The sequence below is a fragment of the Larus michahellis genome, chromosome 16 (genome assembly GCF_964199755.1).
Source record: "Larus michahellis chromosome 16, bLarMic1.1, whole genome shotgun sequence".
NCBI classification, from domain to species: Eukaryota; Metazoa; Chordata; class Aves; order Charadriiformes; family Laridae; genus Larus; species Larus michahellis.
Window position 1 is genome coordinate 1348628 of NC_133911.1, and position 120667 is coordinate 1469294.

A 120667-nucleotide genomic window follows, 5' to 3' on the forward strand; every position below is an offset into this window, starting at 1 on the left:
CGAATGAGGAGTATTTTCCTGGTGCTCCTTCCATATCACCGCCACCACGCAAAGTCCAGCCCTGCCTCATCCTTGCTGAGCTCAGAGTTGCTCCAGCATCACCTCTTGCACGTCAGCAGCCTCCTGGCGAGCCAGAAACAAGCCACGGTGGAGCTGGGGGGACAACAAAAACATAGGGCAGAGGGGAAAAGTTGCAAGCTAGAAAACTCTTTTTCCCCCTACGAGCAAAAATCAGGAGCACTTCACTCATCACTCGCATCCCGCAGCTCCTCGGGCTTAGCTGTGCCTGCCCTCCTCAGGACGCAGATCCTCCTGTAATCATGGCATCGGCTAAATCTCCATCCCTCCAAACGTCTGATCCCCTCAACCTTCCCAACTTTAATTGCCTTAAAATCTGTTGGCCTTCCCCAAACTTCCTCCTTCAGGACACTGGACCAAAGCGGGTTTTGGGGGGAGTTTGGGAAGGCAGAGCTTTCGCAGGGCAGCCACCGTGCCCACGGTCTCGGCACAGGTCAGAGCCCACGGCAGCCGCCCAGGTGTGCTAGGAAGGAGACCAGCACCGAACATCTCCCTCTTTGCCTGCGACAGACGGACCCACGCTGAGTCCTGCTGAAAATCCCAGCTTGGCCAAGTGCTCCCCACCGCTGGGCCACGGTGGCCAGCAGCCTCTTTGGCCTCCCGTGTGCCTCGCCACCACCGCGTCCTCAGTTTGGGTGTCACCCCAGTCCAGATGGGCTACGGGAACACGTCACCCCCGGGGCGGGTGAGGTGGTCATGCAGAGAAGCTACTTGGGGCACAACTTTCTTGCTCCTACACGAAAGCATCTCCTGGTATTCACCAGTGGATGCAGCTCTTACTGTCACCTCCAGGCCTCCTCCAGGGCCACCTTCACCATCCTTCAGACATCGTTTTGGGGGAAAACAGCCAAAACACAAGGGTCTTCGGGGGCCCCTCGCTAATGCAGACTGACCTTCTGGCCTCAGTGCTCCACCGGGGAGCCGACACATTGCATCCCCTTCCCCCCAGCACCACGCAAAACCAGAACTCAGGAGCCACCAGACGGGCCAAAGCTCTGACATTGGAAACACCTCACAGTTCAGGGGGGATCCCGCAGCCCTCCGAAAACTGCTGCTGCCTCCCCTTGCCACGAGCCTCAGAAGGCTGCTGGGAGGTGCCTGGGTTAACAGGGCTGCTCCACAGAGATCCACCCGCTCAGCCCGGGGTCACAGCTGATCTGTGTCGAAATGTGCCTCTGAGTCATCCCAGGGTTTCCTCCCAGTTGCTGAAAATGGCCTCAAAGTTTGCACAGATGGTGCTTAATCCCGGTTTGGACAATGGGCGCTTGGGCTTTTACAGGACAATTACTAAATGAAAGCAGGGGGGAGGGAGGGGAGGCGCGAGGGGTGGGAGAGGGCACAGGCAGGGCCGCAGGATGGAGGCCAGCGGTGCGGCGAGCGGGGCAGTGCTCAGCATCCAGCGGGGATGCAGGCGCTGGACGGGCGGCCTGGTTTTAGCCCGCGGAGGCTCAGAGCAACAGTCAGTGCTAAATCTCAGAGGGATGAGGAGTGGGGGACCATGTCCCCTCGGTAAGGACCAGTGGACCATGTCCACCCCGGGGACCTTAGCCTGCCTGGGGCTGTCTGTCCTTGACCCGGCCTAGAGCCCTCTCCCTGCACATCGTCCTGGGGGTGCCATGGGTCAACAGCATGGTCATGGCTGCATGACAGACGGTGGTAGGGTTGGCGGCCTCTTCCCAAGGCCAGGACAGCATCTGGCAGCCCCTCCTCCTGCCCTAGATCCCACCCAGCTCTGGGAAGGGACATCTCCCCATCCCACCACGGAGGGACAGCTGACGCCACAGGGAACAGGGGAGAGTTTGACCAACTCGGAGGGGAACAATGCTGAATGATGCTGCAAAGGGAAAGGCTCAGCACCCCATCACCTGCACCCAGGGCTTCGGCGCTGGCACGGCTGGAGGTCCCAGAAACGCTCTGTACAACACGCAGGGTGGTGCTTTCAAGGCCTCTCCTCACCTGCCTGCCCTCGGCTGGACTCTTATCGAGGTGAGGGAACTGGACCTTTGCACCAGCACCCCCAGCCCCAAAGCTACGGCCGGACCAGGTACAGCGAAGGGACAGGGATGGAGGGGGTCAGCCCATGCTTCAGCCAGGGGGAAGCCCTTCTGTGGGGCAAAATCCTCCTTTCCAGCCACCCGTCCCACCAACCAGGCTGGAGACAGGGCAGGGAGAGCCAGCAGGGCTCAGTATGGGGATTCGGGGCAGGGAAAGACTCTTCCCTACCAGTGTCCCCTTCTCCAGCCCAGGAGTGACGACGTGGGGCAGGGAAGAGGGTTGCTCATTCTCCGCTAAAAGCAGAGCGTCGCATCTCAGTCCCAGGGCTCCCAAGCAACTGGGTCGCAGCCGAAAATCCTCCGCTCCCCGCAGGTTAAATGGGCCTGATACAGCCGGGAGAGGGGAGACAGCGAGGTCTCCAGAGCCTTGGGAGTAGCACGGGGCCGGTTTTTCCTCCCCGGCTGTGCTCGCCGTCCCCGTCACGCGTTCGCGTCCGTTTGACAGAGCCCCGCACTTCAGAAGCAATTAGCAGCCGAGTTGAACTAATTCCCCGCGTGGCGGGTCCAACACAAACAGGGCGCGCTGGCCCGCGCCCCACACCTCCGCGCGCATTCACCTCCGTTTCGGAGGGCCAGGGCGTCCCTGCCAAGAGCAACACAAATAACCCGCCGCTTCTCCAGGTTAAGAGGCGGCCCTGGAGGGCTGGAGCTTGGTGGCCGGGGCCGTGCGCGCTGCCGCCGGCTCCGCAGCCGGCAGAAAAGCGGCCTCTGTTAACAGCTCGGGTCAGGACGGAGGCAGGCAACAAGGATTCGTGTATGTGGAGCTTGTCCCGGGGGGAACGGGGACGGGGCGGGGGGAGAGGTGCGAGGTCTGGGGGTGGGCGGCGAGGGAGTCCCGAGCCGGGGGTTTTTCGGGGAGAAGGTACTTGCAAACAGCACCTGCGGGGTGTTTGTCAGCCCCGCCGAGGCTCCAGCAGCTGAAATAACAACTTGGGGAAGGGGCGGCGGGGGGGGGAAATGCTGCCGGGCCCCCTCGCCCCAGCGCTGGTCCCTGCTGCTCAGCTCGGGCACCACTGGGATGCAGGTCACCGCAGGGATCGCTCAGTCCCTTCTGGAGCCAGGGATGTTCCCGGGCTTAGCGACAGCCCCCTGGCAGCGTTTTGGGACTCACCTAAGGACTCCTGCTCCCGTTCGAACTCCACGATGCTGCAGCGCAAGCAGGGTTGCCAAGGCTTTTCTGAGGGGTGCTGTGATTTTGGGCACAACGGGTTTGCGGAGTTAAAAATCAGGCCCCATCTCTCCAAGGAGAGAATGCAGGACACGTTTCGTGACAACGAAGGGACCCCGGCTGCTCTCCAGGAGACAAACCCACTGTCGGCGGAAGACAGGAGGGGACATGGCAGCAAATCCTGCCCCTGGGCGCGCCAGCTTTGCTCGGAGCCCTTTGGCACAGGGCACCAGGCTGCCGTTGCCAGGCCAGGATGCCACCCACGCAGCCCCGAGCAGGTCAGGGCTGCCCGCCTTGTGCAAGCACGCCGAGACAGCCCCGGGGCAGCAGCCGAGCAGCCGTGGGAGCCAGCACGCAGGGAAACGTGTCGGGAGTGGTGCGGGAGAGCAGCCGGCGGGGTTATGGCAGCGCTGAGCACCGTGTCTCGCCTGGGATCAGCATGTACCGGCGATGCCAGGTGGCATCAGAGGCTGTGACCCCGGTGTGGCAGCTCCTCCTCAACATTCACCGCTCCTGTAGTTGGGGCTGTATTTACCCCACCCATCATCCCTGCCAGGACACGGCCGGGGTCATGCTGGGGGACACCTGCGAGAGGAGACGAGAGCTGCCTCACCAAGCTTCAGCCCCACATCCATCCCACACCCCACAGGACAAGCCCTGCCTCCGCAGGGTCCCTTCCAGTACACTCGGACAGGCAGGGGCTTGGTTGCCCACCCTGCCCGTACTCCCCAGCCAGCCCCGTGACCCAGCGCATCCCCCTGCGGGAGTCAGGCTGGGACGGGGGGACCCCCATCTCCGAGAGCCACAGGGCGCAAACCAGCCTTTGCCCCGCGGGTGCCGGGTTCTCTGCTGCGAGCAGACATTTGTCCAGCCCCTGGTCCGTCCAGCCCCCCGCGCAACGCGTGGCCGGAGATCCACCCCGGTGGAGCCATGCCTGGCTCTGGACACGTTCCCACACGCGCTGCAAAATCACAGCCGCTGCCCCAAGCGGGCGATGGAGAGGTCCCGGGGTCAAGCTATTAAGCCTCCTATCTGTTTAAACCCTTAAGCTGTCCTGTGATCCCGGCCAGGCATCCCGGGGCCGGAGCCCACGGCAGGGCGGGAGAGGGACGTTCAGCGAGCGATGCCTCGTGCAAGCGCCCCAAGGAAGCCAAGGGCCTGGGGGCTGCCAGGAGTCGGGGGGGGAGCGGCAGGAGGCGGAGGGCCTGGGGGGCTGCCAGCGGGCCGGGGAGGCCCCGCGGCACAAAGCAGCCCCTTTTCCACCTCTGCCCAGCCCTTGGGCTCCTTTCCACCAGGCCTGCGTGTGCCTAGCAGCTTCCAGTCCCTGAATGGATCCGCAAAGCCCGAGGAGAGGAAAACGCGAGGGGGCCGGGGCGGAGGCTGGCGGATGGATGGGGTGGAGGGACGCGCGTTTTGGCAGGGCGGGAGAGCAGCCGGCGGTACCTGCCAGGGCCAGGCTGTTCTTGGGCGCTTACCCCAAGGCAGTAGGGCTTGGCCCGCTGCTCCGCGTCTCCGCAGCGTATCCCACTGCTCCGGTGTACCCAGCGGCTGGGCTGCTGCCACGTCCCCGGGGTTTCATCCCCAGAGCAGGCAGGGAGGAGGAAAGAAGCCACGAAACGTGAAGCATGCCCTGAGACAGGCTATACGGACACCACGTCAGTGCTGTCTCAGTTCGGGAATGTCGTGGAGGCAGGAAAACTCCTAGGACATCTACCCACCAGATCTCCACTCTACCTACGCAAGGTCTGCAGGGACAAGAGCCAGGGCCACGGGGGAACCAACCTCCAAAAGCCAGGAATGAAGAGGCTGCCCCGCAAACTCCAGCCCAGCGGCGCCGCCGCGCAGACTGCCGCCACAGCCGCACGGAGGACACACGACATGTATTGCCACCCCCTGACGTCCCTTGAAACCAGGGACCCGCTGCAACCACTGCCAAGGCTCAGGAGAGCTTGGCTAAACCAATGCTTCCATTTTGTCTTGGCTCCCCAGCTGCCAGCAGCTCCCCAAACCAGGAGACCTTCCCGTCCAGCCCTTCCGAGATGCCGATGCGCAGCCATCCAGCCGACGCGCAGCCAGGTCTCAGCCTCTGGTCTTGGCTGCGGCGTGGGTCTCTGGTCCTTCAAGCTCCGACAGCACCCGGGATGACCAAAATGATCCTTTTTGTCACTGCAGAGCCATCACAACAGATGTCAGTGCTCCTTCTGCCCATGTCTGTGCCTTCCAACCACCCTCCGGGAGGGAAGCGGGCAAGGAGCCAGAGCTGGCAAGCAAAGCTAGCAGGTTCAGGGGCTTTTTGGACGGGACAGTGTCAAAAGACTGACAGACCCAGCTGCATATCAGAGCCCTGGTTCTCTGAGCTGCTCCCAGAAACGAAAATATAGTGACGCAGACCTTCCTAAAGCAGGGGCCCGGTCCCCAGAGGCTCCCATGGGTCAAGAGAACCAGCAGAAGCTCCTCCAGCGTGGTTTGTTTCCGTGTTCCCCCTTTACTCATCCTCATTCTCCAAGACTCCAGGTCCCAGTGTTGGTCTTTGGATACAGACACCACCCATGGAAAGCTGCGGGATTGCTCGGGTACCCAGGAAGGAGCCTTGGTCCCCCCTAGCTTTCCTGGGGTGCTCTGGGGGTAAGGCACTCGGAGAGAAGAGGGTCTGGCGAGGAACACGCAGCAGACGGAGCCTCCCCTACAACTCCAGCCCCGACAGGACCCACAGGGTGCACTCTGCTCCCTCCGGCCTGACATTCTGCTAACTCCACCCAAGGCAGTAATAAAACGCATCTGGCGCAGACGGGGAATAACACGGCTGCAGCTCTTGGGCTTCGTTATCTGCACGCGATTAGATCTCACCCCTCGAAGGCAGGGGGCAGGCGAGGAAGGGAAACCTGGCTTCGCTCACGCCGCCTGCGCGGAGCAAGCCCGGAGCAAGTCTTGGGCTGCAATTCCTGCCGGGCAAGGCAAGGCGGGAGCCAGGCTCACCTGCGCCTCCAACGGGCCTGGGTACCGCAGGATTTCAGCCGCTCGGAGCACCGCCGTGGCGGCAACACGCCTCCACGCTTCCACGGTGGGGAAGGACGCACAAGCCCTTCCCCAGACGGAGAGCTGGGAACGGGTGCCGAGCATCACCTCCGGCCACCGCCATGGCATCGCTGGGGGGCTCAAAAGCGATTTCAGAGACCGCCGTCGCCTTGGAGCTCCCCGGGGCAGAGATGGAGGGTGCTCCATCCCCCCTCCCATCCCACCACCGTCTTTGAGGTGGTGCCCGAGGCTCCGCGCCTTAGCAAGGGTGGCCAAAGCCCAAGCTAAGCCGCCAGCAGCCCAGCCACACGGCGGGGACGTCCATCGCCACGTCCCCTGCTCCCTCTAGGCAGGCCAGGAGCAGCAGGTGGGGCGAGCAGCATGCTCATTTCGCAGTGCGCCGTGCTAATTTTTAAACACCACGACAGTCAATTGAACCTTTTGCCGAGCTGGAGCCTACCACGTCAACTCAGTTATCTTTAGCAACCAAAACCTGCAATCTCCCCAGAGAATGAAATCAGGTCTGTTAGACCAGGACTATTGTTTTCCAACCCAAATTGCCCGTCGGGTGGCAGGAGGAGAGAGGAGGCAGAGATCTGAGATTGCTCATTGTCTGGGTGGGTTTGTTAAAAACAGTTTTGACAGATTAACCCACGCCGGAGCCAGGCCAGAGCCGAGCCAGAATGAAAGCAGAAGGGAGCAGAGCAAGGGGCAGACACTTAAAATGCGGGAAGCGGAGGCAGGAATCAGACTCCGGTTGCTTCTCCCTGACCAGGCAAATCCTGCACCACACACCGGGGCCGGGACCCCGCCGCAGGGATCCGAGGAAGGAGCAGAGCAAAAAGCAGATGCCCACAGCACCACACTAAAGGTTCTCCTGCATTCACAGCCAAGTTCAGCGCCGAAGGGCAATGCAGGCACGCCGGGCAGGTCCCGCTGTGGGCACATCGCAGGGCCCAGCCCCTTCCCCGTTCCTCCCAGGGTTAGGAGTGCAGCTGAACGCCCACCTCGGGCTGACCAGACAGCCCCAGGGCGAATCATCCCACGGTGTCTCCAGACAGGGCTGGGGAACGGGACGGGCTTGATCGGGGCACGGGGTCAAAGCTCACATTTCCAAAAGCCCCCTCGAGCAACACAGTCCCGTCTTCAAAAGCGATCCTGCTTTCTAGGCACCGCGGCCGAGCTCTGGCCAGACGCCACGGCCAGATTTTCAAAGGTGTTTCAGCCCCTCACGACACAGGTGAAAGTCTGGAGGGATTTTCAGAGGCAGCTCTTTGGGCACCTCCGTACCTGCATGCATCGAGCGCCTGAATTCCTCGGGCATCTCGAAAAAGCCTCCTGCTCTGCTGCGAGGGCAGCCATGTCCCCAGTTCCCTGGGCAACATTTGGAGCTGGTAGAAGCTCTTCCATGAGACACGGGACGCGTCAGCCCGGCAGATTCCAGTTTCCTCGCTCTCAAGACACAGAAGATGCTCCCACTGTTTCGCCGAACCCTCAAAAGCAAAGCCCCAGCCCGCAAACCTGAGGAGCATTTTCCCGTTATGACAGAACATGAAAAGCTCCAGAAGCCAAAGCTGGGGAGAGGCATCAGTCTGGTGGCAGTGTCCTCCCTGGGACAGGTTCGTCCCGTCCACCTTTGCAATGTCGTTCACCAAAGAGGCCAAACCACCCCAGGTCCACCAGGGCTGAGACACCAGGGGACAGAAGGGACATCTGCAAAGAGGGATGGGGCGTCTGGGCAGCGTTGCGGCTGGTAGAGGCTCCTACAAGCCCAGATCAGGGTACGCGCGAGGGGCTCAGCGCTTTGTGCGCTGAGAGGAGAGTCCCGTCCCCGCGCAGAAACTCCCCCACGGGGACACAGCTCCGGATGAGCTCGCTCCGAAGCCAGGGAGACGGCAGGGCAACCCAGGCTGCTGAGCACAGCCCGGCAGTGGAAACAAACTCCCCCACGAAACCCCCTCGGCCTCTCTCCTCTTCCTCCTGATCCTCTCTAAACCAGGGCCGGGTTCATCCGGAGGAAGCCAAAACCAACAGAGCCTGGGCTGCTCTCCGCAGTCCGGCAGCCGTCGGGGCCCAGCTGGACGCTGCGAATTCGGCCGCGCTCTGTTGATGGCGGAGCCCCGGCGCAGCTGTAAACAGCTCAGCAGTTTGTACACTCTCCAGTATTGATGTTATACAAAGGAGCTGGAAATGTAAATGATTGCACTAGACCTACAGCCGGTGGCTGCTGGTGCAGACGGCCCCCGGCGAAAAGAGAAAAAAAATAAAAAAATAATAATAATAATAATATCTCCATCCCACTCCTTGGCACTGCAAACAGGGCCTGACTCCGGCCAGGAGCGGAGCAGCAAAGCTTTTACGTGTTTGCCATCTAGTGGGCTTGGGAAAGCCTGCAGGGAGCTGCTGCCCCGCAGCGCAAAGCCCTGCCAGGTCCCAGGACAGGGACAAAATCTGGGTGATTTGGGCAAAAAAGGGCCGGCTGGTGAGCGTCCGTCCCGCCCGCTGCTGCTCTGCAATGGAGTCAAGGCAGGAGGGTGGACCGGGACCTTGCAAAGCATCCTGCTGATGAGTCCCCAGCTCCGGACGCAACATCCATCAGGGACAACACCCATCGGGGACAAGACAACACCCATCGGGGCACGGGTCTGTTCCTACACGGTAGGAGCCAGAATATCCACCCCAGGACGGCTAAGGTGGCCAATTCTCAGGAAAGCGAGGATGCCGCCTGCGTTACATCTGCTTCGCCCGTTCGCAGAAGCGGCTAACCAGTATTTTTAGGAATAATATTTTCGTTTTTTAAAATCAGCGGTTTCAAGGGAAAGGGGCTTAACATTTCCACCGTGCTCCCAGCCAACTTGGCTGCCAGCTCAATTGAAAATCTTTTGGGCTGCACGGACCCACGTAGCCCTGCTGCCCCATAGCCCACTGGAGCGTCTTTAGGATCATAAAGAAAAGGGGACATAAAACAGAAAGAAAGAAAAACACATGATCCTATGTAATGGCACTAACAAGTAAACTGTTTTAATTTTCACCCGAATAATAAATCCTAAGGAGGAAAAACAAAGTTTGTTCAGCTGTAGTTAAGGTTGAGCAAACATAACGCTAATCACTTTTGCTTCGCCTCTTGGAAAAGGCTCTACGAGAGTGTCGCGTTTTGTAAAAACCCACACAACAGGCCCAGCTCTCGGCCCCCGGGAAAGCTCTGAAGAGCTGGTGCCGCTTCCCCCCCACCAAAAGCGGGGTTTCCAAGCCTCGCCGTACGGCAGAGACAGCAGCCGCCTCTCCCCACGCTGCCCGGGAGCTGCAGCGAGCCCAGCCCAGCTTCGGCAGCACGTTTCCACCCTCCCGACGGCTTCAACGATGTGTGACACCCCCCCAAGGAACCAAGTACCCAACTGCTGGCATCCCCGGGCACACCGAGATGCCCTCGAGGAGGCTTGAGCCCACGGGATCTGCTGCCCGGCCCATCTCCTGACGTGACCTGCCAGCATCTCTCCAGGCTGCTCCATAAACAGGTTCCCCCTCAGGGGATGCGGGGACCGACGGAGAGGCAGCTTCAAAGGACAGAAGGCAAAATGGGGGGCGTGGGGGAGAAGAGAGAAGGAAGGTGCGGAGGGAGGGAGAGATGCAAAGGGAGCAATTGCAGAGGATATGAGACAGGTGGAAGGGGTTAGAGGCACAACCGAGAAGAGGAACAGGGTCAGAGGATACTGGGAAGACACGCGGGGGAGCAAGGCATGGGAGACTGCCAGCGGGAGAAGGAAAGGCAGAGGCAAATCAGCAGAAGCTTTCCAGCTTTCCCTCCTCTCCTTCAGCCCCCAGCGCAGGGCTCACTTGGGATTAACTGGAGCAGTGACACCCGCTTTGGAAACACCGGGCTGCTCCTAAACTGCTCCTTTCAGGTCCCCGAAGGTTTGCCAACCAAGGAGCAGGCGATAAGCACCCAACAGAGAAGAAGGGGGGACCTCGTCCACCCCTGCAGCCCTGTAACGAACCCAGATACAACACCCCCGGGGTCTATCCCCGCAGGATCCACTCGCGCCAGAGGCCAGGCCTGTACCACCTCCCTCGGCTCCGCTGCCCCGAGTCCCCTCCAGCTTCACCCACAGCTCCGGCGACAGCGCCGCAGCCGCCCTGCACGCGACAGGAACACCAGCAAGCGGGAAAACGGAGAACCTCCATCCCAGACGCTGGATTTGATCTCAGGGAAGGCCACCAGGAACACAGCAGAAGGGGACAGCGCGGTGGTGGATGGGGACACCCCGGCGAGGTCAGCCGCTCGGGCCGTAACGACCCACGCGCCGAGCAGCAGTGAGAAATTCCAGATTATTTCTTGCAGCCGACTCCGTCCCCGCGCGCTCCCCCACTGCACGTAGGTGACAAATCACCGTCTTTGTTATTCGAGCACATACCAAATCAGGGTGATCAGTATTTGTCAAGTAAGGGAAGAAAAATATATTGCGCAAAACATTTCAAGGTTTATTTTAACAGGGCTTTAAAGATCAGTCAGTGCCAGGTTCATAAGCACCTCTTGGGACGGCTGGCCCTGGTTTGTCATAAGAGACTTATTTTTCTTCGTTTTTTTTTTTTTTCCCCCTTTTTCTTTTTATGAATTCAAAGGAAATAAAAAAAAAAAAACACCCCACACCCTGCTGCCTCCAGGGGCAGCAATAAGGATGCCCATCTGTCAGAGGACAAACGCGTGAGCCCGACAAGGGGGCAAAGGCTGGATCCCTGCCCGCGCAGGGAAGGCAACGCTTCCCAGTCCCCAGGCAACAACGGGGCTGGCCTTGCCTCACCCTGCGCCGGCGGGGCAGAGCTCCCAAGAGACGCCAGTTTGCCCCATAGATGCTCTCTGTGCCCAGCAAAAGCCACGCGGCTGCTGGGAAATCTCACCCCCCATCTCCCACCAGCGTCAGGAACGCTCACAGCTTTCACCGAGCTTGGGTACCACCGGCAGAGCCAGCGCAGCAGCCCGGCTTTACCCGCCCGACATAAACGTGCAGCTGGCCATCCTCAGAAGAGGCTGGTGGGCTCATTTCTTTGCCCTCAGGTCAAAAATCACCACGGGTGTCCCCCAGCCCTTGTAAAGACCTCGTCTGCAGCAAATGATCCCTGCCTGGTTTACCCTGGAGCCCCGCTCCTGACACGGAAAACGAGCGGAGAAAGGCAGCGTCACAGAAAAGGCTTTTTCTTGTGCTTCAGAGCCAGACCTTTGGGTGCCGGAAAGCTGCGGTTGCTGCTACGTGCTCTGGTGAGTTAGACTGCAGGGAGGCAACGCAACACAGGACAAGCTTCAGAGCTACCCACAGCCAAATCCCACCAGCGAGCAAAGCCTGCAACGCCCCGTGGGTTATGCCCACGGTATCGCCGATTCACTGCGACGTCCCATGGGTTATGCCCACGGTATCGCTGATTTACTGCGACGTCCCATGGGTTATGCCCACGGTATCGCTGATTTACTCTACGGGAGCCACCGAGTGTCCGGCCCACATGGCAGAGCGATGCAGGTGCACTGGAGAGCTGGGCAGAGGCCGTCCTCCACCAGGATCGGACCCAAGGCCAGGACAAATTCCTACCAGGATCAATACTCGTTAGCTCACCCCTCGCGGGCACAGCGGCCTCCAGCTCCCAAGCAGGGCTGAACGCCTCCAGGGATCTGCCACAGCCACCTCCTGGGCGCTGCCAAGTATCCCCTGCTGCCGGTGGCAACCTCAACAGCCCCCTGCGCACTGCCACCGCTTGGGAAGACGATGGGGTGGGCCAGCCAACGCCTCTTAAAACCAAACTTTGGATAAAAAACACAGAGCAGTAACCACGCAGGTGTATGGCAGCCCCCCCTCCCGTCTGCCAGCCCTTCCGCCTCCTCCCGCTTCTGCTTTTCAGAAAGCGGAGCGGCTTTTCCTCTGCAGCCGCGCTGCTTGGACCCCGCCGGATCTTCCCCTCCCGCGCAGAAGCGCACCGGAGAGCCGGCCCTCGCGTCTCGGCCCTCCCATCTCCTCCCAGGAAACCAGCAACAGCCTCTTGGCTGCCGGGACGATGCATCAGCAGTTTCTAAAAACGGTGCCCAAGTCAGACGCAGGAGGAAAAAAGAAGCCAGAGCGTATTTACAGGGCAAGGCTCCCACACGCTGCCGGCTCCCGCGTACGTTCAAGCATCCCCTCTACGCCCAGCACCTCCGCTGCACGCGCAGAGCCCACGCAGGGCAGGCTGATGGAAGGATGAAACGCTCCTCGAGGAGCAAAGCAGTCACTTACCTCGCTTGGAAGACATCGCTTCTCAACTCATGCACGAAGGCGCTCATTGCGAGCTTCGCTTCCAACCACCATTTGGTGCTCCTTGTTTTGCCGGCGTTAGCCCTGCTCTGGGCCCCCGCTTGCATCTAGAAGGAATTGCTTCTCGCCCTACACCAACCCTTGGATGTAAGGAAGGTAACAGCCCAGAATTGGGAGAGGCAAGTGAAAGACAGCTAGGAAAACAGCTCGGAAACCATCAAGAAGCAGCAGACCAGCCTGCCGAGAGCTCCGGGAAGCACGCGGCACCGTGCTGGCACCTCAGCTTCCCCTTGGATGCCAAATTGTGAGAGATGGGAGGGAGGAGATTTGCGAAACGAATGACCCAAACCAGAACCAGCCACGGAGCAGGGGCGCAGGACTTTTTGAAGGCTCCCACTTGATGGGAAGGGGAAGAGAAACTCCTTCAAACCAGCAGAGCACCATGAAGGAAGAGGGGCAAGATACCTACCTGCTCCACTGCTGCCGCAGCTCTTGGCAAGGGAACCTCCTCGCCTATCCGATGGTCCCAAATCATTCAGGAGAGGCGAAGAGCTGAGTTTCCCCTGGGTAAGCTCCCTCTGCATAACCACGTCACTGGGAGCACAGGGAGGTCGCATCCACGCGAGGGAGAGCACCCTAGGCCCTACAGCCCATGCTAAATTCGAGGAAGACACAAGCAGCGCTCTGCTTACTATCCATCCGCCTTTCCAGGGCTGCGTGTCGGATAACACAACCCTTCCCTCTGTGCGAGCAGGAAGAATCCTCTCCCCTGCCCACGCAATCGCAGGCACGCTTTGGTGAGCATCAGCACTCCCAAAGTAAGAGACGATGATGTCCTCTCTCATGTTGAGCGCTGGCAGGTCATCGGCGTGCCGGACTCGTGCAGAAACCACGTTTACTCAGGGAAGAGAGGAGCTGGACTTCTCAGCAGCAGCGTTTGCCGAGACGTCAGCAGGGTACCTGCAGGTGGCCTGAGTTTTCATACAGCTCGCTGCCGCCAGGGAAATACGAGCCCATCAAACACCAGGCAGACGTATCTGGGGTCAGCCCGGCAGGAACGAGCCACACAAACCTGCACCGACTCCCAGCGGTGGCCCCAGTGACTGCACAGAGGGGACCAGAACGGCCCTTGTGCTGTGGGGTTTAGGCTTTTTGCTCGCACACAACCGCATCTTTCACACAGACACTTCTCTGGCCTGAGAAGCGCCGTTAAGTAGAGGCGCGGGAGGAACAAGCACATCCCGCATGTGCTACGCACCCCTCAGCAGGGTCCTGAATTCTTCAAAACCAAGGCAAAGCGGGAAATTTGAAGCTAACAGAAGGAGGTATTTTCACACATGCATAAAGCCTAAAAGTCAGGACCTTGAGACATAAAACGAACTAGATATTTACTGTTCATACAGTTTATCCCAGCACAAATACCGATGGCAAGGGATTAAAGGTGATTGTAAACCTGTGCTTCAGAGCTCGAGCCCATCTTTCATCAGAGAGCCCGTGAAGAAGCTGCTGTAATGCCTTTAGCTGGCGTTCTCCTGCTTCAGACCCCCGAAACCTCAGCCTGAAGCATCCAGTCACCTCCCATGCGATACCAAGCTGCGTGACCCTCACAGCCGATTCATTTAGTGCCTCATCAGGCTTTATTAGCAGCAGACACGACCCAGGCACCGCCACAGGCCATCCAGGAGGCCCGGAGAGCTGCTGGAGTCCAGCCCCCGTGTCCCACCCTGCCGGCTCCCGCCCCGAGCGTTGCCCAGCTCCGGAAGCTCCCGGGGTGTGGTGGGGAGAGCACTCAGTCCAATTTGCTGCGGAGGCTCTTACGAGCAGCTGACGTCAATAACGCAGATGGATTTTTCATCTCAGTCCTTCTGTGTGAAACCACCAGAGGGCAGCTTGAAACGTAACCATTTATGGGCTTGGCCACGTTAAATATTCCATTTCCGAGCACCGAGACCTGCTTGCCCAGCTACTGCCCCACAGTAACTCAGGAGACACCCCACCACAAACTCTCTGCTCTTCTAGATGGGCTTCAGGTGTGACGAGATGAGCGTTAATGGCTCAGAGAATCCCTCTTCCTGTGGCAAAGCAGTCCCAGGGGTGCCAGCACACATCACAGAGGGTCTGTGCTGACTCAGGCCTCAGTAGTGACGCTGACTTTGACAATTCAGGCCCAAGAGATCCTTGGGGTAAGGAAAATACTTTGCTAGCTTCCAGGGACCACTAGATCAGGGGGTGATCGAGTACACCACCTTTGGTACTCGCTCTCAACCTCCAACAAAGTGAGAGGCAGACAGAGGGCAGCAGCATCCGGCTCTGTCTAAAAAAAAAAAAAAAAAAAAATATAAAATCTATACCCAAGAGAGTCCTCAAAAGCAGAGAGGAGCCCTGCTGCGCATCGGGAGTTTCATTCCCCTGCCCCTCATCCAGGCCTCTCTGCCTGGGCTAAAGCCGATGTCTTTTTTTATCCAGGCTTTTCATCCTGGTCTAAGCCCGCGATAAATGATATTTTTTCACCTCACTATAGAGGAGTTGGGTGGTTGGCACCAGCTTACGAGGGAAGAAGAGGGAGGAGGTCCAGGACTTGCCTGTGCGTTTCTGACGGGGCAGCAGCATCTCCAGCCGAGATAACCTCGCGCTCAGCTCAAGCCCGTGCCCGGCTACTGGTCTCTTGCACAATCCTGCACAAGTCCTTTAGGGCAGGAGTTCACAGGAGAGTCCCAGCCAACCAACAGCTCCCTGCTCCTGGTTTCTTTTTTCCGAGGCTGGGTTTCAGGAACTGATTCAGCTCGTGAAAGGAACAGATCACCACTGGGACTAAGGTAACAAAACCAGCAGAAATACACTGCCAGGAGCGGGGGCCTAGAATTAATTTATTCTTAGCGATTACTTTAGGATTCTTCTTTACAGTTTTTGAAGCAGTACTTTCCACTTTCACGTGTGATCTTCTCCATTTGTCTTACTGCTCACTAGCAGGAAGGTCTCCAGGCAGCCAAACGGTGACTCGCAGTCCTTGGACAGGAGACCAGGGCTTGAGGAGAGCAACGGCGAGGAACGTTTCTCAGAGGAAGCAGAGGATGGGCAGGCAGGGGAAGCCGAGCAGCAGCACCTCCCCAGCACAGGACCCCAGAAGCACCCCACATAAAAATGGCTGCACAGGGAGAGCGGTTGGTGTAAGTTAAGGCAACAGGAAGGCCGGGTCGGGGGCAGTGCTGACACAACAGCTCTCGCAAATCCCCCTCCAAGTCTGTTTTTAAAAGGAGGCAGCTGCTACCAGCTGCAAAATAAGACCTAGATGGTGGCCAAGTAACAGAGGACACTGCTGCCTCTTGGGGAAAGGCCAAAATCATCAGTCCGTTTTTAGCTGTGTCTACTGCAGCAAACGGCAGAGACGGCAGGAGCAGATCTGCCAAGCGAAACCATACCCAACAGCAACACAGCCCGCTTGCCAGGGGCCCTGCAAGCTCACTCCAGCCGGGTCCCAGAGACCCCAGCTGCTCGCAGGACAATATCCCATTTAAGTTTTACCTAATACAAATCCAGCTAGCACGCTCCAAAACCACTCTGGGCTGCGGAACGGAGCACGTCGAGTACAGGTAACGTGGAGAGTTGCCCATCAGTCTGACCTAACAAGAAAGTAGCTGCACCTCGGCAAATCGCCCTTCTGGGAGCCCCCTAAGAAAGGAAGAGCGGACAGACATAACCCAAGCAGAGGCAGCAAAGAATGGAGAGGACCATCCCGGGTCGGATGAGACAGCGCGCTGCTCCAAAAGCCTTTCGGGCAAGGGGCAGCGTCTGCCCGGTGGCGTACCACAGTTTGGGCAATACCGCGGAACAAACGGCGAAGGAGCCTGGGTGACTCAGTGGTGCTGGTGAAGATGCAGTTGCTCGAAAAAGCTCTTCTCTCAGAGGCCTTATCAGATGTGCTCATCTTTCCTTACAAGATACCCTACCCTTGTTTTAATAAGGGCCACACCTACACAAGCATGATGCGCAGCGCTGACGGCAAGAACTAGCCCATTACTGGGAAGGAGAGGGGTAAAGAATACGGCTGAGCAAACGCACTCCCTCCTGGGCAAGCTGCAGAGCTCAGCCTGTCTCGCTCAGCTCCCAAGCGCTTAGGAAAAGACGACCGTGTTGTTCAGCAGCACCATTTCTCCCGACACAGGGAAGCAGACAAGGGAGAGCAAGGAAAAGCTCACGTCCTCCAAGGTGCTCCTGATGGCACAGCACAGAGAAGCTCGAGGAGAAAAAAAACAGCCACCAGGTTAACATAACCTCAGCACCAGTCTGAGTTACAGCGGCCACGCGGAGACCATGCCTGCACCAGGAGCTACACGAACAGCAGCGTTACTCAGGTCAGTTTATACACAGGGGGAAGTTTCCACCTCTTAAATAAACCAGTAAAGGAGGGACCGAGCACAAGGGTGTGGGAAAGCAACTGCTGCCCTGGAGCGCTCTTCCCACCAGTTATCAACCCTGGAGTCCAACCTCTGGTTTTGCATTTCTGATGCAAGTATGGCCCTTCCAAGGAAGGCAGCGCTTTTCTCCACATTAAGTACTTGCCTATTTAGCTGATACTCCTTCATTTCCATATTTCAACTCTGTTGACAACAAGCACAGTGGGAAAACAAACTGATTCATGCTATTTGTCACCACGGCATGCAGGCGTTTACCCAATACAGCCGAACTGGTCAGACTGTGTGCATGCTCCCACCTCCTCCCTAACCCTCTACACCAGATCTGCTCTCCTACCTCCTCCCTTACAGTCATTTTGGCATCGGCTTGACCACGAAAAACAGGCAGCAGAGTCCACTAGTTCAGCAGGAAAGTATCCTGCAAGATGTTACACTTCCGTGCAATTAGTGAATGTAATCGTCTCCTTGTGTAGCTTAACGGAGCTAATGCGAAGGATGGCGTGGGAACACGCAGCTGAGGCAGGGAAAGGGGACGGTCACTGCTTCGGAGACATCAAGAAGGTGATAAAGACACAGAGGCACTTGTTTGGAGTAGCCAAGAGAAGCAAGAGCTCCGCTCACTACCTACCTTTAAGCAAAACCGACTTAGTACTAGGAACCAGAGGTTCACATGAGACCCAACTGAAAACCAGACGTCACTAACCTAGCGCTTGTGCAGGAGAAGTTTGACAGAAGAGTTACACGAATAACCAAAAGATCTCATTGAGAGTCCTGTGCGTCCCAGCTACTAAAACAGGGAACTGCTCTTCGGTTTCCATGCAGCCTTCGGTCCTTGGAGCAATTTTACTAGGATTCTCAGATGCCTTCCCACCAGAGATTGCTGGCCCTTTACAAGAGACATTACGGGCACACGTAGCAGTTGGTCGAGCAGCCAGCCCAGACCTCACGCACTGTTTGCGATAGTGAGCTGCTACACCTCAAGAATCCTCACAGGTGAGAAGGAAGACAACACCGAGCTGCCGGGGCACCTTCAGACAGGCGAGTAAAAAATTGTAAAAACGGTAACATGAAGCAATCCCAGCTCAGTGTTCTGGAGACATTCCAAACCCGCCTGGACGCGTTCCTGCGTAACCTGCTCTGGGTGACCCTGCTCTGGCAAGGGGTTGGACGGGGTGATCTCCAGAGGGCCCTTCCAACCCTATGACTCTATGATTCATGCGGCATACTACCTTGCCACACTAGTGCCAAGGGAAGTGCCAAGTATTCCCACCTGCCTCCAAGACCTTCGCTTTCAAACCTGCTAGCTGAAAGCCGCAGTCCCAGAAGGTGAAGAAAGAGCTGGGGTTGCCTGCTTTTGCCCCTTTCTGCCATGCCTTAGCACAGGGAGGGAAGAGAGTCACCAAGGCGCTCTTACGAGAAGCTCGTATAACCTGGCAACGCAGAGCACATCTCACACAGGCAGCTCGAGAGAGACGCCGCTGCTGAGCTCCAGAGGAAAAAAGGCAAGGCCTGAAAAAGCCCCTGAGCTCAGCTGTTTGAGCTTGTTCAACCAACTCCAGCATCTCGTCCCCTCTCTGGACTGGGACAGCTATGTCCTAGCAGAGTCATGCAGCGATCAGATGGACTTCCGCAAAGCAACACAGAGAGGAAGGAAGCGGCGCTGCTCTCTGAAAAGGATGTTTTTCCATCATCCAGCTCCTGCGGGATCCCCTCCGGAGCCAAATTTAACTTCATGGCATCAATTTAACAGAACAGACTTTATTGCCTAGCCAAATGGACCTGCATAAAAGGACTGGCACAGGTCACTGCCAGAAAATGTACGCAGAGGGACCAGATAGCTATAGGTAACCCCCATGTAAGGATGCATCCAGGACAGAAAAAGCTCGACTGGGTAACCCTGCTACGTGAAGCACAAGCTCTGAGGGCTTCTCCCTCCACTTCCGAGGCCGTTTCCTGCCTAATTTCACACACGCGATCCCTTGGTCACCAGTCTTGCTGCTAGCTTTGGACACAGGAATTGGCTTTAGCTATTAGGAGGTGCAGAAGCCCGTGTCAGTCCGCCGTACGCACACAGAGTGGCCATCAATGCCCAGCTGGCACCCAGCACCATGAGTACCAGCAGTACTTGCAACCGGGAGCCTCAGACCTACAGCCCAGCCTCCCCACAGAAGACGGCAATGAAAAACTGAACCGCAAAGTTGAGCGGCAGCACTGATCGCTACGAAAACATGCACATTCTCCACCAGGCTTTTGGATTACAGTACCCCCAAGTCAGCTTCTGAAAATAAAAGTGACCTTTAATGAGGCTCTTGAAGTGTGCTTTAATAATTAATACAAATTATGCATCCACAGTGTAAGACTTCACCGCTTCTTTGGAGAATTAACAAAAAGGTGTAGTACATCCTGTGCGTTTTGGGGAGGGAGACAGGTACGATGTCATTTGTCCCCTCCGAGTTTTTGCTATCTGCCCACGAACAGGGAACAACAGGAGACTTCCCCAAAGACAGAAGAGGTGCAAGAGTCCAATAAGCCCCAAAAGCCAACTGTTAACGTTCGGGAACATGCACAACCAGCAGTATTGCCTTCGTTAAGGACCACCGCGCCCTCTCTTCAGAGCTGGGTATGAGAGCAAAGACTCTGCATCAAAGATGGGAGCAGCCTTGACAGAGCCGAGGCCAGCAGCAGAGATGAGGGAAGACACGAACTGACGGGATTAAGCGTTAAGGAAAGACCCGAACTAACTTGCAAGGAGGAGAGCGGGCTTGCAAGGGATAAAAGCTGTGTTTTACAAGTTCTTCACGCTCAAGAGAAAGGCAAGAGAAATAACTACCCTCAGGCAGGCTTGTGAAGATACTTTATGTTTAATACATCTGAAAAGAATGCATATACAAAGAACTTAGACATGAAAAAGCATCCGTTCAACACTAATGAGTCTACAAGAAATTGGAATTTTGGAAGATGGAGAAGATTCCCTAAGTCTTAAAAAAAAAAAAAATCCACTTTGAATTTGCAAGCCAAAATATATTTTTGGTAAAAACCCTCCAACGCTGCAGTCAGTCCATGTAAAGACCCTGCACACAATCCTCAGCATGCTGGAGCCCATCTTACGGTTCAAGATTACTTACGGCAAAATGCAGAAAAAGGGGATTCCCTCGACTGGTCCCTACATGGTGCCAAACTAAACGCTAGAACCCCCTCCCTGCAGTTCCCTCCTACTGACACAGGTCTGTCTTTCCGCCCCTCCCTGACGGATGCCAAGCCAGCCAGGAAGAGATGCACCACCAGGGCCAGCTCCAAAACTCGTCTTAACATAGGCCAGGTCCTTTCAGAGCGTCCAAACAGCAGCGTGCGCGCTGGTCATCCTAAGTGTTTCTCTATTAATTAAGGATTGGCAGAAGATGGATTTGTTAAAAGCCAACTGAATCAGCTGGGCATGCTTTAAAAGGTGCAGTTATCTCTTCATCACGTGACAAAAGCTTATCATGTCAAATATTAAGGACGAGACCGGCAAGCTAGTTTCAAGTCTGATGGTGCATCCAGAGGGGATTCTCCTATTCCTAAGGCTTCATAACTTAGAGGATGGGGTAGAAAATTATGACCTGCACAGTGGAAAGCCAGGGGAAGAGATACAAGGCAACTTCAGAGGAGATGCAGATACATTTTCTACACTCCTCCTTAGAGGAGCACCAGCTTGGGACATTTTACTTTCCTGTATTTGTCTTTAGAACTAAAGTCTGCTCACACCCAGGCTGCTGGCTGGCTGCAGAACAGCCCCAGAAGTTCTCGAAACCAGAACCAAGTCTCGCCAGACTGGCGTAAGGGACAAGGCTTCAGTAAAACAGCCTAGAATTAGTCTGTTACAGAAAAAGTCATCACAAGCATGCCTGGATTTTAAACAACAAAAAAAAAATTAGAAATAGTAAACAAAATAAAAAACTAGTACTGATCAGTGTTTTCTGATAATACATAATTACTCAAAATTAACTAGTTTAACTGAATTGAGGGGGCACTGGGGAATAAACACTAACATTCTCATCTCACACAGGGATCGTGTGGGGGAGATGGGAGTGCAGGGCATTTGTCATTATTGCGAAAACAAATTTTAAAATTTGTATCTTTAGTTTGATTTAAACATTGCTTTTTAGTATGACATCAAACACCAGCTTTGCAGAAGGGGCTCTGGAGGGACGTTCATAGCAGCACACACCTGCGAGTCTTCTTCGGCTCCGGAGGCTCCAGGGCAGCCAATATCGCTTCGTCAAATACATTCTTTAGGCCTTTCTGAAAAGGGGCAAAGAGAGAAAGGGGCAGTCTCATTTTTGAGTTTTCACACAAACAAAACCACAGAAAGCCACGTGGCAGACAAACCCCTCTAACGACGAACGGAGGTTTGTTTGTCTCTACGACTCCCAGAGTCTCCTTTTGCTCAGGTCCAAGCTGCGGTGCCACGGTTCGCAGTTCCTTAGCACAGCATCGGATTTTCTGAACAGGAACGCGAATCCTTTGAGACTAGACCAGTATACTTCACAAGAAGCAACACGCACGTACCAAAGTCGTTTCCTTAAGGCAATTTTTACGATTAGTTGGCTACTCACACGGTTCACATGCTAATGACAAAGCAGAAAGTGCCGCATTCAAATGGAAGAGCTCGATCTGGAGCGCGCAGTGCAGACACCCGTGTGGCAGGAGGAGGGGAGACAAGGCAAGCATGCAACGATACACGGGTCCGGTACACGCTCTGGTCAGGCTGCCGGCCCCGACCACCCGAGGGTTAGAAGCAGCCAGGTAGAGCCCAGAAGCTGTGCAGGGGAGCAGAGAAGTCAAGATGGGAGGAGTACGAAGCGGGGACTGTACGTTGCGTTAAGTGTTAAACTGAAGCCAGGAGGTGCAAATCGGAATAAAGCTTCATCAGTCATTTATACAAACAACCGCAATTTTTAATTCCAAAATTTAAAGACAAGCTACAATTGATGTTTTCTCCTTAAAACAATGAAAATCAGAAGCATGAGAGTAAGAAGCAGCTTTACATCTTACAGTAACAGGCTTTAAGGATCTATTATTGAAATGAAGAGGTCTACCACGTTAGTGAAAGCAAGAATTTTAACAGTTCATAAAGCAGTAGCAAGTACATTGATATTTCCTTCCCCCCAAGGACCGACAAATACTCCACTACAGCACAGACAGCCAAAGCAACGGCAACAGAAAAACATCTCACTGCACAAAGGAGAACCAGAAAACCCTTCACATTACAGCGTAACTTGCAGATCACCGTTTCATGTACTTTTGTCATGCAAATACAGTTAACAAGAGTCACAAGGAGAAATTGAAAAAAAAAAACACACCACGGTATTGTTTCTTCCAGTTGGATTCAGGAAGATCAAACATCACGTCTCATTCTTTTGATCTTTCTTTAAATAATGATGTAGCCAAATCCTTTCCCCCAACGGCCTGAATTATAAAGCTACCCACATCTGGCAACCCAAGCAGCAGAGAGTTAAGCGAGTCCAGTTCATGTTCCACGGTCACAACGTTTTACTAAAGACCTTAAGTATCGTTTTCAGTCCAAGAGCTAATACAGAGGTTGCTCTGAGATGGTAAGCAGACGCAACAGCTTTCAATCAAGGTGGTTTTATTCGGTTTTGTTTGTTTTGTTTTGTTTTTTAACCAGGTTTCTACAGTAGTGGGACAGAGGAAGCAGCAGCAAGAGGGGAAGGAGAAAGTTTAGAATATACAGCACTTCCTTTTGGGCTGAGTTTCCGGAGGCTCGAGGGCAGCTAGGATAGCCTCATCAAACACATTCTTCAGACCTCTCTACAAGACAGAGGGGAGGAGAAAAAACAGCAGCCAGGTTAGAGGATTAGAGAAAAACAAGCAGATACAAAGAGCATTCAGGATAGACCGGGCTGAATTCACAGAGGCAGTAAACAGATTTACTTTGCAAAAAAAACAAAGTAGATCCCAGGAGGAAATCTCTTTCAGATGACCCGGAAGTCAATGCCACAGACAGACAGAACGTGGGACAGACCAAGTTAGACAAAATGAACGCCCAGAAGGGCGGCGGCACACACACAGCGGCAAGTGGCAGGAACGTGGGGGTGGGAGCGGCCACACAAAAGATGGTGGTTTCTGAATATACACTTAGGGAGTTTACAGGGGAATAAACACAGCAGAGAGCAGCTTGCCCCACCACAGGGATGCCAAAGGGCAGGTAAACCTTTTTTAGTCACCCACTGTGGATTGGCAAGCACGTCGGGTGCACGGACTCGCTGCTCCCAGCTAGCCCGGCGGCAGCCAGTGCAGAGCAAAGGCTTCAAACCACTCCTCCGCTTCGTGAATTCAGCCCCTGAATAACTGAACATCTCCAGACGGCGGGGAAAACAGCTCTGGGATGGAAGCAGGACCTCCCTGATAAGCCACCGTCATCTTCAGACATCAGCTATCGGTCTTTTAAGAAGCGATGCGATACCTTACCAGTGCTGCTATTTGCACATCGAGAGCCAGCACGGAAACGGTGATTTCAGTTATTCAGTTCAGTTCCCAAAGCAAGTATAACCACTCACGTCACGGGAGGACAGAAACAGCGTTAGGATTGGAATAACTGCGATCCAACACCGGAGGAGCAGTCAGGGAGCTGCAAGGAGCCTGCGGGGGTGAGAGCGGGCAGGAAGCATGCGCTGCGCTGGCTGCGGGCACGGCAGGACACTGAGGGTGTCACCGCTCCCGCGCCAGGCGGCCGAGCTCCGCAGGGCCACCAGCGCTGAAACCTGGCTCGGTTTGTGCTAACTGGACTCGCCTAAATCTACTGTCGTGAGCATGACCTTCAGAAATTCAGAACTGCTTTATCCCAGCCACAGACAGAGGAAGAAAAAAAGCTTAAATTACTTCCTGTAAACAATTAGTAGTCCTTGCAAAATTAAGGTTTTTATTTTTAAATCATTCAAATGTAACTCGTTTCGCCCTCACAGGTTAGACTGGATATATCCCCTTTAGAAGGTCTTTAATCTTTGTTTTACCGAAGCACACACGTGAGAGAACGCAAAGGCAATTCCATCTGGAAGCATTTAAGTCCATCATGTTACATGCAAGATTATACTCGAAAGCACAGAAGTCAAGGAAATTACCATGTAAAAATCATTCTGTACATTTATTATTATTTTTTTTTTTTTTGTAATGAGTTGCAACCCAGGCTGACAAAAGAGCTACAGGCTTCAGATAAATAATGCCTATGCGAAGTCTGAGCACTAATTAGGTTTTCTTTCTCTGCAAGAACAAGACTGTAGTGTAAACTCAATTACGTACTGTTAGATAGATTAAGAACCCGGGCAGGGCAAGAGTCAAAAAAACACGCTTCCTTAATTCTCCTGCTCCGGGACTCCTCTTTTGTTTTCCCATTGCACAGGAGAAATTAATTTAAGAGAACAGAATTTGAGATTCTTTTTGAAGGACTTAGCAAAAAAGAAAATTGGGATAAGGGAAGAGGGGGAAAAAAAAAATGGACAGGGACAAAATTGTTGTGAAAATGGCACTGGGGTTAAGAGCCTGGATGGTACAAGAGTAACCACAGGAAGGGAACGGTGTTCGATGCCACCTCCACGCTCCGGTTAAAGTAACGTGGCTCCTCTGCTGCACTGGGGAGCGGGTTGAGCTCGGGCTCCCTTTACCCCCTCCATTCACGGACACTTTAAGACACTTCATAAATCAGTGTCAAAACTGTCAACCCAATATCAGAGGGAAAGGAACAGAATCCCAAGTTCCCCCCTGGGTCGGGTACTAGCACTGAGCTTCAGAAAAGCCGCTCAGACATTTAACTCCTAAATGTAGAAGAAACAACAACCATTTTAGTTGTAATCTGTTTGTCCGTCACCTTTTCCCAACAGAAAAGTGCCACCTACTTTTTACAGTGCTATTAGGTACTATTTCGAAGAGAAAAGTTGAAGACAGACATCGAAAGTGCCTTCATCACACAAACAGATTCCACAACCTGAAGAACGGGGGGATGGAACCGACTCCTCAGTCCTGCAGAGCCATCCCAACTCGGGGAGAAGGAGATATTCTGGCTTTGCAGAAAAGATTCAGAAACTCAGCCTCTTACGGCTCACCCGAGTACTTTCAGAACATCGATTCTTCCACACAGACAAGAAAATTCTTCCTCCCAAGACAAAAAAAAAAAAAAAAAAAAAAAAAGAGAGACATACTCTGGCTCCATGATTTTATGATTACTTGCTACTGTGGTGCCAAAGTCATTTGTAAATTACTTGGGAAGGGGAAAAAAACCCCAGGCTGGACTGCTGAAGTGAACTGCGCAGACCGAAGCCAAGGTAAAGAGAGCCTGAACCACCCCAGCTGCGTCTAGCTTCAGTTGAAACCAGCTAGTACAACACCGCCTTGCGGGCAGGAAAACCACCCTCCTGGCCAGGAAAGGCAGCCGACCTCCGCGTTTAGCAGCCAGATCACTGCTGGGAGCTTCACACAACCCTTCAGAGAGATCTACACTTCTGCTTGGCAGCTGTTACTGGCTGAGGAAGAGGTGTTTTGTGGGTCTGACAATAAATGAAGAATAGAGCAGATGCAAACCGACTAGTCTTCCAGGCGAGGAGGCTTCTGAACCTTCCGCCCACATTTACTCTTGATTCCTGACACCATCAACGGGTGCAACAAGCACTAATGCTCTGCAAGAAATTCAGGCTGAGCCTCCAAGTGCATAAAGCTGTTCTCTGCAACAGATACAGTTTAGTCTATCTGGAAATAAAAAGAATGGATAAACACTAGAATTTTTTAATCATATCAACTCTTACCCTGGTAATTCTAAGTGCTTCCATGCAATTTGAGCAGACTAAGCAAGGCGAGTTTAAAGCTACAGAGGAAAGGGTCTCGGTGAGCAATACAGGACAAAAAGTCCCGGTATGTGTTTATCCAGCTAGCAGGTTCTACAGCCCAGGTAGCAGCAGAATTCAAGATGGGCCAGACACCATCGTAAGTGGTATTTCAGGACTGAATGGATCTAAGAATTAGCTCAAGCACAAATAACCCTGAGCTTGCACGTGGGCAGTAAGGAAGCACAGCCAAGAGCACCTTTTGATCAGGGATTCCCAGGCTGAACTGCCGTGTGCCTCGCCACCACACCACTGGCGCCCGGCACAATTTCAAAAGCTTCTTCCTTCTCAGCAAACACTCAGGCAAAGCTTTGTTACAAAAAAAAAAAAAAATAAAATAGTCTCAGGATCCCAAATGGAAGAGTCAACATGCAATCTGGGCAAAAGGTGCAAGTAAGCAGAACGTCAGGCTTCGTGAAGTTTAGCAATAAAGTTTTGTGCTCAAGACAGAGATGAATGCGCAACAAAACTGAAGAGAGCGAGGGACTTGATACTGTGCGCCCCTCGTTCCATGCACATCAGACATGGACAAATTCTTTAGAGTAGCATTAAGGAAATTGCTGAAGAGTTGTAGTCAATTCTGCAAGAGCAGGCATGCAAAATTACGTTCCCAGGGCATACAAAGTCAAGGCAACAAGCCAGCTAGCCAGCCGATGGCTCCCATCCACCCCACCCTAGCATTCCTAATTTAAAGGGAAAGGATAATCAGGTTTGCTGGCCTCAAATCAGCTATTTGAGTTGGCTTTTAACTCCTGTTCGCAAGTTAAGTCGCACAACATCACCACGTTTATGTCTTAACAACTCCACTGTTATTTTCTGTTTCAACAGAACTTCCATCTCAAGGCGGACACAGGAAACGTAGCTCACCACCGACGGCACAGGAAGAGAAAGCAGCTCTCCAAGTATGAAGGCTCCTAGTCTTACAAGTACCAGAACTGATTTTTTCCAAGCAATTTTTTTTTCTTTGCCTGCTCTCTTCAGTAGTGAGCTGCATGCTGCGTCCTAACCCGTTTACTGCCCATAACACACCTTTCAGTCTTCAGTAGCTGTTTTCCTCCAGCACAAAAGCAAACACAGCGAGCGCATCCTCCTCCATCACCCCTCTACACTACGCCTAATCTTCACAGGCTGATTTTCTTTGTACCACTGCCAACTCCTTGCGCTTTAGAACAACAGGACAAAGCCGCTGGGGCAACAGCAGAAACAGAACTTAAACCCTTTCACATCCATACGGAGCTGGTTTTCCCCATAACTGGAAAAAAGTCTGGAATATAAGCAAGCAAAAATGGTCAAAGACCAACTCTCACCTGCGTAAGCGCAGAGCATTCCACGTATTTGACAGCCTTCAGGTCCCGGGCCAGTTTTTCAGCCGTCTCTGGAGTTATGGGCTTCTGCTTGTTCTTGGCAAGTTTCTCAATTGTTGAGGGATCATCTCTTAGATCAATCTGGGTCCCAACAAGCAGGAAAGGAGTCTTTGGACAGTGGTGAGTAATTTCAGGTACCCACTGAAGACAGAGAAGACACAGTATTTGTTACTAACCAGCCAAGATAATTCCTGACCTATTTCCAAAAATCACTGCAGCAGCCCCCTTTTCAAGCAGAGTTTGACCAACCTTTTCTTTCACATTTTCAAATGAAGAAGGAGACACCACTGAAAAACAGACCAGAAATACATCTGTCTGTGGATAGCTGAGGGGTCGTAATCTATCATAGTCTTCCTGACCTAGAAGAGGAGCAAATTAACACAGTATTAGAACCAGATAATGAAACACCGCCCTTCACAGGGAGTTCGAATGCATGCTCCAGCACAACAGCATGATTGTGATTAATCCTAACTCCTCAGCAAATACACGTGCCCTGAACCCAAACATTTGAAGACTCTGGTTTTCAAATACAGAACTCACTCAGTTGCTGTGTAACAACGAGCTGCTTGAAGTCACAGGAGAGCTGGGAATTCTGCTGGGAGTACACTCTTAATACAGGTTTAGATCAAACGCCCTCAGACTGTGTAACACTTTCTGCAATTACAACAAAAAGTTGCAGACCACAGATCTGGTTATAGAGGAGATCTTCTGCACCTAGTCCATTCATTACAAGTATTATGCCATCAAATTTCTTTACTCTGCAAAAACACTGCAGTTTGGAGAGAAAAAAAACCAGAACGGTTTTGTTCACTAGACCGTTCTGACCTGTGCTTGCAAACACTTAGTGAAGCGTCCTCCAAGCAGCGAGAGGAGAAGGCTGCCGGTACAGGTCAATGTGTTGAGGCCTTCCAGCAACATTCCCCTAAAAACGCACCAAAGCCCCGGCACGGGCCGTGCTTCAGAGGAAGCCAGGCTCTTCCCTTTGGGTCCGCAGGAGAGCGGGCAGTCCCTGCAGGCCACCATCAGCACTGACCCCCCAGCCCCACACTCTGCCTCAGCTCATTCTTGAGCCTCCTCCTGCTCCATTCAGTTGCGCTCGGTTTTTAGAAAGCAAACCTGGCACTAGAGGAGCTGCTGTACTTGCTGGCAACCAGAGCGGGAACACTTGTTCCAAATGCCTCGGATTTCAACTGATGCTCTCTCGCCATTCATACAGGACACAGACCTTTGAGATCTTGAAGGCGATGACTCAACACCTGGGAGATCTTAGTAGAAGAACATCTGTTTGAAGACGGAGGTCTAAACAGCTTGTTACAGCCATCATGCTTGGCTGGACACAGAGGAGCTAAGCACTGACCACAATACCTTGTGACTGTAACAGACCTACTCTAAAAAGCTTTATCTTCATAGTACAAGTTCAAAACAAAGACTTTTTTTTAATTTTACTGTAATATGGGTTTTATCCATCGTTAAGTTCTGCAGCATGTGCTGGCTCCTTAAATCGTAATGCGCTCAACGCAAAAACGCACCGCTCAACGCAAAAACGCACCGCTCAACGCAAAAACGCACCGCTCAACGCAAAAACGCACCGCTCAACGCAAAAACGCACCGCTCAACGCAAAAACGCACCGCTCAACGCAAAAACGCACCGCTCAACGCAAAAACGCACCGCTCAACGCAAAAACGCACCGCTCAACGCAAAAACGCAGGTGACCTTTAAAGAAGAAAAGCCTCCCATTTCAGCAGCCCAGCTCTGAAAGGAAAGTCTTTATATCCACGAGTGCGTAAAGTCACCTCCGTGCACTAAAGCCGCTTGGTAAGTTTTCAGAATTCCCGGCTGGATTAGCGCACTCCTGTTGACAGACAGTACGTGGATGCGCGGATCTAGAGGTGCAACAGTTCACGGAGGCCTGAACCCAAAGGAAACCGGGCAGAGAAGGACCTCACACAGTTTCTGCCCGCGCGGGGCCCAGGAGGCTACAGCTGATACCCAGCTAAGCACCGGTCCCACAGCAGCCTACACAACCCTTGGGAAGGGGCCTCTTTGCCCAGCTCCTTACCCATGAACTAGGGAGTCTGCAATAACTAACACCCAAATCACACTGAGGTGAAGAATGGGAAGAGCTAATTGAAGCTACAGGGTTTAATTGGAAGTGTAAGATCATTTCATTAATCAAGTAAGCCGCTAATGACGCATCTGTAAGAATACATCTGGAAACAGTCAGATTAAGTTCCAGCAAGACAATTTTAGGCAACAGCTCACCACCTAAGCTCTCTGGAAGGACTCTCCTGAAGGAGAGTTCACCACACCTGGTGCTGCCGCACCACTTTGGCACTAGCACAAGTTGGGGACTGGGTAACGAGCAGTTGAACCAGCTTCTACCCTTTCTTGCTAAATATTCGCATATGCAAAGCCATGTGTGTAGCTGTTTAATCACTGTACATTTCTCCAGCCAGAACCTGAGATAACACTCTAATAACCATAAACAAAAGAAGCCCGCAGATATATTTTTTTATTTAAAAAAAAAAAACACAGGTGTGGAGTTTCATAAACTCTCTCAAACATCCTGATTTCAGCCACGTTAAGAACAAGGCACATGCCACACGCACATCTCAGATGTTCTAATGTTAGTCATTCTGTCTTGAGGTTTGGTCAAAAAATAGGCTATTTACTAAATAAAAACCACACACAATCCACATATTTTATTCAACACAATTTTCTCCTTTAATTTTGCTTAAAAACACAGAACCCCCTTATCTTTCAGGTATCCCCTAGACTAGAGGTGAAAGTGTGAAACTTGTCATCTGGTGTCACAAAATAAAAAAGCTCTAAAGGAAGTGTAAAGTTTTCTTGGTTTGGTTTGGTTTTGGGGTGGGTTTGTTTTTAAATAAACTCCATTTAGTGACCCAAAGGTCAGGAAAGAAGAAAGAAGGGTCAAGAAAGCTTTTTCTCTTTCTTAAAAGAGAAAAAAAAAAAAAAGAACCAACTGCATGTCTTCATGTTCAATATCACCCCAACTAAATCTCGGGCGGTTACAATGACACGAGCACTTGATTTCTCACCTGCGGTATCAAAGAGGCCTAGGGTGTAAGGCTCTCCTCCAATCATCACCGTTACAGCATAGTTATCAAAAACCTGGTAAAGAAAAAAAAAAAAGAAAAAAAAGAGAAGCACATTTAAGAGGATGTGAATAAGCCATCTTTAAATCATGTCCGACTCACCTTGCCAGACCACCCCTGATGATTTGTACCAGAGTCATCCGCACAGGATAAGAGAAGCCATTAGGCTTACAATGCTATTACCGTTAAGGCTGTTAACGGGACAATTCAATTTGGAACAGGGATGCAAGAGCTGTTTCCATGAGGTCTCTCAAGCACAGGCACACCGGGTACACCGCTGCACAGAAGAGGGTAAAAGCCACTGAGCAAAACACCTGCAACAGCTCTTGCCTGTAACTGCAGAGGTTTCCCCCATCGCCACAGAAATGTCAACCTTCACACTTGGCCTGACACAGTAAACACGGTCCCACAAAGAGAGAACTGATAAACTTTGGCCCTGCCCTTCGAGGCACAGAACTACGGGGCTTCTTCTCCCAGGACCAAGTTCGCTGAAGTTCATCTTTCTGATCACCTACGGAATTCAATCCAGAGTCCATCCCTTCAACAGGAACTTTTCCTCCACCTTTGGAGGAAGCAATAGAGTTTGTCGAAATCACTCTGCCAAATTCACTCACAATCTCAATGGAAAACCCAGCCCCAGAAGACCCAAGTTATATTGCCTCTGAACAGCACCTGGCACAACAGTCCTGGCCTCAAGGGCAGACCTGCCACATGGCGCAGCCAACACTACCAAAAACGCTTCCCCCACTAACTTGTTTACAACACAGCTGAGCCCGAGGACCTACCCAAAGCCTCCTCCTTCAACACCCACACACTCAGCATTAAGGAATATACTGTCTGAGGTCAGTATCCTTAATTTCAATAACCACTTTATCTTCAGAACCGCAACAGGCAGTATTTCAGAAAGTGCCTTTGGCAAAGAATCCCTTCCACTGAAAAAAGCCCAACAACCTGTCCCTGCACCCTGTGCTGCAGGGTTACTCGGAGACGGTCGAGGTCTCGCCTAGGAATAGGGAAGCTCTGCTTCAACACAAAACTGAAGTCTGAGCAGCTCCCACAGCTGAAGTAAACCACAGCATTAAGGAGGCCAGCAGTCATCTCAAAAGCTTTCCATGGAGGTGAGGAGGGAGGGACGTGGAGAAATAAGCAGTCACATGCATCTGTTAACAGGGCTTTAGTAAGAGCTTAGGTCCTTGAGAAAATCCCACTAAAAACTGAGATAAGGTTGGGTAGGTTTAGGCTGGACATTAGGAAAAAAATTCTTCCCAGAAAGAGTGGTCAGACACTGGAATAGGCTGCCCAGGGAGGTGGTGGAGTCACCATCCCTGAATGTGTTTACGAGTCGTTTAGATGTGGTGTTGGGGGATGTGGTGTAGGGGAGAACTTTGTAGAGTGGAGTTGATGGTTGAACTCGATGATCCCAAGGGTCTTTTCCAACCTAAATGACTCTACGGTAAGACCAGCACAACAGCACCTCAAAGCTGAACTCCCAGGAGTTCAGCTCCTTCTCCTTTCCGCCCAACTGCCCTGGTTAAAGCAATACCTGACACCACACTAACTTTTTCCACTTTTCATAACTCAACAGTGACTGAGAAAGCAGCTATGGTCACAGTGTGCTGCACAGCCCCAGAAATATCAGCTAGAAGAAGTCACCCCTCGTGCTATTTTGCATTAGCATTCAAGATTTTGAAGTACTGCAAGAGATTTCAACACATCTCCATTACCTGCAGCCCAGTCCTTTACACACTGCACTCGGTTTGCCTTACCGACCACCTCAGAAAGCGGCCAGCCACAAACGAGAGCTTCAGGCTGGAGAAGGACGGAAAGCATTTCACAGAGCATGTTCCAATATGCCACAGCTTCAAGACTCCAAAGGACCGGTCAGGATGAAAACTCATCTGGTTGCTAGGTACAGAACGAGACACTGCAAAGCTCTACGCTGAAGGTCAGAGCATTTGCTCCTTCAGATGTCAGAAGATGGTTGGCAGCTTAATCCCCCAAAGACACCCCCTCCTTTTTGCCCAATGAACAGCAAGTCAATAATACTCCTTGTGGCTGCCCTTTAAGGGGATTAGCAACCATTTTCCCTCACTGTTTTTTTTTTTTTTTGTGGGCTTAAGCTCTGTATCTGCAAAATGGGGTCTTTACTTTTTTATTTTTTTTAACAGCCACTATCGAAAAAGTCATGGGTTCAGCTCTAAGGAGCCTTCAGGCAAACCTGGCAACTACTGTCTCATAGCATAATCCACAGACGATGACATCCTCAGTTGTGCCAAACAGGCTAAAACCAGAGCAACAGTTAGCCCAACCAGAAGTTTCAATTCCTGCCAGTGCCGCACAGCCCATCACCGCGGCCGGATAAGCTCCTGATCTGCCGCTCCAGATGCTGCCAGCGCCTCCTCCACGGACAGGCCCCTTGCCGCCTTTTTTGAGAATGGCAATGACATCAAAAACACACAGGTGACAAACCAGGTGCAATACCAGGATGATCCTCTCATTATGGACCAGCAGGGAAGAAGTAGCTTTTGAAACTGAGTTTTACCCTTCTCAAGTTTGAGAGCAGTGTTAAGCGTCCCGGTGCGATGCTCCGCGGTAGCTGCTGCAGCTGGATTCCTGGTGTTTGTCACTACGCTGGCCTGGAGCTAACACCAGGATCTACCCGGTTCTCATAAATCAGAAAGTCATCTCCAGGTTGTTTTTTTTCCTGCTTAAACATTTTTATTAAGCAGTTTGAGCCCTACCCACCTTACCTTAGGGTCCTTAGTCAGACACAAACACTCTGGGAACATTAAAGCTTGTCGACTCTCAAGACAGGCTGCTTTCATTTTGGGAACGGTGCCCTCTATTATATTTTTTTGCCCATTTATTACTCGAAGCATTAGCCGAAATATCAGGGGTTACTTACCAGTTTGCAGAGTATGAAATATGCCTCCAGGCCATCCACAGAACTAGGAATAGGCCTGTGATATCCCCAGAACAGCGAGTTCCTCCAGCCATGAGGTTCAGAGGTAAATATTATTCCAGAAACACGGGACAGTTTTAAAAGGCACTATAAATAAGCCTCAGCACACCTTAAGCACACTTCACTGGCAAGTAACTTGTTTCATTGAGTAGTTTTTCCCCACATTGCTTGTTAGCAGGGATTTATAGACAGTACTACCATCTGCAGGACAGCAGACAAACCTGCAAGCTTTCCAAATAAACATTTTCAGATTATAACCTCTTTCAACATAATTAAGGGTCATTTCACTAGGGATAAGTATAGAAGCGCTCGCTGCCTGAACTCCCTGACCTCTCTCATTTCCTCTTGACCATAGAGAATAGCTTAAATAGGGCAAGCAGGCTCGCACAGATCCACCACGGGATGTGGTTGTCCTACAAGCATCCCGGCAGGATACTTAACACCACTCTCAAAAACTCGAGAGTGGCAAACGCCGTTTCAAACGCTGCTTCTTCCCTCCCAGTCCATAATGAGAGGATGTCCGCGAGATGAACTTAGGTCTCCACGTCTCCAGCACAACCCTCAGGTTCCTAACAGCGGTCACTGCATCCACCCTGAATGCTCTCAGGTTTGGGAATTCCCTTCATCTTTAGTTACAGATCTATAACTAAACACAAACATTTTTGTTCTGTGGGAGTCTGTCCTATTCTTAACAAACCCCAAATTTGGTAAGCTGAAGATCTTTGGATAGCGTACAAAACCAACACCTCAAAAAGAGGCAATGAAGTTCACTGCAACTTCTTTTTCACAAAGAGCGGACGTTTTTGTAAAAAAGTAGCTGTTCTGAAAGAGGCAGGAGCTACCCTGCATCTCAGAGGAGCCGGCTCTTCTTATAACTCGCTTCATCATAACAGAAAAGATCATTGACCCTTCCACCACAGGCATTCAGCCTCTTGGCAATGCATTTCCAGATTCAAATTTGCTTGGGGTATCTGGCTAAACTCTTCCATTTCTACATGCGTAGATGGCCTTTTCAGGTCCACAACAGAGAAAAGTGATCAAAAGAGCATCCAGGTGTTAAAGGCTCTTGCAGCAACCTCCCTAAAAAACCAAACCACCTCAGTGTCAGCAAACTCATCTTCATACGCAACATTAACAAGAAAAAAAAAACACTTTTCTATTAAAAAGATAACGCGCATGTGGCTTGTAGGCAAACTGCTCCCCACTTGATCTTTAGATAAGCCAAGGGATTCAGTATCTCAGAAAACTGAGCCTGTAAGACTCCAACAGGTTACTTAGAAGTAATCAAGGACTACACACAAAGGTGGCAAGTGTTTGGAAGTACAAATGAATGAGACTGGGCAGTCTAGATTCAAAGACGGCTTCAGCTAAGCACGCGAGAAATAACTAGCCACACTCCATAGTTCACCGCACAACCTCGGGGTGCTTCAGAGCTGCAAAGCAGAAAGGAGCATCAGAAAGCGTTCGGTGTAGTCACTGACTGCTCTAGCAACATAAAATACTGCTTTCCCTAAAAATGAAGACGTGGCAAGAACTGAGAGCACAAGCTGGAAAGCGGGTCTTCCTGCTCCTTGCTCTCCACTTCGCAATCCTAACAACTGCAAATAATCTTGTTCACAGAATTCTGCCGGTGGCCATCAGCAACCAGAAGCTTAGATTCTGCAAAGCAGTCAAGCAGCAGGAACTGCCCCGAGACAGGAAAGGCACCCCAGCGCCACCAGGTAACGTGAGAGACGGGTAGCAGTAGTGTCCCGAACACACCGATCATTCCTTTTCTGGGCTGTACTAGTTAGTCTCCAACAGGAAAGCAGGCTGGAAGAACAAGTATTAAGGCGTGCACTCCACAAAGGTTAGTTAGGAAGGAAACTCATGCTGCCCTACCCCACCATGCCCAAAGGACAACTGGAGCCCTTCTCGCACTTACCGTTGGTACATATTCCGATGGGAATTTATTTGTTGTGTAAGAAATTAGGAGACAGGTTTTACCAACAGCACCATCACCCACAACTACACACTTGATCGTCTGCATAGCTGAAGTCTACTAGGATATCAACTCCAACGAGAACCTAGAAGAAAAAAAAAAAAAGATACATATTTTTAGATGTTTCTCATTCTCACTAGATAGCAGTCCATGTCACTGATGAGCTTCGACTGGAGCCCAAACCACTAACAGCACATATGGGATCTGGAAATAGACATTCCTACATCAGGCGGTGGATCCATTCTCTCCATCACACCCCCAAGATAGGAAGCTGCTTATTTTCATAAATGCAAATACCTCCTCCCTACAGCCAGACCCCTCCTCCCACCACATACAACTGCCAACACCACCTACGACATGGTCACTTTTCTATATTGCGAGGACGGACTAGGCAAACTTAGCATGATTTTTTTTCCTAGTAACCTAGAAGTGAGAAATAAAAAAAAGGTCTTAAGGCCTTCCCGGGCTGTTTTTAATGCAAGGACACATCCAGCCTTAGAAAGCCAAAAGCGTAAGCTTGGGTCTTGCTGACTGCTAAGTAACATACGTGCCTCCCAAGAGATCCTCTCCCTCTGGAGAGACTTCACTAAAGGCAGCTCAGCAGGAAACACAGCAGCACGAGCTTTGAAACTAGTTTACGGGATACGAGTTAGCCAGTACAGACAGAAGCAAACATGATTAATTCCTTCTCCCCGCCATTTCTTTTTGTTCTGTTGTGGGGTTTTTTTGGTTTTGGTTTTTTTTTTTTTTTTTTAAAGCCCAAGTACAGTTCTACAGTCTTTTGGTTAAAGTCACTACTTAACGTGCACCTTTATCCCCACATTGAAGGCTGACAGCAGGGAGCAGCTCAGCGGGGCATCGGGTTCCCAAGGAATCGTATTACTCTCCGGGCATTACAAAACCACGATGCACCCAGCTACTTCAACGCCGTCCCAGCACAGACTTTAGCACACAAACTAAATCAATATTTGCCATCAATACCTCTTCCAAACATTATTTAGCTACCTCCAGTGCCAGACACAGATGCCCTTCATTAATATATTACTTTAATTAGAAAAGTACCAGGCTTCTGGCCATTCATTCACATACAGGTGTGAAATCCTGACCCCAGCAAGCCCAGCAGCAAAGCTCCCACTGACTTCCAGCATTTCCATGTTATTGGAAGTACTTTTATTTATAGCGACAAAGACTCGCAAACCGAGTTACCCCCTGCCGGGGGGGCGGGCAGGGAGCAGAGCACAAGGAGAGACATCCACGGCAGCAAATTTACCCTCAGAACGGTGGCAATGCTTTAGCCAAGCAAGGATGTTGCCAGGGCTCTCAGTTCTGGGTAACTGCATTAAAAAAAAAAAAGAATTTGAATTGATCCCTACTGAACCATGCATTTGAGCGCCTCCTGGGGATTTCACTTCTCAGAGCCATCTGGAAGAAATACGACGCAGTTCCAGGTTTTTGAGTGTTCTGGTCACGGCTAACAACACGATTTGATACTGCACATCCCACTGTTACGCTTGCAAGGAAAGCTACTTGCTAGGAACTCAAAACAAGCCTTACACCACTGTCTCTTCTTCGGATGCTGCAGGAACGCTCAACTATTTAGACGGAGCCAGTTAACTTCATAACAAACACCCTCAAAAGGTCCGAAAACCGGTACTTGTCGGGGAATACTAATCACCACCATTCCCGCAAGCCACAGAGAGACCCACAGCAGGCAATTTTAGGAAATGGCAGCAAAGCCTCAGAGCAGGACATCAGCCGGCATCTGGTGCATCAGGCACTCACAACACTGCTACCTGTACATCTGCGTTCAACATACGCAGGATGTTGGAGATCTGGGCAGAGAGAAACCTTATGAAGTTCAACAAGGGCAAGTGTAGGGTGCTGCACCTGGGGAGGAACAACCCCATGCACCAGGACAGGTTGGGTGCTGACCTGCTGGAGAGCAGCTCTGTGGAAAGAGACCTGGGAGTCCTGGGGGACAACAGGATGACCATGAGTCAGCAATGTGCCCTTGTGGCCAAGAAGGCCAATGGCATCCTGGGGGTCATCAAGAAGAGCGTGGCCAGCAGGTGGAGGGAGGTCATCCTCCCCCTCTACTCTGCCCTGGGGAGGCCACAGCTGGAGTACTGTGTCCAGTTCTGGGCTCCCCAGTTCAAGAGGGACAGGGAACTGCTGGAAAGGGTGCAGCAGAGGGCTACAAAGATGATTAGGGGACTGGAACACCTCTCTTATGAGGAAAGGCTGAGGGATTTGGGTCTCTTCAGTCTGGAAAAAAGACGGCTGAGGGGTGACCTTATCAACACTTATAAATACTGAAAGGGGGGGTGTCAGGAGGATGGGGCCAGGCTCTTCTCAGTGGTGCCCGGGGACAGGACAAGAGGCAATGGGCACAAACTTGAGCATAGGAAGTTCCACCTAAACATGAGGAGGAACTTCTTTACTCTGAGGGTGGCAGAGCACTGGAACAGGCTGCCCAGAGAGGTGGTGGAGTCTCCGTCTCTGGAGGCATTCAAAACCCACCTGGACATGTTCCTGTGTAACCTGCTCTAGGTGACCCTGCTCTGGCAGGGGGGTTGGACTAGATGATCTCCAGAGGTCCCTTCCAACCCTATGATTCTATGATTCGCATAGGCATCAGGCGTTATCACCAGGCCTCTACTTGGTGCCATGTTTCAACATCAAAATAGTAAAAATCTGTTGATTTGTGCAGCACGCTTCAGTTTCAGACAGGATGATCAGCAGCATCCACAGCGAAGCCGTACCAACAGGCCCTTCATTAATACCATAAAAAGTTCTGAAATTTGGCCCTGAAGCAAATGCACGTTTACTCAGAAGGACGAAGCAATCGTTTGCATTTCAAAAGACATTTTCTGTGTTCAGGTCAGCTCATCCGTTTGTTGAGATATTGTGTCGACTGCTAAAGGTGCTCACGTAGTTCTGCCCTGCCATGCTGGTGGCACTGATCAAAGAAAAAAAAGCCGCATTTTAGAATAAAAAAAAAAAAAAAAGAGTCACCAGAAAGAAAGCAGTCAATGGAACTGAGCAGCTCAGTCCCAAATTAAGAAAGCCTTCATGTTTAAAACAAAGGTGGAAAGGGATGAGTCCCTTGTTAAGTAGATTCTAAGAGGAAAACACATCAAAACAGGTATCAGACCTAGCTCACCAACTCAAGCACACCCCAACTAAAACCAGCCTAACTTTCCAGCACGCCTCGCCAGCGTGCCAGCCTCCTCCACGCCATAAGGCACCATCACCGGCCTTTTGGTTTGGGATTTCCCCAAACACAGCCACACAGCTGTGTGCCTGCACAGCACAGGTAGCAGCCTTCACGAATTCCTTTCAGAGTTCATCGATTTCGTACAAAACATTGGGCTTCCCAGCTTTTCCAATGGCGGGCGGAATTCAGGAGATCTCTGCTCCGGCTGCCCTTGCTCACCCCACGCGGTATCACAAGAGGAGGAGCACACCCACCTCCAGCTCCACAGCACTGGGGCCACCTCTTTGAGAAACCCAGTCTCCCTTCCACCCTGCCCTCCCCCTGCCGCACACCTCCTCCTCCTCCATTCTCTGTTCCTCCTCTCCCTTCCTGCTCTACCTCCTCTTCTACCCTCTTGCCCCAATTATTCGTATTTCCTTGTTTACTCATAATTTGCAGGTTACATATCTGCTTCAAGACAGCCTTTCCAGAACCCAGAAAGCACAGGAGAGGAAAAATCCAGGCTCTGAAGTGCTTCCTATGCTTTTTTGCAGCATACCAATCCATGATCAACTACAAACCTTAAAATTCTGTATATTCACTCGTACAAGAAAAGCTCGCATATGCCTTTAAAAAAAAAAAAAGGAGACGTGTTTAGTGTTACTCTTCAAAACTCATTACTCCAGCAAGCATCAAGCAAGCAACAAAAGGAAAGCCCAGTACGAGAAAGCCCATCGGTGCAGTACGCGAGTCACTGCAAACCTCCGCTTCTTCCCTGTCCTCAGACCCAGCCAAGCCCCGCACAAGCTCTGGGACGGGCTCAGAGACAGAGCACAGGCTGGCCACACACGCCTCGCACGCAGGCAGCGTTACTGCCACAACACTCACTTCTGAGTCTCACAGTGCACAGCGGAGAACACCAGCAGTTCAAGTTAAGAGTATTTCCCATAAAAGCACTGCTTACTCTCAGCCTGCACCTCAAATTCACTTGAATTCCCAGGGCTGGTATGGTCCGCATCACCGATCCAAACGCGTACCACCCTACGCTGGATGGGGGCGGGAGGGAAAGGCTCTGAACTCACCCCACACACCGCCTTTTCCCACCGGCTGACCCGAGCCTTCAAGCTTTCGGGCAAGCGGAACAAAACAGAGTGCAAATAACCCGACGCCTCACTCCGAAGCATAAAGCAGAACCTGAACGGCACAACAGGTGACCTGGAAAAGCCTGAGCAGGGCTGGGTGTTGGTTAGGAAAAAAAAAAAAAAAACAAAACCAAAAGGAAGACATTAACAAAATATACCATGGAAAACACTGAACTGCCCCCCCCAGACATTGTCTATGTACCAAGTGACTACCATTTCTCTCACACAGTTGTTTAACTGCCACCCCCCAGCCCATGAGACGCTTCGGGATTACATCTTCACAGGACCAAACTGCATTCCAGCACATTTTTAGGTAAAAGGATCCCCTCACCATTTTTTTTCCCCTTAATGGATATGTAACTTTATCTTTAAATACTGACATAAGAAAGCCTAAGTTTTAAACAGATTTAGAGTCTTAAGCATAGGTCTCAAAAGTCTTACCAGTGGAAAAGTGTTGGTGAATAAATTATTTTACTTGGATTATCGGGCTTTCTAGATTAGCAGGATGAGCTACCTTCTGTTTTCCATTTCTAAGAAGTCCAGAGAACACAGCGGAAAACAAGCTCATTTTTAGGGAGCTCCCATGCACCATCCTGCGACCTACTCTTCCGTAGGGAAAGCTTTAAAGACAGATACCTCATTGACTCGTGGTTTCAAAGTGATCTAGTCCAATAGGAGATACAGCTAGGGAATAACTCATCCCTACCGCACAGCGCCAAAGGAGGGAGAAGCAAAGAAGTTACAAGGGGTTTGGGGCTGCTCCCCAAAAAAAGTAGCCTAATAAAAGGAAGCCTACACACACACCACCCAGCAGGACTAGGAAACACTCCGAGTAGTTTTAAATATCTGAGGGAATTAAAACAGACTGGAAAGCGCTGAAGTCATCCCAGTTTGAGTGCAGTGAGTGAGTTTTGAGGCATGTAATCGTGAGCCACCCGGCCAAGCCCAGACAGGGGAGCTGATAAAGACTAGGAATGTAATGCAAGTCACTTCTGTTCAACAAGATCTAAAGACATCTTAAAAAAAAAAAACAACAACACTGAATTGATTTAATTTCTCAAACCTCTCTGTATTGTAACAAAAAACTCCAGTGCTTCAGCAAAGTACATGTTAAACTGATCATATTTCTAATATTTGTTGGATTTTAACCTGTTCAGCATGCGATCACACCCGCAGGCTTTCACAGAGCTCAACGTTATCCTGGCAACTGTGGATTACAAAGCCTCGTAAACTTTGTCAAATTCATCAGACAACCCTATTCCAGACTCAACAGGTCCATTTTACAGAATTTTCCTTTAAAGCCCAGTTACATTTTTATGACAGACAGCTGATCTGCATTGAGGATTAATCCCAAAAAAGTGGTAACAGAGATGCAAGTGCTGCAATGAAAAGTTTAATTAAAGTCTCCAGCGGGACGCTGTGTAGATAGGTTAATCCTCCCTAGTGCAAAGGCAAGTTTGGAATTAGGCACTTTCTTCGTACAGGCCTGTGCATGCTCCAAAAGACCCTGAGAGATCACAAAAGGCCGAAGAAATCCACGGTGCCTATGGCAAGTTCCCCCTTACATAGCACAAGTTGCAAGAAACGCTGTCCCAAACGCACCCTGACACTGCGGCCCCTCTTGTACAAGCCTACTTTTCCCAGTTTAATGGCAAGCACATGAAACGTGGTGTTACTATGGGAGCCCCTTAGTTTTAATGCACAGTAGTTGCAATATATTCTAGCAGCAACGGGAACTACGGACTGTGAAGAATTAAGTGAAATTTTGTGGCTCTTTGTACACAATCAGCGTTCTCTCCTAAACCAAGAGGTAAGAATGTGCATGATCTTGCCTTCAGTCTCCACAAGCAATTCGATGCAGAAACCACAAGCCTCCAAGCTTGCTAAGATTCCTTTTATTTTTAAGCTGCTGAAGTCTGTTTTCAGGTCAGAACGCGTACGTTCTCCTCGCCAAAGGAAACCGAGCTGTCAAATCTGTCCACACATCCTGCACCGGTTTCCTGCCGAGCCTCAGCAGCACCGCGGCTTCCTCTTTCAGGCAGGACTGAAACTGCTGCCATTTCATCACAGGTACCGGCTGGAGGCAGCTCCCCGCGAGCAGCCGCCGCCTGATGACCAAGAACCATTTCATGATGCTCTTTAGCGCACACACCATTAACTCACCAGTCGCAGCTTAACCAGCTCCTCGCAGCTCCCAGATCCTGTTTGGAAGCCTGCTACATGTTACAAGAAAACAGAGCTATTTCTGAAGACTAAGACCATTAATTATTTTTTTTTCCCCTCCCGAACAATGCAATTGTACAGTAAAAAGGTTATTCATCTAACTCCTGTGAGCTCAAAGCACTCGGGAGTCCACAATGAAAGGAAGACACTTAGGCATGCTGATGTCTGTTAACCACTTTTACCCTTCCACACTACTTCCATTTTTTACCTTATAAAAAACCCCACGTTTCTAAATAAAGTATTTGTTTGTATTTGATAATTTGTTCCTAGACTAATCACAGTCATTTCAAGGCACCCTCGCCCTACCGTTTCAAGGTACTTGCCCTCTGCCACGTCCTCCAGCCCTACTATAAACTAACACTTTTGCTTTTCAAATTGGCAAGTCTCCCGAACCAGGGGCACCAGAGAGAGACAATCAGCTACTACAACCCAAGCCACCCTGTTTCCCCACCAGATGCCTACCAGTATTATATGGGGAAAGCACTAATTGAACACTTGCGGTACAGACCTGGCACGGCGAACCCTTCATCGCAAAGATCACTGCGCGCAACGCACTGGTTCTCTGTGAAGATCACAAACCACTAACAAAGAGACCGCACGGGTTCAGCTGTCAACAGCAGAGCTAAAAGACCTTGGACCTCTTGCTACACTGGTGTTGTCGCAGACCTGTGATGCAAACCACCAACAGCAGCTGCTCTCTGATTAAGAGCTGAACCCCGGGAAGACTCCCTGGCACAGAGGGCAAAACTGGTTTCAAGAGCGGCGTTACCGCGGCCAGTGTTCTCCTCTGCAGGTGTACAGCAGCCATTTACGGATGTTACCTAAATCCCCCAGCCCAAAACCCCCCTTTCAGCCTGCTAGGAATCTTCCTCGGGGAGATCTCACCCCAGAACTACACACATGTGCCACTTCTATACTAGTAACGCAGTAAAAGAAATTCGAAAGTACGTATCACGCTCTAAACCGCCTGGTGCCCAAGCTCACCTGCCTGCCCTGCCCGCAGCTCAGACTGCTGCGGGCACACAAGCGAGAAACAGAAATGCACGTGCTCCCGAAGCTTCCAAACTGAGCTTAAGGCCCAGGTATTTAACTTCTTAAACAGAGCTTAAAAAAAAAAAAAAAGCTGTCAAGCTATAAACCAGCACAGGCGTTGCACTGCCTCAGAAGAAGGGAAATCATGAAGTCCAAGGCAAAGCTTGCAAAAAGCAGAAGAAACCACTGAAGAAACAGTCTTGTATCGTAATCAGTTCAGGGTCTTGAAAAAGATATCCTTCTTTTTAAGCACTGGTTGTTTGGGGGTTTGGGGTTTGTGCTGGGTTTTTTTTTTTGTTTGGTTGTTTTTTTTTAACTTCTGCTAGCAAGTCAGGCAACCCTTTAAATCCCATCTCAGAATTTGCACTCCACAAGGGAGAACTATCTCCAAAAAACAGCGTTCCTTTTTGGTTTATATGGAAGGCGTCTAATTAGCAGACATACGGCCAAAAAAAAAAAAACAACCCTCAGTTATGCTACAAGTTGGTGTCAAGAGGAACACAAGAATTCCGGGTACAGATCCAGATCTGCGGCAGGTCTCAATGTGAAGCTGAAGAGACCCACAGCAGCAGAGCACACTCCAGCTCGTACGCCTGCCCGCACCCACAGTCTCACCCTGGCACTGGACACAAGAATGGGCAACATTTAGGCCCACAAAAGCCAGATACAGGATCACCATCACCGACGGAGCTGGACCAGCACCATGACAGACCTAGCTGAGCTCTCAGGCTGATGTTGTTCTTGAAACCCACCGAATTTGCTACCGTTATGGGAACGCCTGTTTGAGGTTAAGTATGCGTCTGGGGTCTTGGAGCATCCCAAGGTCTGCCCCGCAGCACAGCTTGCGTATCCCAATGCCTCTGTGGTTTTGAAGCACCCGTTTCTAGCCAAGTTACTAGGAATTACCAAGGAAGAACCAAGAGATCTCTTCTCAAAACGCAGTTTTCTGAGATCAACTGGTATTTTCTACACTTAACATAACTTTCTTTTTCTGATGATGTAAGTAAGGATTGACAGCCACTTTGTACATCTTCGTAAAGTCTCCTCACAACAAACTGGTGAAGCAGAGACATGCACAAGATAGGAAGTGAAGGCACTGGGTGGGGGAATTTTAAAAGCCTGAACCTAAACTACCAACGTGCTTCAAGTTCTGTAACTTCAAAAAAAAGAAGGGGAAAGCCATGTCATCCCATTTTAGTCTGAAGTTCGAAACAAGAAAGCTGCCCATGCAGCCTGCCCAGACAGAGAGTGACCCAGTGGGCTCTCTGCTGCCACGGCAGCTCCAGCGTGGTGCAGCCGTGCCTACATGTGCCCACCCGCCGTAGCACTGGCACTGACCATCTCGGCAATGGCACGGCTCAAAACTGCCACCTTAACTTTACCGAATTCGACAGGAAAGAGCAAAAGCGTCGTTTTCTCTGTTATCACTCTGGTTAAGATTACACTGTCAAAACCAGCCCTCAGCACCAGGAAAACCTGCCTCAGATCAAACACTGGGAAGTACGTGGGCTTACATTAAGTCCTTTTTGGTCAAAGGCATTTTAATCTTACATTATTACTCTTCACTTTCATATTCTACAGGAAGCTGGTTTACCCTACCGTGTAACAAAATCCTGTTCAGTATTTTAATACCACATTAAAAAAAAATATCTTTATTAGCTTAGTTTCATACTGTTAATATGTAAAAATACGAGCTGTACCTATACTCCTGTTCTTGCACACTAACAAATCATGGTGCGCACTAGCCTCGCTGTTTCTCTCCCCATACCAACGGTCAGCTACGTTCTAAAACAGGCACTGGCAGAACTTCCTCTATTTTGAGGCACATTTTTGCATAATGGGAAGCACCCTGCATGCGCATCAGTTGCGGCAGATCTCTCCTCATTCCTGTTACGCGCAGGGAAGGGGACAGTTGCGGGTGCTCCGTGCACACAGCCTTGAGGATGCAGCGTGTTCGGGGGACATAGCTCAGGCCGAGCAGCAACATACCGTCTGAGGACTAAAGAGATAAAGCTTTGTTAAAAAAAAAAAAAAAAAAACATTGCAAGAGCAACTTTCAACTTTTCCAAGCCACTGAGCCACCTTGCCATTTCTTTTAAAACTAAGGAAGTAGCTGGGAAGTTCAGAAAATAACTGAAGCGGGAGAGGTGGCCCCACACTCACCTAAGCGGAGGAAGCGACCAGAGCAGCTGGAGCCCCCCTCCCTCGCGCGGCAGAGGACAGGCCACCCGCAACACCTGGGCCGAGGCAGCAGGACCCAGTGCCTGTTGGGCAACTGGCAGTTTCTCAGCAGTAGGTAAATGCAGAAGATGCTCAAGAAAAAGTAACAGCCCCCACCGCAGGACATGGAAGAGGAGGATCCTTCTGAGCGGAACCAAGCCTTTAGCTCGGCAACACAAGCACTAAAAACAAAAATAAGTCACTAAACTCAAGTTAACTGTTCAAACGCATCGAGGTGAACCACAACCAGAGCATGGCCACCGTCACATCCAAGCCCAGGACGCAGCCTTCCCACAACAAGCCCTTTGGCATTCAGCTGTTTGCCAGCCACCGCTGGCCCAAGGCAAACAGCTACACCAGTTGATGGAGGGGCAGATGCCCTCTTTCCTTACACCCAAAGCTGCAGGAACATTTTTGTCATTCCCCCCCGCTCCTCCCCCAAACAGAACACTCATCATTGGCCAAAAACACAGCACAGCATCTTTCAACTTGAGAAGAGCTGAGCAATTCAAAACAGCTTGTTACAAACCAAGACAATTCTGGCAGCCGTAGCTATGGCTGTGAGTCTGGCACCGCCAGTGACAGCAATCCTGTCCCGCTGTAGTCTGCCTCCGGGCCTCGACTAGTCCCCACTCCTCTGCTCAGCCTAAGGTTTGCTCCGACACTGTATTCGCTTGGTAAAAACCTTCACCCTGACGTAGTTTGGTCTACGCTTCGAAAATACACACTGATACCACACCATGGGACCACAGGCACGGAAGTCTGAGCGCAGATGAGGGCGGTATCTGCACAGCACCGCCAGGCAGAAAGGCTCAGAGGAAGCCCCTCCATTGCTGTATTCAAAAAGGTTTTGTTTCGGTTTTTCAAGAGACAAGAGAACAGCGCATGGAACAACTCTCCTGCTGGGAATTATGCCGTAACATTCAAAAGTAATGGGGTGAATTAGCAGCGCAAGAGCTTAAAATAGAACTACGGTTTTTAAAAGCTTTTGCAAAACTAACCCTTTGTTTTGTCTTTGTAAAATGTCCCTTGTTTAGAAGAAAAGTCGATACATCAAGAAAAGGGCAACTCCTTCACCGATGAGAAAATAGGCCAAACGGTATTTTGAAGTTTTAAAACTCTTTAAAACAGAAGTCACTAACTGAAACTCAAAGGGAAGACTGCAAAGATCAATTTCATGCCAGCAGCATTGAAACTCTGCTTCTCATATTCATTATTTTCAGTTTACTGCACACCCAGGACTGGATAAACAAACCCAGTTCTTCCACCCAACAACAATCCACCCCCAGAAGCTGGGAATATCTCGCCTTAATGCCATTTTTGTCGTTTATCTCAGGCATTTACCTGCAGACCATCATAAAGACGCAGCAGGGGCTGCAAGAGGCAGCTAACCACTGCATATGGAAGGCCATACGGAGAATTTTGTGCCCGAGGAGACACTCTGGTGAAAGGGTTTTACCTGCCACTTCCAGGGGTAATCCTTTCCGATGGATACCCTTATGGTATGCATGTGTATGCAGTACGGTGTAAGCTATATTAAACAGGGCTTGAAGGAAGCCACGTAACTAAGTGATGATAGGCTCCAGAAACGTAAAGATGCTTCAAATTTCTTTAAAGCTTCAGCATAAAAACTTAGCTAGTCACTACGTTGTTTTATTTGTCACATATTAACTACTAAAATTAGTGGGCTTTTTCAGCCGCATTTAGCATAATGGGGTGACAGGAGCCAAGGCAGAACTCTGCAACACACTAAGTGTAAGTGGTTAAAGGGACTTTCTTGTGCTACTCAGAGTACCAGAAACCGATTTCACTTCCATTCAATTTGACAGCACCTTCACCTTCTATGAAAAAAAAGGTGGTGTTCTTTCCTCGGGAACTGGAGCCTCAAGAGTGAGGATAATGACATCCCCCTACAATTCCCCCTTACAGACTATTACTCTAGAACTCAGATCACTGAAATTCATACGATCGAGGCTAATGACAGCATGAAAGCTCATCTGACCACAAAAAGGCAGGCAGAGGAAGGAGAGGGCTAAAACGCACAAGCCCATAGATGATTTTTAAAAGCTGTGAGCACTCACATTAGCGTAAAGCAGATTACATACACCTCAGCTGCAATGATGCACATTCATATATTCTACAAGTTCTCGAGTTGGAAGCCAGCTGTATCAATATGCTGTATTGACTGTGAAGCTCACAGGGCAACAGATAGCTGTTGAAAAGATTTTAATTAAGATGTCCAGCTGTCTGTGCTCATACGACTTGGAAATTTATTTCAGTACCAAAGCAGCATTTTAACCAGAAGGAACTTTTACATCAGGATTAGCAGTCAAATTCAGGCTGCTCTTCACATCAGCCCTTCACAGGCTTTGCAGGAAAGCAAGGAAAGCACAGCTGCACACTCATCAGGGAAATCCCTTGGAGTTTCAGATGTTTCTGTTTACTATTGTTCTTTTAGTAGAAGCTCTACGGATTCCATTTTAGATACTCCAGACACTCCAGGACTTCCAGAACATTTCTATTTAACAATGAAAACCCAATAAGCTTCACAAAACAGGCATCAGTTCCAGGCAAACAAATAACCCCAAGCAGGACATGTAATGAGCTGCGAGCACCAGTTGCAGGTCATGAATAACCAAGTTCAAAGTATGCAAATCTAATGATTAAAATTTCTGCCTAGAACACGTTACCAAACTGCAAACATGTTTTATCTTGCATCACAGTAGTTTTTATTCCTTGCCAAGATTTAAAAATGCTTTTCCTCATTGTTACCGAGGCATACGAGTGAACAGTTTAAACACAGAATCATTTCCACAGTTAGCAATATACTGATGCCAGCCTTACGTGTGCCCTAAGACCTGTTTCAGAAATACATCTGCCTATACCGCCTTCCCCATAATCCTACACTAACAAGAAGGAACAGTTCCCAAAGCAGAACAACGGATTCTCCACGTATAGCTAGCTGAATACAAAGGCTTTCTATCTAAAGTTGGTTTTGCATAAGACCCTTTTGCTAACTGAAAGGGAAAGCTTGAAGAGCTTTACTGAGTTACTGCAATTAGCAGTATGAGGAGCTTGATCCAGGTTTTAAATACCCCAAAAAAAAAAAAAGGATGTTTGGGGCACTTTGAATAAAGACAGCTAGCACCTCCCTTCCTAGAAGAAACACAGATGAACACGAGACAAAGACAATCACAGATGGCCAGACCGAACTACTCCTGCCTGCTCAGTTGTCATCTAACATGGCCTCCTCGCAAAGGCCCTGTCAGAGGAGGGCAGCGAAGCCGCTCTGGCTCCACCGGTTGCAGTACCCACACAGACAGGGCAGCAGGAATTCTGACCATTTTGCAATTCTTCATTAAGCACAGGTTTCACAACGCCAGTTGTTATGCTTGCAGCTACCCGGCCATACGAGCGTCTCCTGTTGTTGCCATCAGCTGCAAGCTCTACCCGCTTATAGGAAAAAACACTAATGAAGTCCAGACCACTAAAACAAACCTTTAAAACACAGCTAGGCGACATGCTGCTGCAGTATACGCACCCTGATGAAGTTTAAAAGGAGAAACATATGTCAACACCAAGCCTCGAGGTAGCCCTGGCTCCTACCCCAGCCAAAACCAGCGCCGTCGTTGGCACTGGTAAGGACGGCCTTCGAGGGAGCAGAGACCTGCACCTCGGCAGGCGAAAGCCAAGCCGCACCCCCCAACCCCTTCTCGTGTGGGAGATGGCTTCTTGCAGCGCATACAGCTCCGGCCAAGCCTTCCACAGCGCCCGCGGCGGCGCAGAGCGGCCACGGTGCCCCGGCCGGGCAGCGACAGCGAGCCCAGCCCGCAGCCCCCCACACACCCCTCACCCCGCCGCGGGTGACCGCCCGCCGCCCCCCAGCGCGGCCAGGCCGCTCCGCGGGGCGGGGAGCCAGGTCAGGCCCAGCCAGCCCCGGCGGGGAGCGAGGCCCGGGCCCCCGCCGCGGCCGACGCCCCCAGCCCGGCAGCGGAGCGCTTCCTGCCGCCGCTCCGAGGGTCCGGCCCCCGCCCGCCGCGCCAGGAAGCGGGGGAGGGGAGGAGGCGGTGGCCCGGCACCGCCGCCCCCGGCAGACGCGGCCCCGCGAAGGCCGAGCCCCCCCTCCCCCAACAACCGGCAGCGGGGAGGGGGCTCCGCGCCAGCCCGCACCCCCCACCCCCCCGCCCCGCAGCGCCGGGAAGGGCCCCGCCGCGCCCCACCGGCGGCCGCCCGGGGAGGCCCCGCACACGCACCGCGGGCCCCGGGAGAGCGGCTGCGGCGCGGCAAGGCCGGTGGGGGGGGGGGGCGGCGGCGTGCGGGGAGAAGGGCGCGGGTGGTCGCGGCGGCGGTTCCGTGCCCGCCCCGGCGCGGCCGCTCACCTCAGAGTCTCCGCCGGGCGTTGGCAGCGGCTGCGGGGTCTCCTCGGCTCGGGCACAGGGGCACGCCGCCGCTGACGTCACCGCGCAGCGGACGCCGGGCGGGGCGGGGCCGAGGGGCGGGGCGGGGCCGGCAGGGGGCGCGCGCCACCGCCTGCAGGGCGGGGCCCGGCACCGGGAGCGGGGGGTGGAACACCGAGGGAGGGGGCGAAGCCCCGGGAGCCCCGAGCGGCCGGGGAGAGCCCCGGGGCCGTGCCCGCCGCAGCCCCCGTGACAAGCGGGCACCGCACCCGGCGGCGGGACCCCGCACCGGCACCGCCCTGCCTGCACCGGGGGAGGCGGGCCCCCGCACCGGCACACCCTTGCCTGGAGCGGGGGCGGCGGAACTCCCACCCCGCACTTACACCCCGGGGGGTGCGGGACCCCCTACCCTTTACCGACACCGCCCTACCTGCACCGGGGGCGGCGGGAACCCGCACCGGCACCGCCCTGCCTGCGCCCCGGGGGCTGCGGGACCCCCACCCCGCACCGCCCTGCCTGCGCCGGGGGCGGTGAGACCCCCCCACCCCGGGGGATGCGGGACCCTGCACCGCCCTGCCTGCACCCCGGGGGCTGCAGGGGCACGGGGGGGGGCACAACGTCTCCCCCCGCAGGGTGCGCATACATCCCTGCGTCGCTGTTTCCAAATTCCCTCCGTTTTTTCCTTTTTTATTTCTTTCTTTTTTCCTCCCTGCCCGCAGCTGAAATATAAGGGGCCAAAGAGCCGTGGCTGCTCTTGTTGGGAGATTCCTGGCTGGGAGACCCCCCCGCGGGGGGGGGCTACACCCAAACCCCCCAAATAAAATCAAAACTGCCCTTCGGGAAAAAGAGCAGAGGCAGAAAATCTCCTGGGCGCTGCCAGTTTGAAAAGCAGGAGCCAAAATCTGGCCTGGAAGAGAAAACTTGTTTAGAGTTAATTTGATTTTTAAAAGGCAGGGAGACCCGCCGGCCCCCGGGCCAGCAGCCCCAGCAGTGGGCAAACATCGGCCCTGGGAGCACCCGGAGCGGGTCAGACGTTGAGAGCATCTTTCTGCCGGCCCTTTGGAACAAGCCCCGGGTTATCTGCACGTCCAAAGAGGGAGCAAGAACCACTCTGCCCAACCCCGCTGGCCTCAGAACCACAGCTCTGTCTTCTCCTGCAAATATTGGGGGGGGATTTTGGAGCGAGCTGTTGCCATCAGACCAGATTCACTGCCGCCCTGAGCGCTCACAAAAGGGAGAGGAGTATTTTCAAAAACAGGATGCCCATGAGCCAGCAATGGGCCCTTGTGGCTAAGAAGGCCAATGGCATCCTGGGGGGCATCAAGAAGAGCGTGGCCAGCAGGTGGAGGGAGGTCATCCTCCCCCTCTGCTCTGCCCTGGGGAGGCCACAGCTGGAGCGCTGGGTCCAGTTCTGGGCTTCCCGGTTCCAGAAGGACGGGGAACTGCTGGAGAGGGGACAGCAAAGGGCCACCAAGGTGCTGAGGGGACTGGAACCCCTCTCTGATGGAGAAAGGCTGAGGGATTTGGGTCTCTTCAGTCTGGAAAAAAGACGGCTGAGGGGGGACCTTATCAACGCTGATAAATACTGAAAGGGGGGGTGTCAGGAGGATGGGGCCAGGCTCTTCTCAGTGGTGCCCAGCGACAGGACAAGGGGTAACGGGCACAAACGTGACCATGGGAAGTTCCACCTCAGCACGAGGAGGAACTTCTTTGCTGTGAGGGTGGCAGAGCCCTGGCACAGGCTGCCCAGAGAGGTGGGGGAGTCTCCGTCTCTGGAGACATTCCAACCCCGCCTGGAGGCGTTCCTGTGCCACCTGCTCTGGGTGACCCTGCTCTGGCAGGGGGTGGGACGGGGTGATCTCCAGAGGTCCCTTCCCACCCTGCCAGTCTGCGATTCTGTGAATGGAAACGAAGTCTTGCAGGAGACGGCTCATTTTTATTCAGGAAACGCGTTACCTACCGCACCTGGAGCAGTATGTAATTCTGCCTCCTTCCCTCCGTGGTAGTTCCTCTAAGCAAAGCAGAGGAAACCTAAAGGAAAGGCTTGGAAAAGATGTAGGAGCGAGACATGGTCCATACCTCATCTGCGGACAACCTCTGCCCTCCAGCACCGCGTCCTGCTGGCTCTTCCCAGCTGATTTTTGGATGATGGCTCAGTAGAGGCTGAGCTGAGCGGATGAGATCATGACCCTCAAGGGACTCGGGGAATCCTCCACCAAGCCCCATCTCCTCCGTTCTCCAGAAACTCATCCCGGCTGCAAGCGCAGCAGGAGGTTCCAGCTCGTCTTCCTCCCACCGGCTCCATCCTTGCCCGTTTCCCACGGGATGAGTTGCTCGGCTCCGCAGCAGCACCTTCCAGTATTTCTGACGTCACCTCAGCTCTTTGAGTTTAATTAGATCCAAAACCAGCTGAGACGGCAACGCTGGGCAAGCTGGTCTGGGGGAACGGTACCCCCTTCCCAGCATCACCTCCCCGCACATCCCTGCTTCCTGCAGCACAGAGAGCAGCGAGCGTGAGCCCGCCATCTCCATGTCTTGCCTCTTGGTACCTTCTGTGGATTTTCATACAAAGTTAGGGCCGTAGTGGTTTTGCTTTTTTGTGGCGAATCCAAGAAAAAGACAGGCCAGCCCCCAGAGGAACCGCAGGACACTGGGGAGTTACAGGGTACAGAGGGTCAGGGTGGAGACGTAGGAAAGCTCGTCTGAAACCCCACCAAAGGCCAGCGCATGAAATCACAAGCTTCAAAGCCCTACGGACGTCACCCCGATCCCCTCCGCGTGTCGTTGTACTGATTTTAATGATGGGAAACAGAGATAAAACTGGGGCAGGAATCCCCTCTTCCCAGAGGAGGATAAATCAACGCATGTGAAGATTGCTGATGTCTCTGTAATTAGCACCATGGCAAAGCCCATGCAGTAATTAACTTTCTCCCTTCGAAGTTAAGATTTAATAACAGGCAGTAAAATAAGACCTGGGGCGATGAAACAAGCAGGGGAAAAAAACCATCAAATTAGACACTTGTGACTCGATAAGGAATTAATTATACCCTGGTCTAATAATAATAATAATAATACATTGCTTTTAATCTGCCCTTGTGCTCCAAGTGAGGGAGCTGGGAAAAGGTGCTTGGAATGTCCCACGTTGACTCCAAGGATGGGGCTTCTGCCAACCAGAGGCTCAACCATGCCGGGACGGGGCTGAGCTGGGAGAAGAAAATCCAGGACAAAACGACCCTGGGCTGCTGGGGAGCTGCCTCAAACCTCCCACCCCTCTGCGATCCTAGCAGGGAACGGCTCTTCCCACGGGGAATCGGTGCCGCCAGCAGCCCTGAGCACCTCTCAAGGCAACTCCCAGGGTTGTGCTGGGTGTGTGGGGACCAGAAGACTGGGGACAGGAGGCTGGAGGAGACGCCGTGCCCTGCCAAAGGGGGAATAAACTGCAGCGATGGCCAGCCCCAGTGGTGGCGCTGGTCCCCAGGGGTCTCTTGGGGGTGCAAAGAGGTTGTCCCTCCCCTTGGCAGAGTCACTGCAGCACCTCACCTGAAGCAGCAGGTTCAGACATCGAGATGGAGATGCATAAGTCACGGGTGACGTGGGAGAACACAGTGCTGCAGCATCCTCCTTTACAGGACACTGGTGGGGCATCCAAACCCCTCCCAGCTTCAGGGGGGGACCGGGAGGAGCAGGACACTCTGGGCACTCGGTGTAAGGTGAACAAATCAATGCTAGAAAGGGAACAAGGAAGTTTAGAGGAGGTAAAGAGATTATTTTGGGAGCGTATGCATGAACCGATGCAAGCCTGATGCATAGACTTAGCCCCGAATTGAGTTGGGCATCACCCAGCGGAGCTGAAGGCAGCGGTGTCTTCCTCAGCAGTGGTTAAGGAGAGATGGGGCAACGCCTGGGAAGGTCACTTGGTGCCGAGGACACCACTCTTGCACCACCACCACCTCAGAAGTGAGGAGAACCCAACTGCAATGTGGGTGGAGCTGGTGCTTCTCGGCAGAGCGCAACCGCAAGTGCACCTGGGGTTGGGGCTCCACCAAGAAGCACCAGCTCCAGCCTTGGGGGGCCCAGACCCCAGGGTCAGAATGCCCCTTCCACAAATGGTCCCCAACCTTCACACGCCGCCAGCGAAGGAGGAAGAGGAGGCTGAGGCCAGCGTGGACGTGCAACGCCGTGAGCAGCACATAAAGTCACTACCTCATCATCCTGGGGGGGTGAACAAGTCATGGGAGGATCCAACCAGATCTAACGTTACATGCCGGGATCCAACCTGGACATCTCCTTCTCCAGCAGTACATTCCCACCTCAGCTCCTGGCAGAGCAGGCGAGCTCCTGGAGGAGCCCTGGGTGGCTGGGCAGAGGGAGGACAACTCCTCAGCAGTTCTGATCTTTGCCTCTCCCCAGCTCTTGGTGGAAAAAGAGAGGCTGGAGATGTCCTACCAGTCCCACACGCCACCCAGTCTCCCTGGTAAAGCCAAAGGGATCCTTGCCATGCAGACAGGACACAGGGCCTGTCTCGGAGGTGCATTTGAGACCAAGATTGATTTATTTTCTCCACTGCCCCGGCACAGAGGCATTCAGCATCCCTGCATGTTCCTGCCTCACCCCAGCAGCTCAACCCACTTGAAGCCACGGGGAACACACGAGGACTGTGAAACACCCAACCTTTTGAAGAGCACCTGAAGCCTGCATGGCACTGCTGAGGATGCTCCTCTCAGAGAAGAGAGCTCCGGGTCACCCCGTGTGACAGATTCATGGGTTCAGACCAGTGGGGACAGAGACTCCGGTCACAAGAGACCCTTCTGCGCGGGGTTTCCACCACTCCTCCCAGGCCACGGAGCTTCCTAAACACGGGCATTTTAACGAGCAGCAAAATCCAGCCCAGAAATCATCACCAGCCGCAGGTAGTCACAATGAGGTACACCAGAGCCGGACAGGTAGGACATGTTTTATAGCATTATCACATCTGCCCCAAGCATTTTTGCTTTTTGCCCCAAGCTCTCTTGGAATTGATTCCACCTGGTATTATCTGCCCCTCGCTACAGCTTGGCATAAGTCAAAGAAATAAATTACTCAATTACTAGAAAATCCAGTAAGACTGAATGGAGAATTAGTCTCATTAAAGCACAGAGCAAGTACTGGCGGCATCAGCATTTTTAGGTTTTGGTCTCTTTCCTTGCCCTGCCTTTGGCATCACGCAGGCACTGTGTGTCCTCATGCAGGACTCTGCGCAGGGGGTCCCGTCCGGTCACTCGTGTCACTTGGTCAGGCCCTGGAAGTTGGGCTCGGTACACGGTGGCAGCGCTGCCTGCCGGCTCAGCAGCTTATCCAGGATGTTTATTTCAGCATCTCGTCTCTCAATGTCCTCAAACGGAGTCCAGGACATGTCGTGCTGGAGCTTATAGGCACCAAGAAATTCGTGGGGACAGGTCCCCCATTCCTGGAGGAGAAAGGAGAGAATCCTATCACCGCTCTGTTTCCCTCGGAGCTGGGCTGTGCTGTCCCCCAGCCCAACCTCTGTCCATCCTGGATGACCGACCACCTTTGAAGGAGTCCCAGCTACGTGACCATCCCATTTTCTAACCTAAAAATAGGCTCAACTACCCCAAGTCTAAGACCAGGTCAAGCTACGGTGGTGCTGACACAGGGAGGTTTGGGGATTTAAGCTCTCCCAGACCTGCACAGAGCTCCTCTACCTGCTGGATGTTCTGCTCTGAAGCCCTCACCCTGCACGTAAGAAAATGGGTGGCCTGGAAGGAGGAGCCTCCAAGGCCACCCCTACCAAGCTGCAGACAATCTCACTCCCCGGACTGAAGCCCCTGAGAAGACCGTACTGCCAGACAGCCACACCGCACAGGGAAGGCCCAGGGCATGTTTGCAGTTCCAGAGAAAGAACTGCAGGGACCAAAAGGCAGAATTCAGGTCCATGCGCCGAAGGTCTTCTTGTCCACCACCTACCAAGGTCCAAGAGAACTTCATAATTTGTCTCTTACACCAGCAGGGTAACCCCGACCAAGGACAAACGCCAATTGAGCAAGGGCCTACAAATGTCCCCATCAAGGTGGTACTTTTCTCTGAGGTCTAGAAGTGCCCAAGCACCAGAAACTTGGATTTTTTTTCCCTCCCTGCTTCTTCAGGGGCCGTCACCACCCACCTTAGGAGAGAGGATAGAGAAGTATCGCTGTCCGCTCTCCCGCCTGTACATGTAGTAAATGTTTCCTGGCTTCTTCACAAGGTTGCAGGCCACGTGGTGCAGATCAGCATCTCTGTTAGCTTCATCCAAGACCTGAAAATCAAATTTAAAATATCCACGCTTGAAATAAAATGACAGCACGGTCTTGCCTCTCAGCCAGAGGCCAAGACACTTGGACACATCGCTCGCGAGGCCTCATCCCCCTCAGGCTTCACGTGGCAGACCTTTACTTGCCCAGGAAGGAGATGTTTTCCAAGGAGATAAAGTTTTTTCCAAGTTTCCCCTGTTAGATGGACCTCAGAGCTCCTGCACCCCTCCACGGAGCTGGAGATACCTCCAAGAATCTAGGACCTCTTCACCACAGCCCCAGGTTCCCCTCTGTGCCTGACCCCACCACACGCTGGACTCGTTCCTTGTCTCCATACACAGATGTTGAACCCTGGGGGCTTCCCTGCTGCGGTCCCTCGGGGAAGGGACAGCAGACAAAGGGGAATTCATCACCCTGGCTCCACCAGCTGACTGCTCCACAGCTCCGGCTCCACCAGTTAACGATTATGTGACGTAGTGGTCTTGATGGCAGCGGGCCAGTCGCAGTGACTGGCAGATCCTTTCCCACTCCGGCTCCGAGATTTCACCCCCAAGGGTGAAGCCTGAATTGAAGAGGACAGCTGAGTCCCACTGGGCTTGCTGCTGGGGCCACCTGCTCTAGCAAATGAACTGGGACAAACTGGAAAGCCAAGCCCGTCGTTAGGTAACAGCTCATCTTCTCCCAGGGGCTCAGATCCACGTCATCACTCCACTGCACCGAGCCCTCCCGGGAGCACAATGCACACGCTACGACGACAGGAGTTGTCTGTCCCAAAACCAGAGTCATCTCTCTGTCCTCCCTGACACCCGAGCTGGTTTTGACTGGCCGCCCTCGCTCCTCTGCCTTAACAGAAGTCCTCCCTGGTGTGCAGAGGACTGAAAGCACTGAAAGCATCCCCCCACTCCCGTCCCCAGCTGATACCAGACAATAAACCCTCGTTATCTTCCCACTGAATCTTCTCTACTTGGCGCCTGGCCATGATTCACATCCAGGCCACAGCTCTTCCCCATCGTCTGGCAGTTAAGACAGACCCCGATCTCCCTCCCCTCGCAAGCGCAAGGCAACCAGCCTCCTGCCCAGCCCGCGGACGTGGCCTCACCTTCCGAGCCTGCTCCTGCAAGTACCGGATCTGCTCAGCGATGACGGTCAGTTTATTGCAGGCATTCGCTCGGATGAAGTCGTCCGCCTGCGAGGAAGAACGGGGTTTGGTCAGGACAGGGACGAGCCGCAGCCCTTTGGGCCTTGCCATGTTGGTCGTGGCCTCGCTCGAGGCTTCAGCGGGGCTGTGGGTGGTTCAGGAGCTGCCCCGTGTGCGGCTGGAGGGCAACCATGCCACCCCCAGCAGTGGGATGACAGCTGTGGAGCAGGGACCTGGCACCGGCGGCTGCCTGGCCATGCTGGGTGGCAGTGGAAGGGAGCAGTAGGATATACTGGGAGGCACTGGGGGGGACTGAGAGGTAGGGGGATGCACTGGGAGGAGGCAGTAGGACTTACAGGGAGACACTTACGTGGACTGAGAAGCTCTGGGGGACATACTGGGCTAGGACTTAGCACTGGAAGGTAGTAGGAGGCACCGGGGGGGATAGCTGAATATTGGGGGAGGCAGTGGGGTGGGCTGAGAGGGACTGGGAGGGGCAGTGGGACATATCGGGAGGAACTGGGGTCATCTGAGAGGGACTGGGATGGACTGCGATTCACTGAAGGGGCAAACAGGACGTATCGGGAGGTGCTGGGATGGACTGGGAAAGGGGGTGGCAGGACACACCTGGACACACGGGGGTGGACTAAAGGCGGTGGGACATACTGGGAGGTAGTAGGGCATACTGGGATGAATTGGGAGTTTGGTGGGATGTTCTGGGAGTCACTGGGGGGCAGCAAGGCACAGCGGGTGGCACCGAGGTGCAATGGGAGGTACTGGAGGCACAGTGTGGCCCACTGGGGAACACGGAAAGGTACTGGAAAGCCCTGGGAAGCACACGGAGATACTGGAGAATACTTTGGCATACTGGGAGGGGGCAGTGGGGTATGGTGGGAGGCAGCGCGGTCCACGGAGCACACTGGGAAACCGCCGGGGACACCGGAAAGCAGCGGGACGTGCCAGGAGGCACCGGGGCGGCCGCCGGCTGAGGAGGCCCTGGAGGCGGCCGGGAGGCAGCGGGAACTGGGTACCCGCACGGCCCCGGGCCTGGCTCCGCTCGGCCTGGCCTCCGCGGTCCCGCCGCCGGGGCCCGGCCCTCACCTGCTGCACCTGCCGGGCCAGGGCCACCAGGTCCCCGGGGTCCCCGACGCGGGCGGCGCGGCCTACACTGCCCTCCACCAGGGCCAGGTCCGCGCCGCCGCCGCCGCCGCCGGGCTCCGCGCCACCCGCCGCCGCCATCACCGCCCCGCCGCGCCCCGCCCCTTCCGCCCACGGGGCGGAGCTTCCGCCGAAGGAGGAGCGCGGCGGCGGGCGCTGATTGGCCGGCGGGGCGGGGCGAGGCGGAAGGGGCGGGGCGAGGCGGAAGGGGGCGGGGCGTGATGAGCCCCGGTGCCCGGTTGGGGGCGGGGCCTCGGCGGGGCGCGCGCGGCCCCGGGGCTCGGCCATGGCGCTGCCCGCGCTGCTGCCGCTGCTGCTGCTGGCGGCCACGGCACCGGGACCGGGAATGGGAACGGGAATGGCACCGGAACCGGGGCCGGAACCGGGGCCGGTACCGGCCGACCCCCCGCTGCCGGCCCAGCCCCCGGACGCTCTGTTCGCCGCCGGCGCCGAGGCGTACTCGCGGGGCGACTGGCCCGCCGTGGTGCTGCAGATGGAGCGGGCGCTACGGGCCCGGGCGGCCGTGCGTTCCCGGTTGGTGCGGTGCCGCCTGCGCTGCGCCAACGCCACGGCGGGACCAGCGGAAGGCACCGAGCCCCAGACCGAACCGGTGCTCCGCGACCTGCTCTTTTTCCGGGGGCTCCTCCGCCGCGCCGCCTGCCTGCGGGGCTGCGGGCCCGCCGCGCCATCCCGGTACCGGCTGGGCGACGAGCTGGACCGCGAGTTCAGCAAGCGCAGCCCCTACAACTACCTCCAGGTCGCCTATTTCAAGGTGCGGGACCGGCAGCGGGACCGGCGGGAGGTGGGGGGGGGGAGGGGGGGTGTCCGGGGCCGGCGGGACCGGCAGCGACCCCGGGAAGGGACGGGGGATGTCCCGGTGCCGGGGGGATGCGGGATGCCCGGAGGGATCCCGGGAGCTGAGTGTGGGACGGGACCGAGAGAACCGGGCGGGGGCGATCCCGGAGCGGGGGGGGGTGTCCTGGGACCGGGGAGGGGCCCGGCTGCCCGCCCCGGCGGGGTGGGGGGTGCCGGCCGGCGGCCCCGAGCCCTGCCCGTCCCTCCCTGCCCCCCCCCCGGCAGTGCCACGTCGGAGCCGGCCGGGGCCGCCCCCGTCACCGCCCTCCGTCCCGGCTGCGGGACCCCCCGGCCACCCTGATGTCCTGGGGACCAGGGTCCCCTCCGCGCCCCCGGGGGGAGTCCGCGCCGTGGGGCGGGCGCTGTCTCACCCCGTCCCTCCCGTCCCGCTCAGATGAACCGGCCGGCGCAGGCGGCGGCGGCAGCGCACACCTTCTTCGTGGCCAACCCCGGGCACCAGGAGATGAGGCAGAACCTGGAGTACTACCAAGCCATGGCGGGCGTCCGCGAGGACGACTTCACCGACCTGGAGGCCAAACCCCACCTGGTGAGACCCCCCCCACCCCTACCCCGCCTTGGGCAGCCCCTCCCAAAGCATCCCCCCCGCTGGGAGGTGACACCACGGCTGTTGGCTCGGCAAGCTCATGAGATGCCACCTTGGTGCTGGAGATCCATCTCCATCCCGTGGGGATCCATCCCCCTGCGGGGACAAGGCGCCCCGGGTGCTCTGTCACAGCGACAGACCCCCCCCATCATTTCTCATCCCTCCACAGACCGAGTTCCGTCTCGGTGTCCGGTTTTACTCGGAGGAGCAGCCAGCCGCCGCCATCCTGCACCTGGAGAAGGCGCTGGAGGAGTATTTTGTGGCGGATGCCGAGTGCCGCGCGCTCTGCGAGGGACCCTACGACTATGAGGGCTACAACTACCTGGAGTACAATGCGGACCTTTTCCAGGCCATCACAGGTGGGAGCCACGTGTGCTGCGTCCCGTCTCAAGAGCTGGGGACAATCCTGGGGGGGTGGTGGTCCCCAAAGAGGTCCCCAAAGAGCTGGGGGGTGGTGGGTCCCCAAAGAGGGCAAACCTTATCCTAAGTTTCGCTAGGAGAAGTGTGGCCAGTAAGTGGCAGGAGGTGTTTGCCCGTGCTTAGCACTGGGGGTGATGCCCAGGAATCCCCCAGATTCCAGAGGGATGTGGAGAAACAGGAGAGGGACCATCAGAGGGGCACCAGGACGCAAGGGTGGGACGCTAAGGGTGGCCATCCTGAGTGTGGCAACAGCCCCACCACCAATCACGCAGAGGTGGGCAACCACCATCCTTGAGGGTTTCCACCACTGAAAAGCTGTCAACAGCCCTTCTGGGAGCGGGAGGTCGGAGTGGAGACCCCTGAAGGTCCTGTCCGCCACCCCTTGGCTGACCGTGTGCGGTGACACGGGGTTTTTCTCCACCAGATCACTACATGCAGGTGCTGAGCTGCAAGCAGGGCTGCGTTACGGAGCTGGCCTCGCAGCCTGGCCGGGAGAAGCCCGTGGAGGATTTCCTGCCCTCGCACTTCAACTACCTGCAGTTTGCCTACTACAACAGTGAGTAGCTCAATGCCTTGTCCTCCGTTGGCCATCGGCGCTGGACATGGCGCTCTTCGTGGGTAGAAATCGTAGACTCACAGAATAGGTTGGGTTGGGAAGGGACCTTCAAAGACCAGCTAGTCCAACCCAAGATGCAGGGACATCTTGCACAAGATGAGGTCGCTCAAAGCCCGGTCCAACCTGACCTTGAACGCTTCCGATGATGGGGCATCCACAGCTTCTTTAGGTCACCTGTTCCAGTGTCTCACCGCCCTCATCAGAAAAAATTTCCTCCTTACGGACAACCTAAACCTCCCCTCTTTCAGTTTAAAACTGTTGCCCCTTGTCCTGTCACTACGAGCCTTGGTAAAAAAGTTGTCCCCGTCTTTCTTATAACCCCCTTTACGTATGGAAAGGCTGCAAGAAGTTCTCTCTGGGGCCTTCTTGTCTCCGGGCTCAACAACCCCAACCCTTTCAGCCCTGCTTCATAGAGGTGTTCCGTCCCTCTGACCGTTTTTGTGGCCTCTTCTGGACCCGCTCTAACAGGTCCACGTTCTTCTTGTGCTGTGGACCCCAGAGCTGGCCGCAGTGCTCCGGGTGGGATCCTATGAGAGAAGAGGAAGCACCACCTCCATCGGCCTGCCGGCCACGCTTCTTGCGATGCAGCCAAGGATACTCTTGGCTTGCTAGGCTGCGAGCGCACGTTGCCTGCTCACGTCCAGTTTTTCATCCACCAGTATCTCCAAGTCCTTCTGCCCAGGGATGCTCTAAACCCACCCGTTCCCCAGTCTTTACTGATACTGGTGGAGGACATTCCACTTGATCTTCATGAGGTTCACGCAGCCCGGCTCCTCCAGCCTGAAATGCAGAACAGAAGAGCTGGGTCTCGCTGTGCCGGGTTGCAGGAGCCCGTCATGTCACTTTAGATGCTCAGTTCCCGGGCAGCTTCCCTTTCCAAGTGAAATAACGGCCTCGAGAAGCATTGTTTTTGTCTCCGGCCACATGGCCACCTCTTGCTCCAAACCACAGAGGCACCCTCCCCCTCCAGAACAGTTAGTTACAACCCGGGCAAATCAACCCCATTTTATTTAGTTTTTTATTCACCTCCTTAGAAAAATCTAAACTGTTTCTATGCAAATCTCTCCAAAAGGAGGGGGGGAAAAAAAAACAGACCGAAGTCCAAGAAGGCCGAAAGGCTGCAAACCCGTAGATGAAAGTGGATCAGGGTGCTTCAGAAAATTGTAGGTCAGCCTGGAAATGGTTGGGTCCTGCTGTCTGGAAATAGGCTTCGAGATGTTTTCCAAGCGAGAAAACTACCCGAGCAACGGCCCGGATTTCTGGGGAGATGATTTCTGGAGGCAGGAGAGCGCCTCGGACTCTTAATTTTGCCTTTGTGGCAGGAGCAATCTTTGCTCCAGGGTATCTGCCCTACTTGGGAGACCCTTTGGAGAACAGCAATGACTTTCTCTCTTGTTCCTCCTCCACACCGGTGTTTGCTCTGTCTCTGATGCTCTCGGACGTGCCGGTAGCAGCCCCGTTTCTCTTTGCAGATGGGAATTACGAAAAAGCCATCGAATGCACCAAAACCTATTTGCTCTTCTTCCCAAACGATGAGGTGATGAACCAGAATTTGGCCTATTACACCGCCGTCCTGGGGGAAAACCTGGCAGGACCCATCCAACCCCGAGAGGTGAGCAGAGACGTCTTCTCCCCTCCTTGGGGACCTTTGCAGAGGTTTTGAGGTCTGTTCTGGATGGGTCTGCTCTGGTCCAGCCACCCTTTGGTGGCAAGGTGGAGAGGAGTGGATGGATGCGAGACCCAACAAGCTGGAAAATAGCTGAGAGAGTGAAAACCGTCGCTGGGAAAATATCTTTGGCCAAGTGAGGGCTTGATGGCTTGCACAAATGGCCCGGCTCTTGTGGGAGAGGTCTGCGAGAGGCAGATGGACAGACTTTTTGGGAGGACCTGAGCCCGCCTCTGCCACGCAGTTCCACAACCGAAGCGCAATTGCTTTAAAAGGAGAGAATTTGGCTTCAAAAGAGCTGGATCCAGATGCTCGGGAGGTGGTGGGCAGGGCTGGATGTCTCTGCCCCACATCAGCTGGAGCAGGGAAAGGAATCTGCTCTGAAAGAGCTTCCTGCAGGAGGGACACGCGTGTGCCTCTGTCTCCCCTGTCCTCTCCCCAGGCCTCGTCCACGCGGGACAGGGAAGTTCATGCAGGATGGGGAAAACCACTTGTTTCCCGGCTGCCAGAGGGACCGGGAAACCAGGGCTGTGGGTCTGGAGCAAGGACTGCAGGAATGATGTAAAGCCTGCACCCTCCTGCCCTCGCTCAGTGTCTTCCCAGAGCCGTCGTGCCATGCCCTCACCCCGTCCCTCTGCCCCTCGCCACAGGAGATCCAGGCGTACCGCCAGCGAAGCCTGATGGAGAAGGAGCTGCTCTTCTTCAGCTACGACGTCTTCGGCATCCCCTTCGTGGACCCGGTGAGTGGTGCTGGACCAGGCTGGACATGGTGGCCAGATGGAAAGGGGATGCGGGGTCTGCGTCCCGGACAGATCGTCATCCAGCTCCTGATGTTGTTGTTCTTCTGGCTGCAGGACACATGGACACCCGAAGAGGTGATACCAAAAAGACTGCGAGAGAAACAAAAGTGAGTTCTCTCCCAGGCTGATGGCCAAGCCTACCCACCGGGGGGGACCAACGGGACGTACCCCTCTTCCTCCATGAGGTTTGGGCCAAAGGCCATGGCCATGGAGGTGCTGTCAGGGAGGGTTTTAGTGTTGAGGCTGGAAGAGCCTGCTGGAGGGCAGCTGCTTGGGGTGATGGGGATGGGTTGGTCCTCTTGAGCAGCTCGGGGTGAGGGCTGCGTTGAGGTGACTGTCTCCAGTCTTGGCTTTGTCACTGGCCCCTGGAGGCAACTTGTCCTGCCCTTGTCCTGGTGCCCCTTGTTCCCGACACGGGGACAGCGGGGCGGTGGAGCTGATGGCTGCCACGCGCCCAGGGTGGAGCGGGAGACAGCAGCACGCATCTCAGAGGAGATCGGCAACCTCATGAAGGAGATCGAGACGCTGGTGGAGGAGAAGGCTAAGGAGTCTGCCGATATGAGCAAGTTCATCCGAGAAGGTGCGGAGGGCCGGGAGGGGAGGTGGGATGGGGACCTCCATGTCCCCCGCTGCCAGCTCACAATCCCTCCGTGTGGATGGTGGCAGGACCACAGCCTCCCCCAGCCCTGTCCCCCAGGGTCGGTGGCACCCACCCCTGTGTCCTCCTGAGCCCGTTTGTGCCACAGGTGGCCCCTTGGTGTACGAAGGAGCCAGTGTCACCATGAACTCCAAGGCTCTGAATGGCTCCCAGCGCGTCGTGGTGGATGGGGTCCTTTCCGCTGAGGAGTGCCGGGAGCTGCAGAGACTGACCAACGTGAGCGCGGGGACGGGAGGAGCGGGGAGGGATGGGGCAGGGGATGCTGAAGGGTCCCGTCCTGCGGCTCAGGAGTCAGGCTGGTAATGCCAGTTGTGTTTTGCAGGCGGCTGCCTCGGCCGGGGATGGCTATCGTGGGAAGACATCTCCTCACACCCCCAGCGAGACCTTCTACGGCGTGACCGTCCTCAAGGCCCTCAAGGTTAGGGTGGCTGCGGGGAGGGGGGAGAAACAGGCTGTGGAGACCAGGGAGGGGGACGGTTTGAAGGCAGGCAGCTGCCTGTGCTTGCCCAAGCTGCCCAGGGCTGAGCCCGTGTCCCATCCGTCCCCCACAGCTGGGCCAGGAGGGCAAGGTGCCCCTGCAGAGCGCCTACCTCTACTACAACGTGACGGAGAAGGTGCGGCACATGATGGAGTCCTACTTCCGCCTGGAGGTCCCGCTCCACTTCTCCTACTCCCACCTGGTGTGCCGCACAGCCATCGATGGTGAGCATGGCCTCGGAGGAGCACAACCCGAGCAGAAGCGAGTCTCCTTCAGCCTCTTGTCCTGTCTGGGTCCTCTCCAACAGCTGGGGTGGTCTGGTCTTGGACCTTTCCTTTGAGACCTCCTTGCTGCTCCCTAACCTCCTCCTTTTCCCAAAGGGAAGGTGTGGGGAGCTTGTCCCTCAGCCCGATTTGGGAAGATGAGCAGCTCTGTTGGTTGCCTCCAATGGGGCAGGTGGCTTCATGCTATAACGGATTTCAGCACCCGGAGGCATTTGGGATTGGGTGCTGGGAGAGGCTGTGTCTGGAGGACCATGGAGGTGCAATGGGACAAGTCAACGGAGGCTTTTGCCATCCAAATGGCCTCTCATGGTCCACACTCCAGCGAGTGGAAGGGCTTTAGGCTACAGGTGACTTTCTTGTCACCTCCAAGCACATGGTGCTTGGGGACAGACACCGGTCCTGCAGGGATGAAAGGGTCGTGACGTGCCAGGTCTTTCTCCACCCTAGAGAAGCAAGAAGGCCGGAGTGATAACAGCCATGAGGTGCATGTGGACAACTGCATCCTCAATGCGGAGGCTCTCGTGTGCGTGAAGGAACCTCCAGCCTACACCTTCCGGGATTACAGGTACCAGTGGTGTCTTATCAGCCAGAGCTTCCCCACCTGAGGGCACCATGGCTTGGTGCAGGGTAGGAGGACAAACCCAGACTGGGCTCTCCTGCCTCTGGCTCCTGCCGTGGTGTTGGGGGAGCTCCCAGTTGCTGGAGCTGTGGCCTGGGGTGATGGTCATCACCTCCACTTGTCCCATGCTTCCTTTAGTGCCATCCTCTACCTCAACGGAGACTTCGAAGGAGGAGCGTTCTACTTCACTGAGCTGGATGCCAAGACCGAGACCGTAAGTAGCTCGGCTCCTTGAGGATCCATGCGCAGCACCAAACCCAGCTCCTGCCGCTGGCCCCATCCCCTGTCCCACCACAAGGGATGGGCTTGGGTTGGGAGGGACCAACTAACCCTGTCACCCACCAAGCGCATCCTGACCGGGGTCTGCCGTCCCTCGCAGGCGGAGGTTCAGCCGCAGTGTGGTCGTGCCGTGGGCTTCTCCTCCGGCTCGGAGAACCCCCACGGGGTGAAAGCCGTGACCAAGGGCCAGCGCTGCGCCATCGCCCTCTGGTTCACCCTGGACCCTCGACACAGCGAGCGGGTGAGCTCCCTCCCCAGCAGTGGGTGGGTATTTCGGGGGGGGGGAGAGGGACAATGGCCACGCTTATCCCCGTGGGTCTGCCCCACAGGAGCGTGTGCAGGCGGATGATCTGGTGAAGATGCTTTTTGGCACGGAAGAGGGGGATTTGCTGCGGGAGACGGAGCAGGAGCCACCAGCTGCCGTCGCGGTGGGGAAGGACGAGCTCTGATGTGCCATGGGGATCAGGACGTCCCTGCTGGGACCAGTGACACCGACATTGTGGCTTCAGCTGTGGGGCTGCCGGAGGGGACCCCCCCCCCGCCCCCAGCCGATGTGGGATGGGGGATTGGGGGATGTTCTGCACCACCCCTGCGGCACCCCGCACCCCGCTGCAGAGCTGACCTGGGGGTATCACAGAGACTCTTGGGGGGGTGACACAAGGGACAAGGGAGGGATGCTCTGTGAGGGGCGAGGACCCCGTGCCACGGGAGCAGCCACGTGCCTTTCCGCTCGGCTGAACCCGCGGCTATTTAAGTGCCTTCTGCAGAAAATGGGTGAATAAATGTGGGGTTTTTTTTCTAAGCTGTCGCTTGCCGAGTGGGGGTTGGAGGCTGCCGTCTGTGTGCCCCCCCCACCGCCGCCTTGGCTGTTGTCCAGCGTTGGGACACTTCCCTCCTTGCAGCCATGCCACCCCCATTTTTGGGGGGACAAGGGGGACTTCTGGGGTGGAGGGAGGTGCCACGGGCGCTGGAGGATTTTTGGCAGGGGCGATGCAACTCCCGCCTCGGCTCCGGAGCATCCCCTGGACCCCGCTCCTGCGGCGTGGGCAGGGACCACGATTTTGGGGAGGAGGGAACCGTCCTTGAACAAGAAGGACATTGAGCACCGTGGCAGACCCGAACAGGACATCAAATTGTTCCCGCGGGTGTCCAGCCCCGGCCATTTCCATAACCATCCGGGGAATGTGAGTAAATAAATCCTGTCCCCCGCCACCGGAGCCGGGCACCCCCATAATATTTGGAGGGGGCGTAGGGCAGGTCCCGTTCCGCATCGGGGTGGGAGCGGGGGGTCCCGGGGGATGGTTTCTCCGGGAGGAATGGATGGTCCTACTGGTGGTTGCCCACCATCCCAGCATCCGACCCCGTCCGGCCGCGCGCGTGAGCAGACTGCTGATGAGGCCGGGGCGGTTAACGATTGCCAGGTCCCGGGGCTGCCACTTTCTTGGTGTCACCAGGGCGGTGGCACGCGTCCCCTCCCACACACACCGTGGGGTGGGGGGGGACGCTGCCGTCAATGGTGGTTCTTGTTGGTGCCACGGCGGCGTGCCTGGATTGCCCCGCGGGGAGGCGAGGGTCAGGCCTGGCGGCGGCGGGGGACAACGACCCCGTTCCCCGCACCCATGCCGAATTCCTGGAGCCACCCCCGGGACCTCTGCGGCTGGAGACGGGGGGGAGGTCCTGGCCCCCGGCAGGGGTGCAAGGGGTCACGGATGCGGTGGGGGCTCACCTCCCCCAGTCCTGCCTCTCTTGGGGACCCCCATTTTCCCCGTCTCCCTCCACTCTTGGGGGTTCTCCATCTCCCCCAAGACCCGGATACCCCCTAGTGCCCCAAAGCTCCCCCCACTGAGACCCAAATCTCTCTCCCTCCGGCCCAAATCCCCCTCTTTCCCTCCCCTGACCCAAGTCTCCCTCCCAGATCCTAAATCTATCCCCAAGACCCAAATCTCCCCCCCGGGCCCCAAATCTCCACCGCCCTCCAACACAAATCTCCCCCAAGGCCTCAAATCTTCCCCCCCCACCCCCGCCCCGATGCAGCCCTCCTCCTCAGGCCCCAAATCCCCCCACCCCAGGATCCCAATTTCCACACCCAGTATCCAAATTCCCTCCCCCAAACCCCAACCAAATCTTCCACTTGGGACCCAAATCTCCCCCCCCCCCCCAAGAATCCCCATCCCCCTCCCTCTGGCCCCAAATTCCCCCCCTCCCGGCCCAAAATCTCCCACTCAGGACCCCAATCCCCTCCCTCCAGCCCAAAATCGCCCCCTCCTGACCCCAATTTCCCCCACCCCCGGGCCCAAATCTCCCACTCAGGACCCCAATCCCCTCCCTCCCTCCAGCCCCATATCCCCCCCTCCCCTAGCCCCATATCTCCCACTCAGGACTCCAATCCCCTCCCCCCCCCCCAAATCTCCCACTCAGGACCCCAATCCCCTCCCTCCAGCTCCATATTCCCCCCTCCCCTCGCCCCAAATCTCCCACTCGGGACCCCAATCCCCCCCCCCCGGCCTCAAATCCCCCTCACCCTAAATCTCCCACTCAGGACTCCAATTCCCCCCCCGGCCTCAAATCTCCCACTCGGGACCCCAATCCCCTCCCTCCAGCCCCATATCCCCCCCTCCCCTCGCCTCAGATCTCCCACTCGGGACCCCAATCCCCTCCCCCCGGCCTCAAATTCTCCCCCCGCCAAATCTCCCACTCGGGACCCCAATCCCCCCCCCCGGCCTCAAATCCCCCTCGTCCCAAATCTCCCACTCAGGACTCCAATCCCGCCCCCCCCGGCCTCAAATCCCCCCCTCCCCCAAATCTCCCACTCAGGACCCCAATCCCCTCCCTCCAGCCCCATATCCCCCCCTCCCCTCGCCCCAGATCTCCCACTCGGGACCCCAATCCCCTCCCTCCCTCCAGCCCCATATCCCCCTTCCCCTCGCCCCAAATCTCCCACTCAGGACCCCAATCCCCTCCCCCCCGGCCTCAAATCCCCCACTCGGGACCCCAATCCCCTCCCTCCAGCCCCATATTCCCCCCTCCCCTCGCCCCAAATCTCCCACTTGGGACCCCAATCCCCCCCCCCCCGGCCTCAAATCCCCCTCACCCCAAATCTCCCACTCAGGACTCCAATCCCCCCCCCGGCCTCAAATTCCCCCCCCACCAAATCTCCCACTCGGGACCCCAATCCCCTCCCTCCAGCCCCATATCCCCCCCCTCCCCTCGCCCCAAAACTTCCCCCACCCCAGTACCCTCACACCCCCCTCCGCATCCCCCACAGCCCCCCCCCCCCCGTTCCCCCTCAGGACCCCCCCCCCCAACCCATGGCCTTTTCCCTCCTCCCAGAGCACCCCCCCACCCAAGGGGCGGGGCGTGGCCGGGGCGGGGCCGGGGCGGGGCCGGTCGGGGGCGCGGCGGGGGCGGGTGTGGCCGGTTCGGCGGCGGCGGCGCGGCGATGGGCGGCGGGGCTCGGGAGCTGGCCGGGTACCTGGCGGCCTTGGGCGGGTGGGTGGCGGCGCTGGCGGCCGCCGTGCTGCCGCAGTGGAGGCAGAGCTCGTACGCCGGGGACGCCATCATCACGGCCGTGGGGCTCCACGAAGGGCTGTGGATGAGCTGCGCCGCCCAGAGCACCGGGCAGGTCCAGTGCCGCCTCCACGACTCGCTCCTCTCCCTCGACGGTGGGTACCGGGGGTTGTGGGGGGGGGAGTCCGGCTTCCTTCCCTGGGATGGAGCCCCCTCTCCGTGGGGCTGAGCTCCCCCTGGGCTGCTCTTGCCGCCTTCCCCCCCCGCAGGTCTGAGCCCCTCTGTTGGTTTGACCCCTCCATGTGGGTCTCACCCTTCCGTGTGGGTCCAAGCCCCTTTAGGGGGTTTGACACCCTCCTCCCCCCCCCCGTCTGAGCCCCTTTGTGGGTTTTAACCCCCCCCATATGGGTCTGAGCCCCTCTGTGGGTTTGACCCCCCCCCCATATGGGTCTGAGCCCCTCTGTGGGTTTGACCCCTCCATGTGGGTCCAAGCCCCTTTAGGGGTTTGACACCCTCCTCCCCCCCCCCGGTATGAATCTGGGCCCCTCCGTGGGTTTCATCCCCCCCCATATGGGTCTGAGCCCCTTTGTGGATTTTAACCCCCCGTATAGGTCTGAGCCCCTTTAGGGGGTTAACAACCCCCCCTTCCCCCATATGAATCTGAGCCCCGCCGTGGGTTTCACCCCCCCCCCCAATATGGGTCTGAGCCCCTCTGTGGATTTCACCCCACTCCATATGGGTCTGAGCCCCTCTGTGGGTTTGATCCCCCCCCATATGGGTCTGAGCCCCTCTGTGGGTTTGACCCCCGCAAGCTGAGCCCCTCTAATGCTCCTGAGTCCCCCTCGAAAGGCTCTGAGCCCTCTTTGTCCCCCCACTGGTCTGAGCCACCCTGTGGGTCTAACACACCCCTCCCTTCCTCCCCCCCCCGGGTCTGGCCCCATCTTGTCCCCATGGGCTCGAGCCTGTTTGTGGGTCTGAGACCCCCCTCCCAGGCCCCCGGGGGTTTGATGTCCAGGGAGGAGATGTCCCCGTGGTCCCCCATCACGTTTGGGGACCGACAGTGCCCCATGGGGACATCGCAACCCCCGGGGCTGTGAATCGCCCCCCCTGGGGCACCTGGGGACTGCGGTGCCGCCGTGGGCGAGGCGTTTCCCAGCCCAGGAAATCACAGCGAGGATGAGTGTGGCGGGGAGGAAGGTCGGGGAAGGCACGGGGAGCGGTGCCCGGAGTTGAGTTGACATCACCCCCCCCAGGCCGTGCAGGGGAGGGGGGTGACATGGGGCCACGCAGCGAGGACAGGGTTAAGGGACAGGTTCATCCCCAGCGTGGGCCGGGGTGACCTTGCTCTCCCAGCGACCGACCGGCTCTGGCCGAAAGCGCGCGCTGGCGAGCGGCTCTCCTTCCCCCGCCTTGCAGTTCACATCCAGACCTCCCGGGCTCTCATGGTCATTTCTCTCCTCCTGGGCTTTTTCGGCATCATCGTGAGCGTGGTGGGCATGAAATGCACCAAAGTCGGTGAAGAGGATCCCGTGACCAAGAGCCGCATCGCTGTTGCCGGTGGTGTCCTCTTCATCCTCTCCGGTAAGGCAGCTCCAGCCCTCGCACCTCTCTCATGTAGGCGACCTCGAACACCTTTTAAAAGCTGTTTGATGGAAGAAGGGGTGAGGAGCTGGTGTGGTGAGGGCCTGGGTGTTGCCGATGTTCAACCATTGGTGTCTAGTTGAAGCTATCCCCGCTCATGGCAGGAGGGTTGGACCAGATGACCTAAAGGTCCCTTCCAACCCCAACCATTCTATGATTCCGCGCCCAGGTCTGTGCACGTTGGCCGCCGTGTCCTTGTACGCAACGCAGGTGACCTACGAGTTCTTCAGAGAGAGCACCGTCCCCGTCAACGCCAGGTAAGAGCCCGCCTCGGGGGATGCTCTTCATCCGAATCCCAGCTTGTCCCTGCACTTCCCACAGAACCTTCCCTGGCCGGTTTTGGCAACGCGTGGGGCCGTAGGCAGATGGGCCGTCCCACAGGGGATGGGACCTGGGCCACCCCGCAGCCGCCCAGTTGCAGAAGGTCGCCCCGACGCTGAAGTTTTAGCCGGCGCCACCGCTGACTTTGCGCTGGGACAGAGTGAGAGCTCTCCTGGAGTTCCAGCCCAAGGCGGGATTAAAGCACGGGGAAAATTCGTAGCTGGGCCGACGTGAAAGAGGGGGATTCCCAAAGAGGAGAAGAACCAACATCTGCCTCGACGTTGCCCATCACCTCGTCGGGGCTTCGAGCCTCCTTGTGCCCTTGGGGTGCTCACCTCGGGGTGCGCCTCCGCCCTCTCTGCCCCCCCCTTCCCTGATGCTCCCCCCCCCACCCTGTCTGTCACTGCAGGTACGAATTCGGCTCGGCTCTCTTCATCGGCTGGGGGGCCGCCAGCCTCACCGTGCTGGGGGGGTCCCTCCTGTGCTGCTCCTGCCCCCCCAAGGAGCGGCGAGGACAGCAGTACTACCGGCAGTCGCAGCCTTCCACGGCTCGGGAGTACGTCTGACCCCTATCCCTGCCCTCCTGCCGCCCAGCGCTGCCCCCCCACCCCCAAAAAACCGGGCGAGACCCCGGCGCTCCCACCCCGCCTGGTCCCTGGATGCCCTGTGAGATCTTTCTCCTCGTCATCTTCCAGGTTTCAGCGCCATTTGCAGCACCGTCCTCTAAAATAAGGGGTTTTTTGGGGTCATAGCTCCCATACCCATCACTGCCAGCTCTCCCCCCCCGGCCAGGCACGTTGGCCCCCCCCCGGGGTGGCCGGGGTCGTGGGTGGCCGGACCGTCACGCGGATGCTGCGGAGCGACGGGGCAATGCCGGTGCCGCGGGGGTGTGCTGCACAGAGGCGCTTTGTGCTGTGACCACCCCCCGTCCGTGCCCCCGCCCCGGGCCTCTGCATCCCGCATCCCGGTGCTCGGGAGCAAAGGCAGAGCTCGATTTCCCGGGATGAAGCCGGGAGAGCCAGGAAAAACCTCCGGCAGAGCCAAGGCTGGAGCATCCCTGCGCCCGGCTTTGGGCAGAGGGACGCTTTCGGGGCGCGGGCATCCCCCCCCTGCCTCATTGCTACCCAAAAGCACCATTTATTTTTAATTTTTATTTTTTTTTTTTTAATGATTATTCGTTCTCCATTGGAGCCCGGCTGCTGGTGCTCCAGCTGAGCTCCGCCAGCTCAAATCCGCCCTTGGCCTTATTTCCCACCAGGCGCAAGTATGTGGCCTCGTTAAGCCGAAGAATAAATGGCGTTGGGCAAATCAAACCGGGCAAAAAGGGGGTTTGGAACACAAAGCCCGGGTTTGTTTTGGTTTCTGGGGCCCAGCGCAGCTATTTCGGGGAGCCAGTGGACAGACCCGTGAATTTTGGTGCCGCCCTGCTGTGTCCAAATCCCTCTCCCCCCTCCGCCAGCCCCCCCCCCCCCGACAGCATCCCCCCGCAGCGGGCGGTGAAGCCTTCGACCGCCGACGCTCTAATTGTCTCCACCGCCTCGAACCTCGGCCCGGCCGCCACTAACCGCTCCGCAAACGCCGCAGCGCCCATTTCACCCGTAAATCCCCCCCAAAACCCACCCCCTACCTCCGTCCCTCCGTCCGTCCATCCATCCGTCTCGCGTGTGCTGTGCCAGCTAACCTGCAGGAAACGATCCAAAGAGCTTGGTTATGTATGTTTTTATTAATCATTTTCATTTTTGTTTTTAATCCCGATTAGCTGAAGTAGCTGATTTCTTTTTTAAATTTTATTTTGCTCTATTTTGGTTTTTTTTTTTTACTCTATTTTTTTTCCCCTCTCTTTTATTTCATTTCCCTCGATCTTATTTCATTTCCCTCGGTCTTACTTCATTCCCCTCTACTTTCTTTCATTTCCTTCCATTTTATTTCATTTCCCTCTATTTTATTTTACGCCCCCGCGCCGCTTTGGGCCCTGGTCGGTGCTGGAGGGGGAAGCAAAGCGATTTTTGTGCCCTGGCGTTGGGGGTGGCGGGGGGGTGTCGATTTCTCTCCCTCAGGCGGGACTAACAGCCCTCTTTCTCTTTTAAATCGCAGACCCCCTGTAAAAATGTCTTCTTCACCCGCCAGGGGAGAGCAGCGCATATAGGCTGTCTTCACCCGTCGGGTGCTCGGTTGGCCGAACCCCAACTTTACGGGGGTCCCCCCTCCAAAAACACACACCAAAAGCTACTGCAGTGAGGAGGGGAAAGGAAAACTCCCGCTTTATTAAAAAAAAAAAAAAAAAATCAATCAAAAAGGCGGTTTTTTTTTTATATCAAGAGCACAGCGCGGCGTAGAAGAACGTTTTTATTCTTTTAATATAAAACCGCATTAACTTTTCTATGGGGGGGGGGTGGCACGGCCGGGGGAGCGGGGCCGGTCGGGGTTTTTAAGTGCCTTTTTTTCGGCCGGTTGTTTGTACTAAAAATTGCGGCTCGGTGGTATTAAAACATGGCCCATCGCGGGCATCTTTCTGAAATCGTCTCTTTGTTCTCTCCCCCCCCGCCAAATCTGGGCAATTCTCCCGCGAGTGCCCCCTTTGCTGCCTCCCAGCACCTTCTGCAGCGGGCGCCAGGTGACGTTCCCCCAGGCCGAGTGGGTCTCGCCCTCCTGGGCAGGCGCTAAACACCTCGCGGCTGTCGCCACGTCTTGCTCTCGAAGGAAGGGAGGTGGCCTTCAATATCGCTTCCTTTAAGGCTGACCCCATGGAAGACCCCAGATGTCCCGTGCAGGGACTGCACCCAGCACCTCCCGTTTGCAGCCGCCCTTGGTCCCTCTGCAGGGCCCTTCCCGAGGCTGAAATGCCACCAGCGTCACAGAATCACAGAATCAGACTGGCCGGGGTGGGAAGGGACCTCTGGAGATCACCCCGTCCCACCCCCTGCCAGAGCAGGGTCACCCACAGCAGGTGGCACAGGAACGCGTCCAGGCGGGGTTGGGATGTCTCCAGAGACGGAGACTCCCCCACCTCTCTGGGCAGCCTGTGCCAGGGCTCTGCCACCCTCACAGCAAAGAAGTTCCTCCTCGTGTTGAGATGGAACTTCCCATGGTCACGTTTGTGCCCGTTACCCCTTGTCCTGTCCCTGGGCACCACTGAGAAGAGCCTGGCCCCATCCTCCTGACACCCCCCCTTTCAGTATTTATCAGCGTTGATAAGGTCCCCCCTCAGCCGTCTTTTTTCCAGACTGGAGAGACCCAAATCCCTCGGCCTTTCTCCATCAGAGAGGGGTTCCAGTCCCCTCAGCACCTTGGTAGCCCTTTGCTGTCCCCTCTCCAGCAGTTCCCCATCCTTCTGGAACCGGGGAGCCCAGAACTGGACCCAGCGCTCCAGCTGTGGCCTCCCCAGGGCAGAGCAGAGGGGGAGGATGACCTCTCTCCACCTGCTGGCCACGCTCTTCTTGATGACCCCCAGGATGCCATTGGCCTTCTTGGCCACAAGGGCCCATTGCTGGCTCATGGTCAACTTGGTGTCCACCAGGACTCCTAGATCTTTCTCTGCAGAGCTGCTCTCCAGCAGGTCACCCCCAACCTGTCCTGGTGCGGGGGGTTATTCCTCCCCAGGTGCAGCACCCTGCACTTGCCCTGGCTGAACTTCATGAGGTTCCTCACCGCCCAACTCTCCAGCCTGTCCAGGTCTCTCTGGATGGCGGCACGCCCCGCAAAGCTGGGCTCTCCCTTATTTTCTCCTGTTTCCCGTGAATTCAGAGCTGGCTTGTGCCTAATTTGGCGCTTTGCTAATTTAAACTGATTTTTTTGCGGAGGGGAAGGACGTCCCGCCCTGTGGTGCTGTGCCTGGTTTTCCTTGGGCAGGTGATGCTCTCCATCCAGGTTTTTCCACAGCCAGCGTCTCATCTCAGCATCCTTGTCCTGCCGGCAGCACCTGATCCGCAAACACCCCCCCCATCCCACCTCCAAAAAAATGGGATTCAGGGTCCTCGGTGGCTCCCGTGACATCTCCACGGGTCACCCGAGGGCTCCCTGGGGACAGACGTCCAGGCTGGAAGCACATCAAAGCCGGGGCGGGGCGGGGGGCATGTGTGGGGTGGGAAAATAGCTGAGCGGCGATAACACGTTCGGGGGTATAAAGGTCCCCACTGTCCTCCGGACAATCCCTCGTGTGTTTTGCACAGGGCAAAGCGGGATAAAATATGGGAACGGGACGCCGGGCTCCCTGCGGTACGTGGGATTTGCCTCCGTCCCCATCGCATCCAGGCCAGAACATGGGGTTCCCCCCCCACGCCCCCCCCTCCAAGACACGTCTTTTATTTAATAAAAATCAGGATGATGGACAATATTTAGGTTTCTGGTCGCTCCTGTGGCATCCAAAACCCTGTGAAAGAATATTCATTTTTAAGCAGGCGGAAACGAAGGGAGAAAAGGGAAAATGAGCCCCCCCCCCCCCCCCCCCCCCCAACCCCCAGACGCCGCCGAGATGGCAGCAAATCGCACCAAATCGCTGCGGCGCCGAAATCCTGTGGGAATAAGAGGGTAGGGAAAAAAAATTCACCTTTTTCCTTAAAAAAAAAAGAAAAAAAGAAAAAAAGAAATTACAAAATCCGTTTCAGCCCCCCCCCCTTGGTATTTTTTAGGCCAAAGATGTTTCCGCGGCAGCGCTGCCCTCGGCCGGGCCCTGCAGCCGGTCGGCGCACGGAGCCGCTTCCCTCACGCCTCGGAGCCCTGGTTATTTTTATTTGATGGCGGTTTTAGTCGTTTTTAGTCATTTAATCATTTTTAGTCGTTTTTAGTCACTTCATCATCTTTAGACATTTATAGTCATTCGTTGGCCTGCCCCAACAGCATCCACAGAGTCCCCTCCACCTCTGCGAGATGGTCCCATCGAAGAAACGTCTTTATTTATTTTATTTATATATTTTATTTTTCCTTCCAGCTGTAGCCGGTTTCCCCTGCACCGACCTGCGCTAAAACACGAAGGTTTGGGTCTCCCGTCAGTGCCCTTTTTTTTTTAACACGGGTTTTTACAGACCCGGTGAGACACAAGAGCCGATTTCCACCTTCGTTTACTACGAAAAATGATCTTAATTATTCAACGACCGGTAGATCTGCCCCTCTGCCTGGATCTTTTGAACCCTCCAGAAGGTTTCGACTGAGAATCGACAAGGCGGGTTAGTTCGATGTGTAATAAACTGACCGTTTAGATGAGCAGAAAATAAAAATAAACCTATTTTATCGGCGTCCCAGGGCACGCAGCTGCAGGTGTGTATTGCCTGGGGCCGCGCCGGAATTTTACCTGTATCGTGGATGTCTAAGTGCCACAAATTGCTGAGCTGCGGATGTGGGAAAAGGAAGGAACACGCAAACCCTCCTGGATGTTTCCAGCATTAATTCACCGCTCCCTGCCCAAGCGTCGGACTTGCCACGGGCCAAAACGCCGGGAAAACAGGATAATCCGCAATAAAGCCCCGGCAATCGCACACGTCGGGCGAGCGGGTGCCTCCGCGGGGCCGAAGCTCGAGGATTTGCCGAGACGCCGGTGCGTTGCCAAAATCCCCACAGGTCAGCGCTCCCGAGGAGTGTCTGGAGGGGGGGGGGAAAAAAAAAGCCCCCACCCCAACCACCAGAACCAAAGGAAACCCAAAAAAAACCCAAGTGCGTCTCCTGACCCGTGAAACCCATAAAATGGCACAGGGGTCCTTTCCTAACCCGTACAACCCAGATGAAACATGAAAATGGGTTATTCCATAACCCAGGAAATGGAACCGGGGGGCTGAGGGGACGCGTCACCCGAGCCATCGCCGCTGCGGTGGTTGTCACTTGTTTTCCATTTAATGGGGGAGGGGGGGGGGATTAAAAAAAAAAAAAAAAAAAAAAAAGGGGGTCTTAATTATTGGCTGCGGGCCTGGCCAAAGGGATTTAATTATCGTCCTCGCGTTCCAGCTCCTTTCTCCGGCCACCTCCACCCCTCTGCTTCTCCTGCACCAGTCCCGGGGACCCAACGTGTCTCAGGCCACTCACCCCTGGGCAGCAATTAAAAGGTCTAATTAAAAAATGGACATTCGCCCGGGACACAGAGTCCCCCACCTGGGGAGCGTTCCCAGCGGGTTCCCACAGGTTTCCCCACGTGGTGTTTTTTGGGGAGGTTCCGTTTCCAACCTATGACCGTTCTAACCGCAGGGATGCTCATCACGCTGGGGAGCACAAAGGCCCCCCCGACGCCCCTTGGAAAACCCTTAAATAGCCCGGCAGAGGCTCCGGCAGGTGCTGCATTTCCCGACTCCATCAGGTGTGTCAGGATCACATCCCGGCCGCCCTCAAGACCCACATCCCCAGCCCCAGCCATCGGCGACAAAGAGCTTTTGCCGTTGTCCCATCCCAGCAAGGATGAGCCTGCGGTGAAGGTAACGCTCCCCCCGAGCCCCTTTTTATTGCTAACAGGGTCCAGAGCTGGATTTCTCCCTTCCCTTCCCTCTTCCCTTCCCTTCTCTCTTCCCTTCCCTTCCCTTCCCTTCCCTTCCCTTCCCTTCCCTTCCCTTCCCTTCCCTTCCCTTCCCTTCCCTTCCCTTCCCTTCCCTTCCCCCTTCCCTTCCCCCTTCCCTTCCCTTCCCCCTTCCCTCCTCCCTTCCCTTCCCTTCCCTTCCCTTCCCTTCCCTTCCCTTCCCTTCCCTTCCCTTCCCTTCCCTTCCCTTCCCTTCCCTTCCCTTCCCTTCCCTTCCCTTCCCTTCCCTTCCCTTCCCTTCCCTTCCCTTCCCTTCCTCTTTCCTTCCCTTCCCTTCCCTTCCCTTCCCTTCCCTTCCCTTCCCTTCCCTTCCCTTCCCTTCCCTTCCCTTCCCTTCCCTTCCCTTCCCTTCCTTTCCCTCTTCCCTTCCCTTCCCTCTTCCCATCCCTTCCCTCTTCCCTTCCCTTCCCTCCCCTCCCCTTCCCTCTTCCCTTCCCTTCCTTCCTTCCCTTCCCTTCCCTTCCCTTCCCTTCCCTTCCCTTCCCTTCCCTTCCCTTCCCTTCCCTTCCCTTCCCTTCCCTTCCCTTCCCTCCCCTCCCCTCCCCTTCCCTCTTCCCTTCCCTTCCTTCCTTCCCTTCCCTTCCCTTCCCTTCCCTTCCCTTCCCTTCCCTTCCCTTCCCTTCCCTTCCCTTCCCTTCCCTTCCCTTCCCTTCCCTTCCCTCCCCTTCCCTTTTCCCTTCCCTTCCCTCCCCTCTTCCCTTCCTTTGCCTCTTCCCTTCCCTTCCCTTCCCTTCCCTTCCCTTCCCTTCCCTTCCCTTCCCTTCCCTTCCCTTCCCTCTTCCCATCCCTTCCCTCTTCCCTTCCTTTCCTTTCCCTTCCCTTCCCTTCCCTTCCCTCTTCCCATCCCTTCCCTCTTCCCTTCCTTTCCCTTCCCTTCCCTTCCCTTCCCTTCCCTTCCCTTCCCTTCCCTTCCCTTCCCTTCCCTTCCCTTCCCTTCCCTTCCCTTCCCTCCTCCCTTCCCTCTTCCCTTCCCTTCCCTTCCCTCTTCCCTTCCCTTCCCTTCCCTTCCCTTCCCTTCCCTTCCCTTCCCTCTTCCCATCCCTTCCCTCTTCCCTTCCCTTCCCTTCCCTTCCCTCTTCCCTTCCCTCGTTTTTCCTTGCTCATATAACTCAAATGGCTGAACAGATTTTCTTCAAAGGCTCCAAAACAGACGGGGTCTTGTGGAAAAACATTAAGGTTATGGAGATTTAGCTCAGAAGGGAGCCTGGGAAACTAAAAAAAACCCCAGCATTGTGAACTGGGGGCTGAGAGGCTGCCCGTGGACGGCCCGCGCTCCCGGAGTGCAGCTGGTGGAACTGCCGGAGGAGCCGGGGGGAGTGGGGGGAGCGGTACCTCTGCTCCCAGTGACGTGCCAGGCGGGACGCGGTGGGAGATGCCGTGCGCCGGCCGCGGGGACTGCGACCCTCCCGCCCACATCTGCCCCGCGGGGAGGCCCGTGGACGCCAGGCTGGGCAGCGTCTGGCTGCAGGTCACAAACTCTGCCGCGGTGAAGAGCCGTCGTCCCGTGATAATTAACCCACCCAGTCTCGTTAATTAACCCACTCACGGGGACCCCTCTGCCCAAAGAGCCGTCGCAGCGGTTGCAACTTCAGGCACTAAAATATTTACCATCTTGGGTTGCAAAACACAGCAAAGCGGGATTCGTGTCCAGGCTGTGGAGATACGATGTTCTCTGCTCCGTACACCTTGGGCACAGCTCCCCTCTCTGCAAAGTCCCGCCATCTCTGGCGAGGATGGAAAACAGACGGTCCCATCCCCTCTGGCCTTCGGAAAGCCTCGGGAGCACCCAAGGGGACCCACATCAAGCCCCAGCAGCCACCATCCACCTCCGAAATGGGAGATGCTTTCTCTGGACTTGCCACTTGAGATTAGGACATCTCCACGGGACACTTGCTCGTGCTCCTCCTCCAGCCTGGATGTTTCGACACTTCATTGCTTTTCTTCCAAAAAAAAAAAAGAAAAAAAAAGCAAGAAAAGGCAGGTGATCTTCCCACCGGAATCGTATGGATGCGGGGATGAAGGCATCAAGAAAACCTCGGGCTATCAGGAGACACATGCTCAGATCACAGGCTTTGACAACAGCAGTTGTTTGACAACGGTTTCCATGTGCTCTTGATCCCCAAAGGGCAAGTACTGATGGTTGCCGACTTCAGACTTGGAAGAGCGGACATCTAGGGAGCAACCCGCTACAGCCATGTCGCCACTGCAAAGTCAATACATCTCTGAAGGCCATGGCCACGTGCCAACCTGGTAGCCCAACCTTGGCTAAAGGTATTAGAACATCTTGGCAGCACCGAGGACCATGAGACGGGCCCCAGATGACTCATGGGGATCCAGAGGACCCCCCCTGCCCAGGCGGCGCTTTGCCCTCGGTGGATCAGGGACCTGGGACGCGGGCAGAGCAGAGGTGGCGGATGTCTCTGTGCCCTTGCAGGTGACCCCATGAGCGCAGCCCTGCAGATGACGGCGTTCGGTCTTGCTCTTCTCTCAACCCTCTTCCTGCTCCTTGCCACGTGCACCGACTGCTGGATGGTGAACGCCGATGACAGCTTGGAGGTGAGCGGAGCAACCAGCTTCAGGGTTAGCAGCTGGGCGCAAGGTGGGTGCCCTGACATCCGTGGGGTTCCACCATGTCTCCGCGAGCTCGGAAAGGGGACATGGTGGTACAAACCCACCGCTTTCTGCATGAGTTGGAGCACTGAAGAGTAGAGAGATAAGGAAATGCTGGAGCAGAAGGAGGAGACAGAACAGGATACGGGTAGGGAGTCACTGGGAAGTGTCCCGCTGTGGTGGTGAGAGCCTGAAGCTCTGCTTTGCTGGGTCGGGATGTCCCTGGGGAGCTTTTTGGTGCTTTTTGGTCCTTTTTGCTTGAATGTGCTTCTCCTGCTTCCAGGTAAGTCACAAATGCCGGGGGCTTTGGAGGGAGTGTGTCACCAACATGCAGGACGGGGTCAGGACCTGTGACCAGTATGACTCCATTTTGGCTGACCACCCAGGTAAGCTGCCATGGCCTGGAGGCATTTTTTAAGTTCACGGCTAAGAGTTTCCCCCTCTTCCCTTTTCGAGAAGATGATCCTCTTTGCAAGGGCTGACCTTCGCCAGTCAGCGACGCAGGCCCACGGCCGCTCTCGGTCTCCTGCCGCATCAGCACGGCCTGCGCAACCACCCACGGTTCAGCCAGCTCTGCCACGGGGCCACCAAGCAGGAGAAAGGCCACGAAGATGTGCCACCTCGCAAGGAAGGGGTTTTGGCACACAGAGCCCCAGGCACAGCTCCTGCCCCCCCATCGCATGGTGGGATTTGCAACCCCACTGGTGTCGCGTGCAGGGGTGAGGACCATCTCCCACCGGCCAAGGACTTGTGTCCTCAGCTCACGGATAGTCATAACGTGGTATGGAGACTTCTCCGGGACTGCAGAGGCAGATCAGGCCTTGCACAGGAGAACCCTTGTGCGGGGTACTTGACGTGGGACAACACAGATTCGGGCAGGGGGGAAGGGAACAAGAAGTCAGCGTGGACCACGCGGGGCTGTCGTGCGGCTCTGGGGAAAAAGCTTTGCAGGGAGAAGTCCCAGTGCACGCAGCTGGTGACGCGAACCCTGCCAGCTCCCCTATTTCTCACTGGTACGTCGGCATTTGCCGTTCAAAACACCAGCTACGCAACTTGGAGGAAAAAACCAGACAGTCTGGACAGTAGCATCTTCTGTCCAAGCCTGTGCAAGAAAGTCTTGAGTAGGTGCCCACATCCCTGTTGGTGCACCTCAAGTTGTTTGGGTTCTTGAGCTGGTCCAGTCAGTCCTGTTGCAAGGTTTCAGATGAGCCTGGTGAGCACCCTGCCGAGGTACGGCACGTCAGGCAGGGAGTCGGTGGGTCCCAATGTAGACATCTCCTATGGACGTGCCAACTGATGAGCTGGATGGTTCCAGCAGGGACACAGGCAGAAATCTGGAGTAGTGACACCAGTTCCTCTCACCATTCCTGTGTCCCGTTTTTCCGCCCCACCCCCCCCTTCCCTGCCCAGTGAAGATCGTGGTGACCCGGACCCTGCTGATCACCGCAGACCTCCTGGCTGGCCTGGCCTTGGCTACGTTGCTGCTTGGACTCGACTGCATCAAGTTCCTCAAAGAAGAGCCTCGTGTCAAACTGAAGATGTGCTACGGGGCTGGCGTCATCCTTGGCGTGGGGAGTGCGTGTCTGGGAGAGCTCGGGGGCAGATGGAGCTCGTGTCCCCCGGGGAGAGGGGTGGGATGCCGGGAGCTAGGGACACCCCCTCAGAGGGGTCTTTGGCAGGGGGGTGTATGGTTCTTTCTTAACCAGCCCCCTTCCTCCTAGGCATCCTGGGACTTGTGGGCTCCGTGTGGTACGCGGTGGACGTCTACGTGGAGAGGGCCATGCTGGTGTCGCACAACATATTCCTGGGAGTCCACTACGACTTCGGGTGGTCGTGCTGGCTGGGGATGGCTGGCTCGATGGGCTGCCTCGTGGCATCCGTCCTGCTGACCTGCTGCCTCTACGCCTGCACGGGTCAGTCTGTCCCATCCCACCTCCAGTAGCTTTTTGCCCTGCAGGGACGTACGTGGGGTGAAGGAGCAGCTCAGAGGGTGCAGGACCTCCTGGCAGGGTCCAGCCAAACCAAGGGAACCCCTTGGTGTCTGGCCTGCGCCCCGCGAGGGCATGGAGGGGGGGTCACCCCAGGCAGGACTGGGCTGAGTGAGGACCCCATAACCCCTGCGAGGGCATGGAGGGGGCGGGGGGCAGAGATGCTTCATCCACACCTGTGGGACCTCAGGGTCCTGGCGAAGGTGTGTTGGTGTCTACCCGAAGCAGTGGCCGTGCTGGATCACTGCGACCAGCCAAAGCCTGAGCCGGTGGCCACAAGGACGTGCCGGTGGAAACCTGGCAGTCCCACCACCAGGGCAGGTGATGCCTCACCAGCATCATCTCCAGCCCTTACGCCTGGTGCCACCAGGTGGAAGTCGACCCCACAGCGCTGGCTGTCCGGGTCCATTTCTCCCGCTGTGCCCCCCAAGCTGTGGCACCCCCCAGGCCCCCTGATTTGCCAGCCGTGACCCCACCCCAACTCTTTCCTGGCAGACACCAGCAGCCGTTGGCAACCCCAGAGGCCTTCCCAGCCCTGGGGCCGAACGGCCACCAGCAAGATGTACGCCATGGACTCCCGCGTGTGACGGGCAGCAAGAACCTCCTGTACCAGGCCCCACCGTGGGACACTCTTCTCCCCCCGCCAATTAAAGCACCATCACCTACCCCGGGGGCGTCTCTGCGATTGCTTTACGGCTCTGACTGCAGGGTCCACGCGAGCTGCGGCATCGGTGGCTGCTGCAAAAGCCAGGGTGCTGCAGAAGTCACCCACAGAGGGGTGTTTTTTCCCCCCACTTCCAGTCAGTTTTCACGAAAACAGACCCCAGAAAAGTGTCGCTTTAAGAAAAGGTGCCCCCCAAGTCCCCTGGGGAAGCTGTTGGGACGCTGTGGGGAAAGGAGCTCCTCCACATCTGGTGCTTCGGAGGAGTTCAGTGGAGAGCCTTTTCCGCACGGAGCAACACTGACTCCTCGTGGCTGGTGGCCCTGGTCACTCCGGCACCTGCTGCTGGAAACCGCCCTGCGCTTAGAAATGTGGCAGCGCGGGGTTTGCATTTAAAAAACGGGGTAAAGCTGGTGGCCTGGAGCATTTCTTGTTATCACGCCAGGAACCGGGAGGTGAGTCAGTCTGAAGCCTACTGGAGGTGCTGCACCTGCAAAGTTCATAGAATCACAGAATGGTTTGGGTTGGAGGGGAGCTTAAAGCCCACCCAGTGCCACCCCCTGCCCTGGGCAGGGACACCTCCCGCCAGCCCAGGTTGCTCCAAGCCCCGTCCAACCTGGCCTTGAACCCCTCCAGGGATGGGGCAAGTTGGGTTTTTCAGTCCACACGAAAAGGGGATTCTGTTTTCCAAGTGAATTATTATCCTCCTTCCCTTGCAAACCGTTACAAAAACGAACCAGGCCCCCAAAGGGCCACCGACTCCCCCTCTGAAGGCTGAGTGCTGGTTTTGTCCTTATCCCCTCGCTTCCCACCCAAAGGTCAGCACGGGGACGTTGGGCAGAGCTCCCTGATCCGGGCTCTGCGATCCCGACAGGCAGCGGCGCGAGCCCCCAACCGGAGCAGATGCTGCCGCGGGGCTCCAAATCCCCGCAAGTGAACGGTGTGAGGAGAGGGGCAGCGGCGCTGCGGCAACCCAGGCGGGCTGCCAGCACCCCCACCCCCACCCCAGAGGGGCTGCGAGGGGCCCCCCCAGCCCCCCGTCCCCAGGGAGGCCGGGGACACGATTTCTCATCTCGCAGAAAGGCGAAAAGCAGCAAACCTGGGGCTTTATCGCAGCTTCGGGTGCGACGCAGAACCACCACCGTCCGACTGCCGCGTCCTGCAGCACGGGCACCGCTCCGCCGGTATTATTAGCATAGACTAATTTATTAAATTACTAAAAAATGTATGTTTTAGAGGCTATTAATTTTACCCCAGGGACCTGAAAAAAAGAAAAAGAAAGGAGAAATCCAGTCACTAAAGCTGTGTGGCAGAAATGAAGGGCAGGACTGAGCGTTTGCTGTCGGACACAGGGTGTCCGTGCTCCGAGGGACAGCAGCCCACGCATCCAGAGCGGGGGCAGCCAGAATCCCGTTGGAAGGTATTTAGCGAGCAAAACCCGACAGCCCCATGCATTTAAGGGCTGGCACTTGAGCACGCAGGAAAACAATTAAAGAGAGCAAGAATTCGTACGACACAGACATAGAGCTCGTTAGTGCTGAGAAGGGAGAGCTCTCCGAAGCTGCCACCGCACAACCCGGCGGTCGCACTCATTAGCGGTAATTTATAACGGGTGTTATTAGAGCACGGCACCGCGAGCTGCGGGGCTGGGTGAGGCTGAGCTGCCCCAGCACCCGCCCGGCTCTCGCCGCTGCAGCTCCCCCACCCCGGTGTGACAGCGGGCTGCGCGTCCCATCACCGCAGGGACAGCAGCAGCCTGTCACCACCTGAGCAGCGGCCTGGGCACCCCAGGGGCAGAGCGGAGCGTCACAGCCCAGCCCAGCCCGGCCGCTGCTGCTGCTGCTGCTGGAGCCTCTGGATCCCAAAACCCAGCCAGGAGCCAGCATTTTCCCTGGTTTTCCCCCCAGTTCCCCTTCCCACGCAGCAGCGACTGGGCCGCGGACATCACACCTGGGCTGTGAGAAGTCAAGAGTGCACCAGGCTGACACCAAGCACCTCCCGCCTCCCCCCGCCCCGACAACCTGCACTGGGACTCGGGCGCTTTCTAATCTCTTTTTTACTTCCATTTTTTTTTGCATTTTACCCCAACAGCCTGTATGCTGAAGAAATAAACCGGTCGTTTCCCCTCCAAAAAACATTTTAGGAAGACTGAACTCAAACCCTTTCATCCCAAAATGGGTTTAAAGCAACCAAGCACACAAGGTAATTCTTTAAGACCTTTATTAACAGATGCTTGCAGTTTGACTTGAAAAAATCAGGTGTATATTTCATACAAATTAAAAATGAGGTTCTTAAAAATCTCAACTTGACCAGATATGAAACAATTTAAAAACCTTTAAAGGTATATTGAGAAAAAACAGGCTTTTAAAAAACGTGTTTATCGTTTCCAAAAGGAGACTTCTTTAGGTAAAAATAATAAAAACCCCATGCTGCATAGATAATGCAGATAGTTCTAGTAATCTGGTCAACAGCAAAAAGCAAGCACTTAAGGTCTTCAGTTCCAATTCTTTTGTTCATTTCTTATTGCTGGAATTTCATTTTCTTTTCTTCTTCATTTCTTAAGTCTTTTCTTTGATGACTAAACTGAAAAAGAGAGAAAAAAAAAAAAAAGGCATGATCAGGCAGGTGTTGGAGGGTTACACGGGTGTTTGGTCCACCGAGACCCCGGCAACTCACAAGTTCTCACTGAGGTAACGTTCACACACAGAGAAAAAAACCTCTACAGCTCTTCCATCAGCCCACTTCCAGTGACCAAACCCACCATCTTCCAGACAATACGAACGCAAAGTGCTCCAGAAAGAGGAATTTAAACCCAAAGGAACCCCATCTACGCCTCTCCCCACGCTGGCCTCCGTTTTGTGCCAGGCCCCCGGCAGAGCTGCCAGGTCGGGCTCCGCAAAACGCAGCGGGCAAACCCCGAGCTGAGCCCTGGAAGGCATGAGGACAACTCGAGATCTTCAGGAGGTGGCTGTAGAGCAGATCTCTACCTGTGCCTGACAGAGCAGCGTGGCTTCAGTAAGCCACTGCCCAGACCACAGGAACCACAATTTACATTCACCAGTACTATCGACTGACAGAAAAAGCAACCAAGTGTCATCTTGGTGTTTCTCCGAAGCCCACAATATTAAGAATTCAGCCAGCTTGTGTAAACTGTTAAGATGAACACCAGGATAAAACAAAGGTTTGCACCAAGCGCGCAGACGGCACTGCAGCAAGGCATGAAGAGATTTAAGTAATTCACCCGCACGACAAATCCAGCAGTGTCCCAACCCTCAGGGAACGAGTCCCTGAGCTCTCACAGCCGGATGAGGTCTGCGGCTGCTGCCCACAGCGAGCGACTCTCCATGCCCAGCTCCTGCATTCCCTGTTCAGCCCATTCCTCTGACCGTTCCCCATCGCTCCCGCCAGAGCCTGAGAGTCTTTCCGTTTGCCTGTCCTCCAGGCAAGGAGCGATGAGTGAGACACAATAGGAATGGGATACGAACGCTGGTGAGGGGGGAAATACAGAGAAGGAGAGAGGAAGAACAGAGAGGGAAGGTGCCAAAAAAAAGCAGAACAAGTAGTATGAGTCCTAGCAGTGAAAATATTCCCAAATTAGCAAAACTGCCCATCAGGAGACAGTGCCAAATCCCAGCCAGTTGTACCCTGCAACAAAAACAACACTTTAACACCGACCCTTCCACAACCCTGCCCAGCAGCGAGCCCCACCTGCGCCTTCAGCCACAGGCACCCTGGGTGCTCCATGAAAAGGACCGTCTCTACCAGCTTTTACAGCGCTTTGTTTAGATAAAAAGCTGCTACCAAGATTCTTCTGCATATTCTGCACCAGCTTTCTAGAAATTGATGCCCAGAGGTCTTAATGTCCCTTCAGGACCAAGCGACAAAAGCTCAGTCACTCACAGCACTGAGTAAGTCCCAGTACCGCTTTCTTCCAGCTACTTTCAAGTCACTATAGCAGCACCGCTGGAACGATTTCTGGGTGGACAAAGATGCCGTAAGCCTGGGCTACTGGGCACAGCCAAGATTAAGAGTTACAGCATTCCAGACCCTGACTCCATCAATGAAAATTAAGGCCCCGTCACTGAGCCCTCCCAATTAATCAGCACTTGCACAGCGAAGCCTCACAGTTGGGTTCTGCAGACATTAGCGACCACGCTCACAAGTGCGGCCTGTTTGGTTACAACACGCATGAGCAAGAATGGTCCAAAAACCTTTTAAGGCAGAAATTAAAGGAAAGCATCAAAAGAAAATAAAAGCCAGTCATCAAATCATATCCCCGAGCACCCCCCGGACACGCACCCGGATGATGGTAGAGATGGTAAGCCGGTATTTACTCAGCCCCGCCCTGCTCGGCCTCGGGAGCGGACGTGTTCTCAGCTGGTGGTTCGGCTGTCTTCGTCTCTTTGCCATCTTGTGGTTTAGGGTTCTCTGGGCGTCTGCGTCGGTAGTTGAAGTTACGACGGTACCGACGTTGAGGTGGCTGCTGACCTTGGGTCTCATCCCCTTGGTTCTCTTTATCTTCTTCGTTCCCATCCTCTCTAGGCTGTCTTTGACGAGGAGGACCCCTGAAAGTCAAGCTAGGCTTTAACAATGCAGCATCTGACCATCGCCATGTTCTGTCTCTGTTGCTAAAAGGCAACGTTAAAAAAACCAAGTTGATCTGCAGCATACCTGCGAAATCGTGGTCTATAACCTCGATACATGTTCTGCCTGACTGGTCTGCCTTGATCTCCTGCACCCTGGCTGTCAGCACCCTGCAAGACATTAGGCAACAAACCACCTTAGCCACATGAAAAAGCTTATTAACGCCCAACTCGTCACGCCACGAGGAAGACGGCTGAACGAGAGCTGTCAGGTTAAGTCCGAGGCGTACAACAAGGTGGGCAGCGCTCCTGGGGCACAAGAATACGTGCTATTAGAATTTGTGCTTCTACCAGTTAATCATATAGGAACTTAACACAAATCCAAACACACTTTGTTTTTTAAAAGCTGTAATGGAAGACCTTCAGCTTATCAACACTGTCTCCAATATTGCACCTTACTGCCAAACCTTACCAAAAACACCTTAGATATCTACAAAAAGCGGAAAAAAGCTGCACCCCATCACCCTGCTCCAAAGCAATCAAGCCAGTTTACCATCACGCTTTAAGCAAACGTTACCTCCACTATCTCTCCCTGCACGGGAGGGTTGGAATATTGTGGTCGACGCCCGTAGGGCCTACGCATATAGTAAGGTGGGTACCGCCGCCTGCGATAGGGACGGCGTTGCTGGGCTTGACCTTCTGGGATGTTCTCTGCTCCTTCGTTCTTTTCCCCACTCTCACTATTCTGGTAGTTTTGCTGGTAGTTGCGTGGAGGACCCCTACGACGTGGATATCGTCTGTAATGGTTACGGTCTGCTGCGTATTTACTGCCTTGCACTGGAACGCCACCAGGACCTGTAACATTAGCTGCCTCCGCACCCTAAAGAGTGGGGATAGCGTTAGGTAAACAATCAACATCAAATCAGTGATAACATAATATAATTTAGTACCGAGCAACGATTTACATCCACATTGTAAAGCAATGAAAACCCATTCATCGCCTTGGATGTCATCAGGCATTGACTCAAACCACAGGCACCACACCAAAGCCTGCAGACCAAGTTTTCCCTGTATACTCTAACACCCGAGAGACATGTTTACCTTTTCTCCTTCAACCACATCAAACTCCACGGTCTCTCCATCTCCTACGCTGCGGAGGTACTTCCTGGGGTTATTCTTCTTTATGGCAGTCTAACAACACAACATCACAGAATTACATTTACAGGCACAGCATAAGAATACTACTTAGCATACTACTAAAGACTTTTTTTTTTAAAAAGAAACATTAAGGAATTTGAGAATTTAATATCTTAGGAGGAACACTTGTACTCCCCAAAAAAGCAATTAAAACACTGAAAATCCAGGAAGCCATAAAATTTACCTGTATTACTGTACTTCTGGCCTATTGAAAATGTGCAACGGCTCTACCATTGACTGGAACCGTCTGTCAATGTGCTGCCTGCTAGTTGAAAAAGCAGTTTGAAAACAAACAACCCCCTCCCCCCCACACCAATACACACTGGCCATAGTACACTTAACCAGGGAACGAACCAGCATTAAACACACCCATAGTATTTATATACATTCCTCTGAAGCACATAAACCAATATATAAGCCTTTCCAATCACACACACAGATTTCCAGCCCTCTACCACTCCCCACACCACCGCAGCCATGCAGTAGCCTGCAGGTCCCAAGCTACGTAAACACATCAATGGCCAGAAACGAAGAGATTTCCTTCTCTGATGCTTACGATACCATCGCTCCAGCCACAGCATTTACCAATTAATCACAAATCTACTCTGTGTATTATACACCAAGCAGTAGCCCTTCCAAGGTGCCAGCACCAGACAAGCCTTTCTATCCGTATCTGCATGTTACATGACATTACCAGAAAACACTGAATTTTCCGTGCTATTCAGCAGTGGATTAGATTTCTGACAGATGAGTTAATACGCGCCGTTCTCAGCCACATTCTGCTTATCAAACACTAACTGAACAGTAATGCAAGAGTAACAAATTCATAAAAAGTACCGGCAACAAAATTTGACTGGATTTTTCACCCAAAATGGAACAAAATCTTTGGAAAAACATGCCCACAAGCCTCAGCCTATAAAGCAGTGACTTTAGGGAAAGACAGAAAGCCTTATTACAACAGTAGCTGAGTCTAACAGCTCTTTATGAGAGCCAAGCTTGATAACAGGGATGGGGAAAAGCACACACAGCTACAACTCATAAAAGAAGATGGTTTCTTTCAGATTAGACCCCTAAAACTGTTTTATCATGAAAATTATTACACTAAAACAAATCGCTGCCAAACTGTGCTTTAAGAAACACAGACAGTAGTTACATGACAAGTCCTGAAATCTGACATTAAGTCAAGGTCACTTACAGGTTACCCTACTTGCAAACCGAGTAATGAAGTCGGAAAGCTTTCCTTCAGGGTATATATTCCTGTCTTGGTACACCGAAACACAGTGGAGTCACTTGGCCTTTCTCCACTGCCCATTACAGAGTAACTTGTATAAATAAATGCCTCTACATTTTAATAGCAGGCAATTCAGACATAGCTCACGCAAGAAGCTGAAAGCTAGCAAATCAAACTTAAGTCAAAACTCTTTCCAGGGGTTACTTTTTCCTCCCTTTGTTTACAACTTCAGCAGTATATCCCCAACTCAAAACAAAAGAACAATCCATGGACTCCTAAATGTCAGAAGTAAACCATGCTCCACTACGAACTCTCTGGGGGCTGCTTCACAACAAGAGATCCTATGACAGACAGGGTAAAAAACCAGAGAGCTGATCACAGAGAGTCACGAGTCAGACACGAAGGACTAAGTTAAGGCCAACCTGCTCCACGAAATAAGGCACAGATGTGGTGTGCAGTCTCACTCTGGTCTAGTTTCCAGAGGTTTACATGCTCCCCACAAATTATATTTAAGTGCACCATCTCTGTTTAATTGAAAAAGTACCTATTAAAACGTTTTCAGGTTTTCATTGAAAGCCTGGAGCAATAAATACTACAAAAGTTTTGCCTAGAAAGAAATTCTTCACTGGCATTTCACCCCTATTACAGCCCAATTAATTTCTCTCCCTGCTGCAAGGTTTTCATTTAACCCTATTTCCATATGCTCACTAACGACTATATGAATCCACAAGGCAACTCAACTGGGCTTCAAACAGTTATCCCCAAGTCAACGGAGTGTACTTGCAGACAGCGCAATTTTCACCACTGTACAGCATACACCAGCATGCTCAACCCCACGTATCTCATGTCCTCACAACGGATAGATGGGGATACGCAAAGCCCCCAGCTACAAGCAGGCTCTACCTGCAATCCAGTAGCAAGAAACAGTTGTTTGTGTTCAAGTAACAGTTCTTGGAAAATGTGAGGCTCTTTCACAGCTTCTACCTTACTTACATAGGTCACGCATAGCAAGTTTCAGAGGTAGCCTGTTCCAGTTTCAAGGAAGTCTTACCTGATGGACAAACACATCTTCCTTGGTGTCATTCCTGCAAGACAACAGGAAATGGAAATTCATGTATGAAACACACACTAAATTAGCCCAGTTTACAAATTCAGTTGCCTGGGGTGGGTACAAAACAGGGAACTGTCAAGACAACTAACTAGCTTCCAGCATCAGCCTTGCTCCTCAACCTGCTCTCAACTAGTCCCCTACTAGCTTCCTGCTTGCTGTGAAGAGGCTATCAGGTGGCCCATGCAAGGTTCAGAGCCCAGTAAGTCACATGTGAAAGCCTTCTTCCTCCCTCCTGCTCTCCCCTCTATCCTTCACATCCCACCAAGGGAGATGATCGAAGCAGAAAAAACACCTGATAGTGACCAGTCCATCATTTCTGGCAGTGCTCTGTGCGGGAGATCAGCTATCGCAATCCTTGAAGTGATGATATCACCACTCAGGCCTTGCGAGATCTCTCCAGAGTTACACATCCTCTCAGCCTCGATGTTTCCTTCACTTAAGGAGTAACAACACTAGCTGTCTACTGAAGGCAGTATGGTTAGTCAAGCTGAATTTGTGAGCACAGAGAGGGAAGAGCTGGGGTTTCTCTCCTCACAAGAAACAGAGAACAACTCAGGTCTGTACCAACAAGGAGCCAAAAGCATCCTTCAGCGTGACCATGCTACAGTTTCCAGTTATCACACTGAGGCTGGACAACCACAACGTGGTACCGAGCCAGAAAAGTTTCTGTTCTGCAATTAAGAGGCACAGCCGAAACAGGTTCCGCGCTGGTTTGAGCACTCTCCATACCACTTCCACCACTCATAACAAACTTACAGCCATACATTCAAGCTCGCATCGTACCAACTGAACCTCGCTGCGGTATTAGTTTCATTAGTCTGTGGAACGGTTTGAATCAATAGCAAAGCAGCTTTTATTTCCTAGAATGACTGGTTAAAGACATTGTAAAGCAATCTTGTGTTAAAATGCGCTCAAAATTGGAGAGCTTACAGCTACAGTAGACAGAATCCAGAATTTGTTGGGTTTTTTTATTTTTTTTTAAGATAAAGCCAGGTGTTCCCCACCACTGCCTTTAAAACAGGAGGATGACAATTAAGACTTTTTCAAAAACTCAATCCAAGCTATGGCTATTTTGTCAGCACCAGTAAAAATAAGTCACCTTGTTCCCTCATGGAATTGATGCCTACAAGCCTCAAAGGTTACTGGAAAAAGGTAGTCAAAAGGCAACAAAGCAGAGCCAGTCTCATCACCGTGAGGCAGCTTATCTCCAAGGCCCCAGGATGCAGCATCCAGAAGCCCTTGCAAAGCCTGAGCCTAAATACTTTCATCTTCGCAATGCAAGATCTCTTACCTGATGCTCCAAAAGCTGAAAACCTTCAGGAGAGCCCAGTAACAGGTTTTCAGTTAAAAAAAAAAAAAAAAAATAAAAAACACGTATCACATTCCTTCACTCTCAACTGAAAAATGGTGGTAGGAAGTGCTCATCATCTGTGCTCTGCCAAGTGCATTGCTCCTGCCCAAGTCTGATTTTGGACAACCATACCAGGATGCTTGTTTTTAAAGTCCTTTTGAAAATGCAACTTCCACTTAAGAGGACTTTGGAGTTTTAGATCAAGGAACGGCTCAGTTACGCAGATACAGTTCAAGGTGTATACATGGTTAGTTAAAAAAAATCTGCTGATCAATTTTGAAGCCCAGTGCCTGCCCTGTGATTCCTGATGGTGTTTTCCAGCGAGCGCACTGCCACTTGGATGGTGTAATAGTCATAGCCGTCACTTTCTCAAAGAACACTTGAAATGGTACAAGAGAAACCCCCATTCTGAAGGCCTAACAAGCCCCTTAGCTTATTTTTGCACCAGATGATTCTCCCCTCAACACCTAAAATAAAAAAAGGCATCAGACAAGCATGCAGATTAAGAAAAAGCCACTGTTAAATCTGGCGGAGCACTAAACACAAAGCCAGATATTGATGTGCAGCTCCAATTATGGTAAAAGGACCAAGTCAGTGGCCTGCACATTCATTTACTATTTTGACAACTGTGAGAAATTGACAGATCCTCAGAATTCAAACTAGTATTTCAAAACAGAAATGCACTTTTAACATTAAAAGAACACACGGAATACCTGAAGTTAACATGCACCTACATCAAAGCTACATTTTAGTTCCAAAGCTAATTTTAGCTGCAAGCAGACGTGGCTGAAGCAAAGACAAGCAAGGGCAGCAGCTCCCGCAAAGTTCCCCTTGCAACAAGCCAGATAGATTCCAGAGTTGAGGAAATGTCCTCCAGTCCCGTTCTCAGGCTGCGGCTCTAATCTCTTGATAACACGAGATCACGCTGGGTTTCTCATTAAAAATGGCAACCTCAGGGATTAAACAGCTGCCAAATTAATGACTGGGGAAGCCATTCGGATGTCTTAACTAGCTGCTGTTGCTTCCTTGCTTGACTCACATCACTGAGCATTTCCACTACTGAGGGAAACAGGAAAAAAGCCTTCCCTAGAGGTAGCGTTTGTGGCCTATGAGTTTATACGCGTTTACAAAAGCCAAAGACGCTAAAGCTTACAGCACTGACAACTATACGACATTTCACATTAAAACCTACATGAAGAATGCAAACTGGGCAGACTCAGAGTCAAGTTTTTACAGTCGCAGGCACAAAACCAATTAAGGAGCTTGGCAGACAATAACAACTGGGTCATAAGGTAACAGACAGTTTAAAAAAAATGCAATATTTAAAACAAACCTAAATAAAAGACCCAATAAAAGCATCACTATCTAGGCTTGCTTCCCTGAAGAAGAGTTCCCAAGTCTTCTGTCAAATTCTGGAACTGTGGGTTTGAGGTACACGGTGTTTAAGGGGAACAATTCTTTGGAATATGGTCTCTGCAAAATAACCCACGGGGAGACCCCCCCGAACTGATGAACCATTTTTCCAGAACTGGTTTGCCGAGCAATTCCAGGACTCCTCCACTACCAGATAACGTCCCTGATATGCCTATTTTAAGTATTTACACAACTCTTAAGTGTTCGAATTTTTCTTTAAAATCGATTAGTCATAAAAAGAATCTTCTAGGCACTTTTTTCTTGAGACCCCTTTAAACATGTCAGTCTTGCAATATAAAAGAAATCTGAATTTTGATCATTACCCTGTACATTCAGGGCTTCCTCAAGAGAGCATACTTTTAACTACCAAGTGCTCAAAGCCATCTCTGCTTGCATTGACATGACTGAACCTCATGCAGGGGTTTAAACAAATATTTTGTGTGTGCTAACACACAGCAGACTTTTATACCCTTAACAGGAAAAAGAAAGCCAAAAACCTAAACAATCATTAAAAAAATAATCTTAATGTAATTAGTATCACCATGAAAATAAATTCACTGAGACCAAGGCCAAAATTCATAGAATGGTTTGGGTTAGAAGGGACCTTAAAGCCCACCCAGTGGCACCCCCTGCCCCCGGCAGGGACACCTCCCACCAGCCCAGGTTGCTCCAAGCCCCGGCCAACCTGGCCTTGAAGCCCTCCAGGGATGGGGCAGCCACAGCTCCTCTGGGCAACCTGGGCCAGGGGCTCACCGCCCTCACAGCAAAGAATTCCTTCCTCGTATCTCATGTAAATCTCCCCTCTTGCAGTTCAAAACCATTCCCCCTCGTCCCATGGCTCCCCTCCCTGCTCCAGAGTCCCTCCCCAGCTTTCCTGGAGCGCCTTTTAGGGACTGGAAGGGGCTCTAAGGTCTCCCCGGAGCCTTCTCTTCTCCAGGCTGAACCCCCCCAGCTCTCTCAGCCTGTCCCCGCAGCAGAGGGGCTCCAGCCCTCCCAGCATCTCCTGGGCCTCCTCTGGCCCCACTCCAACAGGTCCACGGCCTCTGTTGCGGGCCCCAAGCGCAAAAAGCCAACCCGACAAAACCCGAGGGGGCAGGAGATGCTGGCGGGGGCAGGACGCATCTTGGCAAGCTGACCAAGCAGGGTGACAGAGGTGGCGAAGGCAGACGCGCCCCCCCGCCCCCTCCCCCAGCCCCGCTCCGGGCAGCACGCGTAGCCCAGGAGCGCACTTGAACTCGGGTCCAACGTCTGCGCGGCCCGACACCCCCCCACACCTCCCCCCCCTCCGCGCCGCCCCCTCACCTGTTGATGAAGCCGTAACCGTTCCTCACGTTGAACCATTTCACTGTTCCCAAAACCTTCGTTGCTGGGGCGTGGGGGGGCGAAGAGGAGGTGGAGGGGGGGGGAGAAGAGAGAGGCGCGGGCGTCAGGCGGCACGTGGCGGGGCGGCGCACACAAAGGCCCCCGCGTGGCGGACATTTTGAGCCGCCCCGCCCCCACCCGCCGACACGCGGGGCCCGGCGGCGCGCGCGGGAGGGAGGGGAGGGGGGGGGAGCGCCCAACGGCCGCGCGCGCGCCGCCCCTCACTGAGGGGGGGCTCGCGCCGCCCCTCAGCCATGGCGCGGGGGGAAGCGGAGGGGGGGGGGAATCGCGCCGCCGGGGCTTCCCAACCGCCGCCGAACCCCCCCCCCGTTCCCTCACCGATGACCTTCTTGTCCCCGCCGGCGGGAGGCGCCGCCGAGGCCAGGCCGCTGCCCCCGTTCCCGGTCCCGCCGTTAGGCTTAGAGTCGGCGGGGGCGGCGGGGGCCGCCGCGGGGACGGGGGCGGCGGGCGGCTGGGTCTCGGCCTCGCTGCTCATGGCGGCGGCTGTTCGGTGCGGACGGTGGTGGTGACTGGCTGTTTGCGCCGCCTCCCGCGGTGTGATGGTGACTGAGGCCGGCCGTGGGGGGGCTGCTCCCTGCTCCGGGCTCGCTGAGCTCCGCTCTCCGCTCCCGATACCGATCGAACTGGCCACAATGGCGGCCCGTACCGGCTAGCCACCCCGCGCGCCCCGCCCGCGCGCGACGCTATTAGCCGTTCGGGCCGTCCGTTAAGCGGCCAGCGAGCCCATTGGTTCTTCCCCTCCCGGCCACCTCCCCTCGCCGAACGCCTATTGGCGGTGGTACCTGCTTTTCCCCAGGAACGCACGCCCATTGGCTGCTCCGCCCGCGGCTGCCAGGCTCGCTTTTCTTACCGGCCTACCCGGAATCCCCGCCCCCGCGCTCTGATTGGCCGCTGGCGCCGCTCCCGCCTCCAACGGGCCCCACCGGGGAAGTGCGCGCGACCATGTGGCGGCAGCGGCGGCGGCGCCCGGTGCCTCCCGCCCCGGCAGCCCCCGATACCCGCCCGGTCCCTCCCGTCCCCCTCCGCCCCGATAGCGCCCCCCCCAGTCCCTCCCGTCCCCTTCACCCTGGCCGAGCGGCCGCCCCCGACCCGCTATTACCGGGACCCGGACCAACGGCTGCGCTGGCGGCGTTTCCCCTCGGTTTAAGGACACGGGGCAGAGCCACGCTGCGGGCGGGCGGGCCCCGGTAGACGTGTTCCCGTTAAGAAAAGCCATCATCAGAAAGGAGGAGCCTGTGAGCGTTAATTAACGGCGGGAAACGCGGGACCGGGAGACATGGCGGAGCTACTTAAAACGATTAATTACATGCCGTGTAATCACCCCCAGGAGAAGGGGCAGCCGGGCCCGGCGGAGGCCCCAGCCCCGTGTCCCCCAGGCGAGGAGGGGACGGGGACGGGCCATGGTGGGCGGGCCGCTCCCGTCCCACCGCCCGCGCCGGTGCCGCTCCGCTGATTGCACCCGCCGCCTCGTTGGGCCCCGGGTCAGAGGGCTCTGAACGGGCCGGTCTCTAGGCTTTTCCTCAGCATCCCGCCCTTCCCGGTGGAGCCGGGGGGGCCGCGGGGCAACGCCCGTACCCTTCACGCCCAGGCAGGCGGGAAGCCGTCACCGCTGGGTTCTTCATCCCCTACGTCTTCACCTTGCGGCGCCTCGGAGAGACCCAAGAAGATCTCGGCTGGATTCCCCCGAGGGAAGGCGCAGGGGAAACCCAGCGTCCTCCTCCACCAACTTATTTTCCTTGGGCACTTGGAAAACGTGGTTGTTGGCCACAGAGTCACCGCCCTGCCCTTGGCTGTGCGGTACCTACCGGGGAAAGAGGAGGGAAAAGTCACCAGCAACCACCCAGAAGGTCACTGGGAGCCGACCTATCGCTCCACCATCTTTGCGACCAACATGAATCCCCCTTGGGATCAGCCCTTCCAGCATCCCCCACAAATTACCGCCATTTCCCCCATCCCAGCGTGAAGAACGGAAGCCAGGGACCCAGTTCCCCACATTACACCACGGCCAGGTCAGGGGCTAGATGGGGCTGAGGTGAACCCACCACCACTACCAACAGAGGCTGCGTAAAGCTATCTTGGTATCACAGAACGGTTGGGGTTGGAAGGGACCTTTAAAGCCCTCCCAGCGCCACCCCCTGCCCTGGGCAGGGACACCTCCCACCAGCCCAGGTTGCTCCAAGCCCCGTCCAACCTGGCCTTGAACCCCTCCAGGGATGGGGCAGCCACAGCTTCTCTGGGCAACCCGGGCCAGGGGCTCACCACCCTCAGAGTGAAAAAATTCTTCCCGATATCTCATCTAAATCTCCCCTCTTGCAATTTAAAACCCTTCCCCCTCGTCCCATGGCTCCCCTCCCTGCTCCAGAGTCCCTCCCCAGCTTTCCTGGAGCCCCTTTAGGGACTGGAAGGGGCTGGAAGGTCTCCCCGGAGCCTTCTCTTCTCCAGGCTGAACACCCCCAGCTCTCTCAGCCTGTCCCCACAGCAGAGGGGCTCCAGCCCTCCCAGCATTTCCGGGACCTCCTCTGGACCCCCTCCAACAGCTCCGTGTCCTTCTGCTGTTGGGAGCTCCAGGTGAGGTCTCACCAGAGCAGAGCAGAAGGGGAAATATCTCTTCCATGAGATCTCCAACTCAGCTAATGAAGGAAAGGACTTTAGAACAATAATACAATCCCGCAAGGGATCTGCATCAGGATTATGACCTTGATAAAGAAACTAGAATGATCTCGAAACTGGATGATGCTCAGTGAGTCCATTGAAAAAATAAACCTTAAAATATAATGTCAAATAGGGAATCCACTGTGTGAGAGACCCTAGAGGGAGAAAACTGGGCAGAAAACTTCACGTTTCAGTCATGAAGCCTGTGAGGACGTCAGGTCTATGCACCTACAGAAGAAAACATGGTCCACGTGATGGAACAGACCATAGTTCATGACACGGCAGTCTTTTTTTTTTGGGGGGGGGTGGGGGGGGGTGGGGGTAACACTGCAGGGCCCAGAGGCTAATCTGATCCTCAGATGAATACAGAGGCAATCAGAAACGCCATCTCCAGTTGCAGTATCCACAGCTGGATGAAGATGCTGGAGCTCAGAGAGAGAAGATCCATCACCTGCCCCACAGGAAGAGCTTTCAGGACTGGCTGCAATCAACGTAACTCAAGGGGGACTTCATCCCAGGGGAATTAAACCCAAAACCACGGTCTCTGAGAAAACTTTCAGCCAGCAGATAAGGAACAGCAAGATACATAAGCTGGAAAGCTGAAACTCTGCACATTCAGTGTCGAGTAGGGACCTGTAATGGGATATAATTAGGCATTCGAACAACTTTCAAAGGGGTTGTAAGGGATTTGCCGCCGTTAATTAATTTGGAGAAGCTCCGTGACCCCCGCTACGTGGGCAGTGAGACTAGCTGATCGCAGTGACACCAATACATCAGGCTGAGAAAGCGTTGCTGAGCCTGGACCCGGAGATAAGCTGGTTTCCCTGGCGAAAAAGTACAGGGAATTTGGGTAGCTGGAGCCGGAACCGCAAAGCTCAGCACTGCGGCTGGCAGGCACAGCTCCCCCGGGCCGCCCGGAGCCAAGCTCCTGCCGAAACCCCATAGGGAAGGAGCATCTGGACACATTTCCTGAGCAGGACAGCAGCTGAGTTTGTCCCTTTTTGGTCATCTCCGTCTCGCAGCTGTCATCCGGGTCCAGTTTTCCTCTCCCTACTGGGAATCTTCAACCCTCATCTCACAGGAGAGAGCCCTCTGCAAAGTCTTTTTGGGGCTGGAGAGGACAGGGATGGGATGCCTTGGGTTTCTTTCATCATCTGATGTTCCGCAGGTCCGAGACGATGAGATGCCTCAGGCTGGAGAGAAATGAGCACGAGCGTCTTCAGCAGCTGTGCGATCCCACGAACGGGGACCTGGAAATCCTGACAGCCAGAGCCTGCTTCAAGAACTTTAAACGGCCACGAGATAAAAGAGCAGACCAAAGCCAGAGCCTGCAGGATCCGTCCTCCAGGCCGTCAGCGCTCGCTCTCTAGCGCTGGGTAACACACCAGCTGCACCTCCCCCAGCCAGCCCCACACAACCCGCTCCTGCTGCCCGGGGAGCGACGGGACGCACCCGGATGGGGTGAAGCGCCTGCACGCGACACAACAGACTTTGTCCCAACTCTTTTACGTTTAATCTACCGCATGAGAAGCCTCACCCTGCACAGCCCAGCCCCCCCGAGGGGTAGTTTATTGCCCCCCAGCAGGCAGGTGAGCTTGCAGCCCTAGGCTGGGAGAAGAAAGTCAGTTTTTCCACCAACCTGCAGCCTCACCTGCGCTCTCTGTGACCATGCAGGATAAGGAGCCCTGATCTCTATTTCTGCAGCTTAATCATTCTCTGCCTCCCAGCCCAAAGCCCTGCTCCAACGCCCTTGCAGCACCCGCGGCACGTTAACAGCCCCACGGCCCAGCGCCGCGATGTGCCAGGGGAGGTTTTACAAACGCTCCTTTACAACGTAACTCGCCTCAGAGCCCAGCAAACTCACGTTACTGGAATTCCGCGCCGTGCCGATTTCTTGTGCTTCAACAAGGCTGCGCGTAGAAAGGTTCTGGAGATTCCCAAGATGCCAAGAACCTCTCTCCAGGCAGCCGTATTTACCTGCCGAGTAAGGAGCTGGTGGAGCACGGCACTGCCACGCTCCTTTCCGCCCTTCTTTCCCATTTTGCAAACGCCCAGCAGCAACGCCCCCCAGTACCAGGCACAGGACCACAGAATTGTTCCCTGCTGAACCAGTCAGGGATAACGCGCGCTGCTGAAGATGCTATAGCCCTTCTCACCTGAAGAAGAATCTGTCCCCAGGCACGTTAACTGATGTGCACTGCACGCATATTTAACAAAATCCTTTATTTACATTCCAAAACGTTAAAAAAAGAAAAGATAGGCGCCAATTATTAAATAATTTCAGGAGAATGTCGAGAGCATGGATCTGGCCTGCAGAGAGGACTGGGGCAGTGGGACAACTGGCTGGAGCTGGAACTGCGTGGAGCCAGCACAGGCCTAACCACTGGTGAAGGAGCACTGAAAGGAAGAAGAAAGAGGTCCGCGATGCCGGACAGCCATTCCCGACTCACCCTACACCAAGCAGGACTGTGCAGTGACACTGGGTGCTGCTACAGCGATTTTCAAGTGAGCGCTACTTGCTGCACGCGCTACCTCACGCCAAGCCTGAGCTAGAGAACTCGGGAGTCCTGCTGGGTCTCCACGCCTGGCATCTGCCCCTACCTCTGGGCTTAAACCCAACAGCGCCCATTTCTCCTGGCTGATGTTAAAGGATCTGGACAAGTAACGGATTTAGCTGTCTGAAGTCGGGCGAGACAAATGCCGTTCTTGTCTACAGGCAGCTGAGAGGCAGCAGGGTGCAGAAAGGCAGTTCCTAAGACCTTGGCTGGGAAATAAACAAGGTGGCACCAGCCTCGTACCTAGAAATGAAAAGCTTCCAGTCTCCAGTTGGATATTGGCCGGAGATCATCTGCTCCAAAAAAGAAACGATCAGCAAGTCTGGGCCTGAGGACAACCCTAAAGGGGACCTGACCCATCAGCGCGGCTCTGCCCTCCTGCAAGAAAGCCTGGTAACAAGGTTGTCTCTACCTTCAAAAGCCCAGAAATGCCACCAGAAGTACCAGGGAAATGGGAGAACCATCACATTCCCTCTTGTCACTTCATCAAATAGGAGGAGCTCCCAAGAGCCTGAAGCGCTGCAGATCTGAAAGACTTTATTACGGAAGCGGGGACGCGTCTTCGTGGGCAATTCCAGATGTCTCTGGATATCGTTTAATGGAAGGTCACCAACTGGGGGGGATTTGCTTTTTGTCAGTGCCTGCCCGCCTGCTGAAATTTGAAGAAATCAGCAACCAAAAGGCTAATACAGCAGATTTTTGACAAGCTGCAGCCTGACACATTGAAATCCAGACAGATTTGTTTAAATGCTTGTGGGTTTTTTTTTTTTTTACGGTGAAGTGGGCGGACAAATGGAAACAGAATACTGTACGTTAGCCTGAGCTCTGTCTTGAGCCTATTGGTTTAACCAAAACGAAGCCTGAAATAAGAGTAAATGCTGGAAAAAGCAGCAGTATTTTTCTGAGTTAAGGTAAGACTATGTAACATGATAATTCCTCGGCCCTTCAGTGGTGGCAGTCCTACGGCTGTACTGAGCGAGGAGGCTCAAGTCCTCTCTTCCTCCTCTTCTCTTCTTGATCCCTGCCTGCCCCCCACAGGGATGCTCTGTTTTCCGTAGGGACAGGAGAGTTCACCAACCTGCAGGTCAAAGTGAAGCCCCCCACGCCCCCAGATGGGTATTCCAGCTGGATTCCTGCCGCAGTTCCCTTTCATCCACTGGTTTCTAAAGCCGAGGTCTCAAGGCAGCCGAACCCCATCCCCGGCACAGCTCCCACATCCCCTCTCCCCCTTGACTGCAGCTGCAAACTCTTATCCCTCAAGCGCCGCCATTGGTGCTCGTGTAGCTCAGAGGGAAGCCAGTTCAAAGAGTTAAGCTGGCAAAAAACCTAACGCTGTTAGAGAAGCATTTTCTGGCGTTTCACGGAGCTGAGTCAGCGCTCTGCAGCCTCCAGTGAATGGGAAAATAAGGCAAGAGAAAAGCAAGGAGCAGAGCAGCCCTGAGTTCAACTGCAATGGGTGCCCGGGAAGACCGAGACTTACCGCGTTTCTTTCATTGCTTTACATTTCCCCACACTGAGAGATCACAACTGGCAGCTTGGGTTTGTTATTCGGACCCGTAGGCACATTCTGGGGACAAACAAATACAGAACATTAAACGTTACAAAAGTGCGGCAAATCCAGGGAGCGATGGGCACTTGAAGACTGGCTAAGAGGTGTCCATGCAACATCAGGCACCAGGAAATCCAGACACAGCTCCCAGTAACAGAGAAGCGTTTTGGCAACGGAGCCGGCCGTGAGCGGGTGAACTCTCTCTGCGCGCAGAGGTTTGGGATACAGACCAGACCCCGATCCTTCCAACGGGAGGGAAGGAACAGAGCAAGAACTGGAGAGCTCCTCATGAGATACAGCAGGCGTCATGTCACTTGAGGCTGCTCTGGCTTAAATCTTTTAATGTTACTAATTGCAGCCGACACAGGCAAAGCAAACTTGCATTTGTGCAGAAGGGGAATCCGAATAAGAGATAGTCGCAAAGCAACCCTCCTTCTGAACGTCTCGTTCTGCTGGACTCGGCTGCTCTTTCATGAGTCTCTTAATTATTTCCTTTCATTTCCCCTCACCGCCGCGCTGCACAAAGCGGGCACAGCACAACCCTTCCACCGGTGCTTCTGGCAAAGAGGGCTACCAACACCCGGATCGCATCATGCTGTACCATTCATTACACGCGACCTTTTCTCAGTTGAAACAGTTGTCAGCTCTATGTTTGTCCCACTTTATGGACCCTCTGGCGGCAGAGGCCCTTGCGCACGTTATCCCACGCGCGTGCCACGAAGTAGCGTTGGCTCTCTCAAAGAACACGCCACCATTTGTTAAATCTACTCGTTATCCTGCCATGACACCCAGTCACAACGTCGGTAGCAACCACCACCCCTGGGCGTATTTATCTCCAGCTCCTGGAAGCCCTTCAGAAGGTCCGTTTAATTTTTCTCGTTGAACTTGCTGATCATGGATCAGCAGAACTGATGATTTAGCACCCACTGAATAATCCCAGGCAGTGGCACAGAAGTGATCTGCTTTACGCTCTTGTCTGAGTTGCTGATGGAAGAGCTTTTCAATTCAGCTTCCTGAACAAATGCAAAGCATTGCAAATAAAGCCACAAGAACACAATCCCCACTCAAAGACCAACCAGCAGCCACGAGAGCACAGCATTTCTAAAGTCAATCTACATGACAGCCTTTGCCTCAACAGATTTCCTGTTATTTTATAACAATGACATCCGATAATGCGAGTTATCAACCCTGATATTCCCCTGTTATCCTGTAAACAGACAGCAGGAGAGAATAGAACAACCCTTGTTAATCCTCTACGTGACTTTCCAACGTGGACGTAGGCAAATAGGGAAATAGGCAAATTCAACTTACTTCAATTTTTCTCATGACCAACAGCCCATCGACAATTTTACCTAGAATGAGAAAATGTACCCACTTCAATGCGGCTGGTTTTCACCTTTGCTCCCCCCCCCATCACAGGTATGTGCATTTTTGTTCCTTCTGAAAAGTCTCGTGCAGCGTACAGCTATTGGGCACTTCAGGTTTTTATTACTGATCTTTAACCTGATACAGGAAACAATCCCCCTTTAAACATTTTCCACATTCTGAACAGATTAAGTGCATTTTCCCATCGCAGGGGTGGCGTGTGTAGAAGTGCAGGTTTTGAGACCTGCCTCCACTAGCTGCGCTAAAAGACAGCATGAACCACCCACCAACACACCCTCTGTAATGATGCAGAACCAGCAATTAACAATATCAGCGTTACTTAAGAATCAGAGGAAGTATTCAGCAGGAGATCAGCTCAAAGGCCAGCCTTGAAATCCTACAGCTCAAGCGGCAGGTGGGAAAAGTTCGCGGATGGGGTTTCATAGAATCACTATCATAGAATCACAGAATGGTTTGGGTTGGAAGGGACCTTAAAGCCCACCCAGTGCCACCCCCTGCCCCCGGCAGGGACACCTCCCACCAGCCCAGGTTGCTCCAAGCCCCATCCAACCTGGCCTTGAAGCCCTCCAGGGATGGGGCAGCCACAGCTTCTCTGGGCAACCTGGGCCAGGGGCTCACCACCCTCACAGCAAAGAATTTCTTCCCAATATCTCATCTAAATCTCCCCTCTTTCAGTTTAAAACCATTCTCCCTCGTCCTATCGCTACACTCCCTGATCAAAAGTCCCTCCCCATCTCTCCTGTAAGCCCCCATCAGTTACTGGGAGGCCATTATAAGGTCTCCCCATAGTATCTAAAGTAGCTAAAAACTCCACTGAAAGCTCAGTCCTCTCCGAGACTGCAGAAGAAAGGCATCCCTTCACCCATCTGTCCCTTCTGCACTGGCACAAGGATTTATGTCGTAGCGTGATCAAGGAACTGATCTAAAGCTAACCTGCGAAAAGACCTGGTTCACTTCAACAGCCATCCACCTCAGGTGCTGGCTGCACAGATCCCTCCCCTAGCACAGGCGAGGGGGGAAGAAGCAGCAGTCCACGGCTATTTTAGCAGCAGTCCACGGCTATTTTAGCAGCTGCGCCACCGGGAGTGTCCGTGAGCTGGTAAGCCGGGCCCCCGCTGCAGGTACTCACCAAACACAACGTGTTTTCCATCCAACCAGTCACATTTGGAGCACGTAATGAAAAACTGGCAGCCGTTGGTACTCGGACCGCTGTTTGCCTGGGGGTTGAGAATGGCAAAATACAGAAAGCGTATCATGAAAGACTTCCCCAAACTGAAGGCAGGCGCATCTCATCACAGGGAAGAGCTGTCGCTCTAGACGCAGCCCGGCTTATTATTACCTTATCGCTACACAAACCAAAGGAAGCAAAATATACACCTGCAGGAGAGTGTCCCCGGGCTGGGACGTGGCACACCGCCAGGTCTGGTCATGCCAGCGAGCACAAGACCCACGTCACCAACTTTTCGTTATACGAAAGCACGTTCAGCACAAGACTGTGCTGAAATCCGGGCTCAGGAGCATGCTCCTGAAAAAAGGCAAAAATCTTTGGCCATGAGTGCTTACTGCTGCAGTATTGTCCCAGGGAAAACTGAAAGCCAGGAATCCAGGGCCGAAAAAAAAGCAGCCGATTTCTGCTATTTGGAAGGTTTCCTCAGAATATAAAAAATGTCTGTTCTGATGATCAGGATGAGAAAGGCAACGATCGTACTGGCACGGGGTTCACAGGTATGGCGTCACAAAGATGTGAAATTTAATTCACGCCCAAGCGCAACACCCAGAGCATTTGCGCTCTGCTAAGAAAACATCTCTGTAATGCTGAAGTCCATTTCAATTTTTCAAAGCTCTTCTGACAACGAGGAGGTACTAAAGCATATTTCTGTGCTGAGAAATGAACTGGGCAAGTTTTGCAGCTGTCACATTGGATCCTTTACTCATTGCTAGCCAGCTTTGGAAGGATCCAGCTGGGATGGACCATGGTTTGGCCCAGCAGAACGACTCCAGAGCCAGGCCACTTTAACACAAGGCTGGCAGTGCCAGCGTGGGATCCCTTCTCCCTCCCTATGGTCCACTGGGTGCCTAGCTGTGTCATGACACCTCTTTTTGGGCCACGTTTTGAGCTGGATGAATAACTAATCCAAATGGCGAATGCCCAAAGCAAGTGGTTTTAAGGGCAGGGCAGCTGGAAGAGCTGGGGAAGCAGCAGCTGTGGATGGGAACGCTGAAGCGCTGGCTTTCTATTGCAAAAGTCGGTGTACTGTTCCCACCAGGCAAGGTGCAAAAGTTGCAGTTTTTCCTACAACGTCGAACAGGAAGCATATGTTATAAAAGATACCACGGTAACGCCGCTACGGCTTTGGAACTCCCAAATCTCTTTGTTTCATCCTGGTTGAGGTCAGTGTCTGACCAGGGAAGGGAAAAAAAAAAAAAAAAAAAAAACACACCAAAAAACAAACAACCCACCACTTGCCACCGTATGAAAACTGTAAGAATCGAGCTACCCTGAGCGCTGGTCAAAGAAAGCCTGCCCAGCACTCCAGCAGGTAAAAGAGAAAGGATGCTGCAGGATCAGGACTCCCGCGTTACTCAGCGCATTAACACGAGTAGCCTTCTGACTAGCCGTTACAAAGCCGGTCTTTCAGACCTTGGGTGCAATGGTGGAGATTCCTGTTGCTTGGCAAAAACCATATACGCTTAGGAAAAGGGCACAGAGAAAGTACTAAAAGCTTTTTAGTCTTATAATGTCGTTATTTTATACTCACCATAGAGAGCAGCCCAGGAGCAGAGTGTTTCAGTTTGAAGTTTTCATCCGCAAAAGGACCCCTATATATACTGGCTACTCCAGTGCCGTCTCCCTGCACGAGAGAGGCGCCCCGTCAGCCACAGCATTTGCTCTGTAGCAATTCCTACACAACGATTCCGTTTAAAAATTACATTTAAAATCCCCAAGCAAAAGGACAGGGTTAAGCTCAGCCTAGAACGGACGCTGTACTGCCATTTATACACACCAGCAGCGAGCGCATTCCATGCTTTGTTTCCGAAGAGAGACAGTGACTGGTTTCTAACTACACAGAACGTCGTTTGCCGTCCATACGTTGGCAGAAACCCAGGGAGATGGTAAGGACTAAGCCCAAGCCTCCCAGAGAGAGATGGAGACAAGATTCCTTGGTATGGACCCACCCGGACTTGGCAGGAAAAGGGAGAGGGATGTAGAAGCATGGGCTGGTGTGACAAGGAAAGCAGAAGCGGTTGTGTGGGAAGTCGGCTGATGGTAACGCTTACTTATTTCACCTTATTTTCCGTGACTACTGGAAACAGGGAAGTGATCTCTCTGTTCAGCAAGGACGGTTTCTAAAATACAAGGCTTCTGGGTTTTGCTGTACTTTCTATACCAAGTTGAGACATCTGGTACTTACTACAAGCCTTACCACTCAGATCTCAAGACACTTCTGCATTAAAGCAGCGCGGCCCACAACCGCTGCAGACTGCAAGCTTTGACTGCTCAGGAGTTTATAACTTCGCAGAAGCCTGACACGTGCTTCGCGTAAGACACACAACCCGCGGGGCTGCTGAAGGGCCACCCTGCCCTTTGGTCCAGCATTGCAGGGACACTCCTGTACAGTCCCAAGAGGACTGAGCAGGGACCTTTCAAAAGAACGGCCTCAAAGACGCTGCAGTGAGGAAGGCTGCAGGGAAAGCTGCAGAAGCAACGCAAACGGGTACCTCTGGCGCAGTCAGTTAATTTTACTATCCTGCCAGTAATTTCCCTTTCTATGTTGATTTTCTCTGTGTCACTTTAGCCCCATTTCTTCTGCCTTGCTGCAACCTGTCTCCCTCCCTTGCCTTCCTACTTAACATGTACTTTATTTATTAGGCCAAACTTAACAGGGAAATAAGATGCCAGTAATAAACCGTGTGTAGTGCCACATCTGTTGCTCTGCTTGCCTCGCCCTTGCTTCTTTTCCTCCTACTCTCTGCGGTTTACTTCAACTGTCGGCTCTGAGGCAGGAACATATACCCTCCCTTAGTGGTCAGCGCGACTGTTCTTGCTCCCCAAGTGGCTTTGTAATAAACGGAATTTATAAATGACAAATACCGCTGCAACCTGCAGTGCTTGTTGAGCGTCAGTGGCAGCCATAAAGCCCACCGGGACATCTGAGCAGCATCACAGTTAGCGACTACCTAAAAGTCTGGTGTGGCTGAGCCACCCCCTGCGCAGTCAGTTCTCTCGGTGACTTTCATACAACCAAGTTTTAGAAATTCTGGATTAAAAAAAAAGCTTTATCACCCCCCTCATCTTTTGAAATACTTCCAGAAATGAAATAGTTTTACTGGGTCCTAGGACAGCAAAGAGACCCTGTGGTCCTCCAGCCGTCCCCACGTACTCTGCTTATCCCCAAGTCAGCGCATGACCACCACTGCGGGCACCGAGTCTTTTCTATTTTGAGACAATTCACGAACAAAAAATTAATTTTGATTTAAACTACCTCTTGCTCTAGATGCTTGGTTCTGTACTTAGGGTCTCCCTGCACAAAGCTGATAGGAATTCGCAGGGTTTCTTGTTTTGGGGGGGGACAGGAGAAGGAGGAAGGACAACAGGGCGAAAAAAAAAAATAAATCTTTGCAAGTTTGAAAAGCCTCTAGCTGTGCTGCCATGCTTTTTTAGAGAGGAAATATTTTGGGAAGGAGAAGGTACGTTCACCGAAGACTCCAGATTTGTTTTCAAGTACATTACAGTCAGTTGCAGTAAGATGGCAGCAACGCTGGGAGGAAACCTCCGGTTACTACTGGGTACCTCAAAAGAGAGCCAACAGATCCCCATAAACCAGCACGAACCCTTGGAAACAGTTGCATATTATACCAGGTAGGAAAAGTATAAAAGGAGTATAAAAGTACGTACGTTTACAAAGTCACCTCCTTGGATCATGAAATCCTTTATTACCCTAAAGAAGTAAAACAATACTTAGTTCTCAGTAGAAAAATGCCCAAAGAAGCTCAATACGCGATAAAAAGAAGTTCTGCCTTGCAGCACGACAAAAGTTATCAGGTTCTATGAATGCTACAGTCTAAACTCTAGAATAAATATTAAATATTAATAATAAATATTTATAATAATAAATATTAACGACTGGTTGCTATCAGGTAATTTGGGACCCGTTGCTGTTTGACCAGGGATAGAGATTAGGTGACAGATGCCAGGCGATGATCTCTGACCTGGCACAGCAGGAACGGGGGATCCCTCCCAGCGCCCCCAGCGTACACATCGGGCAGCACCCCCAAACCCACAGAGGGACGCTATCGGCCATGACCCACAAATGCCTCCCAGACAATTAATGCCTTTGAGGCAGGTCTCAAAACCACACCGAGCTCAGACCGCGATTCAAATGCCTAAACAAACGCGGAAGAATTACCTGTGGAAAGTGCTTCCTTTATAACCTATAGGGACACCATCTTTCCTGGAAGGAAATAAAAAGGAAAATCATTGCAGCTTACTGGATATCCCCACACAAAGCTCTCCCAGGAGTCCAGAGCCCCCAAAGGTTGCCTTATACATTAGTAGCTGCCTTGATACACAACCATCCAACTCACCCGGCTCCCAGCTGGTGCTATCAGAGGCCAAGGCAAACCTCGAGTGGGCTCTGCGCATTAAATGACACGGTTCCCTACAACCCCCATCCCATCATCTTAATGGATCCTGCTGCAATTTGCAGCATGAGCAGGTGGGATTTCCAGGCAGGGCTTTTTAGAGCAGCCTGAGCATGAACAAAATCATGCCGAAAAAGGAAAAGTCCGCCATCTCCATGGCTGACCGAGCCTGTCACGATTTCATGAGAGCAGACTTCTGTAACTCTTTCATTTTGTATTGGTATAGTAAGAAAAACTTCCAAGTGAGCCTTCTTCCTACTCACCCAGCCTTGTTTCTCTGAGTAGGCTACTTAAAAGGACACTATAAGCCACTTACCTGAATTCACCCGTACAAAACTGCCTGGAAAACAAAAAAGAGCAGAGTGTGAGGCACACCTGAACTCCGAGGACACGGAGGGCTGCATTCAGCAAATATGCACCGAGTGCTGTGCAGGGCTTTCCTCCCTGCATCGGGGCTATGCCCAGTGGAACGGGAACCAGCAATAACTCCCCCCCACTCCCATTTGAAAATGTTCTGCAGTTGAGGAGGTCGGACGTTTAACACCGAGGTTCTAAAAGACTGAATGTAGGGCAGGCACCGCGTTTCACAGAGAACAAGATACACCCGTTTCTCCCATGGAAGTGGAATGTCCAAGTGGTACATCCTTCAGCCAGCAGCAGAGAACTCTACCATGACATTAAGGTACTGCCTTTGATAAATGCACCGAGCGTATCAGAAGCTCCACAGAGGGACTGGAGTCCTTCAGCTTCCAGCCAGACGGGCTGCCCCAGTGGACTGGGGCAGAGTCACATCTTCCTCGGAACGGCGAGTGGAGCAAAGCAGGTGCAGCGGTTCTGGGGGGCAGGCAGTCACTCTGCCATCAGAGACATTCCTGCACCGTAAAGCCTTCACAGCCCTGGTCCAGGCCGCGTTGCAGGACCACTGCCTGCTCCTTACCTGAAGTTCTCCGCCGTTTTGGGTACAACATCGGCAAACAGCTCGATCTTCATGCGGCCGACCTCCTGGGGGAGACAGCGCCCACATCAACCCTCCAGGCCCAGAACACACACACGCCAGCCTCCCCTCCCAGGCAACTCCCACCCAAATTCGTCCTCCTGCAACCACCCCCAGCCCTGCTACACCCCTCCCTGAGTACCCCTGCAAACCTCCCCTCCCCCAGCTCCGTACACCCCTGGGTGCTCCCCTACGCCCCACCACCCCCAGCTCACTCCCACACAAACTCAACCTCCTGCAAAGCCCCCCCATCCCTGCAAAACCCCTCCTGGAGCACCACTGCAAGACCCCCCCTTCCCCAGCTCCATGCATCCCTGGGTGCTCCCCTACCACCACCCCCCTTCAGTGCTCCCCTGCAAGTACCCCCGGTGCTCCCTGCCTCAACCCCCTTCAGTGCTCCTCCGCAGGTCCCTCCCAGTGTTCCCCCCCCCCAGCCCTTCAGTGCTTCCCTGCAAGCACCCCCCGATGTTCCCCTACCCCACACCACCCCCTGGTGCTCCCCTACCACCACCCCCCCTTCTTCAGTGCTCTGCCGCAGGCCCCTCCCGGTGTTCCCCCCCCAACCCTTCAGTGCTTCCCTGCAAGCTCCCCCCAGTGCTCTCCCACTCCCCCGTGCTCCCCCTGTACCCCTCCTCCTTCAGTGCTCCACCACAGGCCCCACACAGTGTTTCCCCCCGTTCAGTGCTCCCCTGCAAGCCCCCCCCCCCCCCCAGTGCTCTCCCAACCCCTTTCAGTGCTCTGCTGAACCTCCCTCCCGGTGTCGCCCCCCACACACGCCCTTCGGCGCTCCCCTGCAAGTCCCCCGGGTGCTCCCCCCCACACACCCTTCAGTGCTCCGCCGCAGCCCCCTCCTGATGTTCCCCCTCTTCAGTGCTCCCCTGCAAGCCCCCCCCCGGTGCTCTCCCACCCCACACCCCACCTCGGTGCTCCCCTACCAGCCCCCCTTCTTCAGTACTCCGCCGCAGGGCCCTCCCGCTGGTCCCCCCCCAACTCTTCAGCGCTTCCCTGCAAGCCCCACCCCGGTGCTCTCCCACCCCCCATTTCTCCCTACCCGGCGCTTCCCTCCCCCAACACCTCCCCTTTCAGTGCTCCCCCCGCCTTCAGTGCTTCCCTGCAAGCCCCCCCGCAGTGCTTCCCTACCCCATAACCCCCCGCCCCCGGCCCGGGGCTCCCCTACAAACCCCCCTCATTGCTCCCCCCCCACTCCCCCCTCCTTCAGACCTTCCCCACAGGTCCCCCCCGGGCTCCCCTACCACCACCCTAGTCCCCTGTGCTCCGCCGCAGGCTCCTCCCGGTGTTTCCCCCCACACACACTTCAGTGCCCCCCCACAAGCCCCCCCTCAGTGCCCCCCCACAGGCCCCTCCCGCTGCTCCCCCGCAGCCGCCGTCCCCGACACCGCCCCCGGCCCCTGCCGGGGCCGGGGGCGGTGTCGGGGACGGGGGCTGCGGTAGCGCTTTGTCCCACCTGCCCCCCAATGGTGACATCAAAGAAGACCACGGGGTTGTTGGGGTTGGCCGCCAGCACCGCCATTGCAGCCGCCTTTGCCGGAAGCGGAAGTAAGTGGCAGCGGAAGTGGCGGCGGAAGCGGAAGTGGCTGCGGGAGGCGGAACTCAAGGCGTTCCCTTAGCGGCCCTGTGAGGATTTGGGGTTATTTTCCGTGTCCGGGGGTATCCGTTATCGCTCCAGGGATGGCTTTATGCTTCCCAGAGGCAATCCCCTTATTTCCAGGGCCGGGATGCTGCCATCCCTCCCTGCCGGCTCCCTCCATTTCACCCATTGTTTATACACAAAATATTCTCATCATTCTGCCTGCCTAATCCATCACTCCACCTAGACCTACGTACTCATTAGGATGACCGAATAGCCTTTTTGCACACATGCGGATCAAATTCTGGTGCGTTGGCCAAACGCTTCCGCGCAAGCGTGAGTGTCTCAGTGGTCGTTTGGGTAAGGAGACCCTTCCTGACGTTATCCTTTTAACGTATTGAGTCATCTCAGGACAGTAAACGTTTGCTGTAAGTTTACCGACTTCTTGAGGATGATACGGACGTTCCTCGAAGTAGCCCCAGCTCTGTCCTAACTGGTATAGGAGTCCATACTTGACACATAAAAGAACCTTGAAGTGGTTACTTCTCGTTATCCCCTCCTTGGTGAGTAGCTACTTCTGGCTGTCTCCTTATTATCACTGTCTGTCATCAGCTCAGTGACTATTTTCTCACGCAGTAAGGTGGTTAGTAATTAGCTATTTTCTCACGCAGTAAGAAGGTTAGTCAGAAACAGACACCATTTTAGTTAGCATATGGTTATAAACAAAGCAGAGGCCTGTCTTTGGTAACAAAGGTGACCATGAAAGTCATCGTGTGGGCTTTGACCAACGGCAGGGACGTTGCTTCAAGAACTTTCGGCACCCTGGTGTGCCCGAGGTAGGAGAGCGGTCATGAGGTTCTTCACAAAGACCTGCTCCGAGACGTGGATGAGACAGTGATCCTGGCTAATGCTTTTCTCCATGTATGTTTGGCACGATTTCAGCGCTCCCTCTAATTCCTTTGCAGCCGGGTCAAAGCCGTGGCCTTGGGGAGGTTTCCCACGGTGCTTGTGGCTGGGCCTGCCCTCCTGCTTCCCGAAAGCCGTGTCTCGGGGACGAGCTTGTCAGGGGTATCAGGAAAGGCACATGGCCACCGGCAGGAGAGGGGCAGGTGGGGACAGGGCTGGGTTCCTCCGGGCTTTGGCTCTGCCCTTCCACCCCACAGAGACTGTCCCTCCTCTGCCCGGGCGTCCACCCCCAGACACCTCGCCCGCTCCCAGGTCTCAGCCCCGCGCTGAGGGGCCTGGAACCCGTGGGGTGTCTCAGGGACCACAGGAGACTCCAGGACCTGACCTGGTGGGCAGGAGGTCTCTACCCTCCTCTCGGGAATCACGCAGTTCCCTCAGGACTCCGGGATGCATTTCGTCAGGTCCTGTAGACTTCAGTATGTTCAGATTCTTCAGGTGGTCACGAACCTGAATTCCTCTTAAGGTAGGAGGGACTTTGCTCCCCCCGTCCAGGTGTTGCAGTCCATCCGTTTGAGGAGGTGTGGGGGAGAGATTGCCAGTAAAGACTGAGGAAAAAAAGTTGTCGAGTACCTCAGCTTTCTCCTTGTCCGTTTTTAGCAGTTTGCCAGTCGTGTTCCTCGGGGGGTACCCCACACCCTTGGCGTGCCTCATTGCATGCCCAGACCCCCGGGTGTGCCTTTTTGTGATCCCCAGAGCCCCGAGTGGGCCTTTTGGGGCAGCCCAGGCCCCAGCTGTGCCTTTCAGTGTCCCCCAGTGCGATCTGCGTGCACCCCATGAGTGCCCAGATCCTTCGCCTTTCCCCGCCGGTGTTCAGAAAGCCTCGGTTCCCCCCCGAGGGCACAGCCGTGCACTTCATTCCCTCGGGGAGCTCTCAGAGCCCCTCCATTCCCCACGGTCTCCGTTCACGTCTCCTCTGTGACCCCGGCTGCGGGCTCCGAGCCTCCGCGTTCCCCTTACTTCATATTCACAGCCCCTTCAGTCCCATCCACGGCATTCGGGTGCCCTCTCTTCCCCTCCGGGGAGGCCCAGAGTCCCTTCTGTCCCTCCCGGCACGCTCAGATCCCCTCTGCAGTTCCCATCCCCGTGGGCGCAGATGCCCTTGGTCCACCTGGCTGGGCACCGCCCTCCCCTCCTCTCCCCTTCCTGCTGCCCCACATCTCCTCTCCTCCCCTCCGAGCTGCTCGGCCCCCACCGTGGGCAGGAGCGGGCTGAGGGAGCGTGCAGGGTCCCCCCAGGGGTGCTGGTGACGCGCAACACTGCGCATACACAGGTTGCTTTGGTGCCAGCACGGGCCAGTGCATGGGATGGGGAACTGCCCGTCCTTTCCAAAGCCTTGCCACGGGGTCGTGGTTCAGCCTCAGACGGCAGCAAAGAACCACGCGGCCGCTCTCTCGACCCCCCCACCACCGTGGGGAGAATCGGCAGAAAAATGCAAAACTCATGGGTTGAGACAAGGGCAGTTTAACAGAACAGCAAAGGGAACCAGAAAACACCACCACGGGCAGAGGAGTATACAAACACAGTTACGGTACCACCACCCACCAACCGGACCCGGGATGCTCCAGCCCGATCCCAAGCCAACTTCCAACCCCTCTCCCGGCCGGCTATGGACTGGGCGTGGCTCACCTGGGACGGAACACCTGTGTCCCTGCCACAGCCTGGGGAAAATTAATCCGATCCCTGCTGGAACCAGGACACACAGAACATGTCTTCATAGGAGAGGTGCTGCAGCCCTCTGAGCATCTTCATGGCCCTCCTCTGGCCCCGCTCCAACAGGTCCATGTCCTTCTTGTGCTGAGGGCTCCACAGCTGGACGCGGTACTCCAGGGGGGGTCTCACCAGACAGAGCAGAGGGGCAGAATCCCCTCCCTCGCCCTGCTGGCCACGCTTCTTTTGACGCAGCCCCGGATGCGGTTGGCTTTCTGGGCTGCCAGCGCACATTGATGGCTCATGTTGAGCTTCTCATCCACCAGCACCCCCGAGTCCTTCTCCTCAGGGCTGCTCTCAGGCCATTCTCCACCCAGCCTGTATTTGTGCTTGGGACCTTGCACTTGGCCTGGTTGAACTTAATGACGTTTGCACAGACCCACCTCTCCAGCCTGTCCAGGTCCCTCTGGATGGCATCCCTTCCCTCCAGCATGTCAACCATGCCACACAGCTTGGTGTCATCAGCAAATGTGCTGAGGGTGCACTCAATCCCACTGTCCATGTCTCCAACAACGATGTTAAACAGCACTGGTCCCAGCACTGACCCCTGAGGAACACCACTCATCACTGGTTTCCGTGTGGACATCGAGCTGTTGACCTCAACCCTTTGAGTGCAGCCATCCAGCCAGTTCCTTATCCACCGAGTGGTCCATCCATCGAATCCGTGTCTCTCCAGCATAAGCCCAGGTCAACAACACATTGCTCTCCCCTTATCCACCAACACTGTAACACTGTTGTAGAAGGCCACCAAATTTTTCAGGCACGATTTGCCTTTGGTGAAGCCATGTTGGCTGTCACCAATCACCTCCTTATTTTCCATGTGCCTCAGCAGAGATTCCAGGAGGATCTGCTCCATGATCTTGCCAGGCACAGAGGTGAGACTGACCGACCTGTAGTTCCCCGGGTCTTTGGTTTTTCCCCTTTTTGAAAATGGGGGTTGTGTTTCCCCTTTTCCAGTCAGGGGGAACTTCACCAGACTGCCACGGCTTTTCAAATATAATGGAAAGCGACTTAGCACCTTCATCTGGCAGCTGCCTCAGGACCCGTGGATGGATTTCATCAAGTCCCATGGACTTATGTACCTTCAGGTTCCTCAGATGGTCTCAAACCTGATCTTCTCCTACAGTGGGCGGTTCTTCATTCTCATAGCTGGGGATGGGCAGCACTGTGCACGCAGGTTGCTTTGGCACCAGCACGGACCAGTGCACGGGATGGGGAACTCTCCAAAGCCCTTTCCAAAGCCCTGCTATGGAACCTCCTGCCAGGCACGGGTGGGTGACCGCGGCTGGGAGCAGGCCCCCATCATCTTTATTTGGCATCTCCGGGAGGAGCACAGCCTTTGGAAAGGCCCTGCTCCGCTCAGGGCGCTGCTGCCGCAGAGGAGGCAGCAAGAGCGGGAGCTCCGGCACCAACACGCCTTCGCTCGGCCCCAACGCCTCCGACCCTGGGGGCTTCGCTGGACCCCTCGGTCTTCGCTCCTCAGTGCCGGGGTGTAGGTCTGCGTGGTGCAACCTGGCCAGAGTGTGCACTCATCCCACGTCCTGCTGCGCCGGCCTCTGGCTTTTTTCTGGGGTCGTGGACCTCCATCTTCTTCGCAACACTAAGGGAGAGCACCAAAAGCTGTTGAGCTGGAGGTGCAGAGAGGAGGGCAGAGAGCTCCCACCCACCAGGCCAGGTCCTGGAGTCTCCTGTGGTCCCTGAGACACCCCACGGGTTCCAGGCCCCTCAGCGCGGGGCTGAGACCTGGGAGTGGGCGAGGTGTCTGGGGGTGGACGCCTGGGCAGAGGAGGGACAGTCTCTGTGGGGTGGAAGGGCAGAGCCAAAGCCCGGAGGAACCCAGCCCTGTCCCCACCTGCTCCTCTCCTGCCGGTGGGCATCTCCCTGGGGCTGGAAGGCCGCTCTGACTCGGGGGTGCAGCCTCAGGACACTCGCTCTCCTGCCATCCAGCTGTTGGGACAGACAGGGAGAAAAATGCCTCCCGTGCTCGGAGATATTTACCAGAGGAACTGCTTCGGGGCCATTGCCCGCAGCCTGTTGAGCTCCACGTTCCTCCTCCACTGCTCCTGGCGGGATCTGTAGAGCTCCAGGTTCATCAGGACCTGCCTTCCTCGCGGTGGCCGGATGCTGCAAGGGCAGGGACAGATGCCCTCTCGCAGCCTGCCTTGGCCCCTGCGCCCGGGCTGGGGCTGCCAAGACACCAGCCATCGGGGGTGAGCCCGGGCACGCCTGTCTCAGGGGAAATCGCGTCCATGAGCCCGCAGATCGGCCGCCTTACTCCAGTTGTGGTGTCTCCAGCCAAGGGGATGGTGTTTTGCCCTTCTCTGCCCGGGAACGGCGGTGAGACATCTCCTCCCCATCTCCCTTGCCCCAGGAGATGGCTTCCTTCTGCCCTGGCTGTCCTTTGGCGCTCTCCTGCCTGGTGCTTTGGAGCGGGGGGAAGTGCAGCGACGATTCGGAGTGACGCAACTGGGCTACGTGGGACTGCCACCTCACCTGGGTGGGAAGAAGAGGACCGTTTGAGCCCAGGTCTCCCCCCTCTCTCCTGGGAGGGAGCAGTAGAGCAGCCAGCGCTTCTCTGCAGTCCCCCAGCTCACGTGGGAAACCCGCCGGGAGGAGAAGTGCCCCCGGCAGAGACCCTGGGGCAGGAGCTGGGGAACCAGGAGGGTCCACCTGGAAGCCAAGTGTGGTGTGAACAGATGGAGTCACTGCCCAGAGGGAAAGGAAGAGCCAGGAGGAGTGATGGCGTGGCCACCTCCGGCGTGTAGGGGGTGCCTTTGAGGATACCCTCTCCATAGAGCCATGTCTTCCTACACGGGACACCATCACTACGTCCACCTGTACCACCTACCGCTTCTGCTCCCATCGGAACGTCCAGAGCAGGGAGCTTGACTTCACGACGCTCCGTCTCTTCCGCTCCCCTGCGTTTCTCTGCCCGGCTCTCCTCCACTGCTGGCAGCTCGCTGTAAACACACCGCACCAGGAGCTTGCGTGAGAACAGCAGGAGCCTGTTCTTCAGCGGGTGCCCACGGGCCAGCCCCGCGCGGGCAGCACGAGGCAGTTCTGCGCCAGGGCTGTGTCTGGGCTGGGAAACGCCCTCAAGCCAAACCCAGGAGGAGACGGCCGTGAGCTCAGGTGCGGCCCAAGGGTCTCGCTCACCTCATGGCACCTGCTGCGGTCCCTCTCATTGTCCTCGCTTCTCCCGTGACGCCAAGGCCACTCATCTGGGCGGGAGAAAGACAGTCTCGGGGTAGCAGGCGCTGGATACGAGCCGCTGGAAGCACAAGACCAAGAAGCTCTTCGCGGCTGCCCCTCTGGGACACGTCCTGCCAGCCAGGCATGCCATCTGCGCAGGCGTGTGCTACCCGTGCCTGGCTTGGACTCCTCATCCCATGCAGTCAGGCTTCCTGGGACGGTCTCAGCCCTTTCCGACCACCACGATCTCCCAGCCCTCCCTTCTGACAGGATCACGCCGCTCCCTGAGGGGTTCCTGTCCCATTGCTTCCTTGCCTGGGTCCCCATTTGGAAAAGGGGGCGAGCTGGGACATGGAAGTCACGAGAAGGCTTTGCACCAGGGCGTCCTCCCATCCACGCCGGGAAGGTGTCTGCGAGTTCCCCGCCATCCCTCTGGCAGCACTTACACTTCTTTGTGAAATCCGCCAGGTATGCAGAGAGCTCATGGAGGAAGGCAGAGTACTCCATGATGGCAGCTCCTCCTGCCCGACCTCCTCCTGCAGACAGCTCACCGAGGAATTCGGAGTACTCCGCGGCTGCAGCTCCTCCCGGCCCACCTCCTTCCCTGCTCCTCTCCACCTGGCCAAGCAGCCCAGCGCTGTCGCACCGCCCGCCTCCGCCTTCTCCTCGGGGCTGCGAAGCAGCTGCCAGGAGCCGAGCGGTGGCGAGAGCAGCCCCCCACGCCTGGGCTCGTCCCCGACGCAGGGAAATGTGGGACGGGGAGCCGTGGGGAGACAGGAGGTGTCCCGCTGACCAGGGTGTCCCACCTCCAGCAGCAGTGCCAGCAGCACCAGCCCCACCAGCACCTCCACCAGTACCACCAGCAACAGCGGTAGCACCAGCACCAACTGGCACCAGCTCCACCAGCACCACCAAGTACGGTGGGTAGGGCCTGCGCCAGCGCCCCAGGCTTAGTGCACGTGAGTGCTGATGTCATGAATGGCTCAGTGACATCATATGGCGCTGGCTGGGGCTGGGGGCAGAAGCCGGCGGGGCGCAGGGGCCCGGGTGCTCAGAACCTCTCTGCGTGCACGGGCTTTAGCTCGTCGCCTAAGCTGGTTCCTGGCCATGGGACAGTTTCCTTGTGTTCCTCCCCGGCTACCCGTCCTTGCTTCCTCCCTCCGTGGGCCTCCTTTTTGCTTTTGAGCTTGTCCAGGAGCTCCTTGTTCATCCACGCCGGCCTCCTGGCATTTTTGCCCGACTTCTTCTTTGTTGGGATGCATCACTCCTGAGCTCGGAGGTGACCCTCGAATTCTCTCCAGCTTCCTTGGGCCCCTCTTCCCTCCAGGGCTTTAGCCCATGGAACCCTACCCAGCGGATCCCTCTTCAGGGAAAAGTCTGCTCTCCTGAAGCCCAGGGCTGTGAGTTTGCTGCACACCCTCCTCGCTGCCCTAAGGATCCTAAACTCTACCATCTCACGGTCACTGCAGCCAAGGCTGCCCTTGAGCTTCACATTCCCCACCAGCCCCTCCTTGTTGGTAAGGTCAAGGTCCAGCATAGTTCCTCTCCTTGTTGGCTCCTCTACCATTTGAAGAAAAAAGTGGTCATCGACGCATTCCAAGAACTTCCTGGATTTCTTGTGCCCCGCTGCATTGTCACTCCAACAGATATTGGGGTGGTTGAAGTCCCCCATGAGGGTCTGTGAACGTGATGCTGCTCCTACCTGTCTATGGAGGGCCTCATCCGCTCCGTCATTCTGGGCGGGTGGCCTGTAGCAGACCCCCACTGTAACATCACCTGCCCCTGCATTCCCTTTAATCTTGACCCATAAGCTGTCCGTTGGCTCTTCATCCATCCCCAGGTGGAGTTCCATGCACTCCAGCTGCTCACTGACATAGAGGGCAACATCCCCTCCTCGTCTCCCCTGCCTGTCCTTCCTGAAGAGCCTGTATCCATTCCAACGCTCCAGTCATAGGAGCCATCCCACCACATCTCCATGATGCCAATGAGATCATAGTCCTGGAGGCCTGCGCACGTCTCTAACTGCTCCTGCTTGTTCCCCACGCTACGTGTGTTTGCATAGAGGCACCTCAGCTGCGCCCCGATGAAGCTGTCTCACCGGCCGGAGCGGCTGAATTTCCTACCTGCTGCTCTTCAGGTGGTCTTCCTTCGAGGTGTTTCAGCTGTGACTCCCTGGTTCCTATTGCCTCAGGAGCCCCTGGCTTGTCTCCATCAGACTCTGAGTGTGCTGCAGCGCACCCAGCACGTCCCAGAGCAACAGGTCGAGGGCCTTCGCTAGCGACCCATCCCTCAGATCTTGGAGTGTCATCCATTGGCTTGTCACGAGCAAGCCCGATAATATCCCCCTCCCCCGACAAGCCTAGTTCAAAGCTCGGTCAATGAGCCCCCCCCAGCGCAGGAGCAAACACCCTCTTCCCCCTTGCAGAAAGAACCCCATCCGATGCCAACAAGCCCGGTGCCGTGTAGGCCATCCCGTTGTCAAAAAATCCAAAATTGTGGCAGTGACACCAGCCACGGAGCCACGTATTGACGGACTGAGCACGTCTGCTTCTTTCAGAGTCACTGCCTATAGCTGGGGGAAGAGAAGAAAAGATCGCCTGCCCCCCAAATTCCCTTATTGACCTTCCGAAGGCCCCAAAGTCTCTTTTGATTACCCTTGGGCTGCGTGTTGCCACCTCATCGCCACCCACATGGAAGAGCAACCGCAGGTAACAGTCCGAGGGCCGAACCAGTACCCTCTGGAGAAACAAGATTAGGAGACTTGAAGGGTGAAAAAGAGTCAAGTTGAAAATAAAAAAATCCCAAAGATAATTTAAGTTTCAGGAGCGTAGGACAAGCGGAGAACCTGTAGCTGCAGGGGACCGTGTGCCTTGGGAAAAGGGCATTTGTAATTGTTTTGAGACGAGTATAAGCAGTAACCTGAATGGAGATCAAGAAGACAAATTGCAGGCAAATATCTTTAACACTGGATCTCCGCACGGCTACAGAAGAGCGTGGCAGATTTAAGAAGAAAAAAAACCCCCACACTTGTTTTGGAATCGCGGTTGGAGCCAAGTAGGTTTTGAATAAACCTCAACTGACGGATGGCTGTAAACTCCTCAGAAGGGACAGGCCAGGAAGGAGAGGCGGCGGAGCGGCCCTGCGCGTTCGGGAGTGTTTTGGTTGTCCTGAGCTTGACGATGGTGATGGCAGGGCCGAGCGTTTATGGGCAAGAACCAGGGGGAAGGCCAGCCAGGCTGACAGCATGATGGGAGTCTGTTATAGACCACCCAACCAGGATCAAGAGGCAGACGAAATACTCTATGAGCAGCTGGGAGAAGCCTCACAATCGCAACCGCTTGTTCTCCTGGGGGACTTCAACTTCCCAGATGTCCGCTGGAAATACAACACAGTGTGGCCAGCAGCAGTGGGGCAGTGACCGTCCCCCTCTACCCGGCACTGGCGAGGCCCCACCGCGAGGGCTGTGTCCACTTTTGGGCCCCTCACCACAAAAGAGACACTGAGGGGCTGGAGCGTGTCCAGAGAAGGGCGAGGGAGCTGGTGAGGGGTCTGGAGCACAAGTCTGGTGAGG

At 54.6% G+C, this 120667-nt stretch overlaps 7 protein-coding genes across 15 annotated transcripts; 3 read left to right on the forward strand and 4 right to left on the reverse strand.

The window, feature by feature from the left end:
• Window positions 1-19844: 19844 nt before the first annotated feature.
• On the reverse strand, window positions 19845-49608 carry CDC42 (cell division cycle 42). Of its 4 annotated transcripts, none has more exons than XM_074560659.1 (6): window positions 49495-49608; window positions 35246-35387; window positions 30303-30375; window positions 27489-27598; window positions 27183-27380; window positions 19845-21283 (listed from the first exon to the last, which is right to left on the reverse strand). In XM_074560659.1, the coding sequence occupies exons 2-6, from the start codon at window positions 35348-35350 to the stop codon at window positions 21194-21196; spliced, it is 576 nt and encodes a 191-aa protein (XP_074416760.1). In that variant the 5' UTR covers window positions 35351-35387; window positions 49495-49608; the 3' UTR covers window positions 19845-21193. The 4 variants fall into 4 exon arrangements, with proteins under 4 accessions (XP_074416760.1, XP_074416761.1, XP_074416763.1 ...); XM_074560660.1 differs by having other exon boundaries at window positions 49369-49503; XM_074560662.1 differs by lacking the exon at window positions 19845-21283 and adding an exon at window positions 21311-22813 and having other exon boundaries at window positions 49369-49503.
• A 4842-nt stretch (window positions 49609-54450) lies between these two features.
• Window positions 54451-58187, reverse strand: C16H1orf50 (chromosome 16 C1orf50 homolog). The gene is made up of 4 exons (XM_074560663.1): window positions 58039-58187; window positions 56899-56985; window positions 55673-55804; window positions 54451-54958 (listed from the first exon to the last, which is right to left on the reverse strand). The coding sequence occupies exons 1-4, from the start codon at window positions 58174-58176 to the stop codon at window positions 54776-54778; spliced, it is 540 nt and encodes a 179-aa protein (XP_074416764.1). The 5' UTR covers window positions 58177-58187; the 3' UTR covers window positions 54451-54775.
• A 155-nt stretch (window positions 58188-58342) lies between these two features.
• P3H1 (prolyl 3-hydroxylase 1) lies at window positions 58343-66391 on the forward strand. Its single transcript, XM_074560601.1, has 15 exons — window positions 58343-58867; window positions 59345-59497; window positions 59724-59913; window positions 60399-60530; window positions 62063-62202; window positions 62907-62996; window positions 63111-63163; window positions 63515-63636; window positions 63803-63930; window positions 64037-64132; window positions 64266-64416; window positions 64924-65041; window positions 65234-65309; window positions 65475-65615; window positions 65704-66391. Exons 1-15 carry the CDS (start codon window positions 58382-58384, stop codon window positions 65821-65823), a joined length of 2196 nt encoding a protein of 731 aa, XP_074416702.1. The 5' UTR covers window positions 58343-58381; the 3' UTR covers window positions 65824-66391.
• A 2395-nt stretch (window positions 66392-68786) lies between these two features.
• On the forward strand, window positions 68787-73562 carry CLDN19 (claudin 19). 2 transcript variants are annotated; one of them, XM_074560656.1, is made up of 5 exons: window positions 68787-69036; window positions 70298-70462; window positions 70692-70779; window positions 71253-71399; window positions 72938-73562. In XM_074560656.1, exons 1-5 carry the CDS (start codon window positions 68814-68816, stop codon window positions 72987-72989), a joined length of 675 nt encoding a protein of 224 aa, XP_074416757.1. In that variant the 5' UTR covers window positions 68787-68813; the 3' UTR covers window positions 72990-73562. The 2 variants fall into 2 exon arrangements, 1 of the variants encoding a protein (XP_074416757.1); XR_012583967.1 differs by having other exon boundaries at window positions 68813-69036; window positions 71253-71538.
• Window positions 73563-79682: 6120 nt separating this feature from the next.
• Window positions 79683-82521, forward strand: LOC141732153 (claudin-16-like). The gene is made up of 5 exons (XM_074560658.1): window positions 79683-79892; window positions 80230-80332; window positions 81357-81521; window positions 81668-81859; window positions 82430-82521. The coding sequence occupies exons 1-5, from the start codon at window positions 79779-79781 to the stop codon at window positions 82519-82521; spliced, it is 666 nt and encodes a 221-aa protein (XP_074416759.1). The 5' UTR covers window positions 79683-79778.
• Window positions 82522-84798: 2277 nt separating this feature from the next.
• On the reverse strand, window positions 84799-95538 carry YBX1 (Y-box binding protein 1). 4 transcript variants are annotated; one of them, XM_074560649.1, is made up of 8 exons: window positions 95183-95538; window positions 94784-94847; window positions 90658-90691; window positions 88280-88369; window positions 87756-88058; window positions 87267-87349; window positions 86895-87160; window positions 84799-85173 (listed from the first exon to the last, which is right to left on the reverse strand). In XM_074560649.1, exons 1-7 carry the CDS (start codon window positions 95337-95339, stop codon window positions 86926-86928), a joined length of 966 nt encoding a protein of 321 aa, XP_074416750.1. In that variant the 5' UTR covers window positions 95340-95538; the 3' UTR covers window positions 84799-85173; window positions 86895-86925. The 4 variants fall into 4 exon arrangements, with proteins under 4 accessions (XP_074416750.1, XP_074416748.1, XP_074416747.1 ...); XM_074560647.1 differs by having other exon boundaries at window positions 84799-85178; XM_074560646.1 differs by having other exon boundaries at window positions 86895-87172; window positions 95183-95528.
• A 551-nt stretch (window positions 95539-96089) lies between these two features.
• On the reverse strand, window positions 96090-111224 carry PPIH (peptidylprolyl isomerase H). 2 transcript variants are annotated; one of them, XM_074560665.1, is made up of 10 exons: window positions 111109-111224; window positions 109587-109651; window positions 108966-108989; window positions 108415-108459; window positions 107904-107946; window positions 105766-105858; window positions 104136-104223; window positions 102932-102972; window positions 101552-101638; window positions 96090-96665 (listed from the first exon to the last, which is right to left on the reverse strand). In XM_074560665.1, exons 1-9 carry the CDS (start codon window positions 111172-111174, stop codon window positions 101570-101572), a joined length of 534 nt encoding a protein of 177 aa, XP_074416766.1. In that variant the 5' UTR covers window positions 111175-111224; the 3' UTR covers window positions 96090-96665; window positions 101552-101569. The 2 variants fall into 2 exon arrangements, with proteins under 2 accessions (XP_074416766.1, XP_074416765.1); XM_074560664.1 differs by lacking the exon at window positions 96090-96665 and adding an exon at window positions 99721-99913.
• Window positions 111225-120667: the final 9443 nt, after the last annotated feature.

What these genes read in the sequence shown, in the direction of transcription:
- CDC42 (XM_074560659.1), bottom strand. Translation starts at nt 35,350, where the DNA reads ATGCAGACGATCAAGTGTGTAGTTGTGGGTGATGGTGCTGTTGGTAAA. An exon ending in CATCGGAATATGTACCAACG is followed by an intron (nt 30,376 to 35,245) that starts GTAAGTGCGAGA and finishes TTTCTTTACCAG; the next exon opens with GTTTTTGATAACTATGCTGT. An exon ending in AGGCCTCTTTGATACCGCAG is followed by an intron (nt 27,599 to 30,302) that starts GTGAGAAATCAA and finishes CTCCTCTTCTAG; the next exon opens with GTCAGGAAGACTATGATAGA.
- C16H1orf50 (XM_074560663.1), bottom strand. Translation starts at nt 58,176, where the DNA reads ATGGCGGCGGCGGGTGGCGCGGAGCCCGGCGGCGGCGGCGGCGGCGCG. An exon ending in TGCAGGAGCAGGCTCGGAAG is followed by an intron (nt 55,805 to 56,898) that starts GTGAGGCCACGT and finishes TTTGATTTTCAG; the next exon opens with GTCTTGGATGAAGCTAACAG. An exon ending in TCTCTATCCTCTCTCCTAAG is followed by an intron (nt 54,959 to 55,672) that starts GTGGGTGGTGAC and finishes TTTCTCCTCCAG; the next exon opens with GAATGGGGGACCTGTCCCCA.
- P3H1 (XM_074560601.1), top strand. Translation starts at nt 58,382, where the DNA reads ATGGCGCTGCCCGCGCTGCTGCCGCTGCTGCTGCTGGCGGCCACGGCA. An exon ending in GCATCCCCTTCGTGGACCCG is followed by an intron (nt 62,997 to 63,110) that starts GTGAGTGGTGCT and finishes TTCTGGCTGCAG; the next exon opens with GACACATGGACACCCGAAGA. An exon ending in ACCCTCGACACAGCGAGCGG is followed by an intron (nt 65,616 to 65,703) that starts GTGAGCTCCCTC and finishes TCTGCCCCACAG; the next exon opens with GAGCGTGTGCAGGCGGATGA.
- CLDN19 (XM_074560656.1), top strand. Translation starts at nt 68,814, where the DNA reads ATGGGCGGCGGGGCTCGGGAGCTGGCCGGGTACCTGGCGGCCTTGGGC. An exon ending in TGTCCTCTTCATCCTCTCCG is followed by an intron (nt 70,463 to 70,691) that starts GTAAGGCAGCTC and finishes TTCCGCGCCCAG; the next exon opens with GTCTGTGCACGTTGGCCGCC. An exon ending in CAGCCTTCCACGGCTCGGGA is followed by an intron (nt 71,400 to 72,937) that starts GTACGTCTGACC and finishes TTTAAATCGCAG; the next exon opens with ACCCCCTGTAAAAATGTCTT.
- LOC141732153 (XM_074560658.1), top strand. Translation starts at nt 79,779, where the DNA reads ATGAGCGCAGCCCTGCAGATGACGGCGTTCGGTCTTGCTCTTCTCTCA. An exon ending in CGTCATCCTTGGCGTGGGGA is followed by an intron (nt 81,522 to 81,667) that starts GTGCGTGTCTGG and finishes CCTTCCTCCTAG; the next exon opens with GCATCCTGGGACTTGTGGGC. An exon ending in CTGCCTCTACGCCTGCACGG is followed by an intron (nt 81,860 to 82,429) that starts GTCAGTCTGTCC and finishes CTTTCCTGGCAG; the next exon opens with ACACCAGCAGCCGTTGGCAA.
- YBX1 (XM_074560646.1), bottom strand. Translation starts at nt 95,339, where the DNA reads ATGAGCAGCGAGGCCGAGACCCAGCCGCCCGCCGCCCCCGTCCCCGCG. An exon ending in AAGATGTGTTTGTCCATCAG is followed by an intron (nt 88,370 to 90,657) that starts GTAAGACTTCCT and finishes TTGTGTTGTTAG; the next exon opens with ACTGCCATAAAGAAGAATAA. An exon ending in TGCAGGGAGAGATAGTGGAG is followed by an intron (nt 87,350 to 87,755) that starts GTAACGTTTGCT and finishes AATGTCTTGCAG; the next exon opens with GGTGCTGACAGCCAGGGTGC.
- PPIH (XM_074560665.1), bottom strand. Translation starts at nt 111,174, where the DNA reads ATGGCGGTGCTGGCGGCCAACCCCAACAACCCCGTGGTCTTCTTTGAT. An exon ending in TTTTGTACGGGTGAATTCAG is followed by an intron (nt 108,460 to 108,965) that starts GTAAGTGGCTTA and finishes ATTTCCTTCCAG; the next exon opens with GAAAGATGGTGTCCCTATAG. An exon ending in TGGAAAACACGTTGTGTTTG is followed by an intron (nt 102,973 to 104,135) that starts GTGAGTACCTGC and finishes TTCTCATTCTAG; the next exon opens with GTAAAATTGTCGATGGGCTG.